At 33.4% G+C, this 137,907-nt stretch overlaps 5 protein-coding genes across 7 annotated transcripts; 1 reads left to right on the top strand and 4 right to left on the bottom strand.

Annotated features, from left to right (window-relative positions):
* Nucleotides 1-37,331: 37,331 nt before the first annotated feature.
* On the bottom strand, nt 37,332-67,480 carry LOC132719761 (uncharacterized). Of its 3 annotated transcripts, XM_060703613.1 has the most exons (14): nt 67,383-67,480; nt 66,757-66,807; nt 66,328-66,435; nt 65,185-65,244; nt 62,089-62,167; nt 61,687-61,762; nt 59,441-59,510; nt 58,520-58,671; nt 56,989-57,520; nt 50,151-50,217; nt 48,812-48,887; nt 47,532-47,601; nt 45,369-45,520; nt 37,333-43,369 (listed from the first exon to the last, which is right to left on the bottom strand). In XM_060703613.1, the coding sequence occupies exons 1-14, from the start codon at nt 67,404-67,406 to the stop codon at nt 42,997-42,999; spliced, it is 1,890 nt and encodes a 629-aa protein (XP_060559596.1). In that variant the 5' UTR covers nt 67,407-67,480; the 3' UTR covers nt 37,333-42,996. The 3 variants fall into 3 exon arrangements, with proteins under 3 accessions (XP_060559595.1, XP_060559596.1, XP_060559594.1); XM_060703612.1 differs by lacking the exon at nt 67,383-67,480 and having other exon boundaries at nt 37,332-43,369; nt 66,352-66,435; nt 66,757-67,187; XM_060703611.1 differs by lacking the exon at nt 67,383-67,480 and having other exon boundaries at nt 66,757-67,183.
* Nucleotides 67,481-70,015: 2,535 nt separating this feature from the next.
* Nucleotides 70,016-76,518, bottom strand: LOC132719760 (opioid growth factor receptor-like protein 1). Its single transcript, XM_060703610.1, has 6 exons — nt 76,377-76,518; nt 74,775-74,841; nt 73,594-73,669; nt 72,951-73,020; nt 71,451-71,599; nt 70,016-71,028 (listed from the first exon to the last, which is right to left on the bottom strand). Exons 1-6 carry the CDS (start codon nt 76,398-76,400, stop codon nt 70,404-70,406), a joined length of 1,011 nt encoding a protein of 336 aa, XP_060559593.1. The 5' UTR covers nt 76,401-76,518; the 3' UTR covers nt 70,016-70,403.
* A 6,113-nt stretch (nt 76,519-82,631) lies between these two features.
* On the bottom strand, nt 82,632-111,732 carry LOC132719759 (E3 ubiquitin-protein ligase RFWD3-like). The gene is made up of 16 exons (XM_060703608.1): nt 111,630-111,732; nt 109,972-110,114; nt 106,692-106,788; nt 106,109-106,187; nt 104,014-104,124; nt 102,538-102,637; nt 97,356-97,636; nt 96,643-96,728; nt 95,990-96,092; nt 95,402-95,580; nt 92,705-92,822; nt 92,079-92,180; nt 87,370-87,533; nt 85,963-86,166; nt 84,570-84,945; nt 82,632-82,807 (listed from the first exon to the last, which is right to left on the bottom strand). Exons 2-16 carry the CDS (start codon nt 110,093-110,095, stop codon nt 82,658-82,660), a joined length of 2,274 nt encoding a protein of 757 aa, XP_060559591.1. The 5' UTR covers nt 110,096-110,114; nt 111,630-111,732; the 3' UTR covers nt 82,632-82,657.
* Nucleotides 111,733-123,340: 11,608 nt separating this feature from the next.
* On the top strand, nt 123,341-127,533 carry LOC132719757 (retinol dehydrogenase 7-like). Its single transcript, XM_060703606.1, has 4 exons — nt 123,341-124,351; nt 125,063-125,324; nt 125,640-125,803; nt 126,655-127,533. Exons 1-4 carry the CDS (start codon nt 124,024-124,026, stop codon nt 126,897-126,899), a joined length of 999 nt encoding a protein of 332 aa, XP_060559589.1. The 5' UTR covers nt 123,341-124,023; the 3' UTR covers nt 126,900-127,533.
* A 1,044-nt stretch (nt 127,534-128,577) lies between these two features.
* Nucleotides 128,578-131,769, bottom strand: LOC132719758 (retinol dehydrogenase 7-like). The gene is made up of 4 exons (XM_060703607.1): nt 131,260-131,769; nt 130,672-130,831; nt 129,572-129,735; nt 128,578-129,022 (listed from the first exon to the last, which is right to left on the bottom strand). Exons 1-4 carry the CDS (start codon nt 131,585-131,587, stop codon nt 128,775-128,777), a joined length of 900 nt encoding a protein of 299 aa, XP_060559590.1. The 5' UTR covers nt 131,588-131,769; the 3' UTR covers nt 128,578-128,774.
* Between the last annotated feature and the right edge of the window lie 6,138 nt (nt 131,770-137,907).

Genomic DNA, 137,907 nt, shown 5'->3' with positions numbered 1-137,907 from the left:
GACGTGCGCTCACCCGCTACCAGGGTAATCAGTCTATCCGCTACCAGGGAGATATCAACGCCTGACTTTGCCAAGAAATAATTTAACCAGTCCAGTAAAGTCAGCCGCTTGTACGAATATCTAGATTCTAGTCTTTACTCTACCCGCGCACACATCTCAATATCAAAATAATTACATATTGCAACTTTAACGATATTTAGTTAACTTACTGAGGCAATAGCATGAATAAAATTCGACCTCCATGCACATTTCGCACGTACATATACATTTTACATGTTTAAATAAAATTTTGAATACAAATATGAGTTGAGGCGGTGTGGACCTTCAAAACGAAGCTCCGTGAATTGAATTTAACACATGTCTTTATTTAAATGTTTAATAGACGGTGACAAAAAAAATCTTACGTTAATAAATTGGTTCTTCGATTTGTTCAATATTGTCATGTGCATTTGTTTCGGGTTCAGTTTTTACAGCGAATAAATGAACTTTCGAGAACATTTATACATAATACCGTGCTTAGTTATAAATATCAGTATTTATACAATTATAAAACATCTACATACATGTACATTGTAGATCTAGTTCAACCTCTTTTCAAGTTCACAACTAAAAGACAAATGTGCAAAATACCAGAAGATATCACCTTTTTTTAAACATGAATCTTTTGGGACCGACCTATGAAATAAACGATAGCCGTATTATGTCAAACAATCCTTTCATATATTATAACAAAGTTAGGTAAATCAACCAATGCAAGTTCAAAATGAAGAGTTATACACGTCATCACCAGGGAAAATTACAATATTGTCTACTTGTTTCGGTAACTTTATGACCTTCATCAAGACAATTAAAATCAAAATTCTAGCTATTGAATGACCTTTGGTCTTCTTTTCTCGTTATGATATTAATGCATAAAGTATTCATGCCACGAGCATAGGCACTTGGTTTCGGGATAAAAAGCCTTTTGAAGGGTTTGTAGGACTCAAATTTGATTGAATGTAACGATTTTTGAACGTAGATGTCTCGATTCTAAATTCGACATTTTTCCGATATTACTAAAAAAACACAAGGTAGCTCAGTCGCCATTTTTATCCGCAACGGAAGTGGTGAATAATTTACCGTACACGTACCGCACCGAATCTGGTACCCGCGAATCGTATAGACAGCTGCTTGGAAACCGGGCACCGCTACTGTTTGCCTGGTGACATAAAGTGGCGCTAATTTTGAATTGCCATAAAGACGATATTTTTTAGCAAAAGAGGCTGTATTCATATAAACTGTAACGATGGACTTGGAAAAATGGTAACTTTATTACAACAACTTGATATAACAGTCATTAAATTACCGATCTAGGTATATATTTACATATTAAAGGAACTCCACTGAGGTCCAAAAAGCAATAAAACATAACATGCTACTTTATTACACAGATCAAGTTTGGCACTAAAAAAGAAAGATATACAATGGATAATTCTGGAATATACTCAGAAAAAATTGAAAATCGTTTTGCTATTCGTAGCCCATTTTGTGTGTAAAGTGTTTCAACCCTTTTCATTTTTTTTTATTATCTTTCATAAAATAACTATGAATGATCCGAAATTTTCCACAACCTTAAAAATCAAATGGAACATAAATGCCGAAAAAAATTTCAAGTCCTGTCTATTCAAAAACACCAGTTGAGTCCCTTAAATGATACTTAGCAGGAATGAAGACTGACTTGGAGGCATATTTATAGTAACATGAAGAAGCTAAACAGGGCTCTATTGTCATCTGTTGTGACAGGAATAATAATCAGAATTATAAAATTATTGAAAAAGCAGGAGAAATAGATTTTTTTAAATTAATATTCATATTGATTATAGCTCTTATTGAATAATTTTTCAACCAAACTATGCATGGGGATTGAAACAAAGACCTAACTTGGCAATGAAAAAGGAACTCTTATAAAAAAATAAGATAAATTTCATAAATTGACAGCAGCTGGTATATAAAGAATTATAATTTATAGAAATGTTGTGATTATCCAATGTCACCAACTTGCCGCATCCTAAATATTCCATGTAGGACCTTGGTGGGTAATAAATATGAAAATGTCATACATGTCTGAGATTATTGCCCGCACAAGGTTGAATATGAATCTATATGGGTTCTTAAGTTGTATTTCATATGGGAACCATGTTGTTCCTGTACGGGTTTGCCAAGATTCAGCAAATATGGACTGGTACTCTAATGGAAATGCTTGCTTTAACTCTTAATTTAATTTTCTGGGTTCAAGTTGTAGCAGTGATATGAATGCTTACTTTTTAGCTCCACTATTCAAAGAATAAGGAGAGCTATCCTTACCTCCTGAGCATTGGCATATTAACCACTGACATGTTGAAGTTTTTGTACCACCTCAAGTCCACTGACATATGATATTGAACTTTTGCAGAGTCCATTGACACATGGGTTTGAAACTATGCAGACTTGTTCACCATCAAGCCCAAAACCTGTACACATGGAGGAGGTAACAAGCATTGTGACAGAATTATGCTCCTTTATCTATTTTTTTAATTGTATAGAATATTCTTCTTTGTTAATTTCATCATTATACAGGTTGTTACTATACTATCAAGTACTGAAAATAGTAAAGTTTGCTTGTCCAATTGATAGCTCTTGTTTTATTATTTTGTTGAAGTGTATACATGAACTCAATAATCTTTATTAAATAAAAATATATTTTCAAGTCTATATTGAGGCAAAACACCTTCAAGAGTGTGATACCATATTCTTTCTTTCATGTGCACAAATAAACACAACATTGTGAAGGGCAGACTATTTATCTCTAAAATTAATATAATTATTTGACTGCATGAGCAAAAATCCTTTATATGTTCAATATTCAAATTATGTATAATCAGCACAATGTTGACACAACTAAACAGGTGAGTAAATTTCAATCCAAGTTAATTGGATCACAATATGAAATTAATAAAATAGATGTATTCTTAAAATATGAAATCATGTATTAAGTAAACTTTGTGTTTTCATTTGAAATTTCAGATAAGTCTTACCAACTGAATTAGCAAATAAGAAAACAAATTTACATCTAACAATGAAATAATTAAATTGTCTTCTATAAACTTTTTTCTTTATTTTCTAAATAGAAAACTACTTAATATAAAATGCTGCTACTAACTAGCATTTTATAGTGATTGATAAAGCAGCCTTTATTTACCCAAAATGATATGATTTTATAATTATTCACACTAAAGAGCTGAAATTTAAGAATTATAGGCATTTCCTTAATTCACATGTATTAATATAGTACATCAATTTCCTGACTATTAATATATCACCAATTAAATTTATGATGAAGTCAGTTTTAAAAACTTCCTGCAAAGAAAGTAATATAACACTTTTGCATAGAGTATAAGCTCAATGGTTTTAAATTATTCCAAAATTAAGAAACATTTCTTGAGATGCATGTTAACAAATAGGTTATAATGCAGTCATTGTCTTAAATATTAAGACTTATCTTATGAAAATGACAATGTTGTTTTGATATATTCATATAAATAGTGAATTTTTATATTAGTTGAAAATCTAAAATGTTGCCTTTAACAATGAAACATTATCAAGTAATTGGTTCTGTTTCTACCAAGATAAGTGTACACTGTATTATTTTCTTCTTGCAAACTAACATATACACCAAGAATTATATACATATATAGTGTATATACAGATTCTGTGGATATAATTTCTTCATACTATCAGTTATTATAACAACAAATATTCTCCAGCACACCTTTATGTGTTTCCATTATTATCAGTATCAGTAGTTAATCTCATTTGCTATGCCTTCAGGTTTTATATTTTGTGTAATTCATTAACAGAAATAACAAAAATATAATGAATTTCAAATCATAGCATAATGATATAAAATTATATATGTATGAGTCTTTGATGAAAGTATCTTTGGCAACATATGAACTACTCAAGGTCTTTTCCCTCTATGCAATACAAGTAAAATCCCTTTTAAACCCATATGTACAAGACAATTTGGCACATAATTTGTATATTTTATGATTGAATACTTCATAGTTTGCTTATAGATTTAACAGCATCATTTGCAATATTCTAGACATTTATGATGTAATCTAAAATAAGTATAAAATTTGAATATCTTAATCAAAGGGAATAATAGACACATATAGAGGACAGTTCAGTACACAAGAAATTGGCAGGGCTATGAGAAAGGTGTTTAAAGGAACTATTATTTAATCTGTGCAAAATATTGAATTCTGGGCTAAAATTACCAAGTTATACATGGGCGTTGAGTGGAAAGGGAATGAAAACTTCCAAGAATTGAAGAATCAAGAATCTGTACCTGAAACAGAAAATTATGACAGCTCCGTGAAACAAGAATGTAATCAAAATATACAGCTAACTTTGTCAGACCATGAAAATATGAAACAAATATTAAATTCAGTCAACATTTATGAAAATTTAGCAGAAATCTTTAAGAAATTAAACTTGACAAACAAGCAAAGTATTCTCCTTAAATCACAAATGTGAAATGTGCAAGGTTATCCTCATAGCAGTCGGTGGAACCCCGAAGTCATCAGACTATGTTTATCCATTTATTCTCCGTCTCCTAAAAATTATTAATTCATCTCAAAAAGTGGATTTTTATTCTGCCATCTTCTTCACATATAAGGGTATACATGTATAAAGTTGATCAGAAATCTGGCATTAATAAATTATTAATGTAAATAATTATATACCTAGATCGGTAATTTAATGACTGTTATATCAAGTTGTTGTAATAAAGTTGCCATTTTTCCAAGTCCATCGTCACAGTTTATATGAATACAGCCTCTTTTGCTAAAAAATATCGTCTTTATTGCAATTCAAAATTAGCGCCACTTTATGTCACCAGGCAAACAGTAGCGGTGCCCGGTTTCCAAGCAGCTGTCTATACGATTCGCGGGTACCAGATTCGGTACGGTACGTGTACGGTAAATTATTCACCACTTCCGTTGCGGATAAAAATGGCGACTGAGCTACCTTGTGTTTTTTTTAGTAATATCGGAAAAATGTCGAATTTAGAATCGAGACATCTACGTTCAAAAATCGTTACATTCAATCAAATTTGAGTCCTACAAACCCTTCAAAAGGCTTTTTATCCCGAAACCAAGTGCCTATGGCCACGAGGTACAAATCTTAATTGGATATCAATTTCAAAATAGTAGGAGTTGTTTCCCTTGAATTGATAACAATTTTGGCAATATAAGTATCAATGTTATATCGGAATTTCTCCTTTATGTTAAAGTTCTATAATATTGTAAATTAATGAATTCTGAAAAGGAATCTTTTTCTAATGTTATTTTAAAAAAAGGTATGTCATTAATAATTTTTACAACTTTGAAAGATACTATTGAATTATTATCGTTATTAACTTTGTCTTCAAAGAAATCTCTTGTTCCACCTTAAATGTCTCTCTCAATATATTGTATGTAAATGCATAAATGTTTTGTGAAAAAAAAAAATAAAATTGCTAAAAATAGAATCGTTTTGGCTACAAACTAATGAGTTAGAGTCTGATTTCAATTTGCTAGTGAATAGCCCATATATACTTCGGACACAATTTGTTCATTGTTGAAGTAATATATAAGATATGGTTTCTGTGCTTGTGCTTGGCGTTGCCGGTGTTGGTGAAATAAGTTTTGGTACATGGTAGGTCATTGTTTCTAGATTTTGTTACGCGATGATGTTCTCGTCCCCTTGTATATTAAGTTAAAAGTATATAAAGCTACATATCTCTTGCAAAAATAGTGTTTGAAAAAAAAAAATATTCCAAAATGATTGTATGAAATAAATATGGCTGTAGATCGCCCTATCAGGGAATGTCGTATGCTTGAAATAATTGCTTAACAGAGAAAACCCTACATAAACCAGCAGAATAATATTTTGTTCCGGAACAATTTTATTCTGTTTACGTTCAATATCCATGTGTGTTAAATAACAGAGATATTCTATGTTGCAGTGTTTTCAAGAATCAACCATTAGGTTATGGAATCAGTATGATTTTACTGTTTATAAATAAAAAAATATTTCATAAGATATAGATTTATACCATTTAAGTTAAAATAAAGCAAAATTGAAATATTTGACCTTGAAGGTAAATGTAATTTAACTTGACCGTCTTGTCAAAAGGTTTGTTGTATCCAAGAATGAAGGTAATCCATTTAGGAATTGCAAATATAATATATTATCAACCTTAAAATTGTAGGAAGGCAACGGTATCAGCAATGGCAACAGCAACGACAACATGACTGTAGCAATAAGATTTTTTTCCGAAAAAGTCTAACTAAAAATAAGAACATTCTTATTTTATTTAAAGAAAAATATTCTTACGTACTACAATGTCTTTGGTCCATGCTTAATGAAGTTGAGCTTAATGAAAATCATATCTCAACAACCGTGGATACTCATCCATTTCTTTCTTTTCTTCTGCGCTACTTTTCACATTCCATACTTGATTATTGCGTAGTGTCTGCTCAGGAGAAAATCATTTCAGGACCAAGAACACAGTTAACAAAGTTTTGTAACTTGATTAACTTTTAAAGGCAGTGACCTTCTTTTCATGTCAACGTTTATTTATCATTAGTTAAAGTCACACCGACACTATATAAGTCACACAGCAACTTCTCAGCTTTACTGGTGGAGGAAGAGAACATGTGCCCATTCGTGTCACAGGCACGAGTATTGTACCTGGGTTAAGAAAAAATATGACCAGGTTGTTAAAAAAGTCATCTTAATTGTGTCAAAAACCAAAAACAATGAAATATGTGCCCCTTTAAATATACGTGAAATTTTGGGCTTTTGAAGGACATGTAGGCATTAAAAAATGCATAGCAATTAGCTTTAAGTGTGACATTGACCTTAGAACTGAAAAATAACTGAAGCAATACATTTCATGGTGGTGAACATTTATATTAAGCATCATAAAATTTCTTCCATGCGTATAGGAGATATGCTCCTGACAAAATCCAGATATTTGATCATCTTTAGTAACATTGACCTTTAATTAATTGACATAAAACACAAGTGCCATGGCGGTAGTGACGAGAATGACCATTTGTGTTTCAATCTCTCAATTAACAGCAACCGGAAAATCTTTGCACCACCGGAAAAGGGGCAAACCTCACTACCATTTATACTTGCCCTAAACACTTGAAAATCATTCTATCTGATAGATTTATGGTTTATTATAAATAATTGACTTCCTTTATTGCTATTTTAATTTTTTTTCTTAACAAAAATTGTATTTAAAAAAATTTCCGGACAGAATTTCATGTATTCCGCCGTCCGGGCGGAATTACTTAATTTCCAATTGGATTTTTTCCAACATTTTTATTTATTCCAACGGGAATTTCATTTTTTCCAGCAACCCTTAAACTATAAAAATCACCATTTATACATCCTTTAATGACTTTCTGACTAATTTTGAAGAACTTATTCGCCAAAATTGAAAATAAAATCCGTATTTGGAAACCTGGAAAAAATCTGACTAGATTAGTGCAGATAATTTTAAGTATAATCAAAGCACAGAAGGCGCTGAATTTGTTTGGGTTTCAGAATGTAAGAAAGGTGAAGGTTGTGAGATTATAAACCAATTTGTTTTTGTATAGTGCCACCGATGCTTTCCTTTGACTTAAAAAATGAAAAAAAAAATGAGTTGCCTCAACTGGGAATTGAACTCCACACTTCCGCTTCTTAAGCTCTCGGCCACAGTGAAGTTATATGTTAATGGGATGAAGAAAACCATATTATTCTAAATTAGGGTGTGTAACTCTTATTATTTCGACGCTGATTTCGATCTGTTGCTTCACACAGATGTAAATAATGATGGAGCTTACTGTAAGCATGTATATCTATAAAGAATGAAACAATATTAGAAATCTTCGACCATTCGGGCACTTCTTTGCTTGAAAATTAATGCGCCTGTCATTTGACAATCTTTACGTATTGATCTCCCCTGACTTTTTCGGCGTTAGTGTACATATAAGGGGAAGTAAATGCTTCAAAAAAGTGGACTACTTTAGGCATTTGCAATTAAGAGCATTAGGCTCTGAAATTTCGCTACCATTATTTGTTTGGTCTGACGACCCAAACAAATAAAAACGATTATCATAATTAAAAGCAAATGATACTTTTCGATAGACATTAACATAATTATACACGCTGAATGACCAATAAGGTGTTTTGAAAAAAATGAAAATCCAATTGGATTTATTTCCAATTATTTTTGTTGGCAAAAATCCAAATGGATTTTTTTCCAATAAAAAGTTATTAGAAAAAAATCCAATTTGATTTTCCTCAATGATTCATTTTCAAATGATCCGACAGTTACCAATTTGATTTTCCTTTAATAAGAGATTACGAATTATTAATAACTAGGATGATAAAAAATTTTAATAATAATAAGGAAGGAGAAGAAAATTCCATGATGCGATTATAATTTATATAATCATTACTTTTATTCATTATTATTTTTATTATTTTTTATTATTATTATTATCATGATAATTATTTTTGTGATTTTTATTATTATTATTATTATTATTATTGATGATGTTAATGATGATATGATGATGATGATGCTAATAATAATAATAATAATAATAATTATCATTATTATTATTATTATTATTATTATTGTTATTCCATTATTATTATTATTATTATTATTATTATTATTATCATTATTATTATTATTATTATTATTATTATTATTATTATTATTATTATTATTATTATACAATTTTTATAAAAAAATATTATTATTATTATTATTATTATTATTATCATTATTATTATTATTGTTATTCCATTTTTATAAAAAAAATGTTTGCGAAGCTTCTTTAATAATATTTATATTCTACCAATATGTCATATATGGCTGCATAGCCATTTTGGGATTGCTTATACACTATCTTTATCATCGGTGTCATTTTGCTTACTTTCGTTATATTTACGAAGTCATTAATTTATGTTTGTCGTGGTTCATACTTTGAGAAGTTGGTATGTCATTTGTATGTACATTTACTGTCATTTAATCCGATATAATTGTATATCGTATCGGTGTTTGTGGTATATTTCAAAGGATGGAATCATAATCAAGATAACGGAAAGAGAACCTGTCGAATATTGAAAATTGTAGTTTAAAACCTTATTTTTTGTTTTGTTTTGTATTCCGTTGTTTAACATGTGCACTCTAGTACTTTATGCGAAAAAGATTATGTGATAGAGATATATGCCAATCATTGGTTAAGTTTTTCAACCTTTTAAACATTCTTGAAGAAAACCGAAATACAATTCTACCCTCCTAATTTCTCTCTAAATTTTCATATTTTGTATCTGATTTTTGCAGTCTCCGTCGAGATATTATTTCCGTTGGGGTTATAATGCGTTCAAAACATGCAATACGAATAACGAAAACGTAATATAATTCAACGCCGTATCAATACATCTGCGGGTGTTTTTAAATTCAAAATGTCATCATTTTCATGCTTAAATGTTGAATTCTGCTTAAGCCTGTGCTTGATGGAAGCGATAGTTTGCAGTTGACAGTATAAAAAGGCTGAATCAAACCGAGCTTGCAACATTACGTTAATTTTAAACTCTACATCAGAATCAACATGGACTTCCTAACGTGTAAATTGAAAATCATGACAAAACACCGATTTTGTTTATATTGTCCGACTTTTTTATTATACTATACGCATGTACTTGTATTTATTTCAACAGATAAAAGAACAGAGCCAACTAACAAAATGGAATATACATTCGTTTCAACAATTAAGTGACTTACTTATAGAGATACCGTAATAAGTAGCTGCTTGCGTATCATGAAAAACACTGTTGCAAGTATTTTTTTCCCAAATAATCCTGAATTTCTCGACTTTGACAAGAATAGATGGACAGATATATCTAAAAACGAATAAACAAATTTAAATATCTTTAAACTCTACATGTTTCACTACAATATGGTATGTTTATAAACTAATCTTTATGATCTTCATGGGATTTTCTCCTTCTTAGCTGACTTTTCTGAGATATATGTACTTGTAACTATTATATAAGACCTACTGACAGATGTAATTTAAAATTCCTTTACTTTTCTTAGAAGAATAATTCGTCTCTACTAATCTTTATGATCTTCATGGGATTTTCTCCTTCTTATCTGACTTTTCTGAGATATATGTACTTGTAACTATTATAAAAGAACTACTGACAGATGTAACTTAAGATTCCTTTACTTTTCTTAGAAGAATAATTCGTCCCTACGATATAGTGGGATTTCCACAAAAGTCCTGCATAATAATCAAAAATCATGAATTGCTCTGTTTGTATTCGCCGCGCGTGGTTAATCCAATTAGTTATGACTCTATGTACTGACAAAGTAATAGATTTCTCTTTGAATGAATTTTATGATCTTAGAGTATAGGTGTTCCCATACATAATAGGCAGTATTTAAAAAAATAATCTTAATAAATGATTGCATACTTAACATGTACCTTTAAACATACCAATGTATTGATTGCTCCCTTATTAATCCTTGTTAGTCTTTGAAATTATTTTGTGTCCAAGATTGCAGGATTGCAGGATTGCAGTATTTCAAATGAATCGTAACACATTTACTTTCATTGGTAAATCGGCAAACTGTTAAACAGTCTAGTAAATCGACTGTTTATAAAAAATAATTTAAAACACTAAGCCAGTTAAAATTTATTAGTATGTATTTACAAAAATAAATTGGTCGCGCGGCTGCGGCGCGCCCAACCAATTAATTTTTGTTAATACGTACTAATAAACTTTAACCTATACTTATATAATATTTTATGGTAAATTCGGTTCGTGAGAATAACTATCCGTTTTAATAAACATTGAACAGATTGACGTTTTACGACATTGCGCTGGCACCCTCACTTCAGATATTTTACTTCTGCTTATTTTCCTGCTGTGTTATTTTTTTCCAATATATACATGTATTTAAAATGCATGTACCAAACAAACACTTATACATATTATAAAGTGTAATTGTTTTCCTTAAAATGCAAAGTTTTAACCTATCTTTAGTAAAGTTTCAATAAAAAAAACTCAATAAATGACTTTTTGCGAAATCAGTGAAGTTCGTGAAAAACTCGTCTTTATTTTGCCGCGCCCGGTTTTTCGATTACGTGTGTATGTGTGTTCCCTGCCCGGCTTCTCAACCTTATATACAGTTGGGTGAACGTTTCAGTTTCCATGCAACATGCACGTTCTGGAGAAAAACGCACGCACGTTACACGCTATACGAACAAACGTTACACGCACGCTTAAGAAACGAAATACGCAGGCGCACGCAAAACGATATACGCTAAACGAAATGCGTTTAACGATATACGCACGCTAAAACGCACGCAAAATAAAAACATTTCTAAACCTTTGATAAAATATCCTTATCATATAAATCTTTAATAAGTTTAGCTAGATTGTGTAGCGATTTTATTAAATGATAGCTAGACAATCATGTATTTTAAACGGGTTTATGTTAGAGCTGTAATAAGTACTCAACCTGGCACAAAAATTATTTTTGTCATGCAGCCACAACAAATGATTTTTTTTAAATTATAAGCTATCCATGCGCTAATATTAAAAAGTAAATAAATCAATGGATTTGTCTTTATGCGCATTTCTGAAAAAAAATTGCTTTAGCCCAGGAATCTCTTAGATAGACGTTTATTACATGGACACTGCTTCCGGCGTAAACAAAAATAAAAAGAATGGTAGAAACTTTAGCAAATCAACGATCAAATCATTAGGTCATTTACATAGCATCGAACGAAATTATATGACATTTTTAACAAAAGGAAAACATACATTGCAGACCGGCAGGCAGACATATTTTCAAGACAAGGGCTAAATCTTATGTTACGATTTTAGGACTTCACATCTAATGAACGTTTCGGCCCTGAATGTTTCGGCCTCAAAACTCTGGTCTTTTCGGCCCCTATTTAAATTTGATAAATATATAAAATAAATACCATTATGGGTTATAATATTATATATAATATAACACATACTTGCAAATAATTACATTCATGAATTGATTGATTTAAAGAAGATTTTTTGGTCATAAATATAATAAAATTTTCCTTGGAAAATAATTATTAATATGATACTTTATGAGTCCTGAAAAAAATAACAGCTATAAGTCTACATGCATATATTCATTCAGTTTTTTATCAAAAAATTAAATACCATTAAAAAGACATTGATTAAAATATGTGAAAGAATTTTGAATTGATTTAAAACATTATAAACACTGGTTTATTAATTAGCACCTTTATTTTATACGTGTGTTACTTATACTAGGTTACAATTACATCGGTGATGCCTTATGAAATTTAATAAATAAAAGTAAAATCAAGAATAAACTTTAATTTAGTGCTTGAAACTGTAAATGAGAAAAAGATAAGAAAAATGAAGAAACCTGTCAACCTCATGCATATCCATAAGTGTCAGGTGGGGAGGAGTGTGGGACTCAAAGAATTGTGAATCATGTATTAACTGTAAAGTATATAGATTTACCAAAAGAGCGTCGCATCAGAAAATATTTTTCATAGCAGCTGAAACTGAAATTTATTGACATTATATGCACTTAATATGTATTAATATGCTATATTATTACTAAGCAACATTAAATGCCTAGTACCTTCCTTTAAAGAAACTGTCACTAGTTAAAACTAGAAATGTGTCCATAGGACACGGGTGCCCCCACATGCCACTGTTCTGTCAATCTAATGGCTCTAGGTCAAATATTTTTTTGGACTACATGTGTCACAAGTTGAAAACTAAAAATCTTTTACTAAGTAAAGAGCAAGAACTTTACAAATACTGAATAAATCCACAAGCAAACCCGTAGGTGCATAAGTACACATGCTGACCAACATTTTTGTAAACTTTCAGGCCTACAAGTCAAAAACTTTTTGAGCTATGCATGAACAAGTTGAAAATTGCAAATTTATACTACTGTAAGTCAAAGACAATACCTCTTACAAAATTGAAAAACTCAAGCACTCAAGGAACAAATAACAAAACATAATGAAACGGTTTTTACTAAGTCAAGGGAAATAACTCTACAAATACTGAATAAATCCACAAGCGAAACCCAAGGTGCACAACTACATATGCTGAGCAACCTTCCCTTCAGGTTTAATGACTCTATGCCATATCCTTTTTGAGTTACATGCGACACAAGTTGAAATTTGCAAAACGTTTCTAAGTCAAGGGCAATAACTCTAAAATAATAAATAAATCCAGATGAAAATACCCAGGTGCACATTTACACATGCAGATCAACATTCCTGTAAAGTTTCATGACGTTATGCAAAATCCTTTTTGCGATACATGCGACACAAGTTGAAAATTGCAAAATTTTACTAAGTCAAGGGCAAAAACTCTAAAAATACTAATTAAATCCAGACGAAAAAACCCAGGTGTACAACTACACATGCTGATCAACATTCCTGTAAAGTGAAATGACTCTATATGCCAAATCCTTTTTGAGTTATGTGCGACACAAAAGAGAACGGAAGGACGGACGGAAGGACGGACGGACGGACAAGGGTAAATATAAATGCCCGCCACTAAAGTGGGGGCACGAAAATGTGCTGCCTTACCAGGACTTGAACCCGAGACCCTCGGAATACCATTCCGCGGCTCAACTGACTGAACTATTAGGCTGCATACACATCATCTCCCTAAATAGTGAACAGTTCGGAACCATTACATATTCCGCTGCTTTATTGAAATTCGTCCTTGAATGGGTACAGTGAACAATGTGAAATAGGACTTGGAGTTTTATACCATCCATCACAGTCCCCTTTGGAATAGGTGATGGAATGAAACTCCAAGGCCAAATCACATTGTTTTATTACTATCTGTTGGGAGTCAAATGTCAAAGGGTGAGAAAAATGTGAAACCTGACCGGGACTTGAGCCAGGTACCCCTGGAATACTGTACCGCAGCTGACTACCGACTAAGCTATCCGTTTGCGTACACATCTTCTCCCCTCAATATTTCAGTTCAGAGCTGTGACTTTACTATAAAGAATAGAACAAATCTTTAGTTTTACAGTATCTTTTTGTGATTCCATACACCAAGCCAGTAATGGTCCCAGGATGTCTTCTCCAAATAAACTATTGTAGTATAAGTGCAGGGACAGGAAAGAGAACACTTTCCTACTGATAGTGGATCTGAACACCTCTGCCTGTCCTGTCGCAAAATACAGATCACCCTGCCTTGATCTTCAATCGGTCCATGTCTTGGTACAGGCCACCTTGTCTCACAGTCCACCCCATACTATGACTAGGTTGTTGTTTTAAATGTCACCAAGGAGAACTCCATATACATGTAGAATCTGATTAGACCCAGTAGAGGAAAATACCCCTGTTGTATTATAAAAATGTAAATCATTTCAGGCTATCCTAAATTAAACTCACTGGTGAGTAGACAATTATTTGGGGGCTCCAGTCTAGGTCCACACATGTCTATGCAAACTTCTCCCCCTCATTCAAAAGAGGTCAAATTTAGTACTGCTAAAATATAAATAAAAAATCACATTACTATACAATAATTAAATATTTCACAATATTGACTGAAGACATATTCATTAATCAGTCGAGAAAATAATTAGCTGGAAATATTTATTAATCATAAAGAGAAAAAATATGCAGCCTGACTGAGACTCAAAACAAAGACTCTCAGAATACCATGCCTCATCAGCACTACTGTATGAACCCAGAACCCTTTGAATACCATACCGCAGCTCTAATGTTTAAACATTTTTCTCGTAATATGTGATCTGCACTATACATTAACATAGTCCCCCACTTTCTTGAAATATCTCTTTAATTAAAACATTGACAAATAAAACTGACAAAATGTAATGTCTGGAAGTTATATACAGTTGTGGCCCTATGTTGGTTCACAAAAGTAACTTTGCAGCCTGACTAGGGCTCAAATCTGGGAGACTGGGACACTTTGAATACCATTCCGCAGCTCAACCAAATGAGCTTTAAGGTTTGAACAGTTTATACCGTGACATCACTGCCATATTGAACTTCACAACTTTTTCATGAGTATAAAGAACACATCGCAGCTATATACCGTCATGGCCCCACAGTGTGCGCCAAATTTCACAGGGTGAGAAAATGTGCAGCCTAACCAGATCAAACTCCGGACCATCAGGATACAATATGGGGGCTGTACTGACTGAGCTATCTCATGCAAACTCTTACATTCCCACATCCTTCCCCTCTCCACAATTAGAACAGAAAAAAATATTAGCCCTAATTTGCCTTCAAAACCCAAAATGGTAAGTTTTGTTTGTTTGTTTGAATGGGTTTTATGTCAGACCGACACAGTTAAGGTCATATGGCGACGTTCCAGCTTTAATAGTGGAGGAAGACCTCAGGTGCCCTTCCGTGCATTATTTCAGGTACGAACGGGCACCTAAGTAGAACCACCGACGTTCCGTAAGCTAGCTGGATAGCTTCCTCACATGAAAGAACGGGATTCGAACCCCAGCGGTGAAGTCAACGACCTTAACCACTCGGCCACGGACGCCCCCAAAATGGAAAGTGCAGAATTCTTGGATTAAAGATGAGAGTATATCAGAATTGTGTTAACCTTGCTAGCTGCAGTGAAGCAAGTATGCGAGGTGGGGATATAAGGACCAATAAAACGGATGGTTATTTTTTCGAACCGAATTTACCATAAAATATTATATAAGTATAGGTTAAAGTTTATAAATACGTATTTACAAAAATTAATTGGTTAGCGCATATAAAAATTGCATCATAAACTTGCTTGGAATGTCATATGTCATGTGACATTATGTTGTGCTTAATCTAGTATATCCAAATGTTATTTAAAATTATTGAATTAGATGTCAGAGAGTTGAGGATAGTTTTGAACGTAGCTGAATATGCATACATGTACACACAACAGCTACATAATTATTATCATCATCATCGTCATCACCATCATCATTATTATTGTTATTATTATTATTAGTATTATTATTATTATTACGTGTTTTCTATTAAATTCATTATGCCCCTTATACGATGAAAACTACTATCATAATTATACCATTTATTGTATATCTTAATAAAGGATAATTTTTGTAAATTTGAAAACAGACGACATTTTTGCTCAAGCACATAGTCAGTAGCTGCGGTAAAATGCTGGTTATTTTGATATAAAAGAAAATTATTTATTTTTTTCTCGTATGAACAGTAATTAGGTACACCTCGCCAGGACGTTTAGTCATAACTCTGACCATTTAGACATGTCTAAGGAAGACATTGTATATATTATGGACGATAATAAAGATTTTGTTATTATACAGTAACTTTATAAGGTTATATAGCAATACTTTATGAACTATTTTCAATAAATTATATCATTTTTTCTTGCATACGCCATTCACTTTAAAGGCATATTACTACCATATTTCTTCCTGATGAGCATATTGAAATCGTTCTTTTTTTTAAAAAATCCAAATAATAATATGTAAAAAGGCCTTAGAACTGCTAACCATGGGGAAATATAGTAGAAACTGCTCACTATCAAGTACTACAGAAACTAAATTTTAAGCAAAATACAATATTAATAACACATGTTAAAACAACAATTTTATATTTTGAAATGACAATTGTTCAATAATCCATAATTATAGTACAAATTTTAAGTTTCCGTACAATAGAAACGAATCTAGAGGTGCGACGCTTTAAAAATGGTAATATTCCGGCGGATGAATTTAAGACGTATTTTTCGAATTTATATAGTGATATTAGCACAACGGTAATTGACGACGTGGAACGCTTTAACGAAAGTCACGATTTTAATGTCAATAACCCTACATTCCATGATTTAAACGTTCAAATATCTCTACAAGAAGTTACTAACGCAGTTAAGGGTCTTAAGCGGAACAAATCTCCTTGTCCTAGTGATCAGTTAATAAATGAATATTTTATAGAAACAATAGATATTATAGGTAGTCATATCACAGATTTATTTAACAAAGTTTTTAATTCGGGACATTTCCCTGAGTCTTGGTCACAAGGATTTATAGTACCCATTCATAAAAAGGGGGACAAAAACATGACAAATAATTACCGCGGGATTACCTTGATAAGTAATTTAGGTAAACTTTTTACCAGTATACTTACATCTCGAGTAGAAAATTGGTTTGAGAAGAACAATTTTATTTCGGACGCCCAATTTGGTTTTAGAAAGGGTAGAAGCACTGTAGACGCAGCATTTGTATTACATAGCATTATAGAACATGTTTTATCACAAAATTCAAGACTGCCCTGCGCATTTATTGACCTACAAAAAGCATTTGACTCTGTATATCGTAATGCATTATGGTTTAAACTTTTTAACATGGGAAAATGGCAAAATATTACAAATGTTTAAGGCTATGTACGCGATAGTTAAATCGTGCGTTAAGAGTTGTAATAAGTGCTCAGAATTTTTCGAAATATCCATTGGTCTCAGACAGGGCCTCAATAATTCTCCGGCATTGTTTGCTCTCTTCTTAGAAGACTTAGTTTTTTTTACAAGACACAAATACATCAGGTTTATCATTTTATGACGTCTGTGTAATTATATTAATGTTTGCCGATGATATGGTTTTAACTGGCAACTCTACGCAAGACTTACAGAATAGTTTGAATAAATTATACGAGTACTGTAGTTACTGGGGTCTCAAAGTTAATATAGATAAAACTAAAGTCGTAGTATTTCGTAAAAGGGGTCCGGTTAAACAGGAAGAACGATGGTATTATAACAATCAACCTTTAGATATAGTGAATGACTTTAATTATCTGGGCATTGTATTTAATTATACTGGTTCATTTGTTTTACATAACCAATACGTTATTGGTAAAGCATTGAAAGCGAAACACGTATTGTTAGGTAACATTAATAAATTCGATCTAAGTCCAACGTTATCCATGAAACTATTTGATGCATTCGTAGGTTCTATTTTAAATTATGCCTGTCCGATATGGGGATTTTCAAAAACGAAGGAAATAGAGCGTATACATTTGAGTTTTTGCAAAGCAATTTTGGGAGTGAAACAAAGCACTAGTAATGCAGCAGTTTACGGTGAATTAGCACGGTACCCTTTGTATATAACAAGATATTCTCAAATTATAAAATTTTGGCTGCATCTTTTAAATACGGATAACATTATAATTAGATACGTGTATAACGAATCGTTGAAGAGATGTTTAAACGGTAATATGAGAACTTGGGCCAGTAAAGTTAAACTTTTACTTGCACAATATGGGTTTTCTGACGTCTGGGATTTTTTTCAAGATAGCGTATTAGTTGCTCATTTTCTCCCTGTATTCAAACAGCGGCTTATAGACGGTTACGTACAACAATGGCGAGCGGGTTTGCGTGATAACAACATTTTAAATAATTTATATGTTTACATTAAGGATGAGTTCGTCATCAGTGATTACTTAAATAAAATTAAAACGAAAAAATTACGTCAATCATTGACACGAATTCGTGTGTCAGCTCACACGTTACGTATAGAAACCGGCAGACATGGTAGAAATCGTATTGAAAGAACACAACGAACGTGTCTAATATGTGGAACATCCGACATTGAGGACGAGTACCATTTTATTCTTAAATGTAACGCTTATCAAACTTTGCGTCTACAGTACATCAAACCTTATTTTTATAGGCGTCCTAGCATGTACAAATTTACACAGCTACTTAATTCGAAAAATAACGTCACTTTAAAAAACCTATCTAAATACATTTACCTTGCTGGTCGAATTCGTATCGGACTTATAAATACATTGCTATAAGAAATAATAATATTTTTTTTCCATTCTCCAAGCATGTGTCTTAAATAGTACAGGTTAATCAATAGTAATACTAAGAACTACAATAAATTAAGCTATTTAGTACTGTCAGTTAATTTAAGTAATAAAGTCAAATATACTTTGAATCTTTGTTAGGAGTGCTGATAAATTTAAATATTTGTTAAAGTACAATAATTAATAATGATTGTTTAAATTATCTGTATAGTGTATGCATTTTGCATTCTATACATTTGCACACTTTGTTATTCTCTACTGCAGTATGTTGAATTAGCTGACATATTTTTCATATTAGCTCCTTATCATTGTGACATTGTTAATTTTATAATATTTTATATGTACTTGAAACAACGAGGTACTCTATTTGTACAAGTTGGAAATAAACTTTTCTTCTTCTTCTTCTTCTTCTTCTTCTTTAAAAATGATGCAAATGGCCGATAATCACGCACCGCTCAGTTATTTTTACTGTACAAGTAGCGCAAAGAAGCATGCATTATTGTGTTAATTTGTTTGTCAACACATACCCCAAGTTATGTGAATGATATTTATATTAATATTTATATATGTATTTGACATGATTTTTATTCAACGTAATTGTTTTTCGTATTTTGTATACTTTTGACAACATGTCTTAAGTTTTAAATTGCTTACGAAACATATGTTAATCAACCATCGCCGCTCCTGTAAAAATAATAAACAATATTACAGTATGATGAATTTCTATCTTTTAGAAGGTGTGGTCTAAGTAGGCAACGTGTGCTCATGGGAGGAGCCAAAAATAATAATAATCATTATAAATTGTTATAATATATATATATATATATATATATATATATATATATATATATATATATATATATATATATATATATATATATATATATATATATATATATTTTATACAAATACCGGCTGCTCATTAGTTCTCCGAACTTAAAATATTTAAAAACTCATAACCAAGAGTTGCATAGTTTATTTTTTATTACTACAATAATCACAATAAAATACAACCGAACAATGCAATCAATGAATCTTATAAAGATAAATAAATGAATACAAACAATTAAAGAATGACATTTTGAAACATGAACAATGCTTAAAATTTTGAAACATGAACAATGCTTAAAATTCTTACACACTCTTTCTCGAAATAGAACGAAATATAAGGTATATAAAACTACATGTAAAAAATTGAAGATTTATGTACATTTTTATTTAATGATATGAACACGACCAAAGTAATGGTATGTAACAAAGAAAACAACTGCAACAAACATATTCGTTTAAATGGCAAAACAAATCATTGGAATAAATCTGATAAATTAAATAATTACTGTTCTTTCATTTAGATCTCTTTGACTTTAGTTCCACCAATTGTTTTCTCATTTAGGCCACACCCATTCTTTTACTTGGGGGCCATATGCCGCATTTCATGGAATAGCACTAACGTGGCACATTGAAGGTCATGTGATTTCAAAACTTAAAATTTTACCATTTCATGTAAAATTTTGAATACTGCTTAAGCCGTTGCTAGGGGCGTCGACAGAGGTTGCATTTTCCAACACAGTCAGGACTCAATATATCGGAATCCATTATACTGACAAATTCAAATAACGGCAGTGAATTGATGGGAACCAAATTTTTTCAACGTTATTTTAATCCTTTATAACGACTCCGACACAATAAAATTGGAAACTAAACGTGTTATTTTCTATACAATCAGTACCCGTTAATCTTACATTTGGTCAGGTAAGCGCGCGTATCAGTGAGCCGTGAACAAAAGCTGCATGATGTTAAAACAGGTATTGTAGCTTGGTCAAATGATTGTTTCACCTTATTACAATACTAACGTGTTGTTGTCAGCTGAAATTTGTTACACATGCCAGTTGCAGTTTTAAGGAAAGTCACCAAAGTTCAGGCGAGAAATAGCTTGAACGATGTGATAAACTATTTAGAACAACAGGGTACCCTCTTCGATCCGAAATATTTAGACTCTGCCTGGGCATTGATGTCTGCTATAAACAATACAAAATCAAACGAGGTTCAAAAAGTATCAAAGACTTTTTTCGTTAATTGACAAAGACAACAAACAGAGTGCAATCAATTATTAAAGGTTTAACTTTTAACAGTCCTATCATTGTATGTGCTTTTTATTTTATAAAGTTTTATCATTTTCATATCAATCTTTAACTATTTTAGTTGTTATAATTTTAATAAAGTTGTTGTATTATGTGTATGCTATCACGGATTTATATTACATAAATCCGTGATGCTATGTAATGTCACGGATTTATATTACAGGGATCGGACACTCCCAGTTAACCCTATATAAATGCTTATAAATATCTTGTCGCGCACCCGATAAAGGTACATCGGGCGCTAAGCGTAAATGCCCGTTCGCAACGAATACCTACTTTACAAAATACCATACAGCTTTTCCATTTATTATCCGATTTTGGAAAATTAAAGTTTATTTTGAAGAAAAATACTTGTTTAATTCAAATATCTAATTTATTTTTTAAAGGTACAGTTTATCTGTCCGAAACGACGATTAAAAAATGAACTTGACGAAATCCGCGGTAAATTTACATTTTTTATATAAAATTTGAAATTTATTATTACTGTAACATAAAAGTTTCTTCCTTACCAATCTATGAATTCATTTATATATGAACGCTTGTCTAGAATGATCTTAAAATATATTTAATACACTAATTAGTAGAATATTTACTATATTTATACTAATTTACAGGTAATCAAATAAGAAAAATGTACAAATCATTTGGAAATAATTCACAGAAATAAAGACAAATTTCAAACATGAATTTCTTTAAAAGTTTTTTAGCAATCAAGAATTTATTTTAGCGATGCCACCATTAAACCATGTAAAAAATACTTATCTTAATCTGATTCGCGGTAATAATTTGTGCTTGAAGTCAAAGTATAGAGAGTATGCCTAAACAATAGGCAAATATTTTTTAAATTAGGTACTTTTTTAACTAAGCGTTGCAGCGTTCTATCGGCATATTTTCATATATTTATACTTTAGCGACACAAAATAATACTGAATCAATGCATTCATTTGTCCATAATTTTTACAAAGCTGCAATAACACCACATACTCTTGTGAAAATATGTCATATTTCGCACTCCGCGCGTTCCGCCATCTCATTCTGTCCACATTTATCCGATTCCGCGCATGCGCGCGACGAGACTTTAAGCTAAACGAAAGTGTCCGATCCTTGTAATATAAATCCGTGGTAATGTGTATAATAAAGTGAACACATAAACACAAAAATCTTTTTCATAACAGATGGTTATTAATATATATCTAAATACATAATGTTCAGATACCAGTGAATAAGCATATCATAACATGATGAATGATGAAATTCAATATACTGACAAATTCGATATACTGACATATCCTTTGGGAACCAACAGTGTCGTTGTAAATGAGTCCTGACTGTACAGTCCATATACATGCTCAATCAAACCCAGCATGCGGCATTTTCAATTTTGCCGTTTTGGACATTCTTTCGGGACTGTAGTTTGGACTTAGTGACCAATAACCTGATACACTGTATACTTATCTAAAGTGTGACAAAGTATATCGATGCCTTGGTGCGAAAGGGTTGTTACTCAATATTTTGAAATTATTCAGGAGAGACAAAAAACTTATTTATTCTTTTACATTCTAATAAATTCTTCTTTAATTTTGCTTTTTGGCTTTAATTCAATTACTGATATATAATTGATTGGAAAGGTTATTTTATTTTGTCAGCATAAAGAGATAATTGATAAAGTTTCAGTTACAACCCTTTCGCACCAAAAAAATAAAAAATTTCAAAAAATGATTTGTTGCAAAAGGGTTGTAACTAAATTTTTGCTTTAAATTCTGATAAATGTAATGGGTCAAATGGACAGATCCAAGCTTAGTTGTGTTAAGTATGAACTAATTTAACATATTGCCTGGATATTTCAGTGAAAAACCTTCAAATTATATGTTTTTAAAATGTAATTTCAGTCAAATGATTTTTTTTAAAGAAATTCACTTTATGTATAATATTTTTTCTATGTGACACACAGTCCAGATTGTCAAACCCATCATAAGTACCAAATATGCATTAACATGTATGTTTTTGCAAGAATCAAAGGTAAATTTTTCACAATTCAAAATGTGAACTTACATAATGACAATTAACCATCTAAGACACATTTATTTTTGTTAATATAAGCCTTTTGAAAATGAGAATACTCTTATTTTATTTTCCATCTATTCTATACATAGGCTTTTCTAAATTTGAAAACTTAGATAATTCCTAGGATGTGCTAGTAGTATAGGGGCCTCTTTAGCCCCAAGACTGCGCATGCGCGGCGGCCATGTTGTTTTCTATTAATAGTAACTCATTTGCATAGAAGAAATGACCTCACTACACAGGCGCGGCGGCCATGTTGAATAACAGACGCGCGGCGGCCATTTTGAATTCTATTTTAAGACTGACATCATCACGTTATAAATAGAAACGCGAATAAAAAAAATATCTCCCGGAAGTATACGGAGCTGACTCGTATACACGATTTAGGGCTTGAATCGCGCACATTGAGGGTCAGGTGCTCGGCCCTAAACGGAGAGATGACAAGATAAAACAAAGAAATAAAAAATTTATCTTATTATCAAAACGTATCAAGTAGTATAAGTAAATGAATTGTTTATAATAAAAAAGTAATTATAACATATTTAAATATCATATAGATTTATCCATACACGAATTGAACCTATTTTAAAAAAAACTATATTGATGCAAAAATAAATATATAAAACGAAACCGATCTTAGGGCTTGAATCGCGGACATTGAGGGTCAGGTCCTCGGCCCTAGACGGAGAGATAATTACCATCATGACAGATAAAAGAAATGTTTGTAAATAGATACGTACTTAACATTTTAATTTATAAAAAATAGTTTTTTAATAGGTTCAAAATAATATTGATACAAATATAACTCGTTTACTTACCTACATTTAGTAAGGAAATGACTGTCATAGCGTAACGTTCTTGTAGACTGCGCATGATCTATTTTTAGTCGCGGTATTTCACAACCACCAGGAGCTATTTCATCAGCCCCACGCGGGTGTCAATGAAAGAAAAAGGCATTAAGTACAGTCGCCGCTCAGTCTAGATTCACAATACCTAGCGGAACTATGTTGAACAAAAACCCTTTATCCTTCGTTACTAAATATAACTTTTTATTAATCACAAAAGAATCTATTATCCTTTGAAACGCAGCGACCGTCAAGTACAGTCGCCACTTAGTCTAGATTTACAATACCTAGCGGAACTATGTTGAACAAAAACCCTTTATCCTTCGTTACTAAATATAGCTTTTCATTAATCACAAAAGATTAATAGAATTGACGGACCTTTTTTGTTACGGTTGATAAACCGGAGGGGATGAATTAATTGAAATATGGACCAATGAAGATGGTTTATTTTTACAACGCATCAATTATACAGATTGGCAGACAAAATCACTCATGCGGAAAAACGCGCATAACTTTTTCGTTTATGAACGAAACATAGTCGTGTTTGTTATCAAATTGAAGGTCTTGACGAGTACATTCTGACGCTGGCGATAGTAAAGTTCATACTGGAAGTCAAAATCACTCATGCGTAAAAAATATATATTTTGGTTACTAGAGCAACCGAATCCGATATGATTTTTAATTGTTGACTACCAATTGAAAGAACAGTTCATTACCTTTAATGTACACCCCCATTGTCGCATTCGATTTTCAGCCGTTTTTGAGTTATGACGCAAGAGCGATTTTAAACCCTAAATTGCGAAAGTCAATAAAAACGTTACAAGTGGTTTTCCAATCGATTCGTCTCGTCGCGCTGATAAAGAAAATATATAGTTTTATGGGTTTATCTTTTACCGTTTTTGTGTAATTCGAGTTTAAAAGTCACCGGAAGTGACGTCACAAAAAATTTCAAAATCGATTTCTTCGTTATTACTTGACCGAATATATACGTGTTTGGTATCGTTGGAAAGCATTTTACCCAACCCTGTTACCTGACGCTATTTAAAAAGCCATTGGACCGGAAACTGAAATCACTGAAGCGTAAAACGTGTTTTCTGTACCACGCCTGGACCGATCTTAGGCGTGTTTGGTATAAAAATGAAATGTCTCAAGCCGCTCTTTATGAATACGGACTAAAATCGAAATTAAAATCACTCATGGCGTAAAAATCATTAAAATAACTAAAATAAAGCTTACCCCAGTCCTTAACTCCTTGCCTATCAAACTATTTATGAAAGTTACTATAGCCCTATCGTTTTCGGTCCAGTTACGACAGGTTAAAACCGGTATTGCTATTTTTTATCACCAATTAAAATGGAGAACGATGACGTTCTTACCAAAAAATAGATATGACTTGCCAAGTGGAGAGTATATAAGAGAGCGGCTTTAGCCCCTTTCGTCATTCTGACTTCAGAACTCTAGCGGCGGTGATTGGCAACCAGAAACACTTAATGATTGGCTATGACAATGCGTCAAATCTTTGGAAAATGTTGACGTTGAGGAAAGTGTTTCATTTCGAACACATCCTGCATTATCATTTAAACTTTATCAAAATGGATAGGGATTATTGTGATTGCCTTGATATGTACTATAACCTGTTTTCTTGATTTACGTGTACTCGGATTGTGGTGTACCAGCCAACGATGGAACATACGACCCAAACTTGAACCAAACTGTATGTACTTTTGTTGAGCAGTTTCATCTTCAAGACAATTTATATGCTACAGTGTGGCAGTCAGGCTAATTATGTATTCCTAGATATTAGAGAGTTCATTAATGGAAGGCTACAATTCGCGGCATAGACTTGAACCTACTTCAGTGGATAAGCTTAAGGAGGTTTTACTTCAAGTAATAGACAAGGTCATGACACTACGGAAAGAGTAAAGTATAATAAGTAAATACATATTTCCGTTTATTAATTGTAGCGGTGAGATTACATCAATTAAGAGTGTTAATTCTTTTAGTCCACCGCCACCGCCCGCCGCCGCCACCGCCGCCGCGCCGCAACCGCCACCTCCACCGCCGCGCCGGCGCCACCTCCACCGCCGCCATCACAAAGAAAAACTGTCTACAGCGTAAGAAGGATGATCATATCAATAGATGGAAGAATACCAGCAGTGTACTTCTGTGACCACTTTAATAATGAATCAGTGTTCTGTTTGCCAGCAATCTTTCTCAAGACGTGGGACGTCATGCTGAGACATCAACGTTATGTACATGGGAGTGATGACACTGTTAAAAGTGATTCTTTATCGCAACAAATCACTCATAGGGACACTTCAGAAAAAATGAATTTTCAATTCCCATTTTCCCATGGTCGTCTCCGGGCCTAGTGGTAGTGGAAAAACTGAATGGACTAAAACACTGCTTTTATCCGATCTAGTAAATCCGCCACAGAGCGCATCATATGGTGTTACGGGGCAATGGCAGCCTCTGTATGATGAACTTCAACGTAGAATACCCTGGATAGAATTTCTCGTACGCCGGTAATCCCGACTAATTGAATAGTCAAGAGTATATTAATACCCGCCGTAAAGGAACTTGATTGTTTTTTTTGAAGATTTAAATGACAGAAGCCCAAATGCGATCAAAGAAATTGCTGATCTTTTTACAAAAGGGCAGTCACACAGAAACAATATCTATTATTTATCTCACCCAGAATTTATTTCCTCAAGGAAAAGCTTGCAGGGACATATTTTTAAATACCAGTACCCTGATATTGTTCAATAATCCTATCGACAGACAGCAAGTGGGACATTGGCCAAAAGAATATATCCCACATAAGTGCCATTTTATGAAACGGTTCGACAAAAGCTACGTCGAAACGTTACGGTTATTTGGTAATAGATCTTAAATCCAGTACACCTGAACATAATCGTTTACGTAATGACATTTTTTTGAGGCCAACAATCCTGAACTTAGAAAACGGATGGATATACCGTCCGGAGAACCCCAGTTACACGGTGAAGGTAATTCGTTTGACACGACGATAAATGATGGATGATGATGAGATGAAGATGCAAATGATGATGAAGATGCAGATGATGAACTGATAAAGAGCATATAGAGGTGGTGATAGAGGTGTAAAGAGACAAGCTTTTTTTATGGGACCTCCTGGTAAGCGTATAAAAGAAGAGCTCAAAGAAGAAACGCAACGTCATGACATATGGGATAGAAGATTTCAAAAGCCCTTTTACGACAGTCCTTGTAAAGAACAATTTAAAGACGGGCTAACAGTTAATAGATCAAGAGTACTCTTTTGATGAGGCTTATGCTCGCACTGCTAATGATGCGTTGCCACATTTGAGAAAGAAGATGAGACAAATTATGCCCAGTTTCTGATTGACTTTTACGCATTAGAAGAGGACCGCCACTCAGCAACAAATTCTCCAGTCAGCGAAGAAAACTTAGACTCAGCACGACATGACCATTGAAGAATCAATCTCCGACAAGCGTTAAACTTAGAAAAAGACTCGGTTTGAGGCGTTATGGCCTAATCACGACATCAAGGATTTTAATGGTGAGAATAATAAAGATGATGACAATACCACCGCTGCTCGGCCCGGTAACAGCGATCACAAATCAGATGGAAATAAAAAATATTCGTAAGAATGATCTTTGCTCCCCTTTACTTTCAAAACACAAACATGGGTTCCCATAGAGGTGTAGATCATAAAAACAAAAATGGGTGCCGTAATATAAATGACCCAGATAAATGGTATCAGCATTTTTAAAGATTTGAGAGGACGGTTACGGTGACACCCGATCATAGAGGGGTAATTAAGGTAGCGTTAATTCGCGGTAGAAGGTCGTGACACTAGAAACCGAAAAGCTCAAAGAAAGGAGAAAAAGCTTAAAGGAAAACGGAAGAAAGCTTCAAAAAATGCCAACGCCCTGTGGTTAAATGGTTAGCCCCGTGGCTCAAGCGGTTTGAAATGGCAAAGTCGGAGTAAAAACGAATTAACGTGATTCAATATAGAAACGTCGGCACCTAAGAGCGTAAAAAAGGATTTTTGAAGGACTCGGTTCCCTTTTTTAAAAGGGTAATTTAAAAAGGTGAAAAATTATTGAAAAAATACCCCCTGAAATGTGTGCGGGGATGAAATTCGTAAAAAAAGGGAAGATTTGTGATTTAAACAAAGATAACGGAAAAAGGGCCGGGAAAACTTGGGGAGTTTTTTATTTTCCCAGAAAAACGGGCCCTTTCGAAAATTTTGAATCGGTTTGGAAAAAAGTCCCCGAAAGCTTGGCGTGGGATTTTATAAGAATTAACAAAAAATATCTCAGAAATTTTTGGCCAAACCAACTTTTGGGGCTAATGTGGGGGCGGCCTTAGGCGCATACTATGTCCCTAAAAAATATAAAGGGAAAAATTTTTAAAAACCCCGTCAAGAATTTTATGTTCAGAAGAAGCCCAAAGAAAGTTCAGTAGTGGTCTAAAATGAAGAAACTAATTAGAAAAAAGAAGTGACAAAACAAGTATATCACTAGTTTTAAAAACCAATGTTTCTGTATGAAATAAAAATATAAAATTACCATGTGTTTTGTTTTTATTTATTCCCCATAAAGAATAGCCTTATGCTACTGCTATTGCCCCGTAATACAAGACAACTAGTCCCGCGCCTCTCTCTCTGTTTAGTCCAATCATGTTGCAGTTAGACTAATGAAAATGTGCAAGTACTGTCTTATCAGTGACTAATCAGAACGCTTTTCTTTTACTCCATTTATTACGATTAACCGTAGCGAATTCATTCATTTCCGATTTAGATTGGCGAGGAGTAAAGACTGGGGGTAAGCTTATTTTAGTTATTTTAATGATTTTTTACGCATGAGTGATTTTAATTTCGATTTTAGTCCGTAATTCATAAAGAGCGGCTTGAGACATTTCATTTGATACCAAACACGCCTAAGATCGGTCCAGGCGTGGTTACAGAAACACAGTTTTTACGCTTTCAGTGATTTCAGTTCCGGTCCAATGGCTTTTTAAATAGCGTCAGGTAACAGGTGTGGTAAAATGCTTTCCAACGATACCAAACACGTATATATTCGGTCAAGTAATAACGAAGAAATCGATTTTGAAATTTCTGTGAGTCACTTCCGGTGACTTTAAATTCGAATTACTTCAAAAACGGTAAAAGATAAACCATAAAACTATATTTTCTTTAATCAGCGCGACGAGGACGAATCGATTGGAAAACATTGTAACGTTTTTATTGACTTTCGCAATTTAGGGTTTAAAATCGCTCTTGCGTCATAACTCAAAACGGTTGAAAATCGAATCGACAATGGGGGGTGTAAATAAAGGTATTGAACTGTTCTTTCAATTGGTAGTCAACAATTAAAAAATCATATCGTATTCTGTTGCCCTAGTAACCAATATATATTTTTTTTTACGCATGAGTGATTTTGACTTCCAGAATGAACTTTATTATCAACAGCGTCTGAATGTACTCGTCAAGACCTTCAATTTGATACCAAACACGACTATGTTTCGTTCATAAACGAAAAAGTTATGCGCGTTTTTCCGCATGAGTGATTTTGTCTGCCATATTGAAACTTCCTATCTCAGAAATAGTAAGAGATAGATCCATATAATAATACATTTTCTGTATCTACTCGCCAGAGATCTTTGAAACAACATATAATCTAAGGGGTTTTATGAACTTTGAAAAAATTGGTTTAAAAATCGCTAATTGGCCATAACTCGAGAACGGCAAAAAAATCGAATCGAGAACCTGGGTTTATTTTGAAGCATTCCTGTCAGGTCTATCATTGATGCGTTGTAAAAATAAACCATCTTCATTGGTCCATATTTCAAATTAATTCATCCCCTCGGGTTATCAACCGTAACAGAAAAGGTCCGTCAATTCTATTAATCTTTTGTGATTAATGAAAAGCTATATTTAGTAACGAAGGATAAAGGGTTTTTTGTTCAACATAGTTCCGCCTAGGTATTGTAAATCTAGACTAAGTGGCGAACTGTACTTGACGGTCGCTGCGTTTGAAAGGATAATAGATTCTTTTGTGATTAATGAAAAGTTATATTTAGTAACGAAGGATAAAGGGTTTTTGTTCACATAGTGCCGCTAGGGTATTGTGAATCTAGACTGAGCGGCGACTGTACTTAATGCCTTTTTCTTTCATTGACACCCCGCGTGGGGCTGATGAAATAGCTCCTGGTGGTTGTGAAATACCGCACTAAAATAGATCATGCGCAGTCTACAAGAACGTTACGCTATGACAGTCATTTCTTACTAAATGTAGGTAAGTAAACGAGTTATATTTGTATCAATATTATTTTGAACCTATTAAAAAACTATTTTTTATAAATTAAAATGTTAAGTACGTATCTATTTAAAACATTTCTTTTATCTGTCATAATGGTAATTATCTCTCCGTCTAGGGCCGAGGACCTGACCCTCAATGTCCGCGATTCAAGCCCTAAATCGTGTATACGAGTCAGCTCGTATACTTCCGGGAGATATTTTTTTATTCGCGTTTCTATTTATAACGTGATGATGTCAGTCTTAAAATAGAATTCAAAATGGCCGCCGCGCGTCTGTTATTCAACATGGCCGCCGCGCCTGTGTAGTGAGGTCATTTCTTTTATGCAAATGAGTAGCTATTAATAGAAAACAAAATGGCCGCCGCGCATGCGCAGTCTTGGGGCTAAAGAAGCCCCTATACTACTTGTGCTTTTGTGTACAAATTCTATATATTTAAGCATTATCTTCTTTACTATTCAGTCATTAATTAAATGAAAAAAAAAACAAGGCCTGCAAATAATAACAATTACAAAATGCAATCCCCTGTGACCCCAATAAAATTCACAGGTGTGCACACAAACGCACATACAGCTGAGGAAGTGTCGGATTAATATCTTTATGAATGATTTTTGAATAGCAGATAGAATATATCTGATAATTTACTTTTAATATCTAATAGAAAACAAAGGGCCAATAACATATTTTACTTAATATTTTAACATGATCCGCATTTTTCCCTATTGAACATAAAAGAACCGAAAGTGTGCGTTATTATGCAATAAAATCACTGCTTGACATTCTATAGTAAGACATGTGACATAGTCATTATACACGCAAAATAACCACTATAAATGTGACATGCTGAAAATGAGTATGAAAACAAATCAGGCGCAATTTAGATAAATATAAGGTATGGCAGCATTAAAATTTTATTTGTTGATGTCGTGTTAGAATCAAAATAATATATATGCAAATCGCTTGGAATCACTTGATAAAATCACTGTTTGTTGAATGTGCATCATTATATCACTCGGGCTACGCCCTCGTAATTCACTCATCCGACTCCAAACAGTGATTTTATTGAGCGATAAAATCACAGTTTGTGATATATTATTTCTTAAATAATAGACCTATGTAACTTGTATTAAGCTAGACCTACATGTAGCCTGTTTATCTGTGTAATTCAACCAAGTCTTTAAGTCTTTTTCTTTTGTCCAATCAGCAGATATTTGTGATACAATATTTATACAATTTGTCTTTGACAAGACATGAAAATATTCCAATAGTAATACATGTAAGTGATAAAAGTAATTCATGTAAGTTTAAAACCAAATCAAGAATTGAGTAATAATTGTATAATTTCTTTAAGTTATTTTAACATTTAGTAATTAAAAAAGCATCGTAACACAAGGCTGTCGGATTTGTATCAGAGTATAAATCAGATTGCCGATTGTTTTGATGTTCTTTCTCTTTTGTATCTTAGGCAAAAATGAAAACACATTCCAAGTCATCCAAGAAAAATGTACTAAATGTTTAAGCATCTGAATATGACTTTTCTATATTTATATAAGCCGGTGCTAGGGGGCGTGCACTTTCCAGTACCGTCCATGAACAGGCTCAATCAAACCGAGCCTGCAAAATTTTCAATTTTGTTGTGTTGGACTTTCTTTAGGGATTCTGTTTTTCTCTATTTTCTACTATCATCTCCTTCCCTGTCTCTTTTTCTGTCGTCACAATATGTAATCAAAGCACAGAAGGCGCTGAATTTGTTTGGGTCTCAGAATGTAAGTAAGGTGCAGGTTGTGAGATTATATGTATAGTGCCACCAATGCTTTCCAGCGTTTTAATTGTAGTAAATTGGCTATAAGACTAATTGCAACACTGATATTCAATCCAATGTTTATTTGACTTTAACAATTTGAAAAAAAATGAGTTACCTTTACTGGGATTTGAACTCCAGACCTCTCGCTTCCTAAGCGAGCCCGAAAACCCTTCAGCCACGGTGAATTTATATGTGAACGGGCTGAAGAAAACCATATTATTCTAAATTAGGGCTTGTAACGACTTTAACTGTTGTTTAACACAGATGTAAATAATCCTGGAGCTTACTATAAGCATTTATATTTATAAAGAATCAAAGGGCTGCAAGTTCTGTGGTATTTTCTGATCTTTGCAATCTAAATCGTACTGTATATCTGTATGCATTTTCCTGTATAGGTTTATTTTTATGTATTATAATTCATTTTGCAAGGCACCAGAGATTGATACATACGGAATTCTGCATAACTAGAGTTGCATCATGTTCATTTTTTACGACAGTCACACTTTATCCTTGCATATCATGGCTACTTCCTTAACAAAAACACTTAAAAAAGAATTTAACAAAAAAAAAAAAAAGTTTCCTCGACTGGGATTCGAACTCGAAACCTCTCACTCACTAATAATATCAAGTCATTCTAAATTTAGAACTTCCATTGCATTTCGGGTTTGTAATCCTTATTAATTTCGAGGTACCTGTTGTTTAAAATTGAAGTAAATATTTTAGCGAAAATCCTCTCGCCCAAACAGTCCGAAATGTAGAATCTACATATTCCACTACTCGGTTTGTGTAGTATTCGGTAATAAATAGTATTTTCATTGATAAAATCATATTCATCCGCGTAATTTGTGATTGTGCATTTATTGACAATTCTATAAGCCAACGCTATTGTTTAACTTTAAATGCGTTGTAATTTGTTGGATACTTGTAACAAAATAAAATATTTCTTTCTTTTAAATCGCTAGTTTTAAGCTGTTTTGAGAACTACTTGTTGTTAGGTTTGTCGTAAACTTCTGTGTCAGAGATTGAATGTCCGCTTTGTATTTAGTTATTTTCGATCAGAAAATACAATAAAACAATATAAGAAATCTTCGACCATTCGGGAATTACTTTGCTTGAAAATTGATGCGGTTGTCTTTGACCATCTTTACGCAGTGATCTCCCCTGAATTTTTCGGCTTTAGTGTACATACAAAAGGGAAGTAACCGCTTCAAAAAATTGTACTACTTTCGGCATTTGCAATTAACAACTCTGAAATTTCGCTACCATTATTTGTTTGGTCTGACGACCCAAACAAATAAAAACCAGAAAAAATGAACCAGTTAACAAGCAAGCTCCAGACAGACAGTGAGTTAAAGCACTGTGCATGTATTGGTATGCAAGTTAACTCTGACATGTTTTCAAAAGTCTCCAAACTATGATACAATCATAAAATATTGTATGACAATTGTTTATAATAAATTTATTTTGAGTTACAGTTATTTCATTTTCGTAAAACCAAAATAGGTCCATTACTTTTTCATGCTATTTTGCAAACAATGCAACATTATACCAACAACAATTTTTATGTTGAGAAAAAATCACTATAACAGTACTGTTAGTCAAATATAGCAATGTACTATGATATTGTTTCTTTTACAAGCATTGGAATTGATTTATGTTTGAAATATGTGTAAGTTATTCAAATTCTTGTATTATGTCTGAATGAAAGCTTAACAATTATGTAAATAACAAGGAATCAGAAGCTGTGACTGTTTTATAAACTTGTCAATTAGTTTGAAAGAAATAATCCACTAAATATTTCACAGAATATGATATAAGATATTGAGATACAACTGTTTTGCACTAGGGTTTATTCAAAATATTATCAAAATGTTGGTGCGAAACGGTTGTAACTTAAGTTACAACCGTTTTGCACCAACAAAATATGTCTGTTTGAGTTACAACCTTTGGACAAATATACTTTTTTGGTAGTTTAATTTTAGCTTTCAAAATTAATATTTTTACAACATGTGTGTATATTGCTCCTACATTGAAAAACACCATAAAACCATTTTCGGTGAAATTATGAGTAACAACCCTTTCGCACCAAGGCATCGATATCTTACAGTAGATGACCTTGTTCCGAGACAATCAAGTCAAACATCATTATTAATTTATGACATTGTATAATGCTATTGCAAACATCAATCATGTATTTTACAAACATAGAAGCTTAAATATGAAATACATTATTACTTTGTACACAATTTTACTCTATTTGTCAAATAATGTCATTTTTCTTTTTTCTCCATCTGATAACTTCAAGCATTATTCCATTTTAAATGCTAGAATTATCAAACCATATTTTTTTTCAGGGCAGGTATCACATATTCACAAAGCGATCTTCTAACTAAAAAATACCAGTAGTTATACTACATGTTTATCAAAACAATATCATTTATAATTACAAGTTATGAAAATAAAATGTAAAAATATAGGAGTTTGTATAAAAGCATAAAACAGTGTCCCATAGCCTTGTCTATAACATAAACAATCTTAGACTTATCTTTGGAAAGAAATAAATAAACTAACAAAATTACTTTAAAAATTTCAATAACTTAGTAACATTTGATTTGAAAGCATATTTCTTGTTTGCAAATTAAAACATTTTTCAGTATTACAGTAGTATAAAACAATTGTAAAGTTTGACTAATTTTACAATTTCCTTGGACAACCTGTTAACTTTAATGATTTCAACTACAAATGACAAGGTGTTAACGCCACACAAACCTCAATATAAGGAGTTTCTAACAGCTTTGGCGTAGGCCTTAAAATGCCTTTCTTTCAAATCGGAGATCTAATGTTTAAATTAATTTCCTAAATTATTTTTCTCCCCCTTATTAAATGAACTGAAGAAAATCAAAACCACCTTCGGCTTCTGCATAATCCCAGGTTGTATTATTACGAACACTCAAGTTTGTATTGTCAGTATCATACACATCAGACCTATTTCCTACATTTCCCGTTTCTTTGGAATTTACAAGAGGCCTGTGTCCAGCTAATTTCTGATACTTTCTAAAACTCGCTTGTCTCTCCTCTTCGTCTTTTATAGCAGCGATCCAGTGCATAATGCTTTCTCCACCAAGAGTTGGGAAAAGTGCATTGTCTATACCTTCTTTAATGAGAAACTCAATCCAAGGTACCTGGAATCTTTCTAAACCCAGTTCACCTATGGATTAAGGACTCGTGAGATTCTCCGATAGTTTTCGAAAGGATTACTACAAAAAGGCCAATATGAAAAATACATTATTTAGACTGGTAATATAAAAATAATATCACAATAGATGATAATACGGAATAGTATGTTGTAGCGGCTAAAGCTCTCTGAGGGTGTTTTTTTTTATATTTTGCGGGACAGCACATTATGTAAAGTATGATTTTTTGTAAAGTACATTACAAAAGTACATTGTAATGCAAATAATTGTAAAGTTAATTGTAGTAAAGCTTATCTTTGCAAATAATAGTAAAATACTGACTAGCAATACATTCACCTCTGCAAATGATAGTAACGTACATTGCAATACTGTTACTTATATAAAATGCATAAAATTGTTCAAAAAAGGCACAAACCCTTCAGTAGTTATGGAGATATTTGCTTTACCAAGAATTTCTAAGTAGAAAAAGAGGCATAATTATGCAAAAAAGCAAATCAGAGTTATTGGACTTGTGCCAATCATGTTAGATAATCACAGAGAACAATTGTGTGAATTTCAAGCCATTCCCTTCAGTAGTTATGGAGATACCAGCTTGCACGCAAAAAATTAACCAAGAATTTCTAAGTAAAAAAATGGGCATAATTATGTAAAAAAAAGTATATCAGAGTTATTGGACTTGTGTCAATCATGTTAGATAATCAAAGAGAACAAGTGTGTGAAGTTTCAATATTTTCCCTTCAGTAGTTATGGAGATACCAGCTTGCACGCAAAAACTTAACCACAGGGACGCCGACGACGATAAATGGGTGACTGCATTAGCTTGATTATTCTGCGAATAGTCGAGCTAACAAAGGGAAAAACTCTTAAATGAGTCAAGAAAGAGTTATGGTTTCTATGCACTGCGCTTTCTCTCAATATACTTGACCATTGTATGAAATTGTATTGAACTCCATCTAGTAGTTTTCAAGTTATGCTCTGGACAAGAAATAACAATGGAAAAGTAACAAAGGGAAATAACTCTATAATTTCCCTGGACAAAGTTATGGTTCTTGTGCACTGCGCTTCCTCTTATTGTGCTTGACCATTGTATGAAGTTGTATTGAATTCCAACTAGTAGTTTTCAAGTTGTGCTCCGGACAAGGAAAAGCAACAAAGGGCAAAAACTCTGTAATTAATGAAGATCGAGTTATGGTTCTAGTGCACTGCACTTCCTTTAAATGTACTTGATCATTGTATGAAGTTGTATTGAATTCCAACCATTAGTCTTCAAGTTCTGCTCCGGACAAAAAAAGCAATGGAAAAGTAACAAAGGGCAATAACTCTCTTATAACTTTAGATAGAGTTATGGTTCTTGTGCACTGCATTTCGTCTTATTGTGCTTGACCATTGTATGGAGTTGTATTGAATTCCAACAATTAGTCTTCAAGTTATGGTCCGGACAAAAGAAAGCAATGGAAAAGTAACAAAGGGCAATAACTCTGTAATTAGTGAAGATGGAGTTATGGTTCTTATGCACTGCACTTCCTCTCAATGTGCTTGACCATTGTATGAAGTTACATTGTATTCCGACAATTCGTCTTTAAGTTATGGTCCAGACAAGGAAAAGTAACAAAGGGCAATAACTCTGTAATTAGTCAAGATGGAGTGATGCTTCTTATGCACTGCACTTCCTCTCAATGTGCTTGACCATTGTATGAAGTTGTATTGAATTCCAACAATTGGTCTTTTAAGTTATGGTTCGGACAAAAGAAAGCAATGGAAAAGAAACAAAGGGCAATAACTCTGTAATTAGTGAAGATGGAGTTAAGGTTCTTATGCACTGCACTTCCTCTCAATGTGCTTGACCATTGTATGAAATTGTATTGAATTCCAATCATTAGTCTTCAAGTTATGCTCAGGACAAGGAAAAATGCAATTAATTAACGGACCGCTGAACTGACCGACCAACCACCAAGTGACTCCTATATATCCCCCCCCCCCCAAACTTCGTTTGGAGGTATAAAAAAGAATAATTTTCATTTGATACATTTTTACAGTTAATATATTCAGTTTGCTTCAAAATCAGACGATGACATGTGTAAATTATTTCTATAAATAATTAACTCCATTCACATTATAAACCATGCCCCTTGATTTCCAAGATTACTCATAAATTATGAAAATGAGCACTCCCCGGTCTTTCTTCGTACATCGGAGCAAAAGGATGACTGCTTTATATTTCACATCATCACCACAAACAAGACAGGGTACAGATTATATGATCCCGAGATAAATAACACCCGGGGGAAGTACTTATGCTATTGATATTTTGTATTTATTTTGCTATGTCATGGACGTCATTTGTTGTACCATTAGCGTGCGCCTTGTTATTTGTAATTTTCATGGTGTTATTGTTTATTAATATATTGTTTTGATTTCTTTCAATGTATATAGACGAAATGTTCCAATATACATGTATACCCCTTGTAAAATTGTGTACGTTAATTTGAATTTGTGAAGTCCTATTACTTTTTAAACAGCCCTCGTAAAAAATTGATACTATGTTGACATTTATCTAAGAAAAGTGTTCATTAGTTCTCTTAACTTAAACCATTTAAAAGTTCATATTAACTAAAATAAAAATGCTACATAGTTTCATATTTTATTGAACTAAAATAAACACGAATGAATAAAATCAAACATTTTCTCTTCATAAATAAAATTAATTACAACAGTAAATAATATAAACGATCGATGGAATGATATGATGAAACATGAACAATGCTTAAAATATCCTTAAATAATTCACAATTCGACAACGTTTTATACATACTCTATAATTCTACAATGGTTTATGCATAAACAATAAAGCAACTATAAAACAACGAATCATGTAATATAAAAATAACTGAAAGAATTGATATTAGAAGTAACACACTGGATCAAGTTCAATGTCATCAAATGTCAGAGACTTTGTTTTCTCAGTATTATATAATTTAATAAAAGCAAGTTAGAAGGTATAGTATAATTCAGCAGAATTACCCTGTTTTAAGACTGAAGTTCAGATCTGTAACAGTTTGGACAAAATGAAGAAAATATAAAATGGGAGATAAGCTAGCACAAAAGACCTACAGAGCTATCTGCTGTTTACAAATACATTCCAATTATAATTACAGTGAACAATTAGTGAATAAATGTGTTAGTTCTTTTACCATAAAGGTTCACCAGGGGAGAAAACTCTAGGTCAAGAACGGAGCATAACTATGCAAAATATTATTTTAAAATTATCTCCCCCTATGATATGGTGTCACATAAAGCTATGATGTTGCTAGAATAAATAACATTTATTCAAAGCACGCACTTACACTGTTCTGAAAATTTCAATAAATTCCATCCAAATTATTTCATGTTAAAAAAGAATGACCATTGGGTAAAATGAACAGAGGGACACAAGTTCCTTACACCGGTATACTAAACACAAAGAAATATCACACTCATGTTAAGCTACATACACTCCGAAACCTATTCTAAATGTTTAAAATGGCTGATTTGCATTAAAACAATTTCATTTTAGCATAAAAGGCCACAAGATGCTCAACAAATAATTATTTATTTAACACTAAGAAAAAGATTAAAGAAAAACAAAACTATCTAAAACCAAGCAAAGGGCCAAATTCATTTTTTTTTCTAATACAAACACAAGAGGAAGAGGAACATTGTAAAAAAACAACATACATTTTTTGTGTACATTATAAAATTAAAACTTGATATTTACCTTGACAGTTAAGGTCATTTACAGTTCAAGGTCATACAACATGTTGATATTGTCATTTGTGTTGTACTGTTTAGTCAAAATGAAAATAAAATCTCTAAATAAATAATTTAATTAAAAGATATCACAACTCAAACAAAAAAAAATTAGTTCATCTGTTCCTTACTCATACCTTCTTGATCCTATAAAGATGTATTTTAAAACAATAAATTGACCTTCATGGCCAGGGTCATATATAGTCAAGGTCATATTTGAATCATTCAACACATCAATTTATTCATTAGTATCATTTCTATCAATATAAACTTTAAACCAGAACTGCATAAATTCTCAAGCAATAATGAACTGTTTCTTGTTTAGTACCATCTGACTTTGCAGAAATATGTTTTCATAGACTTCTGCATAGAGGGATTAAATAAAACTTGTTTTCAAGGATACAAAGCTATACATGCTAAATGTTTGTAAAATCAGTTTAAAATGTGTTTTAATGAAATCCATCCTGTATTGTATGATGAGAAGCATTTACAAATCTGTATAAAAAATAGTTTTTTACCATCCGAATGTGCAAAGAAAATAATTCAAAAGACTGTAACTTCTGCATAAATGGGAAAAATGAACATATGTTTTGGTGGAAATATAGCACAATGCTGGTACAAACAAATTTCATATTTTATGAAATCCATCTGTATTGTATGGAAAATAGCATTCACAAGATTAAAAGTTCTGTCTTTTTGAAGGACTAATAATGTCCTAAAGTTTGCTGTGACCAAGTATTAAGACAGTCAATTGATAAATAACAAAAATATAGCAAATTGAAGCAAAAATCAAGCAAACTTTAATAATTTGACCTTCAAGGTCAAAGTCATTTCTGAGTCAAGGCAAAGTTTAGTTTAATTTCTCAACAATCTAATCCTAAATGCTGTTGTGTCAGAGTATTAAGACAATCCATTCACATCTACCAAACTCATAGCAAGAGCTATAAAAAATCAAGAATTAACAAGAATGTCGAACGACACATATACCCCCTTTCTAGCCATTGACTCACATAATTAATAATTTTATTACATAAACTTGCCAAAAATGGGTTCATGGAAGTGTTAAATTATGGAAAAATCAACGGAAACCATTTTGACATTTAAGGCCCATGTGACATTGACCTTTGACCTAATGACCCCTAAATCAATAGAGGTCATCTACTTCTTATGACCAATAACTAGGTGAAATATGAAGACTTTGTGATGAATATTTTTCAAGATAAACAGCGGAAACCCTTTTGACATTTAAGGCCCCTGTGACCTTGACCTTTGACCTAGTGACCCCAAAATCATTAGGGGTCATCTACTAGTTATGACCAATCACTATGTGAAATATGAAGACTTTGTGATGAATACTTTTCAAGATAATCAGCGGATACCATTTTGACATTTTAAGGTCCTTGTGACCTTGACCTTTGACCTAGTGACCCCAAAATCAATAGGGGTCATCTACTAGTGATGACCAATCACTATGTGAAATATGAAGACTTTGTGATACATACTTTTAAAGATAATCAGCGGAAACCATTTTGACATTTAAGGCCCTTGTGACCTTGACCTTTGACCTAGTGACCCCAAATTAATAGAGGTCATCTACTAGTGATGACCAATCACTATGTGAAATATGAAGACTTTGTGATACATACTTTTCAAGATAATCAGCGGAAACCATTTTGACATTTAAAGCCCCTGTGACCTTGACCTTTGACCTAGTGACCCCAAAATCATTAGGGGTCATCTAATAGTTATGACCAATCACTGTGTGAAATATGAAGACTTTGTGATACATACGTTTCAAGATAACCAGTGGAAACCATTTTGACATTTAAGGCCCCTGTGACCTTGACCTTTGACCTAGTGACCCCAAAATCAATAGGGGTCATCTACTAGTGATGACCAATCACTATGTGAAATATGAAGACTTTGTGATAAATTCTTTTCAAGATAATCAGCGGAAACCATGTGGTCTTCCGACGGACAGACCAACAGACCGACCGACAGACAGACAGACAAAAAGACCGACATTAGCAAAACAATATACCCCCTCTTCTTCGAAGGGGGGCATAAAAATTTGACAATAAAGATCAAGGTCATTTATATGTAACAGTCAAATTTGAATATGGTCAACTTGAAAATCTTGCTGACATGTTGATGTATGGAGGCAATCCATTGAGAAATAAAAAGAATATTCAAGTTTTTAGACAGAAACAGAAAAGCTCACAGCAATGGCAACTACAACATGACTGTAGCAATAGCTTGATTTTTCTTCTTTGAAAAAAAAAAGTAAAGCAAAAAATCAGTTACAATAAATATAAATCATCAAGAGAGAAAAACCCTCAATTGTCTTAATTTTTAGTGCCATGTAAAATGCATGTCAAAAAAGTAAACTATGAAATATCTGTGTTGTTATGGACATGTAGTAAAAACTTAAGTAACAAAGTTCATTAGAGATATAAAAAAAAATGTATAAGTATATAGAAAAGAAAACTCTAAAAAAATAGACACTATAATTATGAACCTTGTCACACTCGCCATACATATATTTCTGTTATTATGTTGTATATATGTATTCACTGCATGTTAACAAGACGATCTACTTTGCATAAGTCTGGAAAATAAAAGTTCTGTTCTGTTCATGACATGGGTGATAATAAGTAATATATCTTTGAAGTCTGATGAAAATCCCTAAAGAAATATTAGAAAGTTGGAGTAATAAAGCATAAATTCTAAATACATCTAAGTGCCCCAAGGGAAAAGCCATCTTTTTTACCCTAGATTCATGATTTACCGTATGTTTCTACTGTAGAAGTCACCTAAATTAATGCTATATAAACTATGTGACCCCAGGGCACAAAGAGACATCATTTATATAACTTTTTAGGGCCTACATGCTAATTATCTAAACTAATGCCATTGTATTTTTACACAGGAGCATTAAAATTTGTTTTCGTATATAGAGCTAACAGTAAAATTGTATACTAAAATTACTAGTAACTCCAAGGATGGGGCCAGGGAAATTATTTGTATAACTTATTGAGTGAACCTAAAGATGTTTACACATTTAACAGTTTAAAATATCTATGCTTAGAAATTGTATTGCAGTTTAAGAAGTGATTTCAAGACAGGTTAATAATAACTCTTAAGTAAACTAACTTAAATCCAGAGGAGGGCCATTTTTGACCCCTGGAAGGGCATTATTGACAACTTTTGTAGTAGTCTACAATGCAAGTTTGGGCACTCAGAACTTTCACACAAGGATACATTAATGTATTTTTTGATACAAGTTTGCATCAACCAAGTTACCCCTGGACTAGGCCCACTTTTTCCCCCAAGGGCATGATTTAAATCACTTTTGTAAAGGATGAACTCAATTGTGATGCTACATGTCAAACTCTGTACTCTGGGAATTATAGTTTTATATGAGGAGATGTTTTAGAAGTGTTTACTGCATAAATAAAGACTATTGTAAATTATGTGACCCCTTGGGCACTTCCATTTTTGGCCCAAGAGGCATTATTTATTTCATGTCTATAGAGGTCAACAAGGCAATGTTAAATGCCAAATATCTATGGGCATAATAGTGTCTGAGGAGGAAAGTTTTAAAGATTTCATTCTTAAAAGTCTTTTTTTAAGCTCTTGAGATATAATCATGCATCAGAACCATCACATTTATTCAAATTTTGGGTAGCGCCACCTAAAAAGCATTCCTGTGAAGTTTGGTCAAAATCTGACATGTGATGTCATAGAAGATGTTGTTTAAAGAAACTGTGGATATCATTAATTACAACAGACACATTGCCATCACAAAAGCTCACCTCTGAGCACAAAGTGGTCAGGTGAGCTAAAGAAATATAGCTGATGAGTATTATTAACTCTAAGTCTATTAACAAGTTCTACTTTAGAAATTCATGCTTTCTGCCGCAAAATAATTCAAAGCTTCAGAAGGATAAGGGTTATCAGTATAACGACTTGGATCATAAACATCCTGGTATGTCTTTTTACCCTTCATGTAGTCTATTTCTTCATCACTTGAAATGTCAGCATTATAATCCTTATATTTCAAATATTTCTCAAACATTCCACCCTTCTCCTGCTCGTCCTTTAGAGAATCTATCCAGAGCATGATAAAAGTTCCAGTAAGAGTCTTTAATTTGTTGCAGGTAATTGCTTCTTCTATGAAGAACTCTATCAATGGAACTTGATATCTTTCAAATCCAAGCTCGCCAAGTGAAACAAGTATTCTTCTTACTCCATGGAAGTTGTGTCTGTTCCTATTATTAAAAAAAGGTGATGTTAACATTATCAGACAGGGTTTTTCTACTGTTTACAAAAGCACTATAAAAATCAGTCTTACAGCACTTGTGATAGACAAATGATGAGTCCTGTGTACATGATTGAACTGTGTGCTCTAAGGGTGACCTCATTTTATTTCTGTGTTATGAATGAAGTTTATTTTTGGTTATCTTGTTACTGTTTCCCAATTAAATTAATTTGCCATATCCTTGAACTTTCTTTTGCTTATTTTGACCTGTTGGCAATTGGTACAGTTATAGTGAGTTAGTATTTTGTATGGAAGTCAAAATACTACTTTGTTTACAATTTCCTACCTTTACGATACATTACTGCACCTATTATCTTAAGTTGTTGCTCTAAATTCATCATTAAAACATAAAACATCATTAAAAACATGTTTGACATTACAGAAACAAAACCAGAAATGTGTCCATAGGACATGGGTGCCACAACACTCCACTGTTTTGTCCATTTTATGACTCTGGGGGGGGGGCGGCTATGACCGACAGGTTAAGGTCGTTGACTTCAAACCACTTGCCCTCACCGCTGTGGGTTAGAATCCCAACAGGGGTTAAGAATTCTTTCATGTGAGGAAGCTATCCAGCTTCCAAAAGCTAGTTGATCGGTGGTTCTGCTCAGGTACCCATTCATGCCTGAAATAATGCACAGAAGGGCACCTGAGGACTTACTCTTTTTGAGCTATGTATGAACAAGTTGAAAATTGCAAATTTATACTAAGTCAAGGGCAATAACTCTAACAAAAATGAAAAAAATCCACATGCAAAACCTCAGGTGCATAGCTTAAAAGTGATGTTGATCATTATTCATGTAAAGTTGGCTGATTTTTACTCAAGCACTCAAGGAACAAATAATACAACATAATGGAACGGTTTTTACTAAGTCAAGGGAAATACTGGATAAATCCACAAGCAAAACCCAAGGTGCACAACAACACATGCTGACCAACATTCCTTTAAGTTTCATGACTCTAGGTTAAATAATTTTTGAGCGATGCACACCACAAATTGAAAATTGCAAATATTTACTAAGTCAAGGGCAAAGACTCTACAAATACTAAATAAATGCACATAAAAATACCCAGGTGCACAACTTCACACGCTGAGAAAGATTCCTGTAATGTTTCATGACCCTTTTGAGCTATGTGCAACACAAGTTGAAAATTTCAAATATTCACTAAGTCAAGGGCAATTAAACTCTACAAATACAAAATAAATGCACATGAAAATACCCAGGTGCACAACTACACATGCTGAGCAAAATTTCTGTAAAGGTTCATGTGCAACACAAAATGAGAATGGACAGACGGATAGATGGACGGACAAGGGTAAATGTAAATGCCCCCCCCCCCCCCTTATAGTTAGGGCACAAAAATATGGATTTCAGAGGCATAATGTATCTTTAAATACTAGTAGTTCATATAATGACTCATAGAGGATATTTGTTTGTTTAACATGTAACATTAAAATATATTTTACTGAGTTAACACCAGATACAATATTTTAATAGCTGGTGTTCACGAATGAAATATATTTCAATCTTATATGTGAGACAAATAAATTTTCTTTTTGTTTCATGCTTTTAAAGTGATTTTAAAAATATTTTACTGATTTTGCCGCGTAACCTCGTGCATTCTCCTTTATGACATCATCACATCATGACATCACATTATCAATTTTGAAATATAGTTCTGTTGAACTTTCTCAAATTTTGTTACATTTTTAACATGATGTATGATGACATCCACTTTCTTTTCCTAAAGAAGCAAAATTTACGTATGACGGCATTTATTTTTGCCTGTTATTCCATTTAGTTATGATATTCTTTTCATCCGCATTCAGATATAGTCCGGCTACAGTGAAAATATATTTTTTTAAATTTCACTAGTGGTTTATCAAAATATCATCTGACATATTACAGTTAAACACTGGAAAGCATTTAATAAATGTAAATACTCACTTATCTAAATATTTATATCTCTTCTTGTATGTATCTGGGTTTCTCCCAATCCATCCACTGTTTTCATCAATCAGTTCCATACCGAAAAAGTCAAGCGTCATTTTGTAAGCTTGGAGGACAAGTGACCTCAGTTTATCATCATTTCTTATGAACTTTAAAAAAAAAACACAAAAAAAAAAACAGTTCTGTTGAAAGCTAATTGGAATATAAATAGTCAGCATTGTCACAAAGATGAACTATAACTAAGGATTTTAACCAAAAATCAAACATCATGAGAGTCCTTAAATTGCTCACCTGAGTCCCTTTCCTTAAGATTCGAAAATTTTAATTGTTTAGACTCATCTATCAGAACACTGGTACCAATACAAAGGTACATGTCAAAGAAGTTCCAAAGAAGCTGTTCTTCAGTGAGTAAATTTTTTAATTACGGCCAAGTACAATGAAGTAAACAATTATTGACACTTTTACAGATGTAACCTTTATCAAATGATGAATGTCTTAAATAATTTGGTAGGAAGACAAATTGAGAAGTCTTCTACCATTGGATAGAGTAATGGGTCATTTGGGTCAAGGTCACTAGTTATGTAACTTGTCCAGATCATGTAAATTATGAAGACATTGGTGGTAGAGGTAGAACTAAAGAAAAATCTAACTTGCTGATTATGGGTAAGCTGGTACGGACAGACAGATGGATGGTTCAATTACTATATGCTGGGGGGCATAAAAAAGATAATTAGAATAGGTAAACTACTCTTAACTAATTCTTAAAATTTTGCACAATCACTCACAAAGAAGTCAGGAACAAGAAAAACAGAAAAAATCTGGCCTTGCCTTCATTGATTATGAACTATCTGCCCAGGAATTATGCAAGATGTTTGAAGGGGGATAACTGGGAATTAAGCTCTGTGACCCAAAATAATGTTTCTGTTGATAATGCAATGTTAAAACAAGGCAGTCTGAAGGACAGTCCTAAATGGACATGAATGTGTACTTACTGATCTTACATGACCTTGATGTTGTGCCATGCATATAATAAGCACATAGTCTCATGATGGTGATTATTTGTGCCAAGTTATTTATATCCTTCCATAAAATCAAAAAGTTATGGAGAACATATAACCTTGACTTTTGGGGGGGGGGGGGTAGCAACCTGGAAATGTAACTTGGGGTTAAAAACCTGGATGTTGTGCTCTGCAGATTGTGTCATAGTGGGGATTATTTGTACGAAGTAATTTTAAAACCTTTGAACTGTCAATAAGTTAAAGAGCGGACATGAAAAATAGATGTTTTAACATTGCACCTTTGAGTGTGACCCCTAGTTTGAGGGTCGTGACTTGAATGATTGTTGTGCTCTGCACATTATAAGTCATAATGGTGATCACTTCTGCCAAGTTACCTTAAAAACATTGCAGTGGTTTAAATGTTATGGAGCAGACACGAAATGTAGACTTTTTAATACTTAACCCTTAAGTGTGACCTTGACACTGGGGATACCAACCAAATAAATGACCTCTGTAAATTGTCTCATAATGGTGATACCTTGTACCAAGCTATTTCACAAACTTTCAGCAGTTTAAAAGTTATGGAGTGGACACAAAATGTACACTTTTTAACGCTTGACCTTGTGTGACCTTGACCTTGGGGGTAGCAATCTAATTATTGCACTCCACACATCCCCCTCATAATGGTAATCACTTGTTCCAGATTATTTCAAAACAGTTTCAACGGTTTAAAAGATATTGAGCAGACACGAAAGTGTTACAGACAAACAGAAGGACGGACGTCAACTGAATTGGGAAAAAGGGCCATTTCCATTCATCTAACTGTAAACAGTAGAAAAGAGAACAATAGAGTTCATTCCATAACAATAGAGGAAGGGGCCAATGGCCCTCTATTAAACAAAAAGAAAATAACAAATTGTTATTTTCTTTTGTTTAATAGAGGGCCATTGGCCCCTCCCTCTTTTGTACTGTTTACAGTTAGATGGCCCTCTTACCCTATTAGGTGGTGTGGATTGACAGACAAAGGCCATTCCTATGATACCCTTCCCACTATGTGGAAGAGGATTAATAAATGCATTTAGTTCACATAAGTTATTCTGACATCATTATAATTATTTTCTTTTTAACAAAACATATTATAAACAAGACAAACAATAAATACCTCTGCTTCATAAGGTTGTAATGGCTGGGCTTCTGGATTACTTTCACTTTCCTGAGGTGTTGGGAATAGCCTGAAGTGATTAAATCTCTTTGAATTTCTTTCTCCATGCTTTTTTATAATTTTTTTAAACATAAATACCTACTTTAGAATACAGGTTCTTTTTTAAAATTCAATAAAAATCAACACATAATTTTAACAAGAGCCACCACCAGGCAGGAGTAACGCTCAACTTTTTTACTTTTTCTATAGGTAAACAAATACACAGTTTAAACAAATCTTCACAAAGAAAATTTCCTTCTTTTAGTAGGTCAGTCTAGTCACATTTGTTGTTTTGTCCAAGTATGAATAATTTGCATACATAAATGACAAAGTTAAGAAAATATCACCAAAATTAAATCATTTCACCTTGACAGTCAAGGTAATTAAAAGGTCAAGGTCATATCTAAATTATTCAACATGTCTGTTTGGTCTCAAGTGCTTTTTGTCCATGTATGAATCAAATCCATACATAAATAACAAAATAATGACAACTTAACTAAAGTTCAATAATTTGATGGCAATGGCCATTTAAAGTTCAAGGTCAAGGTCAGTTCAACCGTTAAGAAGGTCTTGTTCAAAAAGGTAATTTTGGCAAAGTATGAAGATTATATATTTATTTATTACCATGTAAAGTCAATTATAGCAAAATTCAGTAAAAATTCAATAATCTAACCTTCAAGGTCAATGTCATAATAAGCCATGGTCAATATGAGTTTAATACACATGACGGTCATATCCTAAAGAATGTTGTGCCTTAAAATGAAGTCAATCAATTCATTAGTAAACTAAAGTGAATGCCAGTTACTGCAAAATAAAAAAATTCAATAATTTGACTTTCAAGGTAAAGGTCATTTATGGGTAAAGGTCAATGATTGTCTAGTTTACTTGAAGGTCTATCCTGTTTTGTTCAAGTTTGAAGATAGTCCATTCAAAAATAATAAAATTACAGCCACTTATAGCAAAAATCAGCAAAATCAAGCAAACTTTAGACATTTGACCTTGAAGGTCAAGGTCATCAATGCCTTAAGGTCAAGTTTAGTCTGGTCTACTTGATGGTCCTATCCCAAAGGTTCTTGTGCCAAGTATAAAGACAATACACCGAAAACCAAAAAAGTAATTATCAAGGTTAAAGTTTGCAGATGGCAAGGGAAACACCGCCATGACTGTAACAATATCTCTATTATTTTTTGAAATCAAAATAAAAAGTCGAACTTAAAATGAAAGAAAATACATGTACATACCAATGAATGAAGAAAGGATAACCCTCTAAGAATTCATAATGTCCTTTAGACTTCAATATAGTTTCAATTACATATCCTGCAATATTAAGATCAACAATTTAATCAGTAAATAAGTAGCATATTAATTAAAACAGTTATACTAAACCATGTACACACATATATCAACAGCAGCTCATGTAATCAATTAAGTCCGACAGTGAAAAAAAAACATAGATTCTGACCTTTGTCTATAATTGAATATAACAATATAGAGTTCTAAAAAGCATAATTATTTTGCAACAAGTAAAATTCAAATTTTATAATTGACCTTAACAGTCAAGAACAATTAAAGGTCAAGGTCACATTTGAATAAATGATCATGTTGGTTTTGTCATATATGCTCTTTTTCCAAGAATTAATCAAATCCACAAATAAATAACAAAGTTATATATAAGTTAATGATAATTTAAAAAATTTCAAGGTCAAGTTCAATTCAATTTTCTTTAATGTGTTGTCCCAATGATTGTTGAGCACAAGTTTGAAGATAATGCAGTCATTATTTACAAAGTTATAGCCAATTATAAAAAAATGTGAAATTAAATTAATTTGACCTTCAATGTCAATGTTACAATGAGTGAAGGTCAGAATCTATTTGGTTGACTTAAAGGTCTTGTTAAAATTAATTAATTTGACCTACAAGGTCAAGGTCATTGATGAGTAAAGGTCATAATCAAATTGTTTTCTTTGAAGATGTTGTCCAAAAGATTATTGTGTCCATCATAAATAACAAAGGTTGAGCCAATTATAGCAAAAATCAAGTATAATTCCAACATTTGACTTTGAAGGTCAAGGTCATTTATGCACCAAGGACAAGTTCAGTCTGGTCTTTTTAAAGGTCATGTCCAAAAGAGTTGCTGTGTACAAGATGAAGACAATCCATAACAGGATGAACTCCTGTAAATGCATCCATGTTGTCAAAATATAAGTTATTGACATTTACCTTTGAATAAATGACTTGCTAACTGTGTGACATGAAGAACTTATCAAGATAGCATCTTCATACAAACATAGCAGTTCCTATGTCAATGAACTTTGCTTAAATGGTCAGGTTTAACTTTTGTTATTTCAGGTCACTATGACCCTGACATTTATCCTTTCGACCAGAAAATGTCTGTGGCAGATAGAACCAATCAAGGTGCATCAACATACAAAGTTTCAATGTAACAGCTTGTTAGTATTTAAGAAGAAATTTAACCAAAACAAATGACGACAACAACAAGTGGTTGGGTTATGACAATATCTAGAATTTTCTTTTTTCTTTTTTTATGAGCCAGAAATGAAAGACTTTTAGAATATTTACCTGGACTGGGTTTGGAGTGCAACTTATTCTGATAAAATCTGATATTGTCACACGGGCCCTCGTAGACCTGAAAGTTGTGCAAGTTGACTTTAAAAGTACAGTTGTAGAAGAAACTTATCAACCAATGAAATTTTAAGTAAAAAAATTATCAAAATAACATAACAAGAGGGCCATGATGGCCCTGAGGTCGCTCACCTCTATATAGCCCCCCCCCCCCCCCCCCGGGGCCAATTTTTACCCAAGGGCTTTTATTAGTTGATTTGAACAGACTTGGTAGACACCCATAAGAAGATGTTTCATGCTAAACATCTAAGTTTTAGCTCATTGGGTTTTTTAAAAGAAGATTTTTAAAGTTTTTACTATACACATATAGTTAAAAACAATGACACCCCTGGGGCAGGGCCAGTTTTGACCCCCGGGCTTTAATTTGAACAAACTTTGTAGATATTTACTAAAAGATGTTTCATGCTTAATATCTAAACTCTAGCTATTTGGGTTTTTTCAAAGAAGATTTTTAAGTTTTTGCTATACACAAAAAAGGAAAATCAATGACCCTCGGGGCAGGGCCAATTTTGACCCCAGGGCTTTTATTTGAACAAACTTTGTAGACACTGATTAGAAGATGTTTCATGCTAAATATCTAAACTCTAGCTATATGGGTTTTTTCAAAGAAGATTTTTAAGTTTTTGCCATACAAGAAGATTTTTAAGTTTTTGCCATACACATATAAGGAAAATCAATGACCCCCGGGGCGGGGTTAATTTTGACCCCAGGGCTTTTATTTGAACAAATTTGGTAGACACCCATTAGAACATGTTTCATGCTAAATATCTTAGCTTTAGCTCTTTGGGTTCTTTAAAAGAAGATTTTTTAAGTTTTTACTATATGCATATAGGGAAAATCAATGACCCCCTGGGGCGGGGCCAATTTTGATCCCAGGGCTTTTATTTGAACAAACTTGGTAGACACTCAATAGAAGATGTTTCATGCCAAATATCTTAGCTCTAGCTCTTTGGGTTCTTTAAAAGAAGATTTTTTAAGTTTTTACTATATGCATATAGGGAAAATCAATGACCCCCTGGGGCGGGGCCAATTTTGACCCCAGGGCTTTTATTTGAACAAACTTGGTAGACACTTACTAGAAGATGTTTCATGCCAAATATCTTAGCTCTAGCTCTTTGGGTTCTTTAAAAGAAGATTTTTTAAGTTTTTACTATATGCATAAAGGGAAAATCAATGACCCCCTGGGGCGGGGCCAATTTTGATCCCAGGGCTTTTATTTGAACAAACTTGGTAGACACTCACTAGAAAATGTTTCATGCCAAATATCTTAGCTCTAGCTCTTTGGGTTCTTTAAAAGAAGATTTTTTAACTTTTTACTATATGCATATAGGGAAAATCAATGACCCCCTTGGGCGGGGCCAATTTTGACCCCAGGGCTTTTATTTGAACAAACTTGGTAGACACTCACTAGAAGATGTTTCATGCCAAACATCTAAGCTCTAGCTCTTAGGGTTGTTTAAAAGAAGATATTTAAAGATTTTTCTTTCGGTTGCCATGGCAACCAGAGTTCTGCATGGAATTAAATTCTTTGAACAATTTTCAAAGGTGACCACCAAAGGAACATTCCTGTGAAGTTTGGATGAAATTGGCTCAGTGGTTTATGAGGAGATGTCATTTAAAGCAAAAGTTTACGGACGGACGACGGACGAAAAGCGATCACAAAAGCTCACCCTGTCACTTTGTGACAGGTGAGCTAAAAATTCATGACACAGCTATGTACTTCTTGCCAAAAATGATGCTGAAATTATTGTATCAAAATCAGTAACAGTAAATATTTCTTCACTTTTTTACGCTTTTTTTGTCTGCAAGACTAGCATGCATAAATGAACAGCTTTTTACAAGAAGATATTCCAGCTTTTCCATAACTATAGTATGGAATGGAATTTTAAAACAATTTTGAAAAAAAAAAGATCACTTAAAGAATATCAATATTAAATTTTGATGATATTTGACCCAGTGATTTAGTAGAAAAAAAACATTTCAAAAAACATGCAGATTTAAAGACTGTGAGTGATCACAATAGCTCACATATAGTAAATTTTCCTAAATTGTAGTAGCTAAAAAAAGAGTAAAGTGATTTTTTTTTTATTAAAAGAGTTTAATGGGCATATTTTCATAATAATATGACAGAATTTGATCTCATGTGTTAAATTTGGGATGATGACCAATAACAAATGTGTTCCAAAAGTTTCAAACCCTGTGCTTGGGTAAGTAGGATATTAAAGAAAGAATAATTTTATTAATCTTTATCTTATAATTTATATCTAGTTTATATTAAGCCATATAAGGGCCTTAAGTGATGACATGTGTTGCCATATGATATCCATAACTCTGCGAAAAATCATTCAGCCTTAAAACCTGTGTAATATGCACAAGAATTTGAGCTATCAATCAATCAAATTGCATTAGTGGTAAAAAAGGAGTAGTCCAGACAAATTTCAAAATTAAAATCATGAAAAAGCAAAAACTCTGACAAAAATCAATGAACCGAAAAATGTTGATGAGATGCACAACTAGACATGGTATTGATCATTCCCCTAAAGTTTTGATAAAATTGCACCAGTAGTTTCAGAGTAGTCCAGACAAACTTCTGTGTAGCTGGCAACACAAAAAAGCACTTTTTGTATTCAAAGGCAATAACTCGGCCAAAAATTATTCAAGCAAAAACATTGTAAATTATGCATGTGTACTTGACCTACCAATTAATCCTGTAACGTATTACTGAGGAGTAGTCCTGACAAACTTAATTTACACACTTTTCATTCAATGGCCATATATCAGCCAAAAATCACTCAACCGGAAAACCTGTGCAGTATAAGCAAGGACTTGAGCTACAGATAAATCCTGTAAAGTTTCATTGAAATTGCATAAGTGGTATAAAAGGAGTAGTCCGGACAAACTATTAAAATAAAAATTATGAAAGGGCCATAACTGTAACCAAAAAATGTTGAAGATGTGCACAATTAGACTTGGTACTGATCATTTCTGTAAAGTTTGGATGATTGCACAAACAGTTTATGAGAGTAGTCTGGACAAGTTTTGTGACGGACAGACAGATGGAGAAGTGACCCTTTTATATTGCCACTACTCCGTAGAGGCGACACAAAAATCACTGCTTGGGATATATTTCATTCTAACATGGCATCAACAAATAATTGCTGCCATATATGATATGCAGCTAAATTGTGCCTGATTTGATTCTGTACCTATTTTCAGGGCTTGGCAATTTAAATGGTTATGTCGTATTGTTTCAAAATAGACTATCAACAGTAATTCTATTGCATGTTTACAAACACTTTTAGTCCTTCCATGTTCAATAGGGAAAATGCGGGTCATGTTAATATCAAAACACATAAAGAAAATATAATCAATATAATAATTGTGCTCTCTTGAGCGTTGGCATGGTTTCCATTTGATCTGACATGGTGAACTAGCTTTTTTACTCATGTTCAAATCTATCAAGTTTTGAATATGTCTGAGTTTCATACAGCAAATATTTAATTAGTTTGATGAAGATCTAATCAAAATATGACCTGTAAGAGTTTAAACAATACTCATGTAAACAAGAAGTCAACTGGCTGGTAGTAATATCCAACTCCAGATGCTCATGTTTTAGTATTATATAAATTTATATTATATACAACCAATCAACTTGTTGAGATAAAATTACTGCATTGAATATACAAAGTACATCCAAAGCATGTCATATTAGATCTGTTTTATTTAAGTAGCAAAATGTGTACAAAATAAATAAATAAAAGATTGATCTGATTTTTTTAATGATTTTTAAAACAATTTCATAACCAACACCATGTCAGAATCTTTGATACTTTTCTGCCAAGACAAAACAAGAAACATGGCGGTCATATAGGCGGGTAGTTTCCTAACCATCGTTCCTGGAGAGTTACACCAGTACTAGACTACCTTCCTCCGCGCTAAACTACCAAAGCATCTCCCGGGGATCGAACCCACGCCAGAGAGGTAACTGGAGTAAAAGTCATCGACTCTAACCCCTCGACCACGGAGGCGGTTACCATTGTAGATAAATATGTTGTATTTTAAATACAAAAACAAGCAACAAACAATGTAACTATGTGCAATGTAAAACATGAATAATGTAGGAGGAATTGCCACAGAAGAAGTGTTCACTATGTATTCTGAATAAGGAAAAAAAACAAAGGGCCATAATTAGGTAATAAATTATCCAATCACAAAACTCCGACAATATTCTCCAGGACACTTGATGACAAAGCTTCTGTGAAAGTTTGAACAAAATCCGTTGAGAAATGTAGAAGGAGTTCAGGACAGATAAATTTGTTCACTATATATTCTGTATATGGAAAAAAAACAAATGGCCATAATTAGGTCAAATATTATCCAATCAAAAAACCCCGACAATATGCTCCAGGGCACTTGATAACAAAGCTTCTGTGAAAGTTTGGTCAAAATTCGTTGAGAAATGTAGGAGAAGTTGCGCACAGTAGAAATTGTTCACTATATATTCTGTATAAGGAAAAAAAAACAAAGGGCCATAATTAGGTCAAATATTATACAGTCACAAAACCCTGACAATATGCCCCAGGGCATTTGATGACAAAGCTTTTGTGAAACTTTGGTCAAAAGTCTGTTGAGAAATGTAGGAGGAGTTGCGCACAGAAGAAATTGTTCACTATATATTCTATATAAGGAAAAAAATACAAAGGGCCATAATTAGGTCAAATATTATCCAATCAAAAAACCCTGACAATATGCGCCAGGGCACTTGATGACGAAGCTTCTGTGAAAGTTTGGTCATAATCCGTTAAGAAATGTAGGAGAAGTTGCGCACAGAAGAAATTGTTTAAGACCGCCCGCCCGCCCGCCGACATACCTCAATCTAACAAGCAATTATCATAGTATTGCAAGCAATCCATAAGTCCCCTACCGGTTAGAACCCCATCAACATTCTGAAGGGCCATTCACTAATGTTTCAATTTTTATCTATTTTAAGTAAATTTGTTGGAAAAGTTCTTTAAAAGTGATCACAGGAAACAGTTTTTATGAACATACAGACAGACGGACTGAAGGACACTCTAAAGTTAATATTTGAAACATTCCTGTTACCAAAATATAACATTTTAAAAGCAAAATTCTTAAACAGGAGATAACTCTTGAATTAAAGATGCAATTTCATAAAAATTTTCAGCTCTTTTTGACTTATCACAAATACTGTTATATTTGCCATGTTTTAAGCCTATTTGTTGCAAAGGCAACTGATATTTTTTCAAAATAGGAAGAACAGATAAGACATGCATAATGTCAAGACTGCCATCTACCCATATGTCAAGTTTCATAAAAATATTTCCAGTACTTTTTGAGTTATCACTGGATTCAGTTTATGTGTAAAATTTGCCATATTTTCAGTCTATGTGTTGCCATAGCAACCAGAATTTTCAACATAGGAAGAAAAGAAAAGACATGCATAATCTCAAGACTGCTATCTACCCATATTTCAAGTTTCATAAGAATATTTCCAGTACTTTTTGCTTTATCACTGGATCCAGTTTATGTGTAAAATTTGCCATATTTTCAGCCTATTTGTTGCCATAGCAACCAGAATTTTCAACATAGGAAGAAAAGAAAAAGATGTGCATAATCTCAAGACTGCCATCTACCCATATGTCAAGTTTCATAAAAATATTTCTAGTATTTTTTGCGTTATCACTGGATCCAGTTTATGTGTAAAATTTGCCATATTTTCAGCCTATTTGTTGCCATAGCAACCAGAATTTTCAACATAGGAAGAAAAGGAAAAGACGTGCATAATCTCCATACTGCCATCTATCCATATACCAAGTTTCATAAAAATATTTTCAGTACTTTTCAAGTTATCGCGGGATCCAGTTTTGTGGACGGACGGACTGACAGACGGACGGACGGACGGACTGACGGACAGACGGACGGAGGGTAAACCTAAAGTCCCCTCCGGTAAACCGGTAGGGGACTAATAACCAGTACATACCTCAATCTAATAACCAGTTTTTTCCTTCGAAAAACCTGGTTAATAACTATCTTTCAATCATAATTCATTATGTTTCAATTGAAAATTTTCATTAACAAATGCAACAAGTAAAGGCATTTATAAATGATATTGCTGTTTATGTTAAAAAAATAGATGATGAATGAAAATAAATACTAATGATGGATGGAGGTGATTATGATATGCTGATTGTGGTTATAATAAAGCTTGAAGTGATTATGATGAGTAAAGAGGTGCTGATTGAGGTAATAATGATGATGATGATGATAATGATGATGATACTGAATGGGATAGTAATGATGATTAGAAATTTGATGATATCATTGATGATTGCAGTGATGGTGATGATGATTGTGATGGTGATGATTTTTGTGGTGGTAATGATGCTAATTGTGATGATTATGGAGATGATGATTGTTGTAATGAAAATGATGATGATGGTGATGATGATGATGAAATTATTGTAATGGTGAGGATGATTATTGTGGTGGTGATGATGATAATGATATGATGATTATGGGGATGATGATTGTTGTAATGAAAATGATAATGATGGTGATGATGGTGATGATGAAAATGATGAAACATATAAAGCACATGCAATATATCGAAATATATTATTATTGCCTTGATTTATGAGTGAGATATGTACGTGTTTAATATAAACAATCTGTTTGTATCTTGCAGTGTCTTGTAATGTATTTATATAGCTTTTTTCATTTCTAATAAACTTTACATCAGAACTTATGTATGAACCTGATTTTCCTGCTCTGATCTGGCTCTCATGCTTTCATTTTTAGCACTTGCTTGAGCTGCTTCTTTATTCTCAATGTCTTCCTTATCTTTCTTTTCATTCTCATCTCTTTGCACAGACGATGCTTGTTTGTTGACTTTTACCTTTGCACTTTCCACAGTCACTTTACCATCATCACTGGGTTCAAGGTTTAAATTTGACAAATCTTTATTAGCCTTGTCCAGATCTTCTTCATGCGTTTCTTTTTCATTACTAGCACCTTCCTCATCATCTGATTCTGAATCAACACCATATATGTCACTGTCATAATTTATAGGAAGTCCACTGGCTTTCCTGAACAAAATCTCTTTCTCTGCATCATTTTTCACAGCTGAAATCCAGTGCATTAAACAGCCACCATTGAGGTTTGGTAGTTCTTTGTTGATCACTGCCTCATCAATGAGAAATTCAACCCAGGGTGCTTGAAATCTTTCGAAACCGAGTTCACCTAAAGATTTCAGAATCCTTGTGATCCGGAGATAATTATGCCGAGACCTGAATAAACATGCAAGTCAATGAATATTAAAATATCTCAAAGAATTAATATCACTTTAAAAGAAGGACTCTTTTTAAGTTCCCTTTATTATTCAAATCTTATAATTTTGTTCATTGGAAAATCATTTCAAAAGGCAAACCCTTATTAAAACACATCAAATCAAAATTTCTTTTTTGCATCTGTAGCAACCCCCAACCCCACCATTTCCTGCTCTGTTGAATTGACTAGTTAATTTCTTTTTAAAACAAGGGGCACATGAAATCCACATTCTATAACCCAAAACCTGCAATAATTAATATACCTCACAAAATCGCCTTGATCCATGCTAAGCTTCCTCTCATAAAACTTGGCCAGCAACAAACAATACAGGCCTCAAGGAAGCTTTGAATAGCTTACCCTTGGTCAGTGTTGACCCAAATTTCAATGGTCTGCATGGCAGTGAGTAAATTAATTCAATACATTAACTATAAAGTTATATAATAGCCCCTCAAATGCCAAAGGAATAGGTGATATGAATCTCAACATGGACATGATATTTAAGGACTAACATCCTTGATATCTATGCATAATAACTCAGATTATTGCAATTTAAGGCAATTAACTGCCTTGGATTCCTGTACATTGTATATGGAAAAATTAATGTAAAGTTTTAACTGATAAAATTATACATTGTAAAGCATCTGCAAAATTATTTATATTAATAAACAAATCCATTGAATCTCTGAATTCAACACAACCTTTGAAAATTTCTAGCAATATGTAGAAACATATACATGTACTTTAAAATTTTCACTGAAGGCCACCAGAGTAAATATCCACATTTCATTCTTCCATGGTGGAGGGATACCTTATTTATCTTTATAAAAGTGTTTCCCTTTAAAGGCCTATGCAGGTTCCTTGGTCCCAGGACTGCCATTTTTCAACAAAAGTGTATCCCACTGCTCCTTAAAATCAATAAAGTTCATTTTAAATAAAACAACAGTTAATGACAAATTTACCTATTCAAATGTTCATATCGTTGTTCCCAACCTTTGTCTGACCTTTTAATTCGTCCATGGACATCGTCAACAAGTTGCATGCCATAGAAATCAAGCATCATTTCAAATGCTCTCAAAACACGATTACGGGTTTTATCATCGTCCCTTATGGCCTGAAAGTGAATTAATATTTCGTATTATTTCAGGTCCATTCTAATGCCGATATTGACTACTTTACATCATTTATTTCTCTTCTAATGTATAATATTAGTTATTAGGAAAGGTTATATGGTACATCAAATACTGCATGTTTCTAGAGCTGTCATTGATTCAGTCAAAGCATATACAATACATGAATATCAGATGACAAATATTGATGATGCATTGGTATAACAAGCATTTTTATTTACAAAAAAATGTATATTTTACTCTCATGCCTGTTTTCATGATGACAAATAAAATAGATGTCCTGTACATAGTCTGCATGTTATTAGACATTCTTGGTATCTATGCATATCTCAGATTACTGCATTTTAATAAGTAAAATTGTCATGTGTACAATTGTAAAATATTCACTGCTTAACTTTTTCTAACCATGATTTGTTATCACTGATATTTAGTAACAACTATGTAATTTTTAACATGTTTTGACAAAGTACTGCTTAAAAATATGTCTTGGTCGAAATTTTGTCAAAATATCAGATAGACAATAAATATCAATCATGAATGATACATTGACATCATTGACATCACCCTTCTAGGGTAAACACTTAGTTCTATCACCCTTAGTTAGATGTGATATTTATATAGTGTTATTATAATTTTAAAGGCAGCAACATAACAAATCCCTACTTCATCTTCCCTTGACTAAACATTTTGAACACTTTTTAAATTTTAATACAAAATAGGCACAACTTTTGAGGCATGCTGCTTTAAACAAACCTCTGCTTCATGTTCATAAAGTTGTTGTGCAGAAATATTCAGGCCATTTCCTTCCGGAATAGGGAACAACCTGCAAGTAAAAAAAAAAACTGAATTAATACCATTCCATTTCTTGGTGTTTGCTCTTAATGTATCACACATACACATACATACATATTCATTTCCTTGTAAATTTCTAAAAGGGTTTCAACCAGCTTTGAATTTAAAACAAGAGCACCGCTAGGCGGAGCATTATATGCCCGAAAGTGTTTTTTTTTGTTATTAAGGATGAAACATTTGTAAGACATGGGAATTAAATACAGTATTACCTCCTCCAAAAAGCAATCCTCCTTTATAGCTGAAGAACCTTCATATATATATAAACAGTTGCCGCTTTCAAAGCACCACCACCAAGTTGTAGTTATGCTCCAAAAACCACAACTTCCAGTAAAATCAATAGGGATCTTCTACCCAATATGGACAATTATCTTATGAAGTTTGAATACTGTGGGCCAAATGGAACTTAAGTTATGCTCCAGAAACCATTTTCAGTTTTAAGGTAATAGTGACCTTGACCTTTGACCTTGTGACCCCAAAATCTATAGGGGTCTTCTACCCAATATGGACAATCATCCTATGAAGTTTGAATACTGTGGGCCAAATGGAACTTAAGTTATGCTCCAGAAACCATTTTCAGTGTTAGGGTAATAGTGACCTTGACCTTTGACCTTGTGACCCCAAAATCAATAGGGGTCTTCTACCCAATATGGACAATCATCCTATGAAGTTTGAATACTGTGGGCCAAATGGAACTTAGATTATGCTCCGGAAACCATTTTCAGTTTTAAGGTAATAGTGACCTTGACCTTTGACCTTGTGACCCAAAAAACAATATGGGTCTTTTACTCAATATGATCAATCATCCTATGAAGTTTGAATACTGTGGGCCAAATAGAACTTAAGTTATGCTCCCACAACCATTTTCAGTGTTAGGGTAATAGTGACCTTGACCTTTGAACTTGTGACCCCAAAATCAATAGGGGTCTTCTACCCAATATGGACAATCATCCTATGCAGTTTGAATACTGTGGGCCAAATGGAACTTAAGTTATGCTCCAGAAACCATTTTCAGTGTTAGAGTAATAGTAACCTTGACCTTTGACCTTATGACCCCAAAATCAATAGGGGTCTTCTACCAGATATGTACAATCATCCTATGAAGTTTAAATACTGTGGGCCAAAGAGAACTTAAGTTATGCTCCAGAAACCATTTTCAGTGTTAGAGTAATAGTAACCTTGACCTTTGACCTTATGACCCCAAAATCACTAGGGGTCTTCTACCAGATATGTACAATCATCCTATGAAGTTTGAATACTGTTGGCCAAATGGAACTTAAGTTATGCTTCGGAAACCAAATTGCTAACGGACGGACAGATGGACGTTCCAACATTTTGGGTTTAGGGGCTATTTTCTTTGTTATTTTCTTTGTTATTTTCTTTGTTTTCTTAAGGGCTACTAGCCCATAAACCCTTTGATCACGGAATGAACCTATTGTTCTCTTTTGTTCTCTTTACTGTAATATAGCCCCTAAATCCAAAATGTTTGCTCGGACAGACGGAATCTACCCAATATGGACAATCATCCTATGAAGTTTGAATACTGTGGGCCAAATGAAACTTAAGTTATGCTCCAAATCCACACATATCAATACTTAATCCATATTTTTCAAAAAATGACAACAAATTTTTTCAGGCATATAAAAAAATATGTATTTGGTAGTTTCAAGACCTTTGACCACAATATTTTATTATTTTTATAACTTTATTATACAAATTGATAAATGCACTAAAACTGTTCCAAAATACAAATTAAGCAAAAGATGATTGACACATACTGGTTCAAACTTAATCACAGAGTTTTTGCAATATCTTAATCATATTTGTGTTTATTTACAAGGGTGACTACGTAAACTAACTTTTCATTAAAGATTATTGCTACACTTTAAAAATGATTTATACTAATGGTGATTGGTCCTTCTTAAAGGTCCTGAATGAGGTCATCTAAAAAGGTTAAAGTCAACAATTTCATTTTAAAGTAAAAACTAGCTGAAAAAAACAGCAAAAATCAGCCTCTGTAATTTATTTTTAAAAATTCTATGTGTATAGGTTTTATCTATTTCTTGATGATATGTTTTTTTGACATTTTTCAAAAAAAACTTTGCCTATAGTCAGTGGCTTGTGACAATTCTAACTAATTTATACATTACCACTGAATGTAGCGGTGATTCCTTTCAAGCATATCGTAATCTTTCTTCCATTTTAACATATCTTCAATCTTATGTCCTGGTAAATCCAAAGAATTCAATATAATTGATACAGAACATAATTAAATAAGCAATCTAATTCAATACAATCATATGTATTATGTACATGTTAATATGTTATGTGCATGAAACAAAAACTTTTTTCTTTGGATAAAACTTAAATGAGGGCACATTACGTACAATAACTGATCTCAAATCAATTTTTTTATTTCTTTTTTCTGTAGATCATGTTTGATGTTTTAATATTTTAATATTTTAACTTACACAAATTGTGATTGGTTTTGCCATATGATAATAAAGATAAGCACATGCTTTAGAAGAAAAAACAAAATGTATGAAACCTACCAGGTGGAGGTCTGGAGAAGATATTATTTCTATAAAAGGACAAATTTTTACTGAACTCATTTCTCTCAAATGATGATATCTACAAATCAAAAAAGTATGATATTCCATAAAAACAAGAGCTATAAAGAAAAATAAAGTCATTAAATAATAAAAATAACAATATAAACATATTTCTGTATCAATATATAACAAGGGGGGCCATGATGGCCCTGAAGTCACTCACCTGAATATAAAACTCTCCATGACAAAGAACAAGTAATATTGTAATCTATAAACAATTTTGACACCAGAGCTTTTATTTGAACAAACTTAGTAGAAACCTGTAAGAAGATTTTTCATACTTAATATCTTAGCTCTAGCTCTTTGGGTTTTTTCAAAGAAGATTTTTTAAGTTTTTACTATGTACATATAAGAAAATCAATGACCCCCCCCCCCCAGGCAGGCAACTTTTGACCCTAGGGCTTTTTATTTGAACACCCTTGGAAGACACTCATTAGAAGATGTTTCATGCTAAATAATTATATAAGCTCCAGCTCTTTGGCGTTTTTAAAAGAAGATTTTTTGTTTTTACTATAAACATAAGACCAATTTTGAACCAAGAGCTTTCATTTGAACAAACTTGGTAGACACCCATTAGATGATGTTTCATGCTAAATATCTAAACTCTAATTCTTTGTGTTTTTTAAAAGAACGTTTTTTATTTTTTACTATATACATGTAAGTAAACTGAATGACCACAGGGGCGGGGCCAATTTTGACCCCAGGGCTTTTATTTGAACAAACTTGGTAGACACTCACTAGAAGATGTTTCATGCTAAATATCTCAGATCTAAGTTTTTTCTTTTGGTTGACATGGCAATTCAATTCTTTGAATACTATTTAAAGGTGACCACCAAAAGGAACATTCCTGTGAAGTTTATATGAAATTGGCTTAGTGGTTTATGAGGAGATGTTGTTTAAAGTAAAGGTCTGCCGACAGATGCCGGACAGAAAGCGATCACAATAGCTCACACTGTCACTTTGTGACAGGTGAGCTAAAAAAACAACAAACAACCAAGCAAAAAAACAATTGCTATCAAAATTTTTGCACCACATGCATGCCTGTGGATATCTGAATTGGAAGAAATTCCTTCAGACATGAAGATGATAAGAGTAAACTGTTATTACTTTTTTTTATAGCAAAGGTCTAAGTTCAATGGGTAAATAAGTCAATAAAGTATTGGTGCTAGTGCCACAACCTTAAGGGCCAGTTACACAGACGGTCGGTTCCCAATCGGTCATTTAATTTTAAATTTACTCGCTGTTATGATCGGTTGTCATGCGTGATTTTATTTCTGGTTTTCTGTGTAAACGGCCATCGGTGACAGAAAGCAAACTCAAACGGGGTTGGATCGGTGATAAAAATGCTAAAATACTATCGGTTTTTATCGTTTGTAAATTGGAGCTAGATCAGACGTAATGCTGATTAATCGGTGTTTGATATTTAGTCATCAGTGCTTAAACACTTTCCGTCAGATATTGTCGGTGATTCATATTTGGTTATCTTTGTCTGATCGTTGATATCGGTGATTAAGAGCTTGTATATCTCATGATATAGTTTGCTGTCGGTTATTTGTTTAAAAATCCCAATCGGTAATTTTTCACCGATAAAACTTATCTTTCCCCAATAGCAGTTGATAGGTGGAAAACAGGTGACCAATAGGTGATATCGGTGTTAAATACGTTGTCACCGGTTCACTCCATAATTTGGCCTAAAAAAAACTACCGATCAATCACCGATGGCTCTGTGTAACTGGAGTGTTATGGCTTATTACATAATTATGACATGCGTGATGATAAGAATATATATTTCAAGCTTTAAGTAAATCCCTCAAGAGATATTTCACTGAGTAAAAACTTGAACCAAACATCTGTATGTGGACCCAGAGTAGGACAGCTCTCTCTATACTTGTATAGTCAAGCTTAAAATCATTGTTAAGATTTTCTATAGAGGAGCATATTAAAGTTACATTTAATAAATTTCATAAAAACAGAAATAGTGACATTTCATTAATAAATTGGGTTTTATATCGACTCCAGATCTTATTTTAGTGTCCAGACAACCAAAAGGAGTTTTATAAGCATAAAAAGGACAACCTCATTGTGGCGGAATCGGAAGTACAATTTCTGTTTGCATGAGAAACTCCGCCTTCAGATCATCCGTACATCAATATTAAATCAACAAACAGTAGCAGTCCTATTTGGACGGTATATTTCTGCATTGTAACGGATGTTTTCATACAAATTCAATCTTTTTTATGAGATGATTACTTTTACTAACCTCAGGCCTAGTGCACCGTGAAGTTAAACGGTTAAAATGTGTTTGCACAAGAAAATCTCATATTTGCTGTGTTCCGTATAGCAACTATAACACTGTGAAGTAGCGCATACACGAGCTGATTATAGTCTCATTTGCATGTTTAAATTCGTATACGAACTTTAGTGTAACCGAGGGGTTTTCCATTTAAAATCCTTATTTATGAACAATATTTGTTGAGATTTACAACAAGACTGTTAAAAAGGTTAAAGAATCTGTGGAATGCTTGGTTTTTAGGCTGACGGCAAAAATATTTGTACATATTTATTTAATGTAGCTTTAAAAGATTTTGTTAACCTGAACACAACTTGATATAGTTTGGCAATAGACTAACACCAGAAAAAAAAAGAGTATTTGGGTTTTTCTCAGTTAAACCATAGGTTCAAACAAACTTTTACAGTTACAGCTTTGAAAATAAAATAAGTGCAACAGGTTGATTAATCTATTGTGACGGGTTGTACACCTTGAAACTATAATGGTAAAAGTTTGTTTGTACTGGGGAATAAGCTGGGTAAAACCCACAATTAGCGACTTCCGGATAACATTTATAGAATGTTATGTTCTTCTACAAGATGTTCTTGTATAAACAGCCTATTAAAGTTTTATTCATTTAAAACATTAAATGAAAATTCATTAAATATTACAGGTCCTTAAATGGCTTGAAGCCCCTAATAAGCCCCTAGTACTGTCTTGTATAATATTATAGCAACACTGTTCATACCATTTTAATATGCACTTACCTGACTATATCCACCTACTCTTGCATCTGTATACCAAGTTTGTGTTTTAGGTACTTGTTTCTGAAGTGAAAAAAGGGTATTTTGAGAATGTTACATATATACCAACAATGTTAAAAAATGGAGGGAGGAGCATAGAAAAAGCATGTAAAAAGACATAACTCAGATTTTTAGAGCAGCTTAAAGGAACTTTTAAACACCTATTGACTAAAAAATAGCTTCTACTCATAGCCTTGTCTTCATATTGTCTTTTTTAAGTTATTTCAAGGGATTCTTTTTCAAATTTGGAATAAAAAAACTAAATTAAATGCACATTCTACATTTAGTCAATAACCTAAACTTAAAATGTTTTGATTTTATGGAATTTTTTTTTTCTTTTTTTAAATCAGTAATTTTTTCATAATGTGAAATCAAGTGTTTGAACAATTAGATATTCACAGTGTTTAAATATAAAAATATTGATTTTCCCAAAAAAACATTCTATGTATGGGTTATAATCAGTTGAATAACCAAGCTTTCTACTTTTATTACTTTTTTACCCAATAACAAATGATGGAATTTTGAATTAAAGTTAATGAGGACAATATTAATCCTGGACAAACACAGATCACTAAAGTCATGTAATGTATAATGCACTGTGTATATATTTATTGTAAAAAAGCCTGGACATGACTTTCTTACTATAACATCATTCAATGACTTAACATATGGGTTAATAAGTATGTAAGTAAGTAAATAACGACTTTATTTAATGAGGCTAGTACATTGAGTTTCCCGATCTTTCATGTGGGTTAATGAAAGTAATTACTTTTTATATTAAACATGATTGTGTAATATCATATTTCAACAATATTTGTCTAAACCAATCAGAGAAAGTCATTTGAATTCTATTCATTGATTTGATTATAATTACAATTGTTATACAACTTACATTGTTACATTATATTATGTATACATTAAAAACAAGCACAGCAATATTTGATAAGCAAAAAAAACCCATCTATACAAAACTGTTCAAGTAAAGTCTGGTTATAATTAAAAATTACTGTTTTAACTGCATTCAATACTGTTTTATGTCAATACAGTCTTGTTTCTTAAATACCTTCTTACAGATTATATGATCTAAATTAATATAAGAAGTATTACTATCACATTAGAGGGGTGAGCCACCGTTTTAGAAGCTGTATCTTTAGGCCTTGCTCCACTGCTTTGCTGTGTTACTCTCCCAGCAATATGTTCTGGCGAATCTGGGTGCTGGAAATACAAAATATAAATAATGAGATAATGAACTAAATCTGGCAGAAGTCCCAGAACTAAATATATAGTATGGAAGTATATAAAGAATCTAGTGGAAGTATGCAGTATATATAATAATATAAGGATGTATATGTACAGAATAGTATAAATGTATACATGGTATTATTATAGTATATATAAAAAAGTATAGAAGTACAGTGTTATGTACAGTAATATACATGTTTTGTGTATACCCTGTTAAGATTAACAAAATATAAATAAAGATCCTTATATACTGATAACAGCTTAATAGTGCCACCAGTAAATTACTGCCCTTACCTCGATGCCTCTGAACTTTGAATAGCCGCCTTGATCAATACCACTCTTCTTCTGTAAATTAGAATTAGACTGAATGTTTAAGCCAGCTGAAGAATCCGGTCTATTGCCATTAATTCCGGATGATTTTTTCCTGTATTTATCTATATTATCAGCATTATATATATCTTTAGCAACTTTTTCCTGCCGTTTCCTCTCGTCTGCGATTGACAGTCTTAAAACGCTGGTATTAGTTTGTTTAATTGGATATGACATTTTATCTGCACATCGAAATCATTGTTTATCTTTAAAAAAAACTATGCAAACACAATTAGCTTATAATATTGCTTGTTTACACTTCCGTTTTTGAAACCGAAAGTAGTAAGAACGACAACTCCTGCAAATCAAATGATCTTTGCCACTTTCGATTTGAATAAAATATCTTCTAAATTAATAGTTCTAAAGATTACGAAAGGTTATGAAGAATATTTAGAACTCGAGATGAGTTAGTTTTAGTTTATATTAATTTCAATGTTGAAAATATGCTCAAGTGTGTACTTTAGCCAACAATAGACCGATGAGGAAATTTATGATTATAATAATTTTTAAGAGCTTTAAGTAAACGCTTGAAAATTAAATGATAGGCCTACCTGTTTGCTACTTTTCGTTCCCATACCCGTTATCTCCTGACAGATATTCCATCAACTTATTGTCACTGGACTAATTTAACAAAGTTGGATCTAGTCCAATATATTAGACGTTACAGGCTTGTTATAGTTTTTGTCGGTCAAGCCTGACGTCTAATAGTTATTGCTCAAAAACGCGTAGCATCATAAAAAATTCCAAAAATGTCTATTGTCTTGCCTTTCAAGCTTTATTCAAAAGCTTATCATATTTTCTTTCAATTTCATGCTCAATCATACACAAAAACTTTCAAACGATGTACTTATCAATTTAAAATAAAATATAAACATCAATCTATTTTTGTTTATCAGCCATACTGGTTAAGCAAGGTGCTTTACAGATTGATTCCAAATTTTTGAACGGAAAAATATATTCGAACACACTGACGGTGCATGGGCAATTATTTCGTTAAAAAAATATTCCGTTAGATTGTTCTGACTCAGTTAAACGCTTGCATTTGAATTAGCCAATCAGATTTCGCGCACTTTACGGCCGCCATTTGTTTATCGGCTGTAAAAGGAATTGAAATACATGAGAGGATTTAATCATGATTTTTCGGATGTGACAGTTTAATTATTTTGACAAAAGGTATTTATTTTTTAGTTTTGTTCATAAATAGGTCAAAAATTATGTAAATACACACTGTCTTCATTGTTTTTCGTTCCGCCCGATTTTCTGGCGGAACATGCTATGGGTTTTTGAGCAATTTCGATATGACGTTGCTTTGCCCAGAAGCAAAAATATCTCAAAGCGACGTCATATTTATAGGACTAAGTTGGATCTACTGCATTTCCAGCTACATACTTTTGCACTAGTTACTATCGTCACGTGTTCCGCAAACTGTCATTGGTCGATCAATAATCATTCCTTTGTTTTCATACTGTGTGAACGCGCACTATTGCACCTGTTTTCATTAGTAAATTTAAAACTTCTGCACACTTTCTATCAAATCAATTTATATTTTCTTAGTAAATTATGTGAGGATGGGGTGCACCGCAATCGTATAATTGAAACAAATTTACCTACTTTTTGAGTCATATGTCCTGAAAGAGTTTTTGTTTGTTTTAGGTCATATTTTCAAGAGCAGATCAATACGTCAACTTGAATTTAAGCAAGCAGCACCTAATTTGATTTCTAATTTGCTTAAATTATTGCTTTGATCATTCCCCGATATGGTTCACAATTTAAATTTTGCTGAAATTCTATGTGTACATCGGATTTTATTTATTCTGTAGAAAACTGTTTTTGTGCCAAATAATAGATTTTTTCTTCCATTGCAGTTATATATGCATGCCCCTTTTCTGGAGAAAATTGCAATTAATAAATAAAAAATAATAAAATAAGATAAAATTAAATATTGTTCTAGATTTACTGAAAATAAAGTGACAAGTACCGTAGACACTTTTCATATAATGCATTAAGAATGTTAATTGATTTTTTTACTTAATCAAAATGTATCATATAAATTTATTCATGGCGTCAGTATAATCCAAGTGTTTTAATTCTGATCGAACATGATTATTGTAAATAGAAGTGTGTGGTGGGGTATGTAGCTATATAACCAGTGCGCAGTTATTCACGAAATCTGGCATTGTTGACAGGGTGTTGCAGGGAAAAAATCAGTTGCCAAATAAACATCGTTGAGAAATCGCATTTTCACGACCCTTTCCGTCAATCTTCGGTTTAGGACTTCGTGCATAGAACGGGTATCTCGGACAAACCTACGTATGCTAAAAAAGCTAAACATAAAAAGAAATAGCTTAGAACTGGGTTTGGTTGGGTTATATTTATGATATCGTTTGCAAGTCTGCTAAAATAAAGTAACTTTATAGACATACAAGTTAAAAGGGCATTAATTATTTATGAACTTACTATACAGTTATGTTTTTAGAGACAGAAAGTACAAACAGTAAACCCTTTGACGATGTTTCTGATTTCGTTTTAATTGGTTAACAATTAGCATTCTTCAATAGATTCCGATAGTCAGACATATTTTTCAATAATAACTTTTTCTCCCTTGGATATAAAATAAATACATTCTTTTCTCGCGTACTTTACAAAGTTTTCACCCTATGGTGTTGTTTACATCACGGACTTAAATAAAGATTGAATTGAAGTCCGTGTCATGTAATAGAACTACTTTCAATCCGTATTAACTCCGAGGTTATTATGAATAATATTAGCCGAGGTGTTTCGATTGCTCCTTTGCGCTGCCCTGTGTCCAGTTGTCTGGACATTGTAGAAGGTCTTGCCTGACAATAAATGATCGTTAATTGGAATCTCCATGATAATTAATTCTATATCCTACATTTCACAAATGGAAATAATATTTTTTTCACATAAAAGAGTTAAAACCGATTTTGTTTAGTTTCATGCAACACCGACATTGCTTGAAACATTAGGGGGGCCATCTGTCTCTTTTGGTTGATAAGGCAATTGTATCAGGTGCCTCTCTGTGACATAATTATGTCGCCCATAAGCCGATATGACCAGAAAGAAAATTGCGTCAGCAAGCTGGATGAATTCATCTCTGAAATAATTCAACATCCCTTTGCAGGACAAAATGGTCATGATTCGAAATAATTATTTTGAAATGATAGGTCATCTAGTCATAGGAAATGTTTTAATCCTGCTTGAAAATAAACAGTTTATAACAAATACATAAATAAGTTTTCAACGTAACAGAAGTAACTTAAACATATCCCTTTAAAATAAGTTTTGCTCCAAGTACTGCACAGTCACTCATGATGATTATCCACCTGTATGACCAAATATTACTAAAGTACATAAAAATCTAACCATGAAACTAGCTCAAATTTGTACTGGGTCTTACAGGCGCGTGTTTAACTCAAACCATGAGACCGTAACTGGGACGTCTCACTAGACCGACCGCCACATGTAAATTACAAGTTTGTCTTAATTATGACATTTTCTGTTATTGCACAGATACAAATTTTTATCACAGTCAATGATGGAGACATTATAGTTTATAGTTTAACATTTATTGCCGAACCATAGTCCACATCTGTTCCACCGTCAGCGCTGATTTCATCATTTCCATTCCCAATATGTGTGACACATCCAGTTTTCTGTCTACTTTCGTCATATGTACAATCAATATACGGAATGTCCTTGATTTTATCGTTGTCGTCTGCGGCAGGTCCAAAATCAACAGCGCCTTCATTGTCAGTTGTAGTTACACTTGTTTGTCTTGGAATATTTGAATCATTTTGAAAATCGAACTTTTGGTTTATAAAATCCCCGCCTCCATTTTGAACTCTTCCGTTATGTAGTTCATGTTTATCATGAGCTCTTTTTTCAGCTGATATTGCTGTATTGTTTGTGTCAGCATTTTGTCTTGGTCTGGCACACAGTCCGGGTGTAGGTTTTCTAATTAGTTCGAAATAATTTTTAAACATTTGTTCCTTTTCTACGTCATCTTTAATGGCAGCAATAAAATGTTTCATGCAGGGTCCGTTCAAGTTCGGAAGAACTTGGTTAATTATGGACTCTTCCAGTAAGAAAGTGATCCACTGGCACTGGAATCTCTCATAGCCAAGTTCACCGAGGGACTTTATTATTCTCGTGATTCGTCGGTAGTTATGGGTCGATCTGAAAAACACGTGAAAATCGTTCACCTGTTAAAATTACACGTGAAAATGCTTGATAAGTTGTAAAATGATACATTGGCTACAAAAAAACGAGACAACTTGTTTTGCATATCCCATAAATCTTAAACAGCTATGATGGTGGAATAATTTGGAATTATGATTAAATGAAACACGAGCAAACATTCTACTGCAAACATCATACGTTGGCGCGCATGATCATGACATTTGCATTTATTTGAATCATAATAAAAACCTCAAATTTATCAACATTCGCGGTACATTTATCTGCATCAATGTCATGAAGTAAAGTCAACGTCATGAAGAAAGTCAACGTTATAAAATAGCGTCAACGTCATGAAATTTCAAAATAACGTACCACCAATTACAAGTATTCAACCATTCTATATACTGTATAGATATTACCTATTTAGGTGTTTGTACCGTTCTTGCCAATTCTCACTTCTAATTACCTTCCCTACAATTGGATTGACAAGCCTCATTCCGTAGAAATCCAGCATCATCCGGTATGACATGAGAACACGTGCGCTGGCCATGTCATCCTCTCGAATGGCCTTTAAAAACAAACGATATCCTAAATAAAAGTTAATTAGCTCTGCAGGAAGTGCGTAAGGTCTACGGACACTAGCATGCTTAGTTAATACAAAATTCAGGAAGCTATAGGTTTATTGATACATACACGAATCCGTTATTGAACAATGAGTGTAATTTAAAGATTCTTGCATTAGGAAACAACGGTTTGTTCCTGACGGGGTTTGAACCTACGCACCCTAGAGTTTGAATCCCAGTCGGCGAATTTATTGGAGGAAGTATATACGGTCATATAGTCACTCGCCCTCTATATTTGAGCTTAAGATATAGTTAGTAAGCAAGCAAATACTTGCATACCCTTATAACAGAACAGTATGAGATGTGCAGATCGAGTGTAAGGGTGTCGTGTGTTTGTGCTAAATAGATCCTAAATTAAAACATTAAATAATTAGTTGATCAAAAATTAAGCAAGAGGGCATTGAAAGCCCTGAATCGCTCACCAGAAACAACTGTTTTTCCAGCGCCAGAAATAATTTATTCAAATGAACTTGACGGAAGGCATGTCCAGCTCAACATGCCCCTCTAGTTATATAGTTTCCCGACACTGATTGCCTTTTTTCTTCATAATAAAAAAGAAACTTTCACAAATGGCCAAAGTTCATTGATACTGTACATCTGGCAACTCAAGCTTTCTAATTTCCTTTTCATACTGGAACCTTTTTAATTCCGTTTTTCGTTTAATCAATTTTTAATCAGGATAACTGTTTGGCTAATAAACAACTCAAAAAGCAAAAAACTACAGAAAAGAGGGAAGTTAAGTACAATCATTTACATTTTTTATTTGTAAAATTTATTTGTGTACCGCATGAAGTAAGCAAGTACACTATTTTCTAAGGAAGTTTTTTTGGTAGAAAACATCCATGAAAGGAAAATAATGATTATATATGACATTTATTTTGGGCATTTCAACAGCGAAGTTTGTGGTTGCTTGGACTTTTGCTGTAGACTTTAGCCAGTTGGAGTTTTGGGTTTCAATATTGTTCTGCTTCATAAGGCAAACTTATACATGTATGTGAATATATGTTGTAATTAGGTTGACATGTCCATTTAAAATAGGTTGGGTATTATGGCCTTTTTACTATAATTTGTATTATTATTTTTTTATTATTACATTGTATTTTATTTTCTTTTTTTTTCTTTTTTTTATGATATGAGCAAATTGAAGTGTGACTGTCACAAGGATGCTACAGACCAAATATTTGAAGTAAATCAGCCCAGCAGTTTCAGAGAAGATGAATGTTGAGCATGACGACGGACGCCGGAGCATTTCCCTTTGATACTAATCAGAACTAACTAATTAACAAACAAACTCACTTTTGCCTCATGCTCTCGAAGAGGCTGCGCATAGGGATTCATACCACTGCCTTCTGGTGTTGGAAATAGCCTGAAAAAAACATAAAACATTATTTTGTTTCCTTACTTACTGCCTAAAATACAAAGTGCATCGTAATACATGTATAAAACGCTGCCAGTGAAAGTCCAACGAGTAAATTACAACACATTATAAATGAAAGTTTATATTTATCTAATATAGGTTACGGACTTTTCCTTGTATTAATTTAATACAATCCATTGTATTAAAGACGGTTTCCGTTTCCCTCTATATTTTTGCCAAATATCGCACATGTATATTACCCAACAACTGTGATAACATATTTCAGACGTTGGCCTGCGTGGCCGAGTTTGCTGAGTTCAAATCAACTGTCCGGTGTATTATTGGTTTTAAAAATTGGCGGGAATTTGTTCATGTTAGGAAGCCATCCAATCAGCTTGAAGGAGGTTGGTGGTTCCTCTGAGGTAGATCTACTTACCCCCCCCCCCCCCCCCCCCCCCCCCCCCCCCCCCCCCCCCCCCCGAATATTTCAGCCATATAGAAGACAATGTCTTCAAAAATGTTTGTAACTTTAGTTTATACAGTGGCAAATATCAGTCAAAAATTGGCTAAAAAAGAACTTACCATTGAATATAGCTATGGTTACTCTCTAATTTGTTGTATTTACCCGTCCAAAGTAACATATCGGCAATCTTGGAACCTGAAAATGGCGGAAAATGTATAACCGTATGTGAAAATGGTGCGAAAATACACAATCACACATAGAAATAGTGAGAAAATACACAAGCACAGATAAAAGCCGTCCAGTTAGCTTAATAGGTAGAACGTTGGGGTGTGAATCGGTTGACCCAAGTTCGATTCCCGGGCGTTGTAGGTCACTTTCGTTGTGATTGGTCATGGAATCCTCTCTATATGTACCGAAGTTTCAGTTCCTTGCGGAAGTGAAGGCAACTTGTACTGGTAAACTTCTTGACAGTCTGCCCAGAAACAATGCAGTGGCTGAAATGTGCTCTGATAAATTCAATGTGGCTTACTGTCATGATCCGCAGTGAAAACTATCACCAATCCAAATGAAAATGGTCAAAATATACACAGTGGCAGATGAAAGTTGAAGGGGAAAATATATAATTGTACCAATTTTCTACTCATTTGCATGCGCAAATGCAAATGGTTGTGTAAATGATTGTATAATTGCAATTGATAAAGCAAAATTATAACCTACATGTATGCAAGCAATTTGTTATGACGATTGTCATCGATGATATTTCCCGGTATCTTAAAAATCCGACATAATATTATGTATATACATGTTTTATATGCAGAAACTACATTCTGTTGGACAAGTACACAACTATAAAACTTATATTGGACCAGGTGCAAGTCAAATCCCATTTAGGTTTTGTAGCTGCAAGTTCAATAGAATCAATATGATACTAAACAATGAATAATGAACTCTTTCTTTTAATGAGAAAATAGAAAACGAGGTCGGATAGTGTACAATATATATTTGATATTTTTTATTTGGATTGAGATTATAAAAACGACGCTAGGTGGAGTACAATATACATTCGATACGGACTCTTTGGACTCGGGAAGTAAGAACGAAGTCATGCATATCTATCAAATGCCGATAAGTATCGGAAATCATGCTAACGTGTGCAAATGCTGGAAGGCTAATGGTTACCTTTATAAGGGGAAGGAATTAAAATTTGAAATAAATACATGTATATTAAATTTTCTATTTTTGGTCATAAACAGAAGAAATAAGAGTAAATATTACGGAAACAAAATATGAAAAATCTTACCGGGCCACGGACTAGATCTGATTTCATTTCTGTAGAATCGTAAGTTTCGATCTTGTTCACTTGGATCCTGCTCAATGAAAGAATGTATGTTTTGTAAATACAGTCAAACCACATGGCATTGTTACACACTTTATTATAAACAAATAAATAAATAAAAATATAAAAAAAAATGTGTTTCGAGCAATGATCGATCCAAGACAAAGCTGCTTCAGACAGGCTATTCAAAGCTTGTAAACTGAATAGGTTGAACACCGTCATATTTGTAGTAGATCGTCATAATGCCCGTTTCATGCACGTGCAACAACGTAACTTAATGAGCGTGTAATCACGTTAACGTAATCGTGTCTTGCCAGCAACCGTTACGGCGTTCTTGCCAAAACGGTAATGAACCTAAGGCAGTAATACACCTATTCGTGCCTGTTGTTTATATATAAAACTGTATAATGAATAAATTACTAGTATAACAGTTCGTAATTGAGTCGTACGACTATTATTGACACGACACCATACCAATTATACTTGATATTATAAATGGACCTGGGACTTTTCAGAATGACAGCACGTATAACCCGACAATTTCTTGCTATAAAACATGAGTATCCCCGGACATAAATCCCCAAAGGAAACTTATTGTGTGAATTGGGCTGAAGTGGCAGGTCAAATCATCACACCGATACCGTAAATGCCTTCCGAAATGCACTCCTTTTGACAATGGTAACGTATTCCTCATACAACTATGAGACGACGTATTCGGCAATGCTTACGCAAAAACTGACGTCACATTGTGTACAGAGTGCACCATTCCGTCGGTAAGCATTACATTTTTGTCCAAATGCTCTGCTGATAAAATTCAGTTTTCGAGATTTTTTTTCACATCGGCACTCAACTGTTTAAGAACATATGCATTTTGCTGATGCCTACAGGAGAAAACCCCACACAACACAACCCATTAAAAAGACATTGATTATTTATAACAATAAACATAACCACAAATATGAACACAAGTATGGTTCAGTGTATATAAAACCTTATACAATATACGGTGTAGTGGAGATTATTTTACGATAATTTGACCATTACTGACAAGCAAAATTGAACATAATGACTATAATGATCATTTACAAAACTTGAGGATTGGCCAGGTTACCTGCAGTATATAAGATCACACTGGATTTTAGGACCCAACCTAGCAACCGTTGTAATTATACAGCGTCATTCCCAAGATAATGTATCGATTTTAAAACCGATTTTGTTGTCAGCGACAATAAACACGATTTATCGTCAATGTAAATACATGTTCACTAAAAGAGCACATGATAATTCGTCATCTAAGTGCAAGAACGGGTTCACTTTTAATAAAATATACAAGGACCATTACTGCAGCAAAGGTGAGGAATAACTAAAGTTGTTAAGGGTCATATTTACATTTTGTATATTACTATCACAACTAGTTTTAACAAGATTAGAGATAACGATAATCTAGGTTCCATTCTATATCAAGTAATGTACATGTATATCACTATATAAGGCATATTGGATCCCTAAATACCGGAGCCCCATTATATAATCAAATCCTTGCAAATTAATTAAACATAAACCTACCTCCGAGCTAAATGATGCACCCATTTTTAATCACCATTTGAAAGTTATAACTTGTTTAAACTTCCTTAAAAATACCTCTACTTTCGGTTTTAAACATATGTGTCAAGTGAGATAAAGCGGCGTAGCTTAACGACGCATGCGCAGCATAAATACATGGTTGACTTTTATTTCATATATGGGATGAAATTAAACTATGTCCCAGCTCACATAGATTTGTAATCAGATAACATATTCAATCTTTAAACAAATGTAACGTAAAATGTCTTCAAGTACATATTATTAGTTTAAATATTTTAAACTTTAACATTACAATGTTTACTTGTTTTAACGCGGACTTTAAATATAATTTTAAGTTATATATCGGGCCTCCAACCCGGCTTTCCTGGATATCAAGCCAGTTATTACCAATATTTCCGCGAGTGGCCGACTTCTGAATCGCAATCAGTAGGGATAGACAAATAGCTTTTAGAATAAACTGCCGGAGAAATAACGCCTCACACGAGGGTCGAACCTGCGAACCCTGGCTCTCCCCGAATTACAGTCAAATCGGCCCCAAGTCAGATCGGCCACAAAATAGTCAAATCGGCCCCAAGTGAAATCGGCCTCAAGTCAGATCGGCCCCATTTTTTTTCTTAATTCATTATTCATTTTCTTATTTAAATGTTGATAAAAACAATTGTGTGGATGGGAATACCAAATGACTAACAATGGATTACATAGAAAACAAGAACAAAACATATAATAATCAATCTAATTTATTATATTCATTTGAAGTCTTTTTTATCAAGAGTTTAATATATGTTTTTTTATAATTATACTACTTTTTTCAATTTTGTTAATTGTGATTTTATACACAGAGATGGAATCAAGGTAAGTAAAATTACTCATTTTTTAATTAAATGTGATTACTTCAGCTTGAAAGACGGCACAGTCAAAAACGCGACCGTCTTAAGTTGTTGGTGATATAATTTCTTTTATAGTTTTTTTTATAGTTTTTTAATTTAAAGAAATTAAATTTAGTTGATTAAATATATAATATATATCCAGGTGTGTCGGACACGTGTAACTAAATAAACAGCTAATTTAAAGTGTGAACAACATGCTACCTGATTAAACGTCTCCCTCTTTTATCGGATGGATATCTCTAAAAATAAGCATTTTTCGGACAAAATAATCATAACAGAACATATACTTTATTTCTGACTGGGGCATAATACCCATCATCTCAACATACATATACATGTATATTTATTATAATGCATGCACCAAGAAATCATGATATAATAAATTCAAGCAGTTATATTCACGTAATTATATACCGATTTTTTTAAAGGGACAGTTAGAGAATTTACGTTTCGTATTCGTATTCGTTTATATATGATGGTCATCAATTAAATATCAAATTATACATTCATATATTTTTTCATAAAAATAACTTTAGGGCCGATTTGACTAGTTGTGAGGCCTATTTGACTAGTTTTGGGGCTGATTTGACTTTTTAAAATTGTTGTGTGGCCGATTTGACTAATTTTGAGGCCGAATTGACTAATTTTGGGGCCGATCTGACTTGGGGCCGATCTGACTAGGGGCCGATTTGACTAGTTTGCCTCTCCCCGATGAACAAAGCGGAAAGAAAAATGAACATTACTTCCTATATCTTTAAAACAGCTGTTTATATAGATCTTGTTAACCACGGATTGTAAATCCGTGTGTTAACATAGCAATTATATATTAAAGGCCCATTATGTTTCAGAAATGCTATAACTTATTTCTTAAAACCCTTTTTTTTCCTATCTTGTTACAGTTTCCAGAAAATACTCATTTGCCATATAAATGACCTGTCTTTTGCCCTGTATGCAATTGGTTTAATTTTAGTGAATTAGTGTAATTTTGTATGGAAGTCAAAATACTACTTTGTTTACATTTCCCTACCCTTCATGACACATTACTGCACATTCAGCGCTACTTACTTCAGTTACAACTTCAGCTTATAAACATCTAACATGCTCTAAATCCATCATTAAAACATTACTTAATACATGTTTGACATTCTTAAGAAATAAACAAATATGGAATCCTGAGGCATAATGTGCCTTTAAAAATTGACACATAGATATGGTATTTTTATGCTGGCATAGATCACTAATTAAAACTTAATAATTACTTTCTAGATTTTTTTTCTTTCAAAATTTCATTCCATTTCTCTTTTTACTGATATCAATCAGTTCAATGATAAACAATTAACTGGTATTCAATGACAAGCAACCAACTGGTATAATTAAAAACAATTTATTTCTCCTAACAAAATTGCATATCAAGCAAGGAATATTTACTTTTTACAACAATGTCTCATCTGTGAATGTACAATAAATATTTTTGGCAAGTAATAATATATTCTTCTTCATCCTCGTTTCTTAATAATGCAAATTAAAGAAAAACAAAGTGCACTATTGAAACACTTTTTCCATAAACAATATGCTGCATAAGTTGGTGGCAGTAAAAAAGAATCATGCATTATTATTATTTACAGCACCAATGTAGTAAACAAACAAAACATGCCTGAATTTATAATGTAATCAATAGCAAACATGTACATGTAAGTTAAATTTGATATATCCCTTCTTTGACCTTTTATTTGAATATCAATATATTTGACCACATAAATTGACCTGTTCTTTTGCTAAAAAACAGTTTGTGGTGAATTTCTTATTGTAATGCAATAATCTCATAATTTTAATAAGACCGGTAAGGGTCATAAATGGAACTATCAATAGAAGCTTTCAAAAATAATAAAGCATGTCAACAGATTTTAAAGGATACTCAAATTCATAAATTCATTTACAAATGCAATATTATTTAAATGTTATCAATACAGGCATACTAATTTTCCAAATTTAATCACACTTATACTAACCCTATTATTTTTTCAAATGCGCTAACATTTGTTTGAATCTAGGACATTCCATTGTTTATGTTAGGGATTTTGGTATCTAAATGCTAAAATGTTAGGGATTTTGGTATCTAAATGCTAAAATAAAGCAGGTAACAGAACAGAACCTTGGACAGGCAACATACACTTTATGAATTCTTGCAGGACATATCTGGTTGAATATTAGAGGGCAGTGGTACATGTGAGTCATTTCTTGAACACACATTTGAATTAAAGAAATAAGTAATTAATTAATCAAATTGGTAAATATTGATATTTAAAGTTAAACACTACCATAAGTTTAATAATAATGCCATATGCATCCAGGCAATTTCACCTGAGGTAGCTAAAAAAACTATTTTTCATTTCATTTTTAGGAACATGAAACCTTTAAAAAACACATCAATGAAAGTATATCTTTGGCTAACAAGAATCAGACTACTGTCATTACCAAAATGAATGAGCACCATGGAACACACAGAACTGAACACATTTTTATATGTACCCCAATATTTAAGAAAGTTTTAGTATATATTTAATACCAACTAGACCTATCACTGAAGGTGATTAATACCCCCACCAGCAACTTTTTGAAAAATAAGTAATCTGAAGAAAAATTTCAACACAAACTATCAACTGTGTACAAAGAAATATTTCAATTAATTGTAATCCCATCTGGGGTCTCCAAATAAGCTTGCTTTTCACAAAGTTTGATTACAATATCTCATTCCTAACTCTAGTTATTGTCCGGAAACCATTTTTCTATTTTTAGTAATGGTGACCGGTGACCTTGACCCCAGGGGGTCCAAATGCAATACCAACCCAGGTCTTCATATAAGCTTGCTATACACCAAGTTTGATAACAATATCTCATTCCTAACTCTAGTTATTGTCCGGAAACCATTTTTCTATTTTTAGTAACGGTGACCTTGACCCCAGGAGGTCCAAAAACAATACAAACCCAGGTCTTCATATAAGCTTGCTATACACCAAGTTTGATTACAATATCTCATTCCTAACTCAAGTTATTGTCAAGAAACCATTTTTCTTTTTTTAGTAACGGTGACCTTGACCCCAGGGGGTCCAAATGTAAAACCAACCAGGGTCTTCATATATGCTTGCCATACACCAAGTTTGATAACAATATCTCATTCCTAACTCTAGTTATTGGTCCGGAACCATTTTTTCTATTTTTAGTAGCCGTGACCTTGACCCCAGGGGTCCAAATACAATAACAACCCAGGTCTTCATATAAGCTTGCTATACACAAAGTTTGATTACAAATATCTCATTCCTAACTCAAGTTATTGTCCGGAAACCATTTTTCTATTTTTAGTAACGGTGACCTTGACCTTGACCCCAGGGGGTCCAAATGCAATACCAACCCAGGTCTTCATATAAGCTTGCTATACACCAAGTTTGATAACAATATCTCATTCCTAACTCTAGTTATTGTCCGGAAACCATTTTTCTATTTTTAGTAGCCGTGACCTTGACCTTGACCCCAGGGGGTCCAAATACAATACCAACCCAGGTCTTCATATAAGCTTGCTATACGCAAAGTTTAATAACAATATCTCATTCCTAACTCTAGTTATTGTCCGGAAACCATTTTTCTATTTTTAGTAATGGTGACCTTGACCCCTGGGGGTCCCAAATGCAATACCAACCGGAGTCTGCACATTTAGTTGCTATACACCAAGTTTGTTTACAATACCCCATTCCAAACTCTAGTTATCGTCCGGAAACCATGACGTGGACTGACCGACCGACTGATCAACAAGCTGACTCCTATATACCCCCCCCCATAACTTCGTTTGTGGGGGTATAATAATTTGATAATAAAAAATCTGCCTATCAAATATGCACATGTATTCATTAACAAAAATCTTTCACTTTCACGACAAAAGTTGAACTACACATTAAAGTGTACTTCTTTCATGACAAAAATACTAAGTGTATACCTTTTACACCTAAAATGGACTACAAATACTACAAATTTCTCAGTCAATATTTCATTTACAAGTATATAATAAAAATATTCATTCCATCAAAGTGTACACCTTTCACATGAATAATGGGACTACAAATAATTATTCCATAAGAATTCACCTTCCACACCTAAAAGAGACTACAAATATGTTTTCCATCAAAGCATACACACTTTTCATACCAAAAACAGACTACAAAAATTTTCATATTATCTGTTTAAAGTGAACACTTCACACCCTGGGAATATGGAATATTAATGTAGACCGTAGAAGTAATTATGAAGCAATTCAATTCAATGAATATAATATATTCATAATAATTCATTATATTATAAATGTTCAGTTTATAATGAACACATTAACTAACAGACCACACATCCCTGAAAGAACCATGGTATAAAAATTTTGACACAGTATTTACAAAGCATGCCTCCAACCTGACAATTTTACATCTAAAATATATGTACATTATATTCTTGACATGTATAATGTATAATACTTCAGGCATTAAATGGTCACCCAAGTAACCAATGACTCCAAAAGCCGCTATGAAAGAAACTAAAGTCCCTAGTGGGATTTTAACCCACAGCAGTGAGAGGCAAGTGATTTGAAGTCATCAACCTTAACCACTCTCCCACGAACACCACTTAATATTTCTACTCAAAGGTAAAGTGCTATGGAGTTCTTGTATCATGGCTAATAAGCCAGTAAAATGTATTATTTTTCTAGAAAATCCACTTGAACACTTTCAATTTTCTTTCTTATCACTTTCACTTAACAAGATATGAGGAGAAAGTATTGTATATTTTTCTTAAACACATGTTCAAAGATACTCTCTCCCTTTAAGCTCGTCTCTTCACAGGTCCTCCCCCGTTATAATTCTCATTTAGAATAGTCTGACTAACAAAGCTTTTCAACAAGTCTTTTTCTCCTTTCAATTGCTCTCCTGTAGCAGGAGGTATCCATGTTCATTGAACACAGTCCACACGTTATCTTCCCTGCTATCAGTCTGATATAGATAACTTCCTTTGTTTGTTATTCTTATTCTGCTGATGAAATCTTGTTTTCAGGTCCATTTGTAACTTTTAATTGAACGCACAATTCATCAATACTTCCCCTGCTTAAAATTTTACCCCTAGGACTAAACTTAAACATTTTGCAATAAAGTTAACTTCCCTTGTTAAAATGACATTAAACAATTGAGCAAAGTGTTTCAAGTCCATTCGAACCTTTAAAGTTGTTTATCTCTTAAAGCTACAGAGTATTCTGAGGTAATGTTTAATTTCCTTGAACAAATTTCCCTCATTCACTAACATATCCACAGTTACTCCCCTTTTAAAATACACTCCATTTTATGATTATCAGGTCCATTTGTAAACCTTTAATTGTTTATCAGTCAAAGCAGCCAGGTATGAGGTATTGTTTATATTCATTGAACACATGTCTACAGTAACTCCCCCTGTTATAAGTCTCTGTGATAGCTGACCTGTGGCAGAGTCCCACAGATGGACCTGAAAGAGAGAAAAAAATATATCTACATTATATATAATCACAAATTTTTTTAACACACTAAGGAAGCACTGACTACAAAAGAACACAATCAGGGTTTACCTAATTGTCATTTCAACAGAATGTTCTTGTTAAAATTGACACAAATATTCTCTTCATTTCTTTTCCGTGACTTTTTTTTACCTTCCTTCCAACAACATAAGTGATGACATGGCAAATTGGTTAGCATATCAGAATAGCAATCTAAGGATTACTGGTTCAGTACCAGTTCAAACCCAATCAGGGGCAAGTCTTTCATTCCTTGAGCAACAAGCATTTGATAGTATTGCGGGCAATACAGTAGTCCCCTACCGGTCCCTCAAAAAGTTCTTTAATTGTCATACACTCCTGTGTATTGCCATTTATAATGAATTTGAGGATGAAGTCTGTATTTGAAAATATCAACCACAAAACATAATAAAATAAGTTTGTCTATATCACAGTAATGTGTTTAAGTTTCCATGCTTAGTAAGGAAAATTATGTTATACAACCTTGTCATATTATTACGATGTGGGATTTTAAAAGTAAATCCTATAAGGGAATTGAAGAAGTTGGAGTGAAAATACCAGTTTCTCGAAAAAAATCTAAGTTCAAGGGGGACATAATTCTGGAAAATAGTCTTGCTAGAGTATTTAACCTTCTCAAAAATGTCGAGTGATAATAAGAAACATATATATGAAGTTTGAAGTAGATACATTTGGGAAATAAAGAAGTTATTTAAAAAAAGACAACATTTTTTCCCTAAAAAATCTAAGTTCAAGGGAGGTAATAACTCCTGATATTTTTTGTGCTAGAGTTATAATCTCTTGTCACATATGATGTGGTTGATGACCAGAAACTTATATTTAAAGTTGAAGTAAACACCTTAAGAAATAAAGAACATAGTGAAAAAGCTGAAAAATTTAAATCAGAAATCTTGAAATTCAGGCTATTTTGCCATAGCAACCAGAATTTTTCAACATAGAAAGAAAAGAAAAATATGTGCATAATCTCCAGACTGCCATCTACCCATATTTCAAGTTTCATAAAAAATATTTTCAGTACTTTTTGAGTTATCACACTGGATCCAGTTTATGTGTTAAATTTGCCATATTTTTCAGACTATTTGTTGCCATAGCAACCAGAATTTTCAACATAGGAAGAAAAAAAAAGACGTGCATAATCTCCATACTGCCATCTATCCATATATCAAGTTTCATAAAAATATTTTCAGTACTTTTTGCGTTATCGCGGGATCCAGTTTTGTGGACGGACGGACTGACGGACTGACAGACAGACAGACAGACGGACAGACAGACAGACGGACAGACGGACGGAGGGTAAACCTAAAGTCCCCTCCGGTTAAACCGGTAGGGGACTAAAAAACTTCACATTCATTGCTTGGTACTGGTTAGTTATAGGAATAGATTTGTGAATGTATCAATAGGCTTGTAGCTTCCTACACCATCAAACAAAAATTAATTCTGTTACTGACAACATTATAAATCTGAAAATTTAAGAAACCAAAAAAATAATACAAAACAATAAGGATATTTTTAACTCATTTTTAAATGTACTTCATAAAAACACATGATCCAATCTGCCTAAAATATACAACTGATTAGGGCAAATCTGCACAATTTTTGTGATTTCTCACGGCTAAATATAGAATTATCAACAGCTTGTCATATTGAGAAAGGCCTATTTTACACCTCTGTTACATGCAAAATTCACCACCTACTTACACTATTGTTAGTTTCATCTCCAGCACAGACCAGTAACCTGCTCTTATCAGCTGGATGCTGCTGCACGATGGTCTTTGAGAGGACCGTCTGGGTACGACCCCCGTGGAACGTATGTATCACATTACAACTACAGACATTATCTATCACAGTAGGCTCGGTGCTAATATTTCTCGAGATCAATTCACACAGCTGGTGCCGTATTGTCGGGTGACGGACGGTCGGGCGATAACTGGCGAGAATATGCCGGGTGTTTGGCTCGATGTGTAAACTAGTCAGACTGCCCTCTAGTGGCAATAAATGAAGTCTATGCTGGTTGTTAGGCAACTTTTCAAAGAATGATAACTTATCCAATTGTCCAATTAACAAACCACCAGATCTGAAGTGAAAAAAATAAGTTAATTAAAATACTATAGTATGTAATTATATCAACCACTATAAAGATTTCTAACAGCTGTAATAAAATCAGTTTGAAACAAGATATTCTCATCTACAGCTAAATGCCTCCAGGTATATTAAAAAATGTTCAAACTTAGGGAGACTATAATGTATTTAAGATGTACAACTCTTAAGAAATGTATAACTTTTCACAAAATATGCCTGGATTCACTATTTATCATAATTATATCTACACAATTACTAAAGAAGCTTTTTTACCCTTCCAGGTACCATTTCTATTACTCCAAACCAACTGATTTGGAATATCGAGAGGAAAATTCGACTAAGTCACAAAATTTTATCGATCCTAGTCAGACTGCAATAATGTCATGTATCTATACTAGTGGCAAACCCTAATCACTCTTGGTTCTAGAAGGGTCAAGGTCAAGTTGGAAACTCTCACAAGACAATGCATACATATGAAACCAGTTAACTAGTTGTGTTCTGGCTATAACTTTATAAATGTTCAAATATTTTCAATCTTTCATGGAAATAATTCCAGGTATTATCTAAGAGAGGCAACTGCTTAATTTCAAACTGCCTGTAAAAATTTAACTTTCAAAAGTAAAATTAAAGATACTAATATGTAAACGCTCTATGAAGCAAGGTGACAACTTGTCATCAGACGTCCTGTTTCGTATAAGGCAACAATGCTTAAATACAAATTTAAGAATTTACACTTCTCTATTCTTTTACAGAAAATAAAAATGTATCAAACAATTTGGTAGAACATAGTTATTTATATTTTTCTCCCTTTGATTTATTCTCAAAATTTGACATTTTTTATGGTTTTGGGCTTCAGAAGAGCTCCTTTAATGTATAGCAAACAGTATACAGTCTGGTTAGAAATGACTACGTAGATATGCACGCTGGTTGTGTATAACCAGCATTATTGCCCTTAGCCCTGAAACGATTAAATATTGCATTTGCTGAAATTTATAACCACAAAAACTCGTACCTGAAATCTGCACTCATATCTTCTGTCATATAACACAGTGAGGCAACTGGAGATCTGCTACCCTCCCTGTTAAATTCTTGGACTGGGCCCTCGGTATTACGAATATCAAACTCTAGAACGAGTCCATTCTGTTGACCGGCATAGAAATAGTTCTGGTCTTGAGCATTCCATACGCAACTCCATGCTGGCATTGCCGTCTCATATCTGAAATATGCCAATGTACTATATATCTTTATTTGAAAATTTCCTACAATTTAAGAAATAACTTATATGTATTGGACCTTTACACTGCAAAATTTGCACCATGGACTTTAAAAGGCTTAAAATCTGTGACAGTCTGCTAGTAGTTTTAGGATTTTACCTTTATTGCTTTGTTTTTCTAGGTTTAACACATTTCTGGTTATATCTCTGTCACCTAATAGTTTGTTTTTTCTGGATAACTAGCAAGTAATTACCAATATCTCTGGAAGAAACCAGCTACTAATCACACAAAATTTCTAAATCAACATTGAGAGACAAATGACCATTAGAGTCAATGCCCAAGAGCAATTGTCACCAAAAAATTACACCTCATAGTAATTTGAATTAAAATTTACAATCAACTCGGGTAAGTAATATAGCATTTATCACTTGTAAATTGGGAATGTTAACTGGCCAATGAGACAAAATTTACTAGCTTCTTGCTGTTGGGCTTGTGCTCATTTGGACCACTTGGTTCCAGTGTCAAATTACAAAGACTGATAATTATGCCTAAAGCAAAGAGACTGCTCAGATAGCATGAAAGTGCCTGCCACATTTTCTCTATTGGTGACATTTGATTGCATAAGCTGTCAACTTACCATTCCAGCATTTAATACCAAATTCAAAATCATGACTCATGTACTGATCTCTTGACCTATATAGTGATACAACACTTTCTAAGTAAATTAAGTAAGTATTTATAGTACTGTATATTTCTAAAATTGCTTTTCATTGAATAATTGTGACATTAACATACATGTAAACTAAAAACACACCTGCTGTCAATTCATGAAGTAATTTCATTGTATTTCTCAAATAAAGGAAGTTTGCTGTATTATAAATTATTCATAAAGATTCTAGGCAGGTTATATGGCTATATTTAAATGATTGTTTGCAATATTACCCACACCTTATATCTTGGACATATAATTTTTATGCAAACAACAGTTTATATAGGGCCATATAACCTTACAAAAATCTTTATATCTAATACATGTATATAGTAACAGACTGAGTAAGGTCCTATGCATATAAACTAAACTGACATGATGCAAGTAGTGACCTATTGACCTATATGAATATATCGCATTTAAATACTAACTAATGTAAGACTTGTTTAAAGAAAGGTTCTGTACCCAACTTAACCTATACGAAACAACCACTCACGTTTGAACAACAGCGTTACTAAGCAGACTAGTCATCTTCACTTTTTTATCAAGCCCGCACGACAGCAACATGCCGTCTTCCACTGTGGGATGAAATGCCACGTCTCTAATTGCTTTATTGTGAATTGTTATGTACTGAGACGTTTTAAAATCCAATGTACATATCTGTAGAAAAAATCAAAACAAGATTGCATTTGAGAAAAATGCTATGCCACCGCATTAATACAACACTAAATAGTAGTGTAGGAACATTTTTTTTTTTGTTTCTATACAATTGAAGATTGTCATAATGCATAGATCCCTGACCCATCTAATTCCTATTATCAGATTAGTGATTAAATCTATTGTTAATAATAAAAGATCAGAGCAGGAATATATCAATGCACTTGAGTCTAGTGAATTTGGTGGTGAAGGTCATATTTCACGCAGCCTAAATTTCATGACTACAACAAAGGACAACACAGTAAGACACTTTGTCAAAATCTAGGTAAGCTGATATCAAAGTCTACTTTACATCTTAATCTGTGCACATGGTTCAAATTTCATAGCTGTACATCAAAGCACAAGAAAGTAGGTCACATTATCAAAATCTAGGTCACCTGATATCAAAGTTCAATTTTACAACTAAAACTGTGCACATGGTCAAAATTTCATTGCTGTACATCAAAGGACAAGAAAGTAGGTCACTGTCCCCTTGGTCAAGGCAAAATTTTGACCCAAGGGTTTAATTCAAAACAATCTTGATACAGGTCCACCAAACAACATTTCAAGTCAAATATCTAAGCTGAAGCTTTCTCCCATTCAGAAAACATTTGTTTTATTTTCTGTTTTTACTATGTGTACATAATGAGAATCATGCCCCGCGGGCAGGGCCAGTTTTGACACCAGGGGAAAAATTTAAATAACTTTTGTAGAGGACCTATAGATGATATTATATAGCAAACATGAAAGCTCTATGCCTTGTACCTTCAGACAAAAATATTTTTTATTTTTTTACTAGATATACATAATGTAAATCAATGATCCCCGGGGCAGACCCAATTTTGACCCCAGGGCTAAAATTTGAACAATCTTAGTAGAGGTTTACTTCGCAAAGTCTCATGCCATATATTTAAACTCTAGCCTTTGTCAATTCAGAGAAGAAGATTTTTCAAGTTTTTACTATATACCTATAAGAAAATCTAGCACCTCTAGGGCAGGGCAATTTCAACACAAGTGGCATAATTAAAACAACTTTAGTAGAGGACCCAAAGATGATATTATATACCAAATATCAAAGCTTTAAGCCTTGTACCTTCCGATAAGAAGATTTTTTACTCTACGTTCATAGTGAAAATCAATGACCCCTAGGAGTGGGGCCAATTTTGACCCCAGGGCTATAATTTGAACAATCTTGCTAGAGCTTCACTACACAATGTTTCATGCAAAATATCTTACGTCTAGCATTTGTCAATTACTAGAAGATTTTTTAAAAAGTTTTTACTGTAAGTTTTTACTATATACATATGAGGATAACAAATGACCCCCGGGGCCGGGTCGATTTTGACCCCAGGGCTATAATTTGAACAATCTGGGTAGAGGTCTACCAGACAATGCCTTATGCAAAATATCTAAGCTCAAGGCCTTTAGGTTCTTATAAGAAGGTATTTTAAGTTTTAACTATATGTACACAGTAACATATAGTGAAAATCAATGACCCCTGGGGCGGGGCCGATTTTGACCCCAGGGCTGTAATTTGAACAATCTTGGAAGAGATCTTCCATACAATGCCTTATGCAAAATATCTAAGCTCTAGGCCTTTTGGGTCTTTACAAGAAGATTTTTTAAATTTATTCTTATAATTCCTTTCAGTTGCCATGGCAACCAGATTTCTGCATGGAATGAAATTCTTTGAACAACTTTGGAAGCCCTTCACCCAAGGATCAATCCTGCCAAGTTTGGTTTAAATTGGACTAGTGGTTTTTCACAAGAAGATTTTTTAAGTTCACTATATAATCTATATAACACACACACACACAAACAAACACACACACAGGTGAATCGCTATATGCCACCGCATCGCAGATGCTGCGGTGGCATAAAAAATTTGGTTAACAGTAAGCCACTTTTCTTTGTAAAAATACAATATAATAAAGCGTTTGGACAAATAATTTCATTTTTTTCTTTTTTTTAAATCTATTTAGGTAAACATAATAAAAATTAACAGTGAACAAGAGCTGTCAGTAGGACAGCATGCTCGACTATTCTAAGTGCTTGATAGTAAAAGAGCCTTGATAATGTTAAATTTTTTAAGTTCACAAAAGGGCTAATTTTTTTTTATGAATTCATGTTATAGGCCTTAGAGAGAGTTGGCTTGACTTTTTCGGAAGGTATTGTCACAAGGGTGTTTTATTGAGTATAATAATACAAATTACCTATGAATACATAAATTTGACAGAAAAGGTACCAAGGCTTGTTATTAAGATGTTTTATCAAGTAAATCACTGCTTTATTATTATGAATGCATAAAATTGTCCTAAAAAAGGCACAAACCCTTCAGTAGTTATTGAGATAACAGCTTACGTACAAGCAAAACTTTACCATGAATTTCTAAGTTGAAAAAGAGGAGAAAAATCAGCCTAAATGCAAGACAGAATTATGGATCTTTGTCAGTGACCTACATATATGACCCTAAATGCATATGTAAAGTTTTAAATAAATATCTTTAATAGTTATTGAGATATGTAAAACTTGCATGTAAACATTAACCAAGAGACTAAGTAGAAAAGGGGATATGAATCAGCCTTAATGCAAGATAGAGTTATGGAACTTGGTCAGTGACATACAATTATGACCCTCCAATTATGACCCTAATTGCATGTGCAAAGATTCAAGTAAATATCTTTGAAGACCTTTAACCAAAATTTCTAAGTTTCAAAGGGGCAAATAATTCTGCAAATATTGCAGGCAGAGTTATGCAATTTTGCAAACTGATGTACATTGTTACTATAAAAAAAGTATTTTAAATTTCAATTGAATATCTCAAGCAATAATTGAGATATTTGACTTTACAAAAAAACTTTAACCAAAATTTCTAAGTTCCAAAGGGGCATAATTCTGTCAATATTGTAGGCAGAGTTATCCAACTTGTCAATCTGATGTACCTTGTTACTATAAATAAGTATTGTAAGTTTCAAATGAATATCTCAAGCAATAATTGAGATATTTGACTTTACAAAAAGTTTTAACCAAAATTTCTAAGTTAAAAAGGGGCATAATTCTGTCAATATTGTAGGCAGAGTTATCCAACTTGTCAATCTGATGTACCTTGTTACTATAGATAAGTATTGTAAGTTTCAATTGAATATCTCAAGTAATAATTGAGATATTTGACTTTACAAAAAACTTTAACCATGCAGACGCCGACGCGGACGCTGACGCCGACGCCGGGGCGACTACAATAGCTCTCATATTCTTCGAATAGTCGAGCTAAAAACTGAGATTGTGGACATTTTTATTGTGCATTTGTATTCATGAGTAGAATCTGCAGCCAGACAAGTAGAAAACTGTAGTCTGCTTGGTCTGACAAGTGGAAAATTGACATATTAGAAGACTATTGAAATTAACATATTAAATGTGTTAACATTTTGGGGTAAGTATAAGAAGCGCACTGTATAAACTGCTAATCAATGTTTAGTACAGTGCCAGTTTTATACATTCCCCAAAACATCAGCTTGATTTCTGGATTTTACTTCATGAAATATAAATACCAAATAATTATGCAGGCTTCGCGAAACTGCTGAAAAATTTGCCTGACATTTGGTCAGACAAACTTTCAATTCTTGTCTGACCGAAAGAACTTTTGTCTGACCGAATTTTTTCCCCCAAATATATGTATATGGTAATACCTTGGTGTTTTTTTTAAAGACATAACAACTTTCAAAGATTTGCAACACAATTTTATTCCCTTAAATAAAACATTAGTTTATCCTGATTGATTGACTCACAGGCGCTAGTCACATATATTCAAGTATTTTACATAACAAGTCAATATATGTATATAAAGATATATAGTATATAGCCCATATAAAACTTAAAAAGTTTGTTTCAAGCACCTGTGGATGGACTCTGTTTGGAAATCAAAACATTCATGATCAAAGCGGCCATTTTTCCATTTACCCACAAATTTTCTCGGCGGGCGCCTGGACTCATATTCCTTTTCTTTCGCTTTTTTTTCTTCATTGGATAGTTTACGATTTTTACCAGCATAGCGCCAGCGTAATAATGTAGTAACACCGACATTTTGGTTATTGACAGTCGATTGTATCGGACACTTATAATGAAACGGCGAATCAAAACTCGTTTTACATTTTTTTATTCAAGGGAGAAAACTCGGTCTTGATCGGTCTTGGATATATCCCGGTATTCGTACCGGACATAAGGTCCGGAACTCCGAAAAAAAATATCGGACCGGCCTGATTTTTGCCGGACATGTCCGACGGTCCGGCAACTTTCGCTAAGCCTGATTATGAATGTTTCACTGGTTGTAAAAATAGTCCAGATATACACCCAATTCCAAGGCATTTGCAAATAAATCTATACTGCAAGGTTAAATTGAAAATCACAAATGAAATATAGGATGGGACGGATTGCAAGCAGGACAAACAGAATATAGCAAAAAATTTTGGATATCTGTTATGAATATTGTAAAATAATCATAATCTGATATACCTTTTTCACACCAAACCCTGGAAATAGTGGGCTGGAAGACGGCTGTGAAGCAACTATGGTGGCCAGAGACGGACAGTGTGCCATAACACGACAGTTACCAGCCTGAAAAAAAAATAACACAGGTTAATGCCCAGTTTTATGGGAGAAAATGAATTATATCAGGTACAACTGGGAACCGGAGAAGAACTGTCAACCTTCCTTGAGCTATCTGGAAAGCTTCATCATAGGGGAAGATCCTTGTTCCCTGTTGGGAATCACACAGCAAACATAACAAAGAGGGAAAACATCAAACAGTACTAATTTTTCTGTGCAACTATGCTTTGTTTCCCTACACCAATTTTAACACTTAGTTTTGGTCCTATCTTGATCAACATTACTGGATTTCCTTCATAATCAATTTTAATCAGCACTTAAAACTAGTATTTAATTTACCACAGCAGGTTTTTAACAACCATTTGCGTTTTCTCATTTGGTTCAAATTTAATGATAAAGACATTGTTAAGGAGGCATAACTAATCGTGTACAATGTTGTTTAAAAACTTGAATATCTTAAAAACTGAGTGGGTTTTTTTTATTATAAATAATACAACCAAATCATTTCAATATTTTCTATATCATAAACTTACATCCCATATTTTGATTGTTTTGTCTAGCACAAATTGTCCAGCAACCTGTGACATCTTCAACCCAGTTAGAACACTGTCAACTTTCTTCCCTACATTCAATCCTGCTGCACCAGTACCACTGTAATGAGAAACAAGATTGCATTTGAGAAAAATGCTATGCCACCGCATTAATACCTAAGCTCTAGGCCTTTTGGGCATTTACAAGAAGGTATTTTAAGTTTTTGAAGCCTTGTACCTTGTACCTACAGACAATAAGATTTTTTTATTTTTTACTATATGTATATATTGAAAATCAATGACCCCCGGGGCGGGGGCAATTTTGACCCCAGGGCTATAATTTGAACAATCTTGCTAGAGGTTCACTACACAATGTTTCATGCAAAATATCTAACCTCTAGCATTTGTCAATTGCTAGAAGAAATTTTTTTTAAAGTTTTTACTATATACATATAACGAAAACCAATGACCCCCGGGCAGGGCCGATTTTGACCCCAGGGCTATAATTTGAACAATCTGGGTAGAGGTCTACAACACAATGCCTTATGCTCTAGGCCTTTTGGGTCTTTACAAGTAGGTATTTAAAGTTTTTACTATATGTACATATAGTGAAAATCAATGACCCCCGGGGCGGGGCCGATTTTGACCCTAGGGCTATAATTTGAACAATCTTGGTAGAGGTCTACCAGGCAATGCCTTACGCAAAATATCTAAGCTCTAGGCTATTTGGGTCTTTACAATAAGGTATTTTAAGTTTTTACTATATGTACATATAGTGAAAATCAATGACCCCGGGGCAGGGCCGATTTTGACCCCAGGGCTATAATTTGAACAATCTTGGTAGAGGTCTACCAGACAATGCCTTATGCAAAATATCTAAGCTCTAGGCCTTTTGGGTCTTTACAAGAAGATTTTTTAAATTCATTCTTATAATTCCTTTTGGTTGCCATGGCAACCAGATTTCTGCATGGAATGAAATTCTTTGAACAACTTTGGAAGCCCTTCAACCAAGGATCAATCCTGCCAAGTTTGGTTGAAATTGGACTATTGGTTTTTCACAAGGAGATTTTTTACGTTCACTATATAATCTATATAACAATGACCCGGGGCGGGGCCTATTTTGACCCCAGGGCTATAATTTGAACAATGTTGGTAGAGGTCTACCAGACAATGCCTTATGCAAAATATCTAAGCTCTAGGCTATTTGGGTCTTTACAATAAGGTATTTTAAGTTTTTACTATATGTACATATAGTGAAAATCAATGACCCCCGGGGCGGGGCCGATTTTGACCCCAGGGCTATAATTTGAACAATCTTGGAAGAGGTCTACCAGACAATGCCTTATGCAAAATATCTAAGCTCTAGGCCTTTTGGGTCTTTACAAGAAGATTTTTTAAATTTGTTCTTATAATTCCTTTTGGTTGCCATGGCAACCAGATTTCTGCATGGAATGAAATTCTTTGAACAACTTTGGAAGCCCTTCACCCAAGGATCAATCCTGCCAAGTTTGGTTGAAATTGGACTACTGGTTTTTCACAAGAAGATTTTTTAAGTTCACTATATAATCTATATAACACACACACACACACACACACACAAACACACACACACACAGGTGAATCGCTATATGCCACCGCATCGCAGATGCTGCGGTGGCATAAAAATATAAAACATGTCGATGACGTATTTTGTTACAACATGTATATGAAAGAATTTACTAAAACACTTAAAACTGACAAACATTAGAACACAATCTGACAAACATTGGTAACTTTGTCAGATAGATGTTCCACAATCTGAATCAAGCTTTGTCAAAACAATTAGAAAAATATGAATGTCAATTTTTCAAATCTATGTGACCTTGACCCAATTTTGATCTCAAGATCCAAACACAAAGGTAGCTCAAAAACAATAGACGGTACCAACACAAGAAATATCACAATTTTTTTTTATGCAGTTGAATTTTAAGCCACAATGACACTGTAAATGTCATAAGGTGACTTTCCAGCTGAACTGGTGGATGATTATATATAAAATAACTCTTAGTTGATTATTTCAAGGACAAGTTGGTACTGAATAGAATCATTGTCCATCCGTAAACTAGCTGGATAGCTTCCTCTGACATTATAAAAGAATCCAAAGTTACTGACAGGATTCAAAGCCACAGCTGTGACAGGAAAGTGGCTTGAAGTGGCAACCATATCCGCTTGGTCATGGAGAACCACTCAAATATCTTAGTATTCACTCAATAAATGAAGGTCATACAAAAAAGAGCAATGGCGAAGTGCATTTAATATTATTAGAATCTTTAACCCTTACCCCGCTAAATATCTTAAATGGACATGTCTGTCTTTCAATCTGGACAAAACCATTTATCATTTTTAGGGAACATTGTCAAAATATGTACTGATCGAGAAGTGAACAGTGCAGACCATGATCAAAGAGCACTGATAAGCCTGCAGGTCTTTGTCTGCACTTGTTGCGTGGGTATATTACATTGCCACCAGCATGCTTAAGGTTAAGCAGCTACCGGTACAAAGCAGATTATCAATCTCCAAGGTAACTGTTTAAGGCAATAATGAGACTCGGTCTGATATGCAAGAAAAAAAGTTTTAAATCGAAGCCATCATCATATATCAGCCTTGTATTTAATCAAACTAAAAAAATTCATAAGATATTGAAATAATGCAGTAAATTACCCAGATTTTCGCAGTTGTGACTTCAACATTTCTATTTCCAGCTTGAGCCTGTTATTTTCCTCTATGGTCATTTGGTACTGTAAGCGTATTTGTGCCCCTTCCATTTCTGCTTTACGTTTCCCATCTCTCTCTTTCTCTAGGTCCTTCAGAGCCCTGTCTCTCTCTGACGTGTCCAAAGCCTGCAGAATTGTTATATAAACACATGGTTTGATTCCAAAATATGCCTATTATTAATTGTTTTAAATTGACTTCATTAAAGAGACTCCCAATGAGATTTTTTTTTGAATATTTTCACAAGGTTTGTATATTCTGCACCAGTCACTTGTGTGTGAAATTTCAGAGCATTCATAGACTATGACTTTCCAGAATAATCATATTTATTGTGCTAAATGACCTACCATTTAAATTCTTCTATGTCAAAGCCGACTAAGAATTGTTCAAGGCATCAATTGTCAATGTAATTTTCAGTATGATTCTTTAAAATAGTTTATACAGTAATAAAAAGAAAAAAAACATCATTTAATACTGATCTTGATATTTTTTTATGTGAAAATAATGTGATTTTTAATATTGAGACATTTAAATTACCTTTATAGATTTCGCATACAACACTCGGATATCTTGTCGTTTTGCTTTGGCATTACATTGCGGACATTTTCCACCTTGACCTTTTAACCATTTCTCTATACAACTGTAAGATATGTGTAAAACATTCAACAATATACCAATGGTCAAATGTACAGCAAAAATATTGGCCTTTGATCCTGCAATATTCTTGCATTATTTTCACTTACATCGTAAATCGTATGTAAAATCTTCAAATGGGCAAAAATGAAGCATCAACATTTCAAAACACTTTGAAAGTCCTTTAAAGTTTGTACAATTATCAAAATTTTTCATTCTGCTGAATTTTAGAAATGTTGTTGCTTTGATCTCAGGTTCCGTATGTACATTGTTTCAGGCACAAACGGCTACTTTGGTAGAACAACGAACATTTTGTATGCTAGCTGGATAGTAAGAGGCAAATGATATGTAGTCACAATCTTACCCACTCGGCCATGGACGTCCCTTTGCTTTGCATTTCAAGTGTCTGCTATTGTCTTATTAGATTTTAATATCAATTCAATATTGTATGCTGCCTAGCAACTTGTTGTAATTCTTTTTGTAAGCCCTAATTATCTCATAGGAACAGTAACAAACTTGGAATCATGTATAACTGTATGAGAACCATCATTTCTTACCTTTGTCCGAACAGATGACCACATCTTAATGAGCATAACCTGTGAAGACCAGATGTTGTCCATGTATCGAAACAAATAGGGCATGTCTGAAATATTAAAGTTACATTTTACTCTTTAAACCATTGAATTCCTAAGGAAATGTTTATATCTCTGGAAAAAACAATACGCCAACATCCTGGCCCATGTGGGATTCAAACTAGAAATTTCCAGTCTACAAATACTCTATACCACTGGGACAAAAAAATGAAGTTATAAAACATTTTATTTATAGAAACTCAGGCATAAGTGCACATATAACAACAAGCATACATTGTATATCCTTTGGTCTCAAGATAATTTTTTAAAATAACATATCCAATGGATTACAAATCCAATGCTTTCTCTTTGCATACCAGGTAGATCCCTGACCTGTATAATTGTAATTATCAGATAAGTGAATACAAAAAAAATGTCACCACATATTTGTTAACAAAAGATCACATGTCAATGTTTGTGGTTAAATCTAATGTTATTCAAATTAAAGGTTAGAGTAGGGATCAATTGAGCTAAGCAGGCAGGCAAGACACCATCACAAAAACTCACTTAGTAACTTTATACACTGAATGCATCAGCCTGTTAAATTAGCCCTAAAATCAAAATTTGCCAATGTTGTCAAGTAAAACAAAGTAATGTTTTGGCAATTTGGCAAAAAAAAATTCTTCATTCAAACTTACTTCTCCTTCATCTTCATCCTCTTCTACTTTCTTATCTCCACTTACTGAAGATTTTTCAGGGGAGTGAACTCTCTTCCTCTTAGGACTTCTAAAATCAGCAGGTGACTGCCCTTGACCACCGAGAACTTGTACAATAGGTGGAGGAGCAACAATACTAGGCCTAGGTGTAACTGGGGTGACAGTTGGTGGTTCTGGCACCTGTGCAAGAGCTTGGGCAACATCTGGTGTCTGGACTGATGGGTTTGAGGGATAGGCGTGATCTTCAAGGCTTATTTGACCAGCTGTAATGTAAATAATTAATATATTTGATCTGCTTATAAACTTTGATTGTATACATTGTACTTGTTAAGATATTGCATAATTCCAGCTCATGTGCAAATCACTAAAATACAAAAATTGCAGGCATGAATGACTGAAAAGCCTTGTGCAATATGAATTTAATAACACACAAATATGGAACAGAATTAATGCATTTATTCTATCTTGCTTGATGACATTGGAACTTGCATTATGCTAAATTCCATCTTGCTTGATGACATTGGAACTTGCATTATGCTTGATTCCATCTTGCTTGATGACATTGGAACTTGCATTATGCTTGATTCCATCTTGCTTGATGACATTGGAACTTGCATTATGCTTAATTCCATCTTGCTACATGACATTAGAACTTGCATTATGCTTAATTCCATCTTGCTTTATGATATTTAAACTTTGCATTATGCTGGATTCCATTTTTCATTATTTCATTCAAACATTTCGTAGTGACCAATTCTTTCATTGAGTGATAACTATGAAACTGGAACAAGCCATTTGGAATACTAAAATGTTAACGTCATATGCCTTTATGTATAAGCTTCATTCTCTATACAAACCATTTACGGTTTAGTTTTTTTTTGTATTACTTTTATGTATAGAAGTCATTTAAAATTGACTATTTTTTGTTCCCTGATTGATTCGCTTACATCCATTATTCAGTGTTTATGCTTAAAAAAGCTCGGTGTCCGAGGCTTTGTGGATTATGTTTGATCATCTTACATTATGATAAACAATTTAATTTATGTCGCGATTTGTGAACTGTTAAGGGGCGAGAACTCTGTTATCGATATCAACGGAATTTTTCCACGATTCGCCTTTCATCGGAATTTTCCGTATAGATACTGCGTACATGTATATATAAATAAAATAAGTAGTAAGCGCTTAATACATAAATTGCAGTTGAAAGAATATAAATACAAGTAGTAAAGGATTATGCAATATAATTTTATATATGTATACAGTCTAATAGAAAAAATATGCTCGTAAACAGTTATTCAATGGGGCAGTTATACATACAGTGGCGGATTCAGGCCCTGGCTTAAGGGCTGCACCTACCCCCAAATGTACGTTCATGAGGTGGGATGGGATATATACGTGTCCGTTTCATGCAATAGTCTTCTTAGTGTACTCCCTTACCAAAACATATCATGCTGTCATCCAGTTGTTAAGCACCGGCCTAGGTACTGCGAAGGTCTTTATCTAATGACTTGGACATTCAACAGCAAAAATTATTGGCCTTTTAACTTAATAAATGTCTCAGAGTCACTAATAGTGGTGAATAGGTATGTAACACATTAAAATATACATGTATAATAAAGAAAGAAGGAAGTTGTTTATTTTTGTAACATGTGCATAGTCAATTACAAATGAGCCGCGTCACGACAAAACCAACATAATGGGTTTGCGACCAGCATGGATCCAGACCAACCTGCGCGTCCGCCCGGTCTGATCAGGATCCATGCTGTTCGCTATCAGTTTCTCTACTTGTAAAAGAGTTGGAAAGCGAACAGCATGGATCTTGATCAGACTGCGCGGACGCGCAGGCTGGTCGGGATCCATGCTGGTCGCAAACCCATTATGTTGGTTTTGTCGTGACGCAGCTCAAATGTTGGGCATATGTGTGTCTGATTATAGATCAGACATCTCGCATACACCACCACATTCACATACATTTGTGCTTAATGATATACTATGCACATCTTTCAGTAAGATATTTTTATCACAGAAATTTATTGAAATCTATAAAATTCTTACTATATATGTTTTATTTAAATAAAAACACATACACATAATGTATAGGAATCTGCTTTTTTATTGCGGGTCAAGTAAAGTTGTGCCTGTCTTTAAAAGAAACTTCCATATTTTTTTTTTTTGTAATAACACTATACATGTATATTCATACTGCCCACTTACAGTGTAAAGGATTTAAAGCACACATATTTGTGTGAAGCCAAATTATATTTATTTTATTTTACAGAAAAAAAAAATCAAGTTTGTACTGTACTAAGTCGTGGCCACGAGTTACTTATTCGTGGCCACGAGATAGTTAAGTCGTGGGAACGAGATACTATATCGTAGCCACGAGATACTATGTCACGGCCACAAGCTACTAAGCCGTCGTGCAAACTAGATAATTAAATCAGATTACACCATGATTTTTTAAACTTAGAAAATTACTGTTTAAAGATTTACGTGCAACATTAATCTTTGAAAATACTAAAGTGTTCACTTTGAACTTGATACATGTCTTTAGGATCATAAGGCCCATAAATCAGACATTAATTTTGACTAAGTTATAGCCCTTTGTTGGGACAATTCTATGATAAAATTGGTCATTTATACCATAACTTGAGAAGGACTTAGTCCTGGTTTATTTTATTGGGTAGGGACATTGCCCACGGACAGTATATATCCTATAACGATGTTTGAGGTCACGGGTCAGATAAACATGACACTTCATGTAAATTCCATGTCTGATGAATGATTCAGAAAGAATAAGCCGTAGTTTATATAACCTCAAAAAGATCAGTCGATGGCACCTAATAATTTTTAGGCAATTTGGTCAGAAATCAGGGTCACAATGATGCTAAATCTTTGACCAATCAATAACTTTTATAAATGGCACTTTTACGGACAGGAGAAGTAGGGGCATCCTTGTTAGGAAAATTCATATAAATAGTGTAATTTGATTGGTTATTTATCTCGTTCGCACGACTTAACTTTCTCGTGGCCACGACTAAACTTTCTCGTGACCACAACATAGTAACTCGTGGCCACAACATAGTATCTCGTTCCCATGACTTAACTATCTCGTGGCCACGACTTAGTAACCCGTGGCCACGACACAGTATCTCGTGCACACGAGATAAATAAAAACACACACATATCACCGCAAGTTTGAGCATAGTATATCTTAAAATTCAATTTCACTATTGCTCATATGACTATCGCACACACTCAAAAAGAAGTGTAAACAATTGTATAAGATGTGAGTTGCCACTTGTAGGATGAGTTATTAGAGACGATCTATAACATTTTTTTTCCACAAGCTGGCGGAATCTTCAAAAACACGCACTTTTCGTCTGTCGCATCGTGTTCTCTTGTTTTTCAGTAAATTTTCCCTTTACATGTCAGTCCCCAAATAACACTGTTCTGTATACGCCCCTGTATAAAGGGGACGTAACTTTGTTTACTCCACGTGCCAAAAGACGGGATCATCCGGAAAATAACGGGATGTACCGACAAAGCGACACCTGCTGTCATAATATGAACACAAATTATTGCAACTCGCATTATGCTTACTGCCAACTGCTTAGTGCGTACTGTCACATGCGACTATAATAGAGCTATCGTTGTCATCCTCGTTGTTGATGCGCAGTGATCATGTATTGCATTATATTTGTAATCAGTGAATATATTGAAGCATATGAATGCTAAGACACATCAAATTCGCCAATTAGTGATCAAAATTAATAATTTATTGTGACATAATGTCGACAATATAAGTGGCAGATTTATAGCAAATTAAAGGTACTGACAGAAACTTACCATGTTACATATAGTTATATCAAGAATAAGCAAAGAATGTTATCTTAAACACCAAACATAATACGTTGTCCTTAATAAAGGATGCAATTAAACATATAGCATATTAAAATATGTGAGTTTGATGGTTTAGTAGGGAACACATAAGGTTGCAATTACATGAAAGTGCATTCAGTAATCTCAAGGCATGATTGAATTCAGTAAAACGCAGGTTTTCATTGTCATAAAGAAGAATAGAAGCAAGCATAATGTAAGTCCCGATAACAAAAAGCAAGATGGAATAAATGCACTAATTCTGTTCCATACACAAACAATGGATTTTCATTATAATCTCATATTGTACAAAAATCAATATTCCATGGAATATGGGAATATGAAATAATCTTCAACCTGACACATCAACTTCTCAATTTCAATGCCATGTAAATATACAAATATGTGCATTAAGCCACTTAATGGATAAGTCATTGTTTTTCTAAGCGTAATTATACAAATCTTGTTCGAATAAAATATTTAGTGATATCTTTACGTGTGCAAGTACCTATGCACTGCATATGAATTATTTATTAATCACAAATTATAAACCATAGAAATATCTCAGAAACGAGTCAGAACTGTAGCAACAGCAATGTTGTAAGTGGTATAATTATGGTTATAACAAGTATTATTATAAGTGGAGTTTTCTGTATTAAATTTATCAACCTTTCAAACATAACTGAGTGAAATTATATACAGAATGTTTCCTGGACAATACGAAAATTCACCATATGTTTTCCTGGAAGAGTAGTTAAAACATAGCTTTATAATTTTAACCTTAACTCTTAATATGTGTAATGAAATTTGCCGTGTTTTGCATTAGGAATAGTCCATTCAAAGTTAAATCATTGAATTCATTACCAAAATATAAAATCTGAGCTACCAACAGAATAGAGCCTGGTCATACTATATGAATGTGTAGACTGGCCTTTATTTATACTAGTGGTAAAGGCTAATATATCCTTTGCTTGTTTGTTTGATAAGCTTTATGTCACACCGACACAGTAAAGGTCATTTGGCGACGTTCCAGCTTTACTGATGGAGGAAGACCTCAGGTGCCCTTCCTTCCATTATTTCAGGCATGAACGGGCACCTGAGTAGAACCACCGAAGTTCCATAAGCTAGCTTGATAGCTTCCTCACATGAAAGAATCCAAAGTCCCTGTCGGGGATTCGAACCCACAGCGGTGAGGGGCAAGTGGTTTGAAGTCAACGACCTTAACCACTCGGCCACAGACACCCCTAAATAATATATCAGTACCATCTCAGTATAAAGTGTATACCTTGGTCTCCTAGCTCTTCAGGTGGTTCAGGGTTAGCTGGCCTGTTTACAACTGTGTCATCATTTCTATCACCATCTGCTACATCATCACCAGAATCACTCTGAGCAAAAAGAATGTTAACTACATATCAGATAATTTATTACATGCTTTTCAGTGGTTTATAGAAATATATCAGTGTTGCGCCACAAATGAAATATACCTTTAACTTTTGATGCTCACTTGTTGAATTATATTCCGATCTTACACTGAACTAAACAAACAGCCTCTATATACACTGCCTCCTGTAAGATGTTACAGGTACATCTCAAGGCCCCTTGTTCACAAAGATTTAAGGATCAGGATCAAGATCAGGATCAAATTAAAAAACTTACAACATTCTCCATTATTTATCCTCATAGATTAAATATTCATTATTAACTTGATAAAACTGGACTTGAAATAGCATGTTTATGAAATTTTAGAATAAATTAATTGTTATTTTTACAAGATATGGGCATTTTACAGTTGATCCAAATTTTGATCTTGATCCTGAAATTGATCCTCATTTTGATCTGATTATTTTTGTATTTGTTTCTTTATTCGTTGATTTTATCCGGAAATAGGTTGGTTTCTTTGCAAATAAGCAATTATTTACATTTCGAGTATGACCATTTAATTCTAGCATAATACGATCAGTTTTAGTTTTACAAAACAATAAAGATCTTTTCTTTGTGAACACGGGGCCACGGGAGAAAGTGTTTGATTTAACTCAGTTTTTTTATTCTGATATCCCCTGAAATTGATGATGATCAGATCCAAAAACGGAAGTACGACATATCAACAAAATAAATTCAATATTTTGAAATAAAATGTTCTAAAAACTTGGCAAGTCATTTAATATCAGCAACAGTAACTTCTCATGCCTAACTGCACCGCCATCCCCACTATACACATATTTTGAATGACACCATGCTCCCATCTTTATAAATGAAGTTGTAACCTCATATGCTACTATATGAAAATTTAGTACGAAGTAAGTATGTAATATGCATGAAGAGTAATCAGACACTGGCTGCCAACACGGATGTGAAAAACTAAACAGAGCCTCATTTCTCCCCTAAACAGTTACTCTCAAGACAGATTTTTCCATATGAATGGTTACAAGTTTGTAAAATCATTTATATTGTTTCATGCTATTTAGATCTGCAAACTACATGGCAAATTTTTTACGGGGGTTGGGTTTAACGTCTAACTGACACATTATAGGTCATTTGGCGACAATCCAACTATACTGGTGGAGGAAGACCTCAGGTGCCCTTTCTTGCATTATTTCAGGCACTCACACGTCTGGCACAATTGGGCACCCAAGTAGAACCACCATTATTCCACTTGGTAGCTGGATAGCTTCCTCACATGAAAGAAACCAAGTCCCCGTTGGTATTTGAACCCACAGCGATGTTGGGCAAGTTTGTTTGTAGTCAACAACCTTACACTTACAATATGTTCTATATCTGACGATCCATCAGCAATAGATATAACCTCACTGTTGACTGAAGATGGTCTGGAATTGTCATCATCTATTAGTAACTCAATAACATGGTCACCAGCCTGTAATATAAACATTGATTATTGTAGAGCTGTCATTGATTCAGTCAAAGGCATATCGTCGATATATCGATATCGGATTGCAAACATCACGATACACCGATATATCGATATATTTACCTGTATTTCACATTCATATTTGTATGAATTATTTTAGTAAAAAAAACCACCTTCTTTACATGAACTTATGATGTGTTTTGTTCATAAATGTCCTCTGATCATATTTTGCATATATTTCTAGTGGCTGTGCTATGAAATATGTAAATTATCAAATAAATATAAAACTGTGTATAAACTGTGGTTATTCATTTACTGGCCTCTATCCATATCTATACACCATCACACTAAGCAGAACACTTCAATGACTAAAGTTACAATATGGAATCACTATCTCACTTGACTATATATATATATATATATATATATATATATATATATTTTATATATATATATATATATATATATATACAGAATACAAACTTAAATGTATATTAACTAGAATGACTAGTTAACATGACTAGAGTAGAAAAACATAAATGTTACATAAAAAAATTCAAATTTGTGCATGAGTTTTGTATGTAGGTGTTAAATAATAGTGACTGTAGTCATAAAGTATTGACACTTGAACACAGCGGATACAAAAACACAGTTGATAATAAGGATGCAAAGGAATTTGATTTTGAAAATATACATTTCTGGAAATAACTATAATTTATTAGGAATTTATCATATTGAAATACAATTTTATTGACTTATTATGACATTTTTGTAATTTTACTGTTCATACAGAATAAGGATTTGTCAAATTATTGTTATGCTTATTTTATTTATATACATATTTATTTATTTATTTTGTAAATGTTAGGAATTTTACAAATTATTTTATTGTTAAGTAATAGCCTACTGATTATATTGTTTTTACAATCGGTGCTGGCACTTGACTAGTGTTTAACCTTGCCCCAATCATTGTTTACGATCAAGATGTTATCTCAAGTTAAATGTATTGCCGCTAAATGGCAGTCATACATTGAATCTAACTTGGGATTAATTTTGAGTTAACAACCCCCTTTTCATCAACAAACCCAAAATGTTCCCAAATTGGAATTGGCTTTGAAATTTTAGCCTTCTTTTTGTCCAAACTATTTTAATGTTTCAGCCATTTTAAAGTGTTGCTAAGATATGGGCATAGTCTAAAATATAGACAATTGTGAATGATGACAGTTTAAGTATAATGATAATTGATTAAGATATATTGGATTTTTTTTTTCAAATTATTTTTTTAAAATTGGATTGTTTTGTATATATAATTTTCAACACAGAGAAATATGTTTTTTCTGAGGTGAAAATACAGCTACCATACAGTAGCTGTCCATTTAGTAGTCACGGTAAAGTTTTAGACATGTCCTTTTGACAGGGCACCTGTTTCCGTTTATGTTTTGAGTTAATTTTCGTCTTTTCCACAGGAACTTTAAACAAACTATTTTAATGTACTGTATGGGCTATATATTTTAGTATTTTCTAGGCTTTTAGTAATTAGTGAAAGTATCGATTTTTTAAAATTTGAATCGATAATCGATCGACAAAAAAATATCAATGATACATCGATATCGCTTCTATCGATGACAGCTCTAGATTATTGTATAGAGGTCTTAAAACTACAAACAATATCTTGAAAATGATAATATTAACTAATTAATGCAAGCTTTATAAATAGATAATCTAAATAGTTTTTTTATTACAAACAAAAAGAACAGTTTTCTAATGAAAGTAACAACAAAATAACCATGTATCTCGATATACTTCAACAGATTTATGTAAAGAAAACTTTACTTTTCAATATACAGTATACTATGAAATTTTTCAAATATAAACGCTTTTTTTTTTAAAGCTCTTTAAAATTTATCCTAATCAAAATATATCATGAACACGCAGACTCCTACAATACCCTATTATTAAAAATTTTCCAGTTTGATATATAACAGGTTACCTGTCCGGGTTGCACTTCTCTACTGTTAGGTTCTCGTCTCTCTCTAATCAACCAATCACTGAGATCCGATCCACTTGTACTGCAAAAAATGCAATGAAAATTAATCTCATTAACATAGTTGCAATGTCAATATATCAGAACCTATTCTTATACACATGCAGGTATAATTTTAAAGAAACTAATGTATCTGTAAGAAAGCCAGACGAATGTGCGGACAAAATTTGGTGAAAGGCCAGTCCGCTTTTTTTATCTTATACTGTTGTATTCTGGGAGCATGGCCATTTGATCTATTTCAGTGATTTTCTTTTTTGCACAGCCTTATTCAGGCTGTTTTCCCCTAGCCAAAAGTACTGTATTTTCCCCTAAAATTAAGTCATGTTTTCCCCTTGAACAGTAAAAAGGTTTTGTAACTGCAGTAAAAAAAATGTTAAATTACTAAATAAATAGCTCTCAATGGGAAAATTCAAAATTTGAAATCAAAAATTTGAATAAACTAAATGTACATGTATGGCTAAGATACAAATCTCAGTAGTTTTTCCAACACTTACTGTAGCTAAATTTGATACAATTTAATAATAATTACCTGTGAGTTCTGTTGCCGCTATTATTTTGATTTCTTTGACCTGCATACACAGTTGCTATGGGCGATAATGGCTCTACATCTACTTCACTAATATCCACTAAAATTCAAAAAAAGTTGTACATATGACTATGAAATTTTATTCATACATAATAATTGTGCAAACACAAGTATTGGAAATGATACAACATGCAAAATTTACCAAAACATATAACTTTTAAATCAACTTCTCTGGTTTGTTTGTTTTTCAATTCTTTTCGCCCATTTTAGGCACAATACATTTTTTGGCATATTTCAGCAGTTGATCCACCTAGCAGGCTTTCCTAGACAACTAGCCAGTAATTACCAATTTCTCTGCAAGTTATCGACTACTAATAATCTAAATCTACAGTGAGAGAAAAAAGACTGCTAGAGTAGACTGTTACTAAATGTCAGAGATCAATTATAACAGAAAATTTTATGTTTTAACCCATTACGCGATATACACGCCTTTTAACCCCTTTTTCCCCCCCCCCCCCCTTTTAAAGAACATTTTGGACTTGTGAGAGGCTATAAATGACCCCAGATTGAGCATAAGGTAACGTGTAACCAACGCTGAAAAGCATTTCACTCTATCTCAATCCATTGAGAAGTTGCAACACTTTGAAATCAATTTTGATCGAAAAAATCAACGCAAAATAGTGATTTTTGGCAATTTTGAGATGTCCCCTCGTTGCCATGGTCAGGGTTCTCACTAGGACTTTAAAACATGGAGTCCATGGACTCCCAACCCTGAAAAAGTTGGAGTCCAAAAGCGCGTCGCAATTAATATGTTTACAGATCAGTCATTCAATGCTCACAATAGCATTGCTGATATTTTGAATCTTCAAGAGACTTCCAAAGTTTATAGTTATTCAAAAGAAACTCTGAACTACATAGTATAATTATTGTTTTGTTGTTAATATTTATTATGAAATTATTTCATTATAATGCATCAACACATGGAAATCGTTTGGTTTTTTTCACTTTTATACCAAATCAAATTTTATTCTGGTTAAAAAATTCCACTCTAAAGACAAAAAGTTTGTATTTTTAAAAAAAAACGTAAATGTATATAGGCAGCGTTTAGCGGAATGAATAGGAAAATCGTGTACAGCTTCACCAAGTGTGTAAGAGATTCATCCGATCGACAATTGTTTTAGCAAATATCTTCAAAAGGGGGCAAATTGAAGATCCCTATTTAAAGATTAAATGCTGATTAAATAATAAAGGCAGGGTTCTCACTAGGACTTTAAAACATGGAGTCCATGGACTCCCAACCCTGAAAAAGTTGGAGTCCAAAAGCGCGTCGTAATTAATATGTTTACAGATTAGTTATTCAATGCTCACAATAGCATTGCTGATATTTTGAATCTTCAAGAGACTTCCAAAGTTTATAGTTATTCAAAAGAAACTCTAAACTACATAGTATAATTATTGTTTTGTTGTTGATATTTATTATGAAATTATTTCATTAGGCCATCCTTAAAAAAATGTTTGTTTGCAGTAACGCGACCGACTCACAAAATTTGCCCCTACTCAAATGTTTTTTCATGGTCTGGATAAAAAATTTTTTTTTTTTAATCAGAAAATTATGCCCTGTGCTTTGTTTTCGTTCTTTTAAAGGTTAATAGAAGAAATAAAATGTAGTTCTTATTAAATTAGAATTCTGTTATCAATTTATCAATTGTTACCAGATTATTAAAGAATATATTGTCCAGCATTTTGAAATTCCATGTTTATTTGGGAGTAAAAAAAAAAAAAAAAAAAAAATCGACCTACCTACCCACCTTGAAAATTCTGGGTCGGGTTACTGCAAACAAACATTTTTTTAAGGATGGCCTTATAATGCATCAACACATGGAAATCGTTGTTTTTTTTTCACTTTTATTCCAAATCAAATTTTATTCTGGTTAAATAAGTCCACTCTAAAGACAAAAAGTTTATATTTGTAAAAAAAAAACGTAAATGTAATATAGGCAGCGTTTAGCGGAATGAATAGGAAAATCGTGTACAGCTTCAAACAGTGTGTAAGAGATTCATCCGATCTACAATTATTTTAACAAATATCTTCAAAAGGGGGCAAATTGAAGATCAATATTTAAAGATTTAATGTAGATTAAATAATAAAGGAACAATTCATTCACATGTTTGGCTTGAAAACCGAGAATTTTTGCGAAATTTTAGGGTTTCTGGCGAACGTGAAATCGCCGATGTTCGGGATCAATATTCTGATATCAAAGAAAAGCGTACTGTATGTGTATTTTGGTTTGTTGTCCTGGCATTTCGGCACAATATCTTAAATTCTTAATAGTCTTATCGAAAGTTTTTGCAAGAATGAAACATAAGCAAAATTGTGCATAGAAAATGCCGAAAATATTCGACAATCATTCAAAATTACACTCATTTGTAATTTGAGAAAACAGTCTTTAAACTTGCGGCGTAAATAGTCGATAATTTTATCCTTTTGTCGGTAAAATTTGCTAATTTTCCAATCAACTGTTGATCAAAAATATAAAATTATCACCTTGTTTTATATCTGGTAATTACATGTACTGTACAGCGCGTGTATACATTAGTCTGATCACTATTGCGTGATAATGATCATAAGCGTTATCGCTGATTGGCTAATCGCTTCACGGGTCGATGTGCATAGGACCGCCTACATGTACCTATAGACTGACACGCGCTGACGCATTTGTAAACAATCGATAATGTTTATGCGTCCCCAGGCAAAATAAAGCGTATGTGGAATCCTTGCTCTGAAATATTTGCGTCCAGCTGTAATAAACATGCGTACCGGGACGCCGAAATAAGCGTCCCCGAGAACCCTGCATGGTAACAGAAAATTTAAGCCAGAGCATGTTGTTGCAAGGGCAATGGTCCAGTCAACATTTGTGCCAAGTCTTATTAGTGTTGAAGCAGTTTTTATAGTATTATAGCAATTTAAACTTGTAACGGGGAGACTTTTCAATGAAACAGCCATTTTTCACAAAATGCTCATTAGTAATGGGTTAAGTACATTTAAAAATCCGGAATGAAAAAAAACGAAAAAAACAAAACATTTTTTTGTATACACATAGCATAGTGTCACATAATAACAATATCTTTAATTCCACTTCTGTACTTGTTGTATTACCTTTGAAATTGGAATTTTCTATTTTTTTTGAGACTGGGAACATGACCCAATATTCATCAAAATACATATTACAATGTATTAGCAAAAAAAAGTTTCTGTTTAGGAAAAACAAAAATTTTTTCTTACATTCTAGGTCCAGAGATGGTAGTCTAGGAAATAATGGCAGTCTACTTGTTCGCTGCGAGATCTGTGTGGATGTGTTAACAGGGGACGGTGGTACAACTTCAAAAAGGTCCACATTGTCTGCCATTGCATGAACTCATTTTAAACTGAAAAAAATAATCATATGGCAAGTAATATTAGTTACTGATATATCTTGTATATATATAAATATTGTAATTTATATACTGACAGAAAAAAACAAAAACTGTGCACTTGTGTTTTACTAATTTTTTATTACATATAATAATTTAGCTTTATCATATTTAAATGCCCAATACAAAATATCATTCATTTTGAATAAACTGTTGTTCAGTCAGGTAATTTTCACAAAAAAACCCACAGGTCACATCTCTGTTGTTTCTCACATGATCAGATGATGTGACTTCGAGATTAAATATCTCCTGAATTTTACTTGAAATAATACTAAAATAATTTATAGTGACAGTTTTATTTCCTTTAACAGTAATCAATTCAAATTAAGTCTGTTTCGGTACAATTATGAATGAAAATATGTCTGACAACCATTTTTAATTTAAATATGCCCACTGATGTACATTTTTAAACAAAATGCCACTCAATGTCAACAGGTTGGCATTCTGTACTTTTTTTTATACCTTTTTTTGGCTAGGGGAAACAGCCTTCATTCGGCTGTAAAATACAGGGGAAAAAATCACTGTATGTTTACATGTCTAGTTTCTTAGGGGTAGGTTAGAGCGAAATACCATATCTCATTTTCTGTTCTGTGTATTCATACTAATTACTATTGTGTTTGTGGCCCTTATCTGAAGACTGACAGAAAGGGCCGAAAAGTTGCGATTGAATTTTTATGTCACTGTTTAACGGTAAGCATTTTTGCTAACCTTGACACCTCTAATTAATAGCGAGCTTGAAGAGCTTGCCCGAAGTGCCTGCTCGCAAACGAGCTTTACGGTAATGAGAGTACCTGCTAGATAGTGATGGTTTTGAAAACTTTCATCCGAAGTAGTAGTACAGAATTGACACATCGCAAGTTTTCGAATTACAAGATGATGATAAAAGCGGAGGTATTCTGATTGGAAATGGAAGAGTAGACTGGTGTCCTGCACACTTATATAGGAACCATAATAGGAAGGGAACCAGAATAAAGAGAAGCAGTGTATAGAATACCGAATGACATTTTAAAAACGGAAAATGTAAATTAAAAATAAAAGATTGTTTTAGTAAAAGTAAATCTAGCTCGCTTTGAGGCTTTGCCTTTATATATTAACCGGAAAAATAAAATAAATACAGAGTGACAACACGGCCATTATCAAGGCTTTGAACGAAACGAAACGTAACCTGTTAACAAGACAAAATGCGAGTCCGTGATTTTGACAGATGTAAGGGAAGCCGTTTGAGTAACAAATTGTCATTGAATACTTTACAAACTGTCTTTACTGATTCTTATTTTGCAATCTTTAACCCATCTTTCATCAATAATTCATTAATTGGCATCGTTTTCGGTTATATAAATTTTCGGACGATGCTATATTTATTTTTAACATAAGCTTCAATCAGTAAATATATTTAGTAGCAGAAACTTGATAATCAACATTTAAAATTAGCAAATCCTGTTCAGTTTCAACCCATTGATTCTAACATACCAGTATAACACCGTTTGAAAATAAATGCATTTTTTACTTCATTTTTTGGAACTTGCGCCAAATTTTATCCGAACATTATCAAATGAAGTATTTCCGGTTCCGGTTATTTCTCGACTAACCGAAAGTTTTGTATTTGCATAAAAGTTATTTCTCTAAATTTTGCTTTTACAGTTAAATGCGTATTTAGTTAAGAAGAATATATTATTTGTATCTATAAGTTTTTTTTTTAACTTGCAAACCTTGACTCATTTTTGACCCGAGGTTTTATAATAGACTAGCTAAAGCCCATCTCACACAGGACACACGGCTTACACTGTTGGCCACCCGTGTAAACCGTACATACAACCGAACTAACCGTAGCGTTGTCCGAGTTACACTCGGGCCATTCGAGTGTATCCGTGTAAGCCGTGTATGATTTTTAAAACTTTTAAAAAACTGGTACGGATGCCATGTCCGTGTATGACCGTATAAGCGACCGTACAAGACCGTAAGAGACCGTGTGAGACCGTATGAGGCCGTATATACAGCCGTATGTGAAGTTCACTCCACGAGTGAGCCCAACCGTATCAAGGTCGTATATAAATCGTATGGAATCGTTCGAGACCGTCCCCAAGTCCTACATCCAACACCCGATTAACACCCGAATGTCACAAGATCACGGTACGATTCAAACGAGTGCACACACGGTTTCATACGATCGCCATACGACCAATACGGTCCATATACGAAACATACATGGCCGACACGGTAAAGTACGGGTATACAGGGTCTCACACGGCCTCGTACGGTCTAACACGGCCTCTACGTCAGCAAGAACTGTACAAAAAATACAATTAACTACCTGCTGCCACCCTACCAAGAGTGCTTGCTGCATCACACTAGAATGTATCCAAAGAAGAAGTTTTGGACGCATAGAAGGAATACAAGAAGAGCCATTCAGGCCCACCGACCACTCCAACTTATTGACCCTGATAAGCTAGAGGACCAACCGGCAATAACCGTGTCTTCCAGGGATTCAGACTCCAATGCCAGCTCGGTGGACCCACCAGCAACCGCTACACAACAGAAAAAAGACACATTCATTTTACATTGCTTCACTTTTTATTCATTTATTGATGTTAATATTAGTTATAAATATATAAGGCCATATAACCTGTCAACTATCCTAATAATGAATTTATGATACAGCAAGCATCATTTTTAGAGGAATAAAGCGAGATTTCTTTATAAATCGACAGCAGCCGTGTATATATAAAAATATAAACGTCACAATTATCCAATGAAAAGCGACGTTACAAACGTGCAGTATTATAATGATCTATATATAAGTGTTCTTTGTTGAAATTTCGAAAATTCATGAAGCCAAGTCATCAAAATGGGTTAATTTATATCAAAACATACACAAATGTGTAATAATTCGAGCCTAACAAAAGTCGACGGGACCCTATGTAAATCCTGTGAAAGTTGAGTAAATCGAGTAAAAGTCGTGTTTAATCGTACCAGACCGTACTAGACCGTACTTGGAACCGTACAACAGTCGTATGTATTCGTATGCAAATCATGTTCAAACCTTGCTTGACCGAGTATATCCGTGCTCAATTCGTACATACTCGTGCTTTATTCGAGTTTTATTCGTGCCAACTAAACCACAAGCACGGTTGGAGCTCAAAACTCGTACTAGTCAACCCGTGTATAACCGGGTATACCGTATGGGAATCGTGTGTCCAACCGTGTTTTGTGTGAGACGGGCTTAAGATCTATATTTTCTAAAACAAATTAAATAACCAACATTAATAGGAACAAAAATAATGTCGAAATACCTTTTTTCTATTTGAAATACCAGAAATATATGCAAATTTAAAGTTGATAAAAGAAAGAAAAGAGAATGCGTTTACTTACCAGAAATATTCCTACAGTGTACACTATGTATCAACAACTTTTATAACGAACGGACAAGTTTTAAAATATGTACATTGCAAGTTCCAACATGTAAATTATCCTGTCCCCAACAGATCCGCTTACCTAATCGTATTAGTTTGGGAGGTTTAACATAGAAACACATTTTGTATTTAAAGACTTACAGATTTGTTAATTTCAAGTTATTTAATACGTACATACAGAAAAAATATTGTTATAATAGTTAATAATTATATATTGCCATAAATGAATTTATAATGAAATTATTTGTATATAGAACTGCACAATGCAATATTGTACTCGTGAATCCATCTTAAGAAAAGGCATCAGATAATATATGTACATTACATAACATTCAAGCTACTTTAGAAAATGTATAACACGGATTCACAATATTAATTTCAAATGTGTGACTTTTTGAAAAAAAAATGCAAACAAACAAAAAAAAAAAAAAAACATTTTCACGGATTTTTCAGAAGTTGTTATTTTTAACCCGCTCAAAACATTTTATGAAACGGGGAAAGGAGTCAAAAATTACCATATAGTAGCTCCAGTCAATGGACAGTGAGTCAGTAACAAAGTACAATTAATGTATAATTGTCCTTATTTTCGTAACATAAGTACATACAAATCAAGTTTAAAATCAACCTATAGTAATCAGTATTTTTTTTCGATTTCTGTCATCACTGCAGTAGGCTAATATGCCATCAGTTGCGCCGGTTATACGGTGTGGGTCTTCTTTAATAACTTAAACGGTACTTGATAATAATGTCATTTCTCAGGAATGATATAAATGGAAAACTTCCCGATCATTATACAATGTATTTTATTAATATAATAGATTACATGTAATAGTTATAATATATCCGAATCATAATAGTAGTTTATTCTTTAACTAAAGATCCTGGTATGACATATGTACTTTATATATCCCGTGTGATTTGAATCAAAATAAACACTTTTGTTTCATACATGTATCTAATACATGTATTTACCTGCTATATTATGATTTTGTTTCATACCATTTTTATTATTTGATTTTAAAAGTTAAAATAAAATTTCCACACGGACGGTTTTCAACGGAGGTATTTTGATATGTTTTGAACTAGTCAAGTATATGTCAACTACCATATATGACTGATAGAAGTTCAAATAAATTCTGAGAGAATGCCTTGAAAGTCGTTTGAATTTAAAAATATTGCAGGCTCGGTTTGGTTTACAACCAATGTGCCCTAGTTATGCACTGTCCTTGGAGGTAAACCGTTGCACCGGTTACGAAAAAAACCCATTTTTTCCTCATGAAAATGATGTTTTGTGTTAAGAATCCATAAAAATCCCAATATTTGACAAGAGATACTTAAAACCTGTGACCGACTCATTAATTCAGAGTTCAATACTTAAGATCAATACTTGCAATCAATACTTGCAATCAATACTTACAATCAATACTTGCAATCATGAATACTCGTCAATGTTGAATTAAATAGGTTCCACTGTACCATATCAGCTAGTGCAAATGCAGAAATCCTCTACATGCATGTGTATACAAAACACAAAGAAATAACTGCAATAGTTTATGGCTTTATAATTTGTGTGTGGATAATCATCATTTTATGAACTAACATTTTTTTATTCATTATTTGCAATACTATAATTTTGTCCTTACACTTATGCATGTAACTTGGAAAATCTTTACAGAGTTGGATCAATACACTTTTGCATATTTTATTATCCTACTGAAAAGGTTTTTTACGATATTCAAATAGTTGAAACAGTGATATATATTTAAAAAGATGAAAACAAAGTCCTCTGACTTGGAATGATTCAGGTACACGATTTTACTAATCTGTTAAAAATTATTTTGTTAAATCAACATCATCTTTAGCACTTTAGCAACAATTATGAGATAATCTGATTTGTTTCATCACCAAATTTATTGGTTTTTTTTTTGGTTTTGTATTTTCTTTGTAGTTTTTTTTTTTTTTTTTTTTTTTTTTTTTTTTTTTGGTAATTTCCTAACATACTGTATGACTTTATTATCTTAGATTATTTTATTTAAAGACAAAGAAATGAACGTTGCTGTTGATAAAATGTTCGGCTTATATGATGTGTTCTCAAAGCAGATCAAATCAATTCGATCAAGCACGATCATAATCCGATCGCAACCCGATAAGCACGGGCTCTGTTCGATTTATTGTCCAGAATAACTAAACTACTACCAGGTCAATACACGACAGCACACGATCGCTTCCCGATAGTAATTCGACGAGACACGAGTTCACGTGACCAAAACAATATATAAATGTAAAACCAGGAATGTTTGGAAATTTTATTTTAAACTATTCGATACATGACCATTTTCGACTACGATCTGGTCGGGTGGAACTCTGGCAACGACCAAGCAGATGTCCAGATCATGTATGACTCGTGTATAGGTCTGGGTGTTTGAGGAGTAGTTTGGGATGTTGGTCCGTTGTCATTGTGAAGAAGTCGTAAAGAGATGGTGTAGGGTCGACTTCACGTCGTGTAGGAGTCGTGAATGTGCATTCGATCGAGATTTGTCGGGATCGATCGGGGAATTTATGTAATCGGGACAATCGAAGTGATTTGATCGGCGGTAAGACATGATATCAGACATTAAAATTTGTATATTGAAAAAAGTAGCCGTCGACCTTGAGAAATAAATTGATGTATGCAAAATGCGCCAAATTGATTGAAATTGAGAGATAACAATTATTAAATGATAACCGACATCATAATTATTGGTGTTTAACCTGTACCCACTAAGATAATACTGTCTTTGAACCTTTTTATCGGTCAAAAACGTCAAAACTATATACAGTGTTTGATTTACAGATTTACAACTTCGGTGTATAAAGGGCAAAGGAATAAAATATTTAACTGCGCTTGAGTTACAGTGTTACTCGATGTGTAAAGGGCAAAGTAATCAAATATTTAACTGTGCTTGATTAACAGTATGACTCGGTGTATATATAGGACAAAGTAATCAAATATTTAACCACGTTTGATTTATAGTGCGACTCCGGTGTATAAATGGCAAAGTAATCAAATATTAAACTGTGCTTGAGTTACAGTGTTACTTATGGTGGCTGATTTGTGCCTTCGTGTTTTCGCCCCGCGACCCCGCCAAGCGAAAAGTCGAAAATTAACAAGTTAAAATGGCGGGGGGCGCGGAGCGAAAACTCGCTAATAAGCGAGGGCTCGGGACGAAATTACCAGTGTTACTCGGTGTATAAAGGGCAAATGAATCTAATATTAAACCGTGTTTGATTTACAGTGCGACTCTGGTGTATAAAGGGCAAAGTAATCAAATATTTAACTGTGCTTGTGGGTTTAACATAGAAACACATTTTGTATTTAAAGACTTACAGATTTGGTAATTTTACATACAGAAAAAAATATTATAGTTAAAATGGTGTACATATCTCAGGAATGATATGAATGGAAAACTTCTCATTATATTTTTTTATAATAAATTACATGTATGATAAATTACATGTATAATATGTCCGAATCACAATGGAAATTCATGTTGTTGTTGTTTTTTTATTAAAAAATCCCGGTATGCCATACATGCTTATTATAACTCGTGTGTTTTGAATCAAAATAAACACTTTTGTCTTATACATGCATCAAATACAAATTTACCTGCTATATCATGATTTTGTTTCATACCATTTTTATTATTTGATGAAATTTAAATTTCCACATGTCCGGTTATCAACAGAAGCAATTTTGATATGTTTTGAACTAGTCAAGTACATGTATATGTCAAATACCATATATGACTGATAGAAGTTCAAATAAATTCTCAGAGAAAGCCTAGAAGGTCAGCGCGACCAAATTAAAAAACATTGCAGCCCTACAATGTACCATAGTTATGCACGGCTCCGGGAGGTAAACCGTAGCACCGGTTACAAAATCCTCATGAATTTGATGTTTTGTTAAGAATCCATAAATATCCCAATATTTGACAAGAGATACTTAAAACCTGTGACCCACTCATCAACTCAGAGTTCAATACTTAAGATCAATACTTGTAATCAATACTTGCAATCATGAATACTCGTAGTCAATGTTAAATTAAATAGGTTCCACTGTACCACATCAGCTTGTGCAAAAATCTTCTACATGCCTGTGTATACAAAGTACAAAGACACAATAGTTTACTGTAATAGTTTATGGCTTTATAATTTGTGTGTGGATAATTATCATTTTATGAATGAACATCTTTTTATTCATTATTTGCAATACTATAATTTTGTCTTTACGCTTATGCATGTTACTTGGGAAATCTTTACAGAGGCGGATCAATGCACTTTTTGCATATTTTATTACCCTACTGAAAAAGGTTTTTTTACGATATTCAAATAGTTGAAACAGTGATGTATATTTAAAAAGATGAAAACAAAGTTCACTGACTTGGAATGATTCAGGTACTTTACTTATCTGTTTAAAATCATTTTGTTAAATTAACATATTTAGCAATATAGTAGTATGTAGTTATGTAATCACTTTTTACGTTTTTTTCCCGTTTGTAGATGTTTTTGCTTTTGTTTTTGTATTTTCCTGCTATACTGTGTGTACGGAATGCCGTTAGGGCCATTGCCTATGAATGTGTTGATCTGAAACGCGACAGTCGATAGTACGATGGTGAAAACGCGAAATAACGAAACTACGATGGTGAAAATGCGAAAGCACGATGATGAAAACGCGAAAGTACGATGATGAAAACGGAACAGTACGATACTACGATGATGAAATCGCGATAAACTATCGTGTTTTCACCATCGTACTGTCGCGTTTTCACCATCGTAGTTTCGTGATTTCGCGTTTTCATCATCGTACTGACGTGTTTTCATCATCGTACTATCGCGTTTTCACCATCGTACTATCGCGTTTTCATCATCGTACTGTCGTGTTTTCATCATCGTACTATCGCGTTTTCACCATCGTACTGTCGTGATTTCATCATCGTACTATCGCGTTATCATCATCGTACTATCGCGTTTTCACCATCGTAGTTTCGTGATTTCGTGTTTTCACCATCGTACTATCGACTATCGCGTTTCAGATTAACACATTCATAGGCGATGGCCCTAACGGCATTCCGGAATGCCGTTAGGGCCATCGCCTATGAATGGTTTGATCTGAAACGCGATACTCGACAGTACGATGATGAAAACGCGAAATCACGAAACTACGATGGTGAAAACGCGACAGTACGATGGTGAAAACACGATAGTTTATCGCGTTTTCATCATCGTAGTATTGTATTGTCGCGATTTCATTATCGTACTATCGCGTTTTCATCATCGTGCTTTCGCGTTTTCACCATCGTAGTTTCGTGATTTCGCGTTTTCACCATCGTACTATCGACTATCGCGTTTTAGATCAATACATTCATAGGCGATGGCCCTAACGGCATTCCGTAGTGACTCTATTATCTTAGGTTACATCGAGGAGAATTCGGGATGTTGGTCGGGTTGTCGTTGTGAGACGTTGTAAAACTGGTGTAAATGCAAAAAACGACAAGCTGAATAAAATATGTAGATTAAAATCAAAAGATAACAATTATCAAATGATAACTTAATCATATTAAGGTGTTTAACCTGTACCCACTAAGATAATAATTTCTGGCAACCTTTTTATCGGTCACAAACGACAAAACTTTATACAGTTTTGTATGTATATATACCGTTTTTGATTTACAGCGCGATCCGGTGTATAAAGGGCAAAGTAATCAAATATTTAACTTCGTTTGATTTACAGTGCGACTCGGTGTATAAAGGGCAAAGTAATCAAATATTTAACTTCGTTTGAATTACAGTGCGACCCGGTGTATAAAGGGCAACGTAATCAAATATTTAACTTCGTTTGATTTACAGTGCGATCCGGTGTATAAAGGGCAAAGTAATCAAATATTTAACCTTGTTTGATTTTCAGTGCGACTCGGTGGATGAAGGGCAAAGGAATCAAATATTTAACCGTGTGTGATTTACAGTGCGACCCGATGTATAAAGGGCAAAGCAATCAAATATTTAACTTCGTTTGATTTACAGTGCTACCCGGTGTATAAAGGGCAAGTAATCAAATATTTGACCTTGTCTGATTTACAGTGCAACCCGGTGTATGAAGGGCAAATGAAACAAATATTTAACTTCGTTTGATTTACAGCGCAACTCGGTGTATAAAGGGTAAAGTAATAAAATATTTTACCTTGTCTGATTTACAGTGCGACCCGGGTGTATGGGGGCAAAGGAATCAAATATTTCACCTTGTTTTATTTACAGTGCGACCCAGTGTAGAAAGGGCAAAGTAATCAGATATTTAACCTTGTTTAATTTACAGTGCTATCTGGTGTATAAAGGGCAGAGGAATCAAATATTTAACCTTGTCTGATTTACAGTGCGACCCGGTGTATGAAGGGCAAAGGAATCAAATATTTAACTTCGTTTGATTTACAGCGCGACTCGGTGTATAAAGGGTAAAGTAATAAAATATTTTACCTTGTTTGATTTACAAGTGCGACCCGGGTGTATGGGGGCAAAGTAATCAAATATTTAATCTTGTTTGATTTACAGTGCTACCCGGGTGTTTAAAGGGCAGAGTTATGATATTTTTAACCTTGTTTGATTTACAGTGCGACCCGATGTATAAAGGGCAGAGTAATCAAATATTTAACCTTGTTTGATTTACAGTGCGACCCGATGTATAAAGGGCAAAGGAATCAAATATTTAACCTTGTTTAATTTACAGTGCGACCCGATGTATAAAGGGCAAAGGAATCAAATATTTAACCTCGTTTGATTTACAGTGCGACCCGGTGTATAAAGGGCAAAGTAATCAAATATTTAACCTCGTTTGATTTACAGCGCGACTCGGTGTATAAAGGGCAAAGGAATCAAATATTTAACCTTGTTTGATTTACAGTGCGACCCGGTGTATGAAGGGCAAAGGAATCAAATATTTAACTTCGTTTGATTTACAGCGCGACTCGGTGTATAAAGGGCAAAGGAATCAAATATTTAATTTTGTTTGATTTACAGTGCGACTCGGTGTACAAGGACAAATAAATGAAATATTTTAAAGAAATCAGGAACATTAAAGCCCCATAATGTCTCAGAAAAGACATCTGCTGTCGTTAAAGAAATGTAATACAATAGTTGACACTGTAGTTGATCTTATTTGACTTGGTTCAATAGAATAGAGGCATACATTACTAGTACTTTTCCTATTAATACTTGGTGTAATATTGTTGTTCTTTTTAATGGATGTCAAAATACTACCAGTGTTTACCTTTTAATCTTCAGGTTTATTAAAGTTTGAAAGTGTACGTAAAGCGGCGATCCTCGGTATTCAAAAGAAGACATAAATAGAGGATATTGAATGAGTGTTAGTTCAATTCTGAATTTATTGAACGAGTTAAATAAAATCATATTATGTAAGCCTAATACCATTTTTTTTTTAAATTTCAAATTTAGAATATGTGAGATGTTTGTCACCTGAATGAAATAGCACTTCACGTGAACTATTTTTGTGATTTGGAAAATGAAAACAAAGTTTTATTTTGACTTCCACACAAAATACAGAATCATTATAATTGTATGTATTGCCAGATTGCAACGGAAGCAAAAAATTACCCAGCTATATTGCCAATGTGTAACTTTTAGGAAACGAAGTAATAGAAAACCAAAAAAATAAAAAGTAAAATAAAGATAATAGCATTTTTCAGACTTCATGGGCCTTTAAAATTGCAATGTTTTTCTTAATTTGAAAATTTGTTACAATTTATATACACAAAAGCTTCATTTCCGAGCGATAAGGAGTAATATGATAGAAAGTATATCGGAACATAAAAAATACTGTGTCAAAAATAAACTTGACCCTTTTTTCTTATATAATTTTGCGTAATATAGCTATTCTGCGGCAAATATGAACTCGTCATTTGAAGATATAAAATGTGGCATGATAACTAAAATGTAAATTAAAGGGACTGCTCTGAATTTTGTAGACATGACGGGACTTGAAATAATCTTTCGCGATAAATGAATCTTTTGATGTACTCGTAGGTGTAGAACTATAACTTGTGTGCAAAATTTCACACCATTCACTTTCTCAGTTTTTGCCAGAATAATTATTCTATTTGTGAGAAATGACCCAAACTTGAAAAAGCGTTGCAACGCTTTGCACTAATATCGGGCTAAGAACAGCACAAAAATATGATTTTCAATTTATTTCTAAGTATATTTCTTAATTGCCTTTTACATAACTTTGTGCTTTAAGTGCCCCAGTTGATCCCTGTAAGAAATACATTTTTTTGTTTTTATATATAGGCTTTTAGTCTCCTCGGAATTGCCATTGTTCTTGTAAAGTCATATCACAGTACAAAAATTACTAAAATAAATGAGCCGCGTCACGACAAAATCAACATAGTGCGTTTGCGACCAGCATGGATCCAGACCAGCCTGCGCATCCGCGCAGTCTGATCAGGATCCATGCTGTTCGCTTACCAACTCTATTACAAGTAGAGAAACTGATAGCGAACAGCATGGATCCTGATCAGACTGCGCGGATGCGCAGGCTGGTCTGGATCCATGCTGGTCGCAAACGCACTATGTTGGTTTTGTCGTGACGCGGCTCAAATATGTTATGCCAACAAGTAGTTTGTACCATTGATAATTACCTTGACAGATGGTTATCGAAACAATTACACAAATAATGCAGCCCTAAGACAGGACATTCCTTTCAACGGAACTGGTTGTCTTGGCTCTTCATGCGCATGCGTAGATGAATGAAAAATGTTTCCTTTGATTGAAGATTTAATATTTACTTTATTATTTCCATAGCAAGAAAGGTCGGAACCTATTCAAGGTAAAGTGTTTATTTAATTGATGTTTTTATTTCATCCCTTAAAGATAACATAATTTTTGTTGCTTCTAATTTCGCTGATAATGGTTGTAAGGGATTTCCTACGAGTTTCATGATTTCTTTATAAAGCATTTGATAACTTGGCGCAGATAGTTTGGATTATTTCTGGAAAAATATGGTCATTTTGGTAAAGTATATATGATATTGAACCAGTTTAAGTTTTACGATACTGAATTTATTGCAAAAATGAATAAAATAAAAACATTTTTCAGTATCGCGCCTACAGTATAACGCTAACATTGAGCGCGTCATAACGCTATGTTTATACTCGTATAACGCAAATGACGTCAAGTCAAAATATATGCAAAATACAATTTTACGGAGTCGCAAAAGTTGCGCGGGTATGTTAAAAAATGTGCAATATAAATATTTAGCGCATACCCGTGCCGTATTAACAACTCCGTAAATTGCACGGTCGTGCATATATTTTGCATATATTTTGACGTGACGTCATTTTTAGCACGTCATACGTGCTCGTCATTAACTATAGGCGCATCAATGAAGATTCGTTATTTTTCACTTCAAACGGTCTTTATATTTGGTATATGATAAAAAGGATATTAAATTCGTGTAAATTCATTACTGAATTTATTGAACTCGTTGAATATAATTAATATAATAATCACCAGAGACTCGCATTATATATTTTATTCAGCTCGTTCAATAAATACAGTATCAAACTTACACTCATTCAATATCCTCTATATATTGCACCCTTAGTATTTTTTTTAAAATTATCAACCGTTTGTCATTAAAAATTTTAATAATTCGAATTTCAATAATGGAAGTAAAATTTGCTAAGTTTTCTATATATCTCAAAAAGCACGTGCAAATAATTATGTGACATTGCCGTTTATTATTAACATCAGTAAAATTTGAAAAGGCAATTTAAGGTGAATTTGATTACAGTTCACAAGTTACTAGTTTTAAGACTTATTTGATATAAGTCATTTTGTTTTGACTGCCGATTATCAGATACGAAATATGAACTTGGTTCATTTGATAACAGTTACTGTTACTGTCTGGTATTTCAATTTTATTTACAGGCAAACCCGTTTGTACGCAACCTTCCTGAATAATGATGCCGTTATGTAAGGTATGAAACGAAATGCAGCTATTTTGATTTCATGTATATCGTCAAACTGTTCGAAATTGTTCGAAAACAAAAAACAGTAAACATATTGTATTGCAGTGATGATATATATAGGGTTGGTACAATGACAGATTTTACTGTATCGAATTGAGTGATAGCATTGACTGAAAACTAAATCGCGTTATTCAAGGCTGAATTGGAGATGTGAACAGCCAATGGAATAATCGATGTTTAAACATAGTGAAGAAAATAGTGTTAATAGCAGTCTAAAAAGTCTAATAAAAATGTGCTAGTAGCAGCTAACAAAACAGAATCGGATGAAATACGGGTACTAAAAACGGGTATTTAACGAACTTTACATTTCAAGGAGACGGTCACACTTGATTTACAAAAAAACTTCTCAGAGCTGACATAATAGACTGCAGTGACAAAATGATTTATCTTTTGGTATTTCTTGCGGCGAGTGTATTTATTTTAATCATAAGTTTGATATTTCACAATCTATCTAAACTCGAAATTAAAAACTTGTCCAAGAGATGTGTGTTTATTACTGGATGCGACACGGGCTTTGGGAACCTACTGGCACGGACTCTCGATGCAAAAGGCGTTTTGGTAGTTGCCGGATGTTTGACGGAGAAAGGAGCGCGAGAGCTGAAGAATCAGACGTCTTCCCGCTTAAAAACTGTTATAGTTGATGTGACTGACCAGTCATCGGTCAAGAAAGCGTGTGAATTCACGTGTGAGCAAACGCCAGACATAGGTAAGAGCTTTTCAACCAGGATTTTTCTCCGTGCGGATTCGCAACTCCTACGTTAATCCGAACTTATATCAATTGCCTTAGTATCATGTTATCAAAATATTATAACTAGATCAAATATTTTAACATAATAATGGATCTTTTGATACCTCCCCACCCCATACTTAATATTTACGGATAACCTGGATTTGTGACAATTTACATGCCACTTTTATTTTTGTTGAAATACAACCGTACTCATTTGATCTCTTTTCATATGAAATTAAATTATTTGAGGTGTATTATTAAAGAACATAGTGTTTGATTGTTGCCATATTTACTTTTTTGCATTCCTGCTATAAAGCTGAGATAAGTTCAAGAATTGTTTGAGAAAAATGTACTAAGATTTTCAGAAAAGTAATAACGTTGAAGATTTAAGTAATTTTTTACATGTCATATGCGATTAATGAATTATTTTTGCAGTATCTGTTACCATATTTATACTGCATTTCTAACTCAGTAAGGGCTATTTCTGCATATTTTAACCTCTGTTTGGTAATTCACGTGGATTGTTAGTGCCGTTTGTAATGTGTAAATTATAATTTCTTCGTTCAATTTACAATATTTCACCTTTAAATGCATTTTAAATTTTTTTCATGAAAATTGGCCTTACTTAGAGGCATGCTGTTTAAAGTATATAGTGCCTTTGATCTGACATTCTCTTTTGCATCTTAGGGATTTGGGGTGTTGTGAATAATGCCGGAATTATGCCATCTTACGCCCCTGCCGAATGGACAACATTAGAAGAGTATGAGAGGGCGTGTAAGGTCAACCTATTTGGAACAATTTCCGTTACTCTGGCGTTTCTTCCATATTTACGACAATCGCAAGGCAGATTAGTTAATGTATGCAGCGTGACGTCAAATTGCGGATATCCGGGCATTTCAGATTACGTCGTGTCCAAAGCTGGCATCAAGATGTTCACGTCCTGTTTACGGTATAGCTTGCATTTCTTTCATACCCATGGAGAAACATTTTTTGTTTGGTTCCCATCCGTTACAAAAATATCGTTTGTTCTTTACCTGTTGAACTCCTTGAACATGGCCGAGAACAAAATATAGCAACCGCTTTCACCCCAGAAAGTCCCCAGTCCATTGCGTTCCTTTGCATGTCTTTTACAAATGGGCAAGAGCCAAGTGTAACTTCTAAATAAAATGAAATTGTTCCTTTTTTTTAATTGACAATGTCCTCACGAATATTTTAACGGAACATATACAACTTTAGCCATGAATTTTGAATATATATGTTGCAGACGAGAGCTATTGCATACAGGGGTTACTGCGCACACTATCGAACCTGGAGGCTTTAAAACAAATATTACCGACAAGCACAGACTGTTTGATATATTATATAAAGCTTATTTGAGAGCGCAACCGGATGCGCAGAAATGTTATGGTGGTAACATATCGAGATACTGTAAGTATTAACATAGTTACATCCTCAAAATAGCGGCGCTCTAGTGAGCAAAATTAACATACATTTTTCTTAAAAATGGTTGATTTTAAGAGACACATTTTCAAGGTTCCTCAGTTTAAAAGATATCTTATAATGTAAAGACGATCTCAGAGTGTCACAGGATAAAAATTGTCCAGACTGACGGGACACGAACCCTAGGCATAATGTACGGCGGGTCTATACCGACTGAGCTATCCTGCCGCTTACACGCTATCTCCCAAAAAGAGTGAACACTTCTGAACCGTGACAAGATCATACGTTCTTATATCTTGAATATTACTCATTACAATGAATGCTGTTTCTAAAGTATTTATTTAGTTCAATAAAAACAACAAAGTGGCAAATACAGGACTACTTTTTTAGCGTAAACCAAATATCTCACTACTCCCGACCAAGGAAAAATAGTTTCAAGTGCATGAAATAGGAATTTCAATACCATAATATACTCTTCAACAAAGTGTCACGGGTTTTAAATTTTAATTAATTGATTAATAACGATGTGTAAAATACACATCTGTGAGCTTTCTATGATTTACTTAAAATAGTACATAATTATGATAATTAGTGGTATGTGCTAATGTCGAGATCCCGACTGACGAAGTGCACTAAAGGAATGATTAAGCATCGAAATATAAACTATTTTAACTATAGTGACAGTAATTATTCGAAACTTCATCCAAACCCATTTGAAGCTTACACAAAATTTGTAATTTGACTTATTGCTGGAATTTATAACTTAAACAGTTTGTGGTACCGAACAGCATTAATGATATTTTTCAATCAGGCTTGGAATTAAAACATTTCTTTTCCAGTGATTGGTGGAATCTACAACACAGCAAAGTATGTGAGTACTAATCCTCAGAAAGTTGCCGACGCAATGACGCATGCGCTGTTGGCAAAATATCCGAACAACCGGTATTTAATCGGAATGGATGCACATTTGTTTTTCCGGATGCTGGCGGTTTTGCCCGAAAGAATTTCTGACCTAATAATCGGATGGAGTGCACCTTACGGACCTCTCTGTCAGGAATTGAAGGAGGGGAAAATGACTTTTTGATGAAGAATGGGTGCAGTAGGCAAAATTATAAGGAGCTACTCGTGTATGTCTGTAAAAGTGGAGACTTGAACTTAATACTGTTATTGTTATTTTTTTCTTTCATTTCCATACATTCTGTTTTTGTATAGATAATCATACAACATGGACAGTATGGCTCTGGGAGGCGATACATTCTTCAGGGATTACATACACCATCCACTCGTTACGACACATGTATTCGGTTAATTTCGGTATTTTCGTATCAATTATAATATTTATAAAGAAAGCAGTCTGTAGACAAAAGTTGTGTTGCTCCTTTTCTTGTAGACGATTATTGGATCATAGTATCGATATTTACCCAATTTTTATGAACGAATAATTAAATTTTCGTTATCAGACAATTCTTAACCGAATTCATGACATTTACCATTCAATGATTCATATGCAATATATTCTATATTGTTTCATTATTTATTTTCTGTATCAAATAATAAATTTATATAAAAAAATAGATAATATTTTAAATGAAGGTTTACAATTCTCAAATAATGGAAGGAAAACAAATTTAGTCCTGATTTTCCTTAATTAACTTCATGTGTCCAACATGTCATTACAACAACAACATTCGGTGATAAACCTTTGAATATAACTTATAACCTCTAAATATGCAGTTCCGTTTTTTTTTATATGGCGGCTTGAATTTCACAGACACGGGCGATCAATCTTGATACAACTGTAAATTTTTGTTGTATTTGTCCAGAAAAGATTTGATCATTTCTACCCGTAAACCTCCTGCCCTTATCCAATTAAAATTGGAAATTTAACACAGTGGACATAGAATAACTTCAAACAGTGGCGTCTTCGAGACAAGCCACCGGCCATATTTTGCCGGAGTAAACACTATTGGGAACATTTCTTTTAAAAGAAAACACATTAGCTCTTTTGTTTAGGAAGGAGTCTATTTCACGATATTTTTTTTCGAAAACTAGGCTAAACGGCGCTTCCTATCATTTTTGGAAATTATTATAAAAAATGTACAACGGTGTGGGTGTGGAGCAGAAGTCCCCAATAAGCAAGCGAGCTCATATTGTTTCAATTCTGTAAGATAATTATACTACATGTATGTACATGTACATTTCTTTTGAAATCAAAGGACGTATACATTTACAAAAACTATATTCAGTGATAGATTAACAAAGATTTACGTTCGCTCCTTTTCTTTTGAAATACGTACTGCATTATGAAATAAGTACACAAAATATCACAAAAAAGTGAAAGCATGTTATGTGTTCTCAGTTTCTCTAGTTTTTACAGTTTGTTTTTAGTTGTTTAGCAAGCTATACAACATTGGACCCGTTCCTGGAACCAACCAGTACTGAGCAATAAAGTTGTGCAAATTTTCTTGCTCTGTGAAGCAACAGTTTGCCCCTAGTGGGGTTTGAAACCACGTGACATGTGGCAGCAATCCTTATTATACTAGTTCGACGCGTAAACACTCGGCCTAGCAGCCACAGGTTGAGCTCGAAGTAACACGGGCACCGTAGATGCCATATTACAGCATTACAGGTGAAGTGTTTCTTATTCTCAATGGAAAAAATAGTTAGATATTTATTGAACTATGTTGATATATAGTTACTGTATTTTATAGTAATTTGGTTTTCTTAGAATTTTTACAAAAATAAGTAGTTGTGAGAAAATGTAAAAATCCATGTTTAATATTTTTACGAATTCCTATACATGCATATGATTTACAATTGTTTTCTTGTAATAACAACGAGTGAAGAAAATTTTCTACACATCCTGAACTTTGAAAGTATTACTTAAACAGACCTGAAGTGACTGTACATTAATGATTTCATGAAATGTTATACACAAATTACACACAATATGCTATATTCAGTTCTTTTTATTCGCAATGTTTTGCAATTCAGAGCATAAATGTCCATCCGGTGCTGGCCACCCGAGTAATCTGTCCACCAACCATTCCGGGAACCAGGACAGAAAACCAAAGAACAGCGTAGCATCCAGTCCGACGGCGTAAGAATTCTTCGAATGTTTTGCTAACAGCGCATGCGCCATGACGTCAACGACTTTCTGTGGCTTCGTATTAATGAAGACGCCATACCATTTTATTACAAAGAAAACTGAAAACATGATAAATAAAATCCTTAAATAAGCATGTTAAATGACAAGATTTTAGATAAATAGAAATGGAATTGATAAAAAAATCATTTTCTGTAACGCTACATATCACCAGAACTAGATATCAGTTTGACTACATGAACGTGATTTAGAAAAGGCCATATACTTTTCACACAGAACATTTGTTAGGACAATTAGTAAGTTAGAACATAATTATTAAGTTAGTGCATGTAAAAACCCTTTTCCGCACACAACTAAGTTCCAAACCATTGACAAGTTAGAACCCCGTACAGCCAGATTCCGGACAAACCGTTCTCTGTCTTTAAGACTAGTCTGTATAGTTTTGTTTCGAAAGTTACATATACATGTACCAATTTATCATTTTCAAATCATGGAATTCAGTGAAACCCTTATAAAACGACCAACATGGGGAAAGCTGAAAGCTTTTATGTTGATATGAAACTTCTGTAATGGTACTTATATTTGTTAAAAAAAAACTTGAGTGTTTTAATGTAAAAGAAAACTAGAGTAAGTGTCCCGACGTCACTTACTGTATGAAGAAATCTTTCCACCGTAAAAGTTTTGTCTTTCTGTATCCGACCTAACGTAGGCTGTTTTCAATATTTTGAGAAACTTGCTTTCATTTGCAATATTCGTGTTGAAACCTCCTGGCTCGATAGTATGTGTAGTGACACCGGAACCTAACAACTCCCTTCTGTAACATAAGAAAATAACAATGTCCTTATAACGTAGATCTACTCTTGACTTTGTATATTATGATACTTCTTGACAAATATCTGGAATAAGTAGTCCATCGGAAGCATTAAAAACAGCAAAATTACATAAAAATTGCAGACAATGTTTGATTGAGTCAATGAAAAAGTGCAACATCCCTCATGCCCGCTAGTACCGGCTTTAGCGGTACACAATTCTCAACACTTAAAAGTGCTGGACTCAATGATCCCAAAGGACCAGAAAAATGCCGTTTTTTCATAATGCTATGTATTTACAACTTCAATGAATCTATCCTTGAATAATTATTCTTTTTGTATTCAAAACATGTTGCCTTTTTTCCTGCTCCATATTTATTAATCGATTTTTAATTGACTTCAGAACTGTATAAGGATTTCAAATTTAATGGTTTGGTTTTTTTATTCACACCGATATAAGGCGAATTTCCAGTTAAACTGGTGGAGGGCATTATTTCGGGCACGAAAGAGTATCTGAGTAGAACTACCGACCTTTCGTAAGTTAGCTGGATAGCTTCCTCAAATGAAAATAACATCGGTCCCTGGCGGCATGCGACTCATGGCGATAAGAGGCTAACGGAAATATTAAAAAAAAAAAGATAAAAAAAAATAAAGAAGACAATGATTTTACTGCAACTGCAAAAACTTGTCTGAAAATGTCAATCATTTAGAAACGAAAAATTCTTTGAAGAAAGGTAATTTGACATTACTCAAAAGGATTTACAGAAAATAGACTTTTCCTTTTTATATGAGGTTTTCATTTGGATGTATTTTTTTAATACATTTATTATTGTACTTAACTTAAACACGTTGTGAACATTTTAACACCAGACTTAGAAACCACATAACCAGACAACCCGGGGTATCCCCAATTTGCTATGACGCTGCAAACATTGACTAACCGACCACGTGACATTCGTAACAGTGGTAGAAAGGTCAAGGACATGTCGATTGTTCCAAACAAGTTTACTTTACTCTCCGTCTCATAGTCTTTCAATGGCGTCCATTCAGCCGGACAGAAGTTCAGCATTATACCAGCATTGTTTACAAGTCCCCACAAACCTTGAAAATAAAATATTTGTAAAAAAGGATTATCGCTGATTTATGCCATGGCGCCACGCGAAAACACGAACATACGGATTACTTTGTCGTATTTTCGTGTTTTCGCTTGACTCCCCACAGAGTGAAAGTGCGACAAAGTGGTCAGTTTGTCGTAATATCGTGTTTCCGTCTGACGCTCTGCGAAGCAAAAATACGACAAGGCACAAATCAGCCACCACAATAATAGCTTTGTAGCAGTGCAAGCAAGCAAGCAAACAAACAACAACTTTTTCTCTGATCGAGAAATTATTTCTTTGTTCGAGAAAACATTAATTTATTTAATAAACCTAAAAAATGTGATAAACATTACATTGTACTTATTTCTGAAGATATAGGCAGTGAAGAAAAAATTCTTTCCATAAACCTTTGTATTAAAGTTTGTGCTTTACCTTTGTCACCGACATATTGTTTGGTAAGTTCAAATGCTCTCTCCACCGACTTTTTATCAGTCACATCCAGTTGAACAGTCTTTATTCTTGAAGAGGCTTCCTTCTTTAGGTTGCGTGAACCTTTTTCTGTTAAACACCCGGCAATTACATTCACTCCTTTTGCGTCTAAGGATCTTGCCAGAAGGTATCCAAATCCCGTGTCACATCCGGTTATGAATACATACCGATCACAAACTTGTTTAATCTCCAGCGTTCGCAAGTACAATAATATGATCTTCCAAACGAAATATAAAATTAACAAACCAATGGCAACATCAAATAACATCATTGTTTTGTAAATATTTACATGTGTACATACAAAAAGCTAAATATTGTCTGTTATAGATACATATCGCTTTTCAAGGTCTATATTTACACCGTTGATGGCCGTGTCACACATAATCTTACACTAACGTCTAATCTAATATAATACATGAAGTCGTGTATTATTTTATCAATACATTAAGCTATATGTTACAGATTACGAAATATTTATCAGTTTTTAAGTAGCAGCCCTCTTCAATTTGTACTAAATTTAGACATATATGAGATACGGAACTATTTTAAGCGCAGTAATATGTTACTTATCTTTGATAAAATGATATTTTCAAAATGGACATTTGAAAAAGAATGTTGCTTATCTCAAATATTTATTGTAGCGAAATAATTGGAGCGGAAAAGGTAATTAAACTTCATACACAGTCATGCAGCTACAGTATCAGTATAATTTATGTAAAAAACGGGTTCATGGTCATCTTAAATTGAAAAAAAAAACAAAAAAAAAACAGTAGTAAACTTGAGTCTTAAGCGCAACAAATTACCACTCGGTAAAAATCACTGTTGTGTACCACAATGACGTCACTGTATATCGACGTTACATAATGAGCGTAACAGATCACGGTAGTAAGTCGCCCTCTGTAATAACACTGGGCTGCAACATAATGTTTTAGTGTTTGAAATTATTTTTTGTCCAATGAGATGGCAGTATTTTTCAAATTTTGAAAGAATTTATTTTAGTTTATGAGCTCAAAACAACCTGGGGTCAGTATCTCGAAGCTATCGTTAGCATAACGACTGTCGTAAGCCTCTCGTTAACGTTTTCACTGGTATCTCGAAACTCTCGTATTTAACGAATAATCGTTAAAATGCCCAATTATTAACGGTTGCGTTGAAGGTGTCGTATAGCTCTCGTTAATATCACTTTGACAGAAAAGGAAGAATACTTCGAATTTAAAATACACAAAAAAATGAGAATTATATCACCTTATTGATAAAGTGATGAACCTACATAAATATGATATTTTATTTCTTTTTCTCACATATCAAACATATGTAAAAGCTCTTTTAGTTTACATGAAGATGTTTATTTAAATGCAGATGAAAAAAATCATATAATAACTGAAGCATCGAAAGGAATAATCTCTGAAATGTGTAATTTTGCACAAGACAATATAAATAAATATTTGCATGTGCATAATGTTAAAAATTTAACAAAACTCGGTACTTTTTACAGAATTATATTTCGAAAAGTTACCTGTGATGTAATGATTTAATGACATGAAGAAACATGCATTACGTTACGCTGCAAAAATCAGTACAACAGATAAGCATGAAATATATGGAAATTTTGTTTGTTTAACGTAACAGATTGAAATATTTTGCTCTTGCCAACACCAGCTGTTATATTTTTACTTGCTATATTTAAATTTGTAATGCATAATCCTTTCTTAATCCTTTGTTAAAGACAAAATGAAAATTTATCCATAAATTAACAGAAGATTATATAAAAATCTGGAAACAAAGTGATCCCTCAAAAGCATTAATCACAACAAAATTACAAGAGAACTGCTGACTCGGTTTGATTGAGTCTGTGCATGAGGGATAATGAATACGTGCAACATCCCTCACGCCCCCTAGCACCGGCTTGAGTGGTACTCTATTCTCAACACTTAATAGTGCTGGCATCAATGATCCCGAAGGACCAGAAAAATATAACAACACTGAAGTGAACTTAGTGAATACCCACTGAAAATAATATTTTTTAATATTAGACAGGTTGCGTGACCTGATATAAACGGTTGTTTTTAAATATAACCCGAGCCGTCAGGCGAGGTTTATATTGCAAACAACCGTTTATATACGGCCATATAACTTGTCAGGAATATTTATAACGAATTTATAAAGCTTCGAAATTTTAAAGAGTAAAATTAAGATTTCCAGCTCGTGAAAATATATGGAAATTTATCATGTTTCGTGAACATATTCTATATTTCACTCAAACGAAAAACATCTTAATATTTCTTTAAAACTTAACCCATCCTCGCTGTATCATCATCATTATCATAGAAATAAGCATTGTCAATGGTATATCACGATCGTATTTTTAACTTACATAAGAAAAAAGAATTCTAGATTAATTATGGTGAGATTAAGCGTTTACATTGTATACTAAGCCGAGTTATGGACTATCTTGAATCTTAATTTATTGTCCTGTTTATATGTGTTTATATATTTCATCCATGAAAGCAACATTTTTCAAGTTTGAATCTTGAGAGTATACTTACACCCTGAAACATGTTAATTGCTGCAGCCTGAAAAAAATGAGGGAGGGTATTGAGAAGAAGCTCGGCCATAATAATTGCTTTGACTTAGTAAAGTGTTTAAAATGTCTGATTTCTACTTGCAGCCTTTACTGCACAATCGTCAGTCTACAGTCGGTTTCCCTCAGTTACTAGTCTTGCAGTTTCTATTTTAAGTTTTTACCTTTCAATAGTAATCACGTCAGTTTCATAGGAATTTTCAACATTTGCAATTTTTCTTGATTTACGTTTTGTTACGACCATTCCTTCCTGCTTTAACACACTGTTCGCGGTATTCAAATGTTTACATAATTCAATCGTTAATAACTAACGAGTAAGGAACGAACGATTGCTTAACTATTGCTTTCGAGATGCCCGCGCTAGTCTCTCGTTAACCAACCTTCCTTCAATCGTTAGCACGTTCGTAAACGCAAATATAACGATAGCTTCGAGATACTAACCCCTGGGTGATTAACCAGAAGCAGAGTTAGAGTTACGATCATCGTTAAGCCTTGATTAAGCTCTAGTTAGTAATTTACCCTCTAACCTAAAACGTTCGTTATACCAATAATTGTAACGAAATTGTCGTTAAATAACGAATACTTCGGAGTACACGTTAGACGTTCGTTGGTGTGAAGCTCTTTCAACAAACTTTTTATGAGTATATATTTTTTTTTAAAACGTATTTTCTTCCTATTTAGACAGGACTGATTTTAAGAAAATAAGAATGCTAGAGGCATTTAATAGTACAAGTAATATCTTAAGTGTTTTAACCTAATATAGGTATGCTGAAAACGATGAGGGTGGATACCAAGACATTGACCTTCAAAATGTCAATTCAAAATGGCCGCTTAAAAATACTAAAATAGGTCATTAAAACTATGATACAATATGATGCAATTAATTATTCTTGTCAAAATCAAATGATTAATCAATATGACCAGATTTTAATGAGACTGGCCACAAAATATAAGGATTATAAGCCTAATGGCTCAATTAACAGTTATATACAGTACTGTTTTAAAGCGCGTTAATGTATATGGCTTTGATTGAAAAAAAAACACTTTAAATTTATGTTTTGTTAACTTGACTTATATTTAATTAGTTTTAAATCCGTCTTTATATGTATTACCAAAGAATAAATATTTCGTAATAACAAATTAGTGTTTCGTAATAACGGAATAATATTTCGTAAAAACGAATCAATGTTTCGTAATTTAAATTTTATATTTCGTTAACACGAAATATTATTTCTAATTTGGAATTATTATCTCGTAAAAACGAATTCGATTCCGGGAGAAAGTGTGGAAAATGTCACTTCAGATGTTCCGTAATGTTCAATATTAGATGTAGCTATGATTTTTTTAAGTTGTTCATTTTGTTTTCATATATTTTGCACTTATTATGGTATTTATGGTTTGAAATTAATATTAAAATATTATTTTGAAATATCAAAAAATGTCATTTCAATGCCATAAATACAACACAAACCGAGACAAAAAGTGTTTTAAAATATATACTGCAACCATACACAAAAAAATAGGTCTTTAAAAAAGGCAACAGTAGGAATCGAACCATAGACCTCTCACACATCAGTCAATCACTTAACTTTTCTCCAGAAACTAACTACATGTAAAAACATAATAATTACATAATTGCACGTATTTAAAAAAAATGAAATAAGGCAGTACAAATTTTTAAGAATATAAGCTTGTATTATGTTTATCCTACTTAAAACATTATCAGGATCAAAAACTCCTTTTGTAACCCAAATATCTACGACATTATGGCTCTATCTCAATCTATGAAAGTTGTTTTCTGTCTATTTTCTGTACCTCAGGTTTATATATAAAAATGTATTAATTGAGTGTTGAGCAAACTAGGTAAAAAATATCCAACTTACAAATTTACAAATTCTACTTTTTAAATGGTTACAACAACATTTCTGTCCCATTCTTTTATAAAATGTGTCACTTGCTGCAATGTTGAAATTAATAAAGAGCCGTTTTCAGCATTTGTGAACATTACACATGTATGCTGCATTTAAGTTTTTTGTGTGTTGTTTTGTTTGTATTTGCTGTTTTCTGCTGCATAATTCATTTATACCTGCATTAAGGTATACGATGGATAATCGATAATATTAAAAAGTCATCTTAAACTTAGAAGTGTATACTTTATCACATTCTTAACGAAAATACAGAAAACAACAAATGTTTACCATCTTGTTTAAAAATCGCAAGTGGCGATTTAATTTGAAATTTAAAGTTAAAGCAAAACAACAACAACAACAACAATAACAACAGCATATTTACATCAAGTCATAAAATGTCTGAAACCGGGAGATTGCTACGTGTGCTTGCTTTACCATGGCAGCTCTCGAAAATTTTGGAATTCAGTCATGATTTGATATACATTAGAATTCCGGTACCCTCGAATAAATTTCCAGGATATCTTAAAGTTACAGCAAAGTTATCTATAAAAATATTACTTGTAATAAATCGAGTAATATTTTCTTTGACCATCTATAAAGTCACGTGGGTTGGCTACATAATAGAGGTGTTAAAATATAATTGTAATACACCCTTTGTTAGCCATTGAAATAGTATTTAATGTATAAAGGACTTTCAAAAATGGTTATTATTCAGAGCGGGCGCTATGGTGCAGTGGTAACACTGTCTGCCTACAAATCAAGGGGTCGTGAGTTCGATCCCCCGCTACTCCACTGAACGAATAAATGACTACAAGACTGACAAAACCAGGACATCGACACAGAATGACGTCAACGATAGATACAAGAGAAGACCTTAACGGATCAGGAAACAAGTACCGAAAGTACAAGACCGAAGACGACGACCGATAACAGAAGGAAGAACGGAGACAAGAACTGACAACAAGCGAACAGAGACGAGGACCGATAACAGAAGAACAGAGACAGGGACCGATAACACAAAAACTGACAACGCACAGACAATAACCGCCTACAGAAGAACAGGACAGGCACTGATACAGAAAAACTGACAACAGCGAACAGAGACGGGACTAATGACAGGACAGGGACCGATAACAAAGCACTAACAACAATACAAAAGGACAACAACGAACAGACAAGGACCGCGAACAGAAGAACAAACACAGATACGGATAACAGAAGAACTGACAACAAACGAACAAAAATAACCGATAACAGAAGAACAGAGACAGGAATCGATAACAGAAGAACTTACAACAACGAACAGAGAAGGACCGTTAACAGAACAACTGCGACAGGGACCGATAACAGAAGAACAGAACAGTGACCAATAACAGAAAAACCGACAACAGAGACAGGGACCGATAACAGAAAAACTGACAACAACCGAACATAGACGAGGACCAATAACAGAAGAACAGGACAGGGACCGATAACAAAGAACTGACATTAATACAACGAAGACAAGGACCGCTAACAGAAGAACAGAGACAGGGACCGATAACAGAAGAACAGACAATAACCGATAACAGAAGAACAGAGACAGGGACCGATAACAGAAGAACTGACCACAAACGAACAGAGACACCAGAACTGACAACAAGACAACGGAGACGAAGATTTATAACAGAAAAATAGAGACGAGGACCGATGACAGAAGAATTAACAACAGAAACGAGAACATCTGACAACAAAAGAACTGAGACCAGGACCGATTACAGAAGAATGAAGATCACCACCAATAACAGAAGAACGAAGACGACGACCGACGACCGAAATCAGCAAAATGAACAACAACAGCAAATAGTAATCAGAGAAAGGTGACTTTAATAGGAATCTGAGCAGCCACTCAATATGCTTGCATAGAGTACCAGATAAAATACATGAAAGCTCTATAAGCATAAATGCCTTAAAATTTTAAAGTACTATCTTTAATATTACTTGTATATTACTATTATATTGGCCTATAGAAAATGTCCGCCATCTTTTCGGCAATATTGGATTGTTTTGTTTTAATTCTGTTTTGGTTCCTAATTTGTTTTTACCTGAACATGCTTTGTG

This window comes from Ruditapes philippinarum, unplaced genomic scaffold (assembly GCF_026571515.1).
Source record: "Ruditapes philippinarum isolate M1 unplaced genomic scaffold, ASM2657151v2 ctg221_1_1_1_1, whole genome shotgun sequence".
Lineage (NCBI taxonomy): Eukaryota > Metazoa > Mollusca > Bivalvia > Venerida > Veneridae > Ruditapes > Ruditapes philippinarum.
This window is presented reverse-complemented; position numbering and strand designations above follow the sequence as displayed.

What these genes read in the sequence shown, in the direction of transcription:
- LOC132719761 (XM_060703611.1), bottom strand. Translation starts at nt 67,008, where the DNA reads ATGTCATATCCAATTAAACAAACTAATACCAGCGTTTTAAGACTGTCA. An exon ending in GAGTAGGTGGATATAGTCAG is followed by an intron (nt 62,168 to 65,184) that starts GTAAGTGCATAT and finishes TTTGATTTGTAG; the next exon opens with ATATCATCATTTGAGAGAAA. An exon ending in GCACTCCAAACCCAGTCCAG is followed by an intron (nt 48,888 to 50,150) that starts GTAAATATTCTA and finishes TTAATATTGCAG; the next exon opens with GATATGTAATTGAAACTATA.
- LOC132719760 (XM_060703610.1), bottom strand. Translation starts at nt 76,400, where the DNA reads ATGGGTGCATCATTTAGCTCGGAG. An exon ending in CAGATCTAGTCCGTGGCCCG is followed by an intron (nt 73,670 to 74,774) that starts GTAAGATTTTTC and finishes CGCCATTTTCAG; the next exon opens with GTTCCAAGATTGCCGATATG. An exon ending in CGGTACAAACACCTAAATAG is followed by an intron (nt 71,029 to 71,450) that starts GTAATATCTATA and finishes CGTGTTTTTCAG; the next exon opens with ATCGACCCATAACTACCGAC.
- LOC132719759 (XM_060703608.1), bottom strand. Translation starts at nt 110,095, where the DNA reads ATGGCAGACAATGTGGACCTTTTTGAAGTTGTACCACCGTCCCCTGTT. An exon ending in TCACAACTGCGAAAATCTGG is followed by an intron (nt 92,823 to 95,401) that starts GTAATTTACTGC and finishes TTCTCATTACAG; the next exon opens with TGGTACTGGTGCAGCAGGAT. An exon ending in GATATGAGTGCAGATTTCAG is followed by an intron (nt 84,946 to 85,962) that starts GTACGAGTTTTT and finishes TTTTCACTTCAG; the next exon opens with ATCTGGTGGTTTGTTAATTG.
- LOC132719757 (XM_060703606.1), top strand. Translation starts at nt 124,024, where the DNA reads ATGATTTATCTTTTGGTATTTCTTGCGGCGAGTGTATTTATTTTAATC. An exon ending in TGAGCAAACGCCAGACATAG is followed by an intron (nt 124,352 to 125,062) that starts GTAAGAGCTTTT and finishes TTTGCATCTTAG; the next exon opens with GGATTTGGGGTGTTGTGAAT. An exon ending in ATGTTCACGTCCTGTTTACG is followed by an intron (nt 125,325 to 125,639) that starts GTATAGCTTGCA and finishes TATATGTTGCAG; the next exon opens with ACGAGAGCTATTGCATACAG.
- LOC132719758 (XM_060703607.1), bottom strand. Translation starts at nt 131,587, where the DNA reads ATGATGTTATTTGATGTTGCCATTGGTTTGTTAATTTTATATTTCGTT. An exon ending in ACAATATGTCGGTGACAAAG is followed by an intron (nt 130,832 to 131,259) that starts GTAAAGCACAAA and finishes TTTATTTTCAAG; the next exon opens with GTTTGTGGGGACTTGTAAAC. An exon ending in TTACGAATGTCACGTGGTCG is followed by an intron (nt 129,736 to 130,671) that starts GTTAGTCAATGT and finishes CTTATGTTACAG; the next exon opens with AAGGGAGTTGTTAGGTTCCG.